Below are 121896 nucleotides of genomic sequence, written 5' to 3' on the forward strand. Positions count from 1 at the left end.
CCTCAGAAAAGGGGAGACCCCTTCCCATTTTGCCACTTATAACCACAACACTAACAAACACTCTGCTGTATTCTTTCAATGTGTCACATCATCCGACCCATTTTGCTTTTATCAGTCATTTACTGATAGTGTCTGTGTTCTGTTCCTCAGTAATGTAGGTATTCCTCTCCTTTCATACCATGCAAATAAGCCAAGACTTTTCTCCTTTGTTTTTAATTATTTTATTCCAGACACAAGAAGCCAACTACCATGCGTGCTTTCCTGCTCTTGTTTGTGTTTGATTGGTTGGTTTTTCAAATATTGCTTTATTTAGGGAATTAATCTGGATAGTCCAAGAGTAGGAGGAAATAGAAGTGAAGGTTTGAGATAAACACACACAGAGAAAACAAATAAAAATTTGGGAGGGTTTTGGAAAACCCCTTGAACAAGCAAGGAGATAAAACAGAAGAAAGAGTGCTCAGTTATTATGAAAGCCTATTGCTTCTACGTGAAATGTCATGTGTCTTTTTTTTTTAATCTTTTTTTTATTATTAATTTATTCTTGTTACATCTCAATGTTTATCCCATCCCTTGTATCCTCCCATTCCTCCCCCCCCCCCCATTTTCCCATTATTCCCCTCCCCTATGACTGTTCCTGAGGGGGATTACCTCCCCCTATATATTCTCATAGGGTATCAAGTCTCTTCTTGGCTACTTGCTGTCCTTCCTCTGAGTGCCACAAGGTCTCCCCCTCCAGGGGACATGGTCAAATGTGAGGCACCAGAGTACGTGAGAAAGTCGTATCACACTCTCCACTCAACTGTGGAGAATATTCTGATCATTGGCTAGATCTGGGAAGGGTTTAAAGTTTACCTCCTGTATTGTCCTTGGCTGGTGCCTTAGTTTGAGCAGGACCCCTGGGCCCAAATCTGCCTATCATATTGTTCTACTTGTAGGTTTCTAGGACCCTCTGTATCCTTTTATTTTGCTGTTCTCCCATGCGTCTCTCATTTAGAGTCCCAATAGGATGCCTTCCCCTCTGTCCCAGTTTTCTGGTAAGTGAAGGCTTTTGTGGGACATGCCCCTTGGGCTAGTATGCAGATATAAGTGAGTATATACCATTTGATTCTTTCTGCTTCTGGGTTAACTCACTCATTATGATCATTTCTAGCTCAATCCATTTATCCACAAATTTCGGGAATTCCTTGTTTTTAATAGCTGAGTAGTATTCCATAGTGTATATGTACCACAGTTTCTTTATCCACTCTTCTACTGAGGGACAGTTAGGCTGTTTCCATGTTCTGGCTATTATGAATAAGGCTGTTATGAACATGGTTGAGCAAATTTTCTTGTTGTGTGCTGGAGCATCTTCTGGGTATATTCCAAGGAGTGGGATAGCTGGGTCTTGAGGAAGCCCTATTCCCAATTTTCTGAGACAGCACCAGATAGATTTCCAAAGTGGCTGTACTAGTTTGCATTCCCACCAGCAATGAAGGAGTGTTCCTCTCTCCCCACATCCTCGCCAGCATGTGGTGTCGCTTGAGTTTTTGATCTTAGCCATTCTGATGGGTGTAAGATGGAATCTCAGAGTTGTTTTGATTTGCATTTCCCTGATGACTAAGGAGGTTGAGCATTTCTTTAAGTGTTTCTCAGCCATTTGATACTCCTCTGTTGAGAATTCTCTGTTTAGTTCCAAGCCCCATTTCTCAATTGGGTTATTCGGTTTGGTGGTGTTTAATTTCTTGAGTTCTTTATATATTTTGGATATTAGACCTTTGTCAGATGTAGGGTTGGTGAAGATTTTTTCCCAGTCTGTAGGCTGTCGCTTTGTTCTCTTGACAGTGTCTCCTGCCTTACAGAAGCTTCTCAGCCTCATGAGGTCCCATTTATTAATGGTTGACATTAAGGCCTGGGCCGTTGGTGTTCTGTTCAGGAAGTTGTCTCCTGTGCCAATATGTTCCAGGCTCTTTCCCACTTTTTCTTCTAAGTGGCTTAGTGTCTCTGGTTTTATGTTGAGGTCTTTAATCCGTCATGTGTCTTTGATGTGCTCCAGGTGATATAGCTGAACCTCCAAAGGATGGAGAAGAATTGTACCTCCTCTCCTTGAAAATGGGACTCTAATGTCCAAGCTTAGCATACAAGCTGTGTAGTTAACTGCTTTTATTCATCAGTCTTGGAAAGGAATACACATCACCTCTAACATTTCAAGCACACACATAGGCGATATTGAGACATGTATTGTTCAGCCATTACCTCCATCCACCTCTGTAGCTCTAGTCATTTTGCAAGGTTGAGACCCTGGCACAATCAAACACATACTCCTAGTCCTCCTCTACTAGGTCCTAGAACAATCATTCTACTTTCTGTCTCTCTGAATTAGAATATTCCTGGCACCTCTCATAAATAGAAGCATACAGCAGTCTGTACTGTGACTTACAAGTGTCCTCAAGATTTACACGTATTATTGAGTGTTGTAGGAGTCCCTTCTCTTTATAGGTTAACAAATATTTATGCATATATAAGGTTTAGATGTATTCATCATGCAGTACATAATTTACTCATCAATAAATGGACACTTAGATCTCTGTCATATTTAGGTTGTGATGAATAATGCTGACATGGATGAAGATGTACACATGTATTTTTGAGACTCTACTTTTCAATCTTTTGTGTATTTACCCTAGAACTGGGCTTGGTGATTCTTATAGCAACTGTGTTTAAGTTTTCAAAGAACTACCAAATTACTTTTCCCCATGACTATATATTATTTTAACTCTCCCCAGCAAAGTGCATGGATTTCTACATTTCCACCAAAGCTTCTATTTTCATTTGTTCCACTCTAGCCATTGTGAGTATCTAGGAATTTTGTTTTTTGTGGCCTTTATTTCCCCACTGTCTAATGATTTTTCACTATTTTTTAAGTGCTTATTGGCTGTTTATATCTTCTTTGAGAAAGCACTTGTTCAACTCTGCCCATTTTCTACTTGGTTTTGCCTTTGGTTATTATTGGTTAACTGCATATCACCCTTAAATATTTTTATAGCCATTTTATCACCCTTAATATTTTTGTAACAATTTTAAAATTGTAATAAAATAAATTAATTTTGTATGTGTGTATGTGTGTGGGCACATGTGCAACATTCAGAGGACAACTTGTGAGAGTTGCTTCCCAGGGATCTGACTCACTCATGTCACCAGGCTTGCCAACAGGCACCCTTATCCACTGAGACTTAGTAAGTAAGCCATCTTTATGGCACCTGGCATTACTTTATAATCACTACTCTATATGATGGAAATATAGTTATGGACAAGCTAGAGATCATGTCTTCAAGAATCTTAGAGGTGAAAGGGAGAAATAAAAATAATTTAATATGGTATGGCAAGTCCAGTGGTCATTATATTTATAGTATTAAAAATTTCAAAGAAAATTGAACTGTTGGTGGTGGGGAGCAAATGAGGATCTATCCTGAGATTATAATATTTAAGCCAAGTCTCAAAGAATGTTATCTAGGTAAAAAAGCATCTAAGGAAGAAAGGAAACCTTGAGCAATTCTTGTTACGTATGAAGCAGCAGGGTGAATGCAGGAAAAATGCAAGCTTTTGCCTGCTGTTGAAGTAAGTCCACATCAGGCAATAACAAGTCCTACCAGACATCACGGGCTAGTTTCAGAACAAGATTTTTTTCTTTCTTATTTTAAAATATATTTTATTAATTTATTCATATTACATCTCAATTGTTATCCCATCCCTTTTATCTTCCCATTCCTCCCTCCCTCCCATTTTCCCCTTACTCCCCTCCCCTATGACTGTGACTGAGGGGGATTTCCTCCCCCTGTATATGCTCATAGGGTGTCAAGTCTCTTCTTGGTAGTCTGTTATCCTTCCTCTGAGTGCCACCAGGCTTTCCCCTCCAGGGGACATGGCCAAATATGGGGCACCAGAGTTCATGTGAAAGTCAGACCCCACTCTCCACTCAACTGTGGAGAATGTCCTGTCCATTGGGTAGATCCGGGTAGGGGTTTGAAGTTTACTGTATGTATTGCCCTTGGCTGGTGCCATAGTTTGAGCAGGACCCCTGGGCCCAGATCTGCCCATCATAATGTTCTTCTTGTAAGTTTCTAGGACCCTCTGGATCCTTCTATTTCCCCATTCTCCCATGCTTCTCTCACCTAGATTCCCAATAGAATGTCATCCCCTCTGTCCCACTTTCCTGGTAAGTGAAGACGTTCATGGGACATATCCCTTGGGCTAGTGTCCAGATGTAAGTGAGTATATACCATTTGACTCTTCCTGATTCTGGGTTAACTCATTCATTATGATCATTTCTAGTTTAATCCATTTGTCCACAAATTTTGGGAAATCCTTGTTTTTAATAGCTGTAAATGTACCACAATTTCTTTATCCATTCTTCTACTGAGGGACACTTAGGCTGTTTCTAGGTTCTGGCTATTATGAATAAGGCTGCTATGAACATGGTTGAGCATAGTCCTTGTTGTGTGCTGGAGCATCTTCTGGGTATATTCCAAGGAGTGGAATAGCTGGGTCTTGAGGAAGCCCTATTCCTAGTTTTCTGAGATAGCGCCAGATAGATTTCCAAAGTGGGTGTACTAGTTTGTATTCCCACCAGCAATGAAGGAGTGTAGAACAAGATTTTTAAAAATTGAGACAGCATCTCCTGTTTCCAAGGCTGGCCTTGAATAGAAGACAACCTTGAATGCCTGACTGTCCTGTCTGCAGTACTTCTAGGTAAATAATCTACCAAGCAAGCTACATTCCCATCCCATGATAAGTATGTGTGTGTGTGTGTGTGTGTGTGTGTGTGTGTGTGTGTGTGTGTGTGACTATTACAGAAATAGACTTGGAGGTGCATTCTGCTGAATGAGATGAACCCACATTTCCACTGCCCCAGGCACAACACAGTTGACCGAGGAAACGAAGACTAGGAGGCTGTGTCAGGTTGAACAGATTGAAGGCAAATAGCACTCCTCAGGTGTCAGGTTAAACTAGTAAGCTAGAAAGATCAACCAACAGGATGACATAAACTGGCTGTAGGCAGCAGAAGAGGAGAAGCCTATGTAGTGTCTGGCTTGGACAATTTGAGGAGGGGGGCACCGTGAGTAGAAGGGGGAAGAATATGAATTTAGACATAGATATAAAGCTTCAATTCATTTTAAGATTACTGGCTAGATGTGCCTAGTAAGCATATAGTTATTATGTTCTCACAACTTCTATTGGTTATGAAGAGCTAAATCAAATAGACCAAGGATCTAATTCAGTGTGGGGCATTTTCACATCTTTAACAGAAGCCACGGTGGACAGGGAGCTTCATATCCATAAACCCAACACAGAGGCAGAAGAATCAGGAGTTTAAGGCCAGCTTCAGAGTCCAACCCTGGTCTGGGTCTGCATGAGATCCTGTCTCAAATGAAAGCAAACAAACAAATCAGCCAAGGCAGTAGCTGTCATACTGATCCACCTTCTTTAAAATGTTTCTCACACCACAGCCTCAAAGAAGCAACAGGTCCTATAAAACCAGCCGATTCCGTTCCCATGGGCATAACTGAATACAACAAGGATAAACATCTGCCTCAGATAGGTTCAACTGGATTCTTTCTCACGAGAATCGAGCGGTGGAGGCCAGGGACCACGTCAGTCAGTTTTCAATAGCATATCAAGCTTGAAAAGAGGTAAAGGCGGGCATGGGGTGGTGGTGGGGGGGGGGGGTGGAACATGGGCAGGAGAAAGAAGCTGCCCGATGGTTTTCTAGTATTTGGGGCTTGGTTGTTGTCCCTCTAAAAAGAATCTGTGAAGGTTTCTTCTACCATTACATAAACTCATATTTTGTTTGTTTCTTTATAGGATAGGCTGGCCTCAAACTTGTTCTATAAATGAGAAAGACCTTGAACTTCTGACCTTCTACGTCGACTTCCTGTGTACACTATCATCCCTGGTTTGTGCAGTGTGCTAGGCATTGAAGCCAGGGCTTCCTGTATGCTTGGGAAGCACTGTTCCAACTGAGCTAGATTCTCAAGCCGCAGATATTGTTTATTTTATTTATAGGCAAGGTCTTACTGTATACCCCAGGCTGCTATCAAATGTGTGCTCTTGCAGCCTCAGCTTCCTCATTTGATGGGATTAAAAGCATGAGCCATTATTCCTGGCCTTAAAATTATCTCTCTTTTTTTGGATGGGTAGTTTCTTTTTTTACAATAAAGTATCTGAACTGGTTAGTCCTTTCTGCTACCATTTTCTGTGATGTGTTTATTATGTGGCTGCTACTCTAGATCTCATTAAGTTCAGCCAGACTTGTTTCTTGTCTGAGTAGCTATGGTTAATGACAGAGGAATTTAGAAAATATTAGAACCATTGTGCAAAGCACTGGTATTGACTTGGAGGTCACCTACCAGGCACTAAGGAAATGTTAGTGGCACTTGCATGGTAGGTAAGATTTGTCTTTGTATGGTCTAGTTTTATCAGGAATCTAATCTTGCTAATTGGTTTAGCTAGGGTTCTCCCCTACTTCCCAGTTTCTCCTTAAATAGCTTCCTTCACCATCCCCCAGGAGGTGCTGATCCCTGCCTGGCTTTAGCAAGAATCCTGTTAGGCCAGTTCAATCAGAATGCCCCCTCATCACCTGAAGTTTCCTCTTAACAATTTGCAAACCTGTTTTTGAATCCTGCTTCTGGGCTATAAATCACCAACTTTCAAAAAACAAAAACAACAACAAAAACAACAACAAAATAAAAACCAAACCAAAAACAAACAAACAAACAAAAACCAAACAATGATCCCCACATTTCCATATAGCATCTAGGATTTAGCCCATCTTACTGCCACGATTACTTTTCCAAAAGCTTTGCTTTCTTTGTCAGACTATAGTAGGTGAAAAAGAGTGATGAAACCTAAGAGAGGCCTGAGGGCCAGCATGAAAGACTATGGTGTTACAGATGTTCTTGCTTCTGCAGTTAGTAGTCTACTCTTAAAGTGGTATAGTAGTTTGTGCCTGCATCCTGAGCATATGGGTTTAGACACTGAAGTACATTCCTACTCCAGTGGGGAGAAATTAAATCTCAATCCTACTGTAATCTAGTCTCACTTCAACATTGCAAATATCATGATGGAAAGAATATGACTAATAAAAACCCAATCAGTGAAGCACAAGTCCTGGCACAGACATAAGAAATATAAAAAACAAGGTATCAAGACTTCTTCAAAATGGATTCCAGTGACAGTGATGACATAGATGATGAACTTCCTGATAAATAATCAAAAGAATAATTATAAGAAAATTGAAATGAGTACAAATAAATTGAATGACTTCAAAGAGAAGGCAAACAGTTAAAATTAGGAAACGAATAATGATATGGAAGAGGAAGTAAGTAGAATTATTGAAAAAGTAATTTTGAAACTTGGCAAACGAAAGCCTCCATAATCTGCTAGGCTCCTATCTGCAAGCATAGCAGAGTATTGTTAATAGTTTTAGTGGTTGGTTCTCTCCAATAGGATGGTTCATGGGTTGGACCAGTCATTGGTTGGATATTCTCTCAATCTCTGCTCTATCTGCTCTATCTTTGTCCCTGCACATGTTGTAGGCAGGGTGAGTTTTGGGTTGAAGTTTTTGTGAGTGGGTTGGTGTTCCCCTCCCTCTACTAGGAAACATGTCTAGTTACAAGGTGTCCTCTTCAGCACTTTGAAACACATGCTGAGACTCACAGCCAAAATATTAGAAGATGTGTAGGGAGCCTTGTGAAAAAGTGGGGGTAAGAAGAAAAGGACCTGGAGGTGACAGGAACTTCACAAGAATCAAAACAGAGCCAACTAACCATGGCCAGAGGGGCTTGCTGAGATTGAAGCCCCAACCAAGGACCATGCACGGACTGGACCTAGGCCCCCTACAAAGATGTAGCCAATGGGCAGGCAGCTCAGGTTTCATGTGTGCTCTATAGTAAGGGGACAGGAGGCTGTCTCTGACATAGACTCTGTTACCAGCTTTTTGATCACTTCTCCTTGGTGGGACTGCCTTGACAAGCCACAGGGGAAAAGAACCTGCTCAGTCCTGATGTGACTTGATGAGCTGGAGAAGATTGAAAGTGGGGCTCCCCTTTTCTGAGGAATAGAGGAGGAGGATGGGGAGAAGGAGGAAGGATGAGGAGGGATAGGGATATGACTGGGTTGTAAAGTAAATAAATGCATGAATTAATTTTTAAAAAGAAAGTAAGAAGTTAAAAAAGCACCTTTAATAATCAAATAAAAGTCACCAAGAGAATGGATCAAGTGCAGTTACAATACCAGGGTATGGAGACAGGGTAAACACATTAGACTATACCCAAGAAAACAATAAGATAGAATGATTTAAAAACCATGCAATGAAACCGTGAGATCCACTGGACACCATTTAAAGAATGAAGTTATGAATTGTGAGCATAGAAAAAAGGAAAGCAGATGGTTGAAAGCATATTTAATAAAATCCCAGCATGGATTCTCCAAATGTAAGCTGCAGCTACAAGAAGCACTGAATATGACAAACAGGCACAACTCGGAAAAAAACCCTTTCCATATATATCATAGTACAGGAAAAACGTAAGTACACAGAACAAAGACTGTTGGAAGCTGCAGCACACAATCAGCAAGCGACACATAGAAACAAACACAGGAAGAAAGCAGACTCCTCAGGAAAATGGTAAAAGCCAGGGTGGGATGGAGCAATGCTTTTCAAGCTCTGAAAAGCAATGACTGCTAATCTAGATTGCTGCATTCTACAAAACTCTCCTTCATGCTGAAAGAGGAGGAACACTTTTCGTGATAAACAGAAGCTAACAGAATTCAAGACCACTATGCCAGCAATACAAAAGGGATCCTATGTATGAAAGAGAAAGGTAAATATATCCAAGAAGCCACAGGATGAGTAAAACACAGTGGTGCCAGAGCTAAGAAGGTGAGGAATAGCAAAACATCACAAAAGCAACAACATGACAGAAACTCATTTATACATTTCAATAACTGAATATTAGTGGCTTCTATTCTCCAATCAAAAGACATAGACCAGCAATTGTATTAAAAACCAAGACCCATCTATTTATTGCTTGCAAAGTAAGTACCTCCCTGGCAAAGCCAAACACAACCTTGTGTGTATGGATGGAAACAGGTATTCTGAGTAAACGGAACCCAAAAGCCAAAGGATGTAGGCACATCCTAGTATCTAAAAATCTAGTCTTCAAGCCAAAATTGCTTAGAAGAGCTAAAAGACCACTTCATATTGATTAAGGGAGCAATTTACCAAGATGTTATAAAAGTTCTAAACACATATGCACCAATCACTGGCACACCTAATTTCACAAAAGAAACACTGCTAGATATAAGGGCATAAATTGACCTCAACACAATAGCTATGGGGGACTTAAATACCTTGTTCTTATCAATAGACAATCTGTTCAAAAACCTTTAACAAAGAAACAGAGTTAAAAGACAATATAGATCAAATGATTTTAACAGACATCTATAGAATATTCCCCCCAAGCAGTGGAGAAGACACAGTGTACTCAGCAACCTGCAGGCCTCTCTCCAAAGTAGACTATACTTTAGGAAACAAAGCACATTTTGTAAATGTTTTAAATTTTTCAAAATTTTTACATATATACTTATATTCTTACACATATATAAAATGAACTACATACAGCGAGAAGAACCCTAGTGTTTTGGCTATTTGTATTTGGCAACCTTGAAGAAAACATCTTTCCTATCTTGGTGCGTCTAAAATTCTGAATGTAAATCAGTATCTATCATGTCTCATCTCTATCAATGTAAAACATCTATTTAGACCTAAAAACATCTTAACCCCTAAGCAACTAAGCTTAATAGTAAAACTAAACTATCTAGTTTTAAAAAGCAAGTTTTAAAAATACTTTGCCTATTGTTTGGCTGTGAGTCTCTGCATCTGTTTCCATCAGCTGCTGCATGAAACCTCTCAGAACACAGTTATGCTAGGCTTCTATCTGCAAGCATAGCAGAGTATCATTAATAGTGACAGGGTTTGCCTCTCTCTCGTGGAGTAGGTCTGAAGTTGGACCAGTCATTAGCTTGCCGTTCCCTCAATCTCTGCTCCAACTTTATCCCTACACTTCTTGTAGGCAAAGACAAATTTTAGACCAAAGGTTTTATGGGTGGGATGGTGTCCCTCTCCCTCCATTGGAAGTCTCACCTAGCTCCTTAATCCCCACTGCTAGAAGTCTCAGTTAGGGTCACCCCCATAAACTCCAAGGAGCCTCCACTGTCCCTGAGATGACCATTCTCCCAGTTCTCCCTCCCACTCCTACCTCTACTGCCCCCCCCTCACCACCTCTGTCCTACACAGCTCCCTCCCATTATCTTCTTCAGATGTCTTTTATTTCCTCTTCTGCCTGAGATTCAAGCATCCTTTCTTAGGCCTTCCTTGGCTTTTTTGGGTCTGTGGATTGTAGCATGGTTATCCTGTACTTTATGGCAAGCTCAGGGAGTCTTGTGGAAGAGTGGGCAGAAGGATAGAGGGAGTTGGATGGGTCAAGGATGCCACAGGGAGACCTACAGAACAAACTAACCTGGACACATGGGGCTCACAGATACTGACCCACCAACCAAAGAGCATGCACAGGCTAGACCTAGGCCCCCTACACATATGTAGCAAATACGCAGCTTGGTCATCACAGGGGTCGCCTAACAATGGGAGTAGGGGCTGTCTCTGACTCTGTTACCTGCCTTTGGATCCCTTTCCCTCTAGCTGGGATGCCTTGTCAAGCCCCAGTTAGATTAGACCTGCTGTGGCTTGAGATGCCAGGGTGGATTGGTACCCCTTGGGGGCCTCCCCTTCTTTTAAAAGAAGGAGAAGGGAAGAATGAAGAGAGGGAGCTTGAGAGTGCAGCTGGGAGGAGAAGAGGGAACGGGGAGAATCAGGCTGTAAAATGATTAAATAAATAAGTAAATGAATAAATAAAGGAAAAATACTTTACATTTGGAGGAGGGCACATATATGCAACTAACATTATATGAACTGAGCAGGTTATATATTTAGGAAAATATGTATACACATATATGGATGAAATAACAATTCATAGAAAGAGGACACTGACTTAAAGACAGCAAAGAGATGTATATGAGAGAGTTGGGAGGGAGGAAAGGGAAGGGAGAAATGTAATTATATTATAATCTCAAAACTGAAAATTGTAAAAACTTGTTGATTTCTACCTGACCACAATGGACTCAAACTAGAAATCCATAGCAAGAGATTACACAATGATTACACAAGCTTATGGAGATTGGCGGGGTCATTGAATAAATCAGAGGGGAAATAAAACTTCCTGAAATCACATGAGAGACAGACAGAGAGAGAGAGAGAGAGAAAGAGAGAGAGAGAGAGAGAGAGAGAGAGAGAGAGAGAGAGAGAGAGAGAGAGAGAGAGAGATTTTCTGATATCAAAAGAGAAAAAAACATACCAGAGTTTTGAGAGTCAAAGAAAGTATTGTTTTTCTCCTTATTAAAAATAAATTCTTTTCTCATACAATGTAATCTGAATACAATTTCCCCTTCCCCTACTCTTTTCAGTTCCTTCCCACCTCCCCTCCCCTTTGAATCTACTCCTATTCTGTCTCTTATTGGAAGAGAACAGGCTTCAAGGAGATGACAGCAAAACAAAACAAAATATGATAAGATAAAAAAGACAACCATCATAGCGAGCTTGGACAAGCCAAGCCAACAAAAAAACAAAAAAGCCACAAGAGAAGGTACAAGTGTTAGAGACACACTCACTCTCACACTTAGGAGTCCCAGAAAAACTACTAAACTATAACATATATGCAGGGGACCTGGTGCAGACCCGTGTAGGCCCTGTGCTTGCTGCTTCAGTCTCTGTGAGTTCATATGAGCTTTGCTCAGTTGATCTTGAGGGCCTTGTTCTATCTATAGGTGCCTATATTTTAAAGATGCAGTCACAAATAAACAACCTAGTGGTGTACTTCAAGGCCTTAAGGAAACAACATGAGACATCCAAAGCAGTAGGTAGAAACTATGATAAAGATCAGGGAACAAATTAGTTAAATAAAAACAGAACAATAAGAACTGTTAGTGAAAAAAAAAAAAAAAGAGCTGGTGTATTTTAAAAAGATAAAGACTGAAAAACTCTTAGTCAAACTAACAAAACAAAACTAAACTAAAAACAGGGAGCCCACCCTTCTCATTCACCCAGCTCATCAAGTCACACCAGGACTGAGCATGTCCTCTTTCCCTGTGGCCTGGTGAGGCAGTCCTGCCAGGGGGAAATGATCGAAAAGCTGGCAACAAGAGGGTGGGTGGGACTGGGAGGCGAGGAGGGATGGTGCTATGACCAGGAGGTAAATTGAATAAACAAATAAATAAAGAAATCAAATTAAATTAAAAACATGCTAAGGCATTATGTTTAAAATTTAATATACATGGGATTCATATATTCATACCTAGATATTTTCCAAAGAGACCTAAATACATCTCTCAAAACAAAACAAAACAACTCCCCCCAAACCAAACTAACTAACCAAAGGAAAGGGAAGAATCAAGGTTATGATTAGAGATAAAAAAAAGGGCAATATTAAAAAAAATACCAATTAAGTTCAGTGGATCATTAGGTCATGTGTTGAACACCTGTATGACAAATAATTTGGACAATCTAAAATAAATGAATAGGGCCATCAAGATGGCTCAGTGGAGAAGGGTGCTTACAGCCAAGCCTGAAAACCTGAATTCAGTCCCGGAAACCTACATGGTATAAAGTGAGAACCAACTTCTGTCAGGCTGTCCTCTGAATCCCACACACATGCCATGGCACACATGAGTGTACACACACACACACACACACACACACACACACATCATATCACATCATGGAGTAAAATAGTAAAATGAAAAAATATTAAATGGAAACTTTCTAGACACATAAGAACCTATAAATATTAGACTATGACGGGAAACAAATATAAAGCACAGCCAGGTGGTGGTGGCACACGCCTTTAATCTCAGCACTCGGGAGACAGAGGCAAGGGGATCTCTGTGAGTTCAATGCCAACCTGGTCTACAAAGTGAGTCCAGGACAGCCAGGGCTACACAGAGAAACCCTTTCTCAAATTCCAACATATCTGTACTGAGGTTGAAGGTAGGGAACGCGCAATTACACACAGCTAGCAGGATGGTAAATTAATCGGGTCACTATGGAAATCAATGTACAGGCTACTAAAATAAATACAAATAGAACTAGCATATCATGCTGCTAAACTACTCCTAAGAATATACCTAAACTACTCTAAGTCAACATTCAACAGAGATACTTGCATCTGCATTTATTGTTGCACTATTCACAATAGCCATATTATGAAATAAGCCTAGGTGTCTATCCACAGGTGACTGGTTAAAGAAAATGTGGTATAATAAATAATGGCCACTCAGATCTAGCAAAGGGCCAGGACGTTATTCACAGTCATGTGGAGGGCGGGGACTGCCTCTGACATGAACTCTCATGTCTCCTATTTGACCACTTCCCCTTGGTGGGGAGGCCTAGTGACACTCAGAGGAAGGATAAGCTGGCTACCAAGATGAGACTTGAGAGGCTGTGATCATATGGTGGGGGAGGAGGTCCCCTCCTGTCACAGACCTAGGGGAGGGGAATAGGGTGAAAGCAGGAGGGAGGGAGGAACAGGAGAATACAAGGGATGGGATAACAATTGAGTTGTCATCTGAATAAATTATTAAAATAAATAAATAAATGCCACAAGAAGAATAAAATTCTGTCTTTTGCAGGAAAATACAAAAAGAAGCTATACTTAGAAAAACACATATTTAAATTTCTCTCTTAAGTGAGATTGTATACAGATACATAAAATAATTTACATACATAGCATATGAAAATAGAAGTGTGAGTGAGTGATGGAAGGGAGCTATCATGGAAAGATGAGAGAAAGGAGAGGGTATGGGGACTCACTACGGTCAAGATAACTGTATGCTTGAAAGATGTTGTCTTTATGAAACACATCACAATTTATAATGAATGCATGTCAATTTTAAAAGTTAAAATCATTATTCAACAAAAGGTTGCAATGTTAGGATGTATACTTTACTCCATAGGAATTGAGACTGTGGAACATTATTTTTAAGAAAACTTTATTTTGATGTATCACATTATTATTACCATCACGATTGTGATTTAATATTTAAAACATACTAGTAAATCCATTATGGTCATAATCCTCAAAATAAACTTACATTGCTCTATATTTGTTATATTTAACATATATCCACACTTGAAAATGTAAATATTTTAATGAAAGGCAATGTATTGTGTACACATGCATGTACATGTGCATGTTGTTTGTGTATCTACATGTGTGATTATGTATTTGTATGTTGTTTTTTCCTTTTATTTGATATAGATTATCACATAATATAGTGAAGGAAATAAATAAAAGTTTTTGACTTGGAAAAAATGACTCTCACAGTTACATGAATAGTTTAGAAGAAAGAATGACTAGACAGGAGAGAAGCGCAGTAACATAGCACTAAGCCACACAATAATAATATAAAAATACCGCTTATGGAGTTTTAAACCATTATTACCCAAAAAGATTTTTACTATGCCTTGTCAACCATTCTCATAATATCCAGAGTGGTACATTAATTTTTAAAATTTGAACATTTTATTGAGGTGGGAGGAAGAGAGAAAGGATAGCTAGGAGGATAGCGATTAGAAGCAAAATGGCAGAATCAAGGGCCAGGGGCCAGAGAAGAGAAAGGAGGGTGGAGAGAAAGAGGGAGGGATGGGGATGGGAGGGAGGAGAGAGAGAGAGAGAGAGAGAGAGAGAGAGAGAGAGAGAGAGAGAGAGAGACAGACAGACAGACAGACACACACACAGACAGACAGACAGACAGACAGGGACAGACAGACAGACAGACTATGAATGCATGCCATAGAGTGCATGTGGGCATCAGAGGACAACTTGCAGAAGCCATTTCAGTGCTACCACAATGCGAATCCTGAGGCTCAAACTTAAGTTATCAAGCTTGGTGGCCCTTACCACCTTGTTGTCCCCAAAATGGTGCATTTTAAAACCATAATGACATTTTCTAATGATTAGAAACACAGAAGAAAATAATGAGTGTCACTATGTGTTGACCATGTTCTTTGGCCATTTTTCCTTAATGGTTTTGATGATTTTCTGAGCTCACACTCATATCCCAGTGGTTTTTGACATGCCATGCATCTTTAAGTTCTGGAATACTTCTTATTGTGGCTCGGATCACAGTAAACACTAGCTTGATATTGCCATTGAAGTCTTCTATATAAATTTCAAAAGTGAATAAACATGCTTATTTACACAAAAGCCTCACTTTCTGGCAGCACCTAACTAGAGCTCAGGCCTTAACTGTTAGTCACTAGGATTCATATAAGTTCAGGCTCTCCTGTTAAACAGTCCCCAAATGTATTTTAATGTATACTTTATCAATAGGAACTTTAAAGAATCACAACACCATAAATGAAACACACACACACACACACACACACACACACACACACACACACACAGTTTATTAATTAACAAAGGTGCATCAATAACCAATTGCAATATACTTGTATAGTTAACATAATTACAGTTTTTAACTGTCAAGTTTTCTAATACAGAAATTTCAACATTTTAGGTCATGACAGGTAAAGGTGAAGTCTCCATCCCAGTTCCATTCTTGACCATCCCCTGCCTGAGAACTACACTGATCCTCATTGAGTGAATTAGTATTTTCCATGGCCAGTCTCTGTACATACACTGCAGACCTTCTTCAGCTTCGCTGTGTTCCCTAGGTCCAACTGCTCAGTAACAGCCCATCTACTTTAACAGGTAGTGTTTCTGTTATTTATCTGCTGTTTCCCATTGTGTTCACCAAACTCCTGCTGTACACGTCTAAGAAGGCAGTGCCTTACATCATATACTGGGAAACATAGCCAGTCTTATCACTTTTTCATGTGTGTCTGCTGTGCTTTGCACTGAGCACTCTGCCCTGCGCTGTTTCTATGCATAACATAAAACCCTGGGGTACTCTTGCCGGAATGTCATTTTTATACTGACTTCTGCATCTTCTTTACAATTTTGCTTTTTTGAGTGACAACCATTATTTGTATAGTTTTAACCCTGCTGGCTTCTATCGAAAGTATTCTTGGCTTCATTCCCCCACCATACTGCCTTCCTGCCTATGGTTAAATTGTGAGCTGGGTACACAAAAAGAAAAAATCTCCAATGAGTCAGTTAAAGAAAGATTTCAAGTACAAAAAGAGCCCAGCTTTTGTGTGAAGGTGCCACGGTTTCAGATCATGGAGTTACAGACAGTTGTGAGCTGTCATATAGATGCTGGGAATTGAACCCAAGTCCATCTGGAAGAGTATTCAGTACTCTTAACTGCTGCGCACTCTCCAGGCCACAAATGTGTAACCGAGACTGGCCTCACGGTCATGATCCTCCTGCCTCTGCCTCCTCCAGCAAATCCTATTGGCATGTGCCACCACAACCCGCAAGTTTTTCTTAAAAAGTGTGAGTACGTTTGCTCATCCTTTCAATATTAATTAACAAGTATAGGCATTAGATTATGATTGAATATAATCTTGTAAGAGGCTGATCAGTGGGTATACTCTTAAGATGCTAGTCTCATGAATAGGTTCTGCACTCTGGCATCTTCAAGTTTTCATTATCTAGTTATTATTTTAGGTTCATCATTATTTGAGAAGCTTGCAGACAATTACAAATATATAAGCATTTTCATCTTTTGGCACTCTTGAGGTAGCAAATGACTAACCCCAGGAGAGGCAGCACAATAAATATTTCCATTCTTTAGATTGTGATTTCCCTCCTAAATTTCAGCTGTGAACAGCTCTTTGAAGCCTGGGGCCCCAACAGTAAGGTTCTATTAGAGAAGGTTCCAGATGTGCCTGAGGATGTAGATCTGGTAAGTTGCTGCCATGGGCTTTTTTAGAAGGCTAGAAGCTATGAGGGATGAGTAAGGTGGGCCTCGGAAGGATGTTGTGGAATAAAGTGGAAAGTTCCCTAAACAACCTTTGTTGATGTCTGGCTTTGGCTATGGGTCAACTTCTGACCAATAGAAATGCCAAGTCTCCATTTTGACAATAGTTGAGAATGTTTGCCATGAAGTTTTAGCTATAATCCGGCAGTTCTAAAGAGAAAGACATGGAATGAATTCAGAAGAGGCCTCAAATCTCTCTTAAAAAAAAAAAGTCTATATACTGAACCAGTTTAATGTTGTGTGTGTCGCTCATAGAAACACGTGACACATTAAAGGGTTTAAAGATGGCTTATTATGAAATGCCAAAGTGAGGATCACATTACAAATAGTTAAAATAGAGCACAAAGGGTGATGGAATATGATAATAGTTTATACCAAAAGAGACTTAACTTCCTCTCTGGCTCTGGTCATTGTGATAGAACCGTGAGCAATGCCTTACACTACTCCCAGCTTTTCTTTGAATGGTGACAAATGCAGAGGCCTCCTGGACTAGATTTTTAGAGATCTGGCAGAATAAATTATTGCCATGTTACACTTTTTTCTTAATGAAAAAAAAAATGAGTATCCTTTCATTTCTCTGACATATGTTGGAGATGAATAGTTTAAAATACTAGAAAACATTTTTAAAGATTTATTTATTATTTATACAGCATTCTGCCCCAATGTGTGCCTGCCCACCAGAAGAAAGCACCAGATCTCATTAGATGGTTGGGAGTCACCATGTGGTTGCTGGGAATCGAACTCAGGGCCTTTGGAAGAACAGACAGTGCTCTTAGTCCCTGAGCCATCTCTCCAGCCCCCTAGAAAACATTTTAATGGAATAAATTCATGCAACTCATTGTCATGAAGCCATTGATGCCCATCTTGAGAAGAATGAACTGAACACACTGGTTTCATATGTTACACTGAAAGTGTAGCATAAAAATAGATAACTGCCATAGTCTTTATGTCTCTGAGGCTTTTGAAGACCTTTGCCTTTATCTTTACCTTATCTTTCCATAGAATCATATCGATCTGCTGCACCTAAGATGTATATTGTTGTGATAAAATTAGACTAGTAATTGATATGACCATGATTTGATCAACTAACAATTAACTTGTATAACTTATTTATCCTAAACAGCCTGTAATAGGGCTTTCAAATATTGGAAGTAAGCCTTGTATTATAATTGAGTTATATGGGGTACAATAGCTCATATTAGTGTGTGTGTGTGTGTGTGTGTGTGTGTGTGTGTGTGTGTGTGTGTGTGAAGAATAGTCTTACATTTGAATTCTATACCACTGTATCTAAAAGTAAACTTATTTTGCATCTGTACACAAAATTCTATACCAGTGAATTAAAAGTAACCTTGTGAGTGACAATTATTGCATTAAATTGAGTAGATTCACTAATCTTTTTTTTTTCCTACTTTTCGTTCTATTTTAACTCCTGGCAACACCCAGCCTACCTCAAAGAGGATGATGAGCATCAAAGAACCTTCTTATGGAGATGGCTTCAAATGCGGCAAACAAGCCACTGGGCGAAATGTCATTTCTACCACAGACAGAATTCTGCCTAAAAATGGGCAAGCTTGGAAGCAGGCAGTCAAAGGGCAAACTCTGCAAGTCCTCAATAGTTTGTGCTTCACAAATATGTCTGTCAGCTATATTGGGCCAGAAGGCTGAAGATGATGCTCCAACGTTATAGAGAGTTTTGGGTGACTGTTCAGGCAGAAAACTGTCTCTGTAAACTTCAGATTTGGGAAGTACTAACCTGCACCCCCTGTATACTCAGGTAATTAATTTTATTCCTTCTCAAGTCTCTGATGGGGTTGAAGACTGGATAGTTTAGTTTTACAATTAAGCTTAGTTGTTTAGAGGTTAAGCTGTTTTTAAGTCTAGATAGATGTTTTAAGTTGATAATGATGAGATATGATAGATATTGATTTACATTCAGAATTTTAGATGCACCAAGATAGGAAAGGTGTTTTCTTCAAAGCTGCCAAATACAAATAGCCAAAACACTATGATTCCTGATTGTTTCATGGTTCTTTCTGGAGGTAGTTTATTGTACATAAATGTAATAATATAACTGTATATGTAAGAATATTTAATAAAAAAAGTTTTAAAAAGATAGATAAGTGGTACACACAAATTTCCCATGAATTGTGGAATGTGCCTCAGGGTTTCTGAAGGACAAAGAAACCCTGCTGTTAATTTTGTTGTTTTCTTTTACTAAAATGTAACTTTTTCCGTTACTAACTACAATCTTATGGGAAAATACATCAAAGTAAATGAACATATCATCTACCTATTCAAAATACTTAAGGCATTGGGAAATAAACTTATTGTGTGTATGGAATACAACACTGAGCCAAGTCATAAAGAAATTTTATAGTAGAGTTATTAATGTCCAGTTTGGTATACTAGAACATGAATAACCTTGACCAAATGTCCACGTAAACGTCGATTCGTAAAAAAAGACATAACCAAGAAATTTGAAAACTTTATTAAATGAATAAAAAACATAAAAGTAGCATACTAAAATGAGCTATATAATGCACAGTTCTAAAGACAAACAGGCAATACAACACTGTAACTTGAAAAAGTCCAAACATCTGCAGTTGAGGGATTGAATTACTACATTTGGGGACAAAATATTATATGAACAGTTTTTATTTGTAAAATATTTTGGTCGTTACTTCAGTTTTTAATTGTTGCACAGGGCTAAGACATTTCTTATTATAGCATTCTTAAATTTCCATTTTCTACCCAAGACAAATACTTCCACTTTCTACAATCTAGATCATTGTTAGCTAAAACTATAAAATATCTTTAGCTCATCATGTTAAAGCAAAATAATCCACCAAGGTGGCTGAGATGGGGGAATCAAATCATTTAAGGCCGTGGAATTTGAAATAGTTTACACAATACAGTGCCTCACCTTTTTAACAATGGACTTCATTTTAATTATTCTAATTTGGGAGCAAATGGCTCATTTTCTAACTAAAGAAGCAGGTATAATAATAAAAAGAAACTTATTTTGGAAAGGTTTTCCCCAGAATCTAATGACATGATGGTCATATTATCATCCACTCAACTGCTATACACAGAAGACACAGCAACAATTTGGTTTCCATCATTAACAGATAGCATCTGTATACAGAAATAAAGCTTTGAAACCATGCAGTTCTATGACAGACAGTCTTAAGGTTGTGTGTGTTGGGTGGGTGGGGTGAGGGGAGAAAAAGGTCATTCAATTCTTCTAGGTCTTTCTACCGAGGTATTAAAAAACATGATGTAAAAGAGGAATAGTGAGGATTCTTGCAGTATCTATAAAGAGTGGCAACTTATTTCAGACCAAAGAACGTTTCATTTTTTGGTACACTATAATTGAGGAAGGGTTTTATACAACATTTCTCAGGGATAATCCAGATTTTTAGTGTCAGTGAGTAATTCACTTACAGTCAAGGGACAGATAGAGGAGGTAGAAATTACGAATTAGTCAAACTTAATCTTGACTTGTCTTTTGGCTTGAGTTACATGCATTTGTTATGCTCAATTCTCTAGTTTGTTTTACTGATTTAAAAACTGCCACTATGTTTAATCTTCAGCACATGAGCAAGTGACTGTGGGCATGCACATGTTATAAATTCACTGGCTATCTTTTGTGATGCTTCAAGTCTCATCCCTACTAATTTATAGTTGATAGTTCTGGACTTAAAATCTTATCGCTGGCTAGACACACTGTTAGATTACATGCGTAGCACACAAAGCCCTAGGCTTTCATCTTTCTATTGTCCTTATGAAAAAATATTTTTATGACTTAGAGATTCAGAGGGAAATGTCCATGTGAAGATACTGGTTAAATAGTGAAATTATAAAGGTAATAAGGCTGAAGTGGGTGTTCCTAACTATTAAATGAATGTATGTTTACATTTTCCATCAGCCAAAAAACGGCTGCTCAGATTGTCAGGGGGTTTGTTGCATTGCTGACTCTCAAGCAATCAGGAGCTGAGAGGAAAATAAAAGTAATTTCTAGCCAACTGGCCTTGAGCTATGGGATACATGTAAGGCATGGGTTGCTTCTGGCTTTGGTCTGTTTTCCATCTTTCTCTCACTCTCTTCCCTTTTTTCCTTTTGCAGTGCTGGGGATGAAACCCAGGGCCTCACTCATCCAAGCAAGTGCTTGTACCACTAAGCTATGACTGCAGCTCTAGTTTTCTGTCTCCAAGAGAGTTAGCAGTATCAGGATGGTAACATTTCACCACAACTATGTTCAGCCTAGGATGAGGTCCTTCTCCAGTGTGAAAGACACCTGCCTGGGGGTGGGAAGGACTCCAACTGCCAGTGAGGACCCATCTCTTAACCTTTCAAACTTCCAGCTTTCCTAAGCCTCAGTGGTTTCGGTGGGGGCACAAGAAAGTTCCTTGGCTATCAGCAAGTGTGGAGTGAAAACTGGTAAAGTGGGTTAAATTGACATCTTCCAACGTCCATATTGTGTGAGATTTGGTCGGGTTCTCTTCAGATAAGTTAAAATGTGCACGTGCATGTGTGTGTGTGTTTACGGTGGGAATTACTTCAAAAAGCACTTAATCTTTGCTGGTAGCCTTACTCAATTGAGTGCTTTGTACTCTCACTCAGTGCTGTTAGGGGGATCTGGCATCTGTTAGCAGTCTGAGCCTCTGGTGAGCTTTAGCAAGCTAGCAAGCCTCCACAACAGCACCTCAACACTAGACTTCTGCTAATTTTTAGGCCCTTAGAAACCACTCTCACTAACTCTCTGCTATTACCACAGACTTCTTATACTGTAAAAAACTCCAAGAATTGCTTTCATGGACTATGTACATAAGTGCAAAAAAAAAAAAAAAAAAGGTGTGTCTCACACATTCGCACCCTAACTGAGACAGTCAGGTCGCTGCAGCATATGTCTCTTAAACACTGTTCAGGGGCCATTCTATAGTAGTTTTCTGTGTGGCTTCACAAATGTGAGTTAATTTCAAAATGTTTAGTTATGCTTTAATCCTCACATACACTTTTGTATACAATTCAAGAAAATAGAATATTTTTATAGCTACCAATACTACATGAGTAGGTAATTTTGAATAAAATTGTAAAAAAAAAAAAAAAAAAGGCCAGGTAATATCTATGCCGTGCTTCTTCTGGTGTCAAAATACTGTAGAATAACTCTATCAACACAACCAATTCTATAAACTATAAAGCCTGACTCTAGAATCCACGTGTTATAAGCTTTTTCGGACAAAAAGCTACATGAGGAAACAAATTTAGCTTTCCCATGGAACAGAGGGCTTCAAAAACATCATCAGTTTTCTGAGTTGTGAGGTGTATTTTCTATATGTTCGCACTGTCATGAACCACATATAGCTTACAAATAAAAGTTTTGCAAGCATATATGTCTAAAGGTAGCCATGTTGTAGGTTTGTTGCCAAAGCAACAACTAAATATATTTACGTGACAGCTATTATTTGTGTACAAAGCCAAATTTGTTCTTAAACTGTGAATTGTAGAGTGTAATTATGGACTGTAATCTATACCATGTTATGTTACTTTGTCAGTTTAGAGCCTACAGAGATGGTCTGAATATATGTAGTAAAACTTTAAACTTTATCTAACTCTCCTTCAAAATTAAATTCATTACTTACTTAGATATAAACATGTAGTACAATAAAAACCTTAAAAACTAACAATAAGAAAAATAAAAACATGGCACCAATTAGTGACTTGGTACTCAGAGCCTGTATTTGTAATTATTGTACAGTTTGATTAGACTATCTACTAAACTTGCCAACAAAAAAAGTAAAACTCTCTAACCTGCTATTTTATTCTACTACCTCTGACAGGCATGGGTAAAATTAGGCCTTTATCTTATTAAATCTACAAATCAAAACTGGGAATCAAATCCATCAAGTGAATCAAATCAAATCAGACACACACACCCAGTTTTACTTATTTCCATTTCAGTGTAGGTGAAATGTAGAAGAGCTTTTTTAAAAGGGGGAAAGAGAACCGCAGTTACTAATCACTCTGCATACTATAGCCTATCCCAGAGACTGACAGATCTCAGTAGATGTGGGCTGCTCTCACCTAAGGGCATCCTCACCTATACTCACCAACGACAAGGAAAAAAACCAACTGGCCTCCCAAGCATCACATGGGCTGCCTCACTCATTTCCTACAATGTAGTGTAGATGCTGTGCCTTCTTCACACATTGCTATCTCACTGGTCATGCTGTTCAAAGCTAATTCAAGTAGCAAACACTACTTCATTTTGTTCCTGCCAAGAGCTGAGAGCAGGTAACTGGTTTTTTCCTGGATTGGAGATCAGGGAGTTGAGGGCTCCCATTAGTGGGGCAAGCCTACTGGGATAGGACCACACTTCTGGCAAGATTGAAGTGCTTTAGCATGCTCAGATATTGGATGAGCAAGGCTGATGGAGTAGGAAGAAGATTGCTTTCATAACTAGATGGAAATTAAAGACTAATCTAGAAAAGTGAAATCAAAAGCAACAGCTGGGTGTGGATTCATGCTCCAATTTCAAAAGTAAATATTGTATTTATGCAGCAACTTTATGAATCCAGTTTAATTTAAATTTCAGTCCCGATTTAAAATATACTCATTATGGTCTCATAGTGATTTTTACAAGAAATTAAACTAGTAAGCTCTTCTTAAAGGACAGGTTTAGATTGCTCACCTATACACTTGACACATGTTACCCATGTTTCAGCATTCTTGTAAATTTTGGCAAAAGGCTGAGAAGATGGACAAAATTGATAATTTTGGAGAAATAAAAACAGAGGCCATTGTAAAATACAAAGACTACAAAATGCTAACTAAAAATCACAATTGATTGGAATTTGGTTTATTTACAAATAATTCAGTAAATTTTTGTTTAGAGTCACTGATTAGTGTGACTGGTCTTGTTAACTCAATTTATAGTCGAGTGACTTGTCTCTTCTTCAGTCATTGCACAACTACAGAGTGCAATCTTAAAAGTTTCATTTCCCTCAAAACTCCCTTCCATTCGATCAAGATGTTTGAGTTTTGAGCTTGCTCCCTTAAGCCTCACATACGTAGCAAGTTTTAAAATGCCAACAGTATGTTAGAGAAACTCATCCCACCAAAACACATCTACCCTGAATGCTCCTCACTGAACCTCCTAAAAATAAGTCAACATTAATGTTTTCCAGTGCTTAGAGCAACTCGAGAACAGCTCTACTCGGACGCTATCATCTACATAGATCTTTGTCAAAAGTTTAGCAAGTTAAATGAGATAGTATGTTGTATCAAAATGTCAAACTACAAAAAGTTCATTTTGCACAAAACATTCTCATATCCATGAAGAGCAACATCTAGGCTAGCTCAGGCACATTCTTTCCAGAATTATGAGTTTGGAAAACACAAATTAAGTGATTCAAAAAGCCCACAGGTAAAAGGACAGACAACTCTCAGTTTCTAACTTCAGGCAATAGTTAACAAAGACCCAATATAAACATGAGACTATTCAGAAATCACCGGGGACCAGGATTCACCTGTATAATTAACATCAACAGGATACAAACCACCAGAGGTAATTTTGCTTTTTTTTTGTATTCTGAGCCAATCTGATCTGTTTTGAGTCAGAGTCTCAAATGTTCCAAAGGAAGATGTAAAAAGGAGGAACAATTGGCTCCCATGACTAGGCCGCCTTAGGCAAGTCACATGGCCTGGCTCTCTGTTTTATCAGTCGTGGAAAAGGCAATAAAGTCTTTACCAGCTCCACTGTTCTGCAAATCAATCCAATTACTTGTCTTATATTATCCCAAATGTTTTCTCTATGCTTATTATTTTCACGAAGTAAAACAACCTTTATACATATAAAAATTTGATGATTTTATAGTTTCCAGCGGGAGAATATGTATTGAGTACAAAGTATTAAATCTACTTAAGCTGTTGAAAATATTTCCTCCCTCTTATAATAATAGTAATGTTAGTAACTTTGTAGAGAAGAAGAGGTATACTATATGTCACAGAAACTGATGGACTACTATATTTGTAAGATTATTTATTAAGTATTAGTAAGAAGAACTCATACCCTCATGGGATATTGCTACTCTCTATTAGCCAAAGGATGCTAAAAGTGACTATCATTTTTAAACACACAAAGTAAGTTTATATATGACAAACCATCACAACTCCTCCCCCAAAAAGCTCTGAAGTTAAAGTTTGGGCAGAAAAACACTTGCCAATATAGAACTAATGATTGCTACTTCAGTGTTGTTTTTAGAAATATTGGAAACTCAGCTAAAGTAATGTGAAAGACAATTGTGGAAACCTTTTCTAGTTCCTTTGCATATTCAAAATCATTTTCAGTGTCTTCTTGACCGCATCCCTGCCATTTCTCCAAACCTGTACTCAGCCTACTTTTGTGATCAATAAAAAAGACTGTCGGTTTGGGGAGGTAAGGCCTCATTTGGAAACAATTCTCTTTCCACCTGGACTGACTTTTGCCAGACTGCATCTTACTTATTATTTAAAGAGGAATCTAAAGAGCACGAGCCATTTGCATTTGGAAAATAGCACTTGTGCAGAAGGTTTTACACACTTTCTGCCAGTACATTAGACACTCTCTCCATGCCCACATCTCTCTGCTTGATTTATAAACTATGATTAGTATACCTTTAAACTATCTCAGCTGAAGATGACAAATGGCTCAATTTAAGACACTCAAGCTGAGAGATAGGATTCCTGTGACACAATAAATGTAACAGCTACTCTACATAATTTTTATACATGCTAAGAAATTTATTAAAATGTGAATACTTAATTTTCAAGTTATTTAAGAGGAATGGTTTGAGTTTAACATTTGAACTTTCTTATCATATGCAGGTAAAATTTTTCTCTTTTAAGAATTTAGTATATTATTGATTGTATAAGGCCAGATCTACAGGTAAAATTTTATACATGCAGGTTTATGAACAGGTTTTGTGCACCCTCAAAAGTGAGGCTTCTAAATGTATGCCTCAAGAAACTTACAAAATTGTTTAAGGAGTATTAACATGAATTTGTCATATTTTTCAATCACATATACTTCTGTTCCCCACTTACAACATCCTAATTGAAATCAAACACCACGTATAAACAACAAAACACTATAGCACAGAAAAGCAAAACAGAACCCAATTTAATACAATATACCAATGAAGGAAATGGTACTGGAACTATTAGTCACATTCTACATCAATCCAATAGACTATCCTGTAAACAGAACAGTAAGGTAACACTTCAAAAATTGAATTTATCCACCAAGAATGTACAGTAAGCCTACAGCACACTGTGGAAATTCATTCAGCATAAATCATTACTGAAAAAAACCAAAAAATTTAATTCATATCAGATGGAAAATTCATGTAATATGGATCTAATAATTCATACACAAGACAAAGTTATATGGTTGCATTCTATAGGCGAATTCACGTACAATTAATCCATAACATAACACACAGTGGTTAAGTTTCTGTTTGCTTTAACATCTCCACAGGTTTTTAAAATTTGGATTTGTCAACTGGTATCTGTGCTTTAATATATTGACTGCACCACACTTATTGTTGTGTTGGTAGAAGACATACAAGAATATATATAGAAAGGCCATATGGAGTTTCCTGTTGAGAGATGCTGACATTCTGTAACTCTGCTGCTCAGAATTTCAACTGAAATAGAAAACAAAACAAGAGAGTCAGTAAGAAATATTGGAGGGTTCCTGAACAGGGTGTCAGGAGACTAGTCATTATCCCACTTCTATCAGTGAGCTAAACCAAGAGAGTTCCCACTCTGAATTTCAGACCCTGTTGTCTGTGACAGCGGGCTAACGCAAACAGTCACTAAACAGACAAATAGCAGGGACAGTCTACGGGAGGTTCCCATGATGGTCTGTATTTAAGATATTATCTAGACAGTGTCAAAATTTTTTTGCTCATCATCCAAATATCAGTTCACTTTATTCAACACACATGTAATCCTCCCAAAATATACTTAACACCAAATACTTTGAATATGTCCAATACTAAACAAAACTTTATACTTTTATCTAACTATCTTACACCTTTGCAGAAATATCCTGAGTAAGTCATATATTATTATTCAGAGACATTTTTTGTTATTTAGAGACAATCTGAACATCTATTACATGTGAAAGTGATTATATGCTGCCAAATACCTCATTTTCTAAAGGAATCAAGTAGAAAAAAGTCTTGCCAAACATATTTTATGTAAACTATGTTTGAATAGCTTTACCTTGATGTGCAGTGGCCTATGAGAACTGAGTAAGCATTGGACAAACCTCCATTGTCATATCTACGGATTTCCCAAGTTGCTACTGTCCCAAATAACACCTGTGCAATAATTATAACTACCAGGTACTTCAGTTTTTCTATGTCTTTTTGAGAACATTCCTTATGACTGGGGGGACCTGCTTTTTTAGTGTTCAACAACTATGGGATTCGTCTGAAACAGGATTAGGGACCCTATTGCTGGGAGACGGGGAACTAGGCCAGCAGCAGGCATATCTGCTACCTCCTTCACCCAAATGCCAGACTGCAGGTGGGAGACCTTCAAGCGTTCTACACTGACACTGTAATTCAAAACAGATTCGCTTGTTAAGTTTCTAGGATTCTTAAGTATCATCAACAGACAAGCTACATGAGAATGCCTGCTTAAATTTAGGTGTGTGCTACTTAAATTTAAGTATGTGTCCCTGAACCAGGCAAAGAAGAGGTCATGGGTTAAGGGGGGGGGGAAGAAGAGTAAAAATAATTATTAGATGACTAAATTATTTTGTATGTCATTCAGACTTCAAAACAGCTAGAGCAATTCTGCTTGACTTACATATAAAACAACACAATGCAACATAGAGAAAGAGCAGAGCTTTCTCTACTGATTCAGGGAAGAACATAACACCTACTGTCTTTAATGTAATCATATCAGCAAAATTCGGACAAATTACTTTGTTTTACTTTAACAAAAGTGAAGCTTAAAAGTTTAAAGAATTAAGTTGAGAATCAGGCTGCATGCCTTTGATCCCAGTACTTGGAAGGCAGTTTTGAGGGCATCCTGGCCTACAGAGTGAATTCTAGGGCAGCTAGGGCTGCACAGAGGACTCTTGTCTTAAAAAACAAACAAAGAAACAAAAATTTTAAAGAATTAAAGTTCAAATTTGATTTGTGGTTTTGGCTAAAAAAAAAAAAATTGCCCCTTTAGAGGAAAACATTGTTGAGTTTTATAAGCTCATTAGAAAAAAATACAGTAAATAGCTGTCATCTCCACATCCAAAAATTCAAGTCTTCTCTCACACAGTTCAATTTCAGTTTGGAAACTTTTGAATGCACAGCCACACTCAAGCTTCAAGTGAAAATGTTCACCAAACCTTAGTAAATACAACTGAATAAAAAAGATACAACCTATGACTATCATCTATTAATATTGAAAGAAACTTACTGTTCTACTGGTAACGTCTACATCTGTGAAACAAACATGCTCCTATTCAGTTCATCTACTGATAATTGGGGCATCTATAGTAGCAAAAAAGATTTTAGATTAAAATAGTTTCTTAGGAGAATCCCGTTTATTTTGTTCACTGCTTGAGTTCGGTACTCCAATAACGATGATCAGTTTCACCAAAAACTGTAAGCATATTTACTATTTCCACCATGTCAACTTTGCAGACCACAGATTGGAGTGTGGTTTATGCATCAAATGAGTTCTGTGTGCTTCGTGGCTATCATGCTTGAACTGTAAGCAGCAGCCTGGGGCAAGTCAGTACTTTAATGAGGCAGAACTGGCACTACAGTGTTCAGTAGCTACTGTGCTAATTGCCTCACTACTTCCAGACTCCTTAAACATTGGTCATTTGTCTGTGACTCTGCAAGAGAAAACCTAAACCAAATGAAAATCAAAGCAACACAAGCACATCTAATGTCTACAGGAGAAAGAAATTCTGACATAATCACTGGGTGATAATAAAGATATGCATTCGTTGGAAAGAAATGTGATAGCATGCTTTCTTTCCAGTGGAACACAGAGTAAAGGTGATGTGTTTACTAAATCAAAGCTCAAGAACAAAAACCAAAAAAGAAGAGGGGGTAGTAACATAAGTTTTCCTCTTGATCAGGATGAGTAAGCATTTTAAGACATATTCAGTACAGCATATACATTTGAGGATTGGTGTGGTAGCAATAATTTGATATGGAATAACACAAGTAACATCTGCTTACCAATTAACAATGAGTAAAATGCTGCCAATTAACTCTGAGATGAATAGAAAACAACATACAGTACTCTAATTATACAGAAAGATAAAAGTTCCAAATCTAACAACTAGCTAAGAAACAAATCAACATATGGACCAATAACTCTCACCAATCCAAAAGGCATATACTGTGTCCTTTCAACACATGATTATCTAGGTCAGAACGGATGAAATAAATGGCCAAACCTGATTGCCTGTAGTTGTTGGAACGAAGGGAACGCTGGTGGCAGGTGTTGCTGCTGCAGGCACAGTGGAAGGTGTAGCACCGTGCATCATGGGCACTTTCAGTAGGAAATCATGGAAGCAACACATGGAAGGGTGAAGCGTTTACACAACCATGACAGATACGATGGAATGGGACGTAGTAGATATTCCAGCAACAAGCCACGTAACAGTATCAGGATGGATATACACCAGGGTGCAGCATGCAATCAATCAGTGCAAAGCAGCACAACATGGAATGGAGGGAAATTTAAAAAGAGAAAAGGGGAAAGCCAATTATAGTTACCATTAAGAAAAATGGAGCCATTCTTAACATTTTGACCAAAATAACATCATAGGGGATTCAAAAGGCTGGATTTTCAGGAAGTAATGAATGCATATGAAAAAAATCTGTTACCAGGGCTACCTATTAAAGCTAGTTGAGCAGACAAGTTACTGGATTACACAGTCAAAATTAATTAGGGAATTATCAACTGGTGTTTGGGTTCATTGACAAGTGCTGTAACTAGATTTTCGGGTACAAACGTCAGTTTTACATGTACTTACCTGATCTGCATATAAAAAGAATGGTGGTTCTGTTGATAAGTATGTGGGTAAAGAGCAGGTATGACAAATAAATGGACTATGTATTCAGTTTGGTAAGTTCCTTGGAAATTTTAGATATTGTCAAATACACAAGTGCTTCACAGTACATCTTGTCTTCATAGCAAATATTAGAGCTACAATGGTTAGCAGCTGCAGAATCTCTTTGGGGCTGTTTTCCTTTGCTTGGCTACTTTTTATTTCATGTTCAAAGCTTTTGGATGCTTTTCTAATTTCCAGTTTATTTTGGAAAGCCAACCAGGGAGTTAATGTGTGACTGGCAATGTGTGAATGGGAGGCTCACACATACGATAATTTATCATGTCTACCTCAGTCAAATTCAGATTTTCTGAAAGTCTACTGACAAAATGAAGGTAAGCAAAACTGTCCCCTTTACCCATCTCTGATTACTTATTTCCTACAGCCACCTTTCATTGCCACACATGCTAATTCTAAAAACACTCATGTTTCTCTCATTCGAAGTGCAGCAACTGTGCAAAAAGCAGCAGTGCCAAAGCATGCAATTGCATTCGTAAGCGGAGCTCTGACAGGGAAAGGACAAGGAAGCAGCCCCAAGAAACAGGTCACAAAAGGTGAAAACAGAGACACATTTCTTAAACTTGCAGAAGTCTGTTCTTCCACTTATATTCCTAGAATGTTCCTCTTACTATCAAGGTAATGTTAATGACTACAGGGACAGCTAAGTGTTCAATAATATGCCTCCTCCCTTTGCGAGGGCCCAGATCCTGCTTCATTTGTGTTGTTCTGTGTGGTTATCATTTTGACCTCTCCTGATTTTGATAACTGCATAATCTGTAGGCCACCAGTTGGATGGAGGCCAAGCTGCTGCAAATTCTCTAACACGAGAGGAACTGGCTTGATAGGAGATGCTAATACGTGTTCCTTCTTTTTTCCTTTAAACAAAACAAAATTTCTCATTATCTGTGTTCCTGGCTCCCATGAAGATTATAGGAACTGTGACCTCCCCAGTAGCTTTCTCGTCTTCTTTTCTGTTAGTGAAATACAAAATGACTTAGGGATGGCTGCCATATTGTGGTGGTGGCTAACTAAAGAATTTGTGTATAACTGGTTCTTCTACTTGATATTAGCCAAAAGGCTGAGGGGATGTGACTGGTAGTTTAAAATTACACAATCACTCCAAGTTACTTTTGAAATGATTCTGTTGTGCGTAATTTCTACGCAGATGATGTTTCATCTTTGAATGCTCTAGAATCTACCACAGAAAAAGGCAGAATGTTCTAGCTTTGCTTAAGTCATCCTTTCTCAATATCTGCGTAATGACTGCATCACACTGTGGGGATAACTTTGGGAGGAGATTGGTCTATTGTAATTTATAAATTATACACTTGAAATGTATTTTTAAATAACAGATACAAGGCCAAGAAAATCACTCAGTTTCACTATGGAATGAAACATTTAAAAATAGTTCTACTTTTAGGATAGAAATGGAAATGGTAGGGTTAGAATTTGGCTACACTGGCAACCTACTAGGACCTGAGAAATAGGTCTACTTTAACTCCAGAAAACACCACACTAAACCTTAAATATCCAGAAAACGTCCACTCACATCATTTGGTCACACATTTTATAGGTTAGAGACATTTTTAGGTTAGAGAAAGTCGAGAATTTTTGTACAAAACCTACCAAAAGTTGAAGCGGGTGCCAAGCACATTATTGGCCCTGTACACCATGCAGAAAAGCGTGGAAAGTAAAGAAAAGAGAGAATTCATTATTAAGGCCTTATAGATAGAAGTGAATTTTACCCAGAAAGATAATTTTTGCAATACCAATTAACCAGCACATGCAAACCAGTAATCACCCATGCTTATAATTACAGGTTAGATTTAAGATCGCAGACCCAGGTAATAAAAGTAATTCATAGGTTAAAAAAGGAACTTTACTTTTTATTTAATGGAATAGCTTCACTTAAATTATATATTTATTCTAGGCAAATACACACTAAAATTTTATTCATAAAAGTTTATTTATTACACACATCCTTTTCCCATGATTCATGTCTGTTGTCGTTGTCTTGTATTTAAAGAATTAATCTATTCACAATGTGTCTTGTACCTCACTGAAACTGAGGAGCGGTCTATTTGGCAACTGGCTTTCCATTTAAGGGATAGTCTCAGCTACACTTGCTATTAATTCAGGGGAGGGTATTTGGGAGATGTCTTGTGCATTTACATACTTTAATTTTGAGAAAGTGAACTTGAGGATGGCCTCACATCTACTATTTAGCTAATCCATGCTGACCCTGTACTCAAAAAATATTTTCTTGAGTCAGCTCCTTGAGTATTAGTATTACAGGCATGCATAATCATGCCCAACTAAAACTGGGTTTTATATGTGCCGAATTTGGCAAAACAAATGTCTAACTTCTACGTACAGTCTCTATAAAATTGAAAAGTAAACCTAGAATGAACAATTTAAACTGTTTCACGTTCAACCATCCCTGGCTGGACCTTGTGGGCCACCAAATTTATTCTTTATCTATGAGAAAAACTGAAAAGCAGCCAAACTGGAGTAATCTGATATATATGGAAACTGCCATGATGGCTGAAGAAAGAAAAAGCTACTTCAAACCATTTGGATTTTCTCTTCTACTTTGTGGCATTATATATTTTTTCTTAGGTTTAGGAGAAAAGTCTACATCATTAGACATAAGTTGTCATTTTTTCTAAGTGACTGAAATTTGTCAAAGAACTCCATTTTTCCTCTCCAGAAACTATTCTATAAATGTGTAATGTCTGTGCCTTATAAATGGTGACCTGATCAGTGACTGCAGCCGATAACCAAATACTGTTATTTTTCATGGCATCCCTCAAAATCATCTAACTGATCAATTTAGAATTTTCCCTATGTCTGAATACACAACAGTATGTATCTAGGCATGTTTTTGTAATTTATAAGTCTTATAAAATTATTTTTAAAGAAAATCATACCTTCAATTGTTAAGGCTTTTTTAAAACAAAAATTCTCACAGCTTTCTGGCTGTGAGATTAAATCCAGGCCTTTGCACATGATAGACAAGCACTATGTTGCTCCACACATCATCAATGCTTTACTTTCACTTAATAATAGTTTCCAAGAGGTAGAGGCTAAAACTACCTATTTTGCATATACTGTAAAGTTACCATACATTTAAAGGTTTAAAAATTACTGGACTTTGTTATATCGTAGTTATATGGACTACAAAACTTTAACAGATTGAAGTTGGAAAATTCTTCTGACAGATAATTACTATCTGTGAAATACTAACTAAGAGTTAAGGAATTAGTTGAGATTAAGCCAAGTGAACCAACCTTCAGAAACAAAAATAATAAGAGATGCTAAAAAGAAAAATATTTATATCTTTCTTATTTTGATTTCAATGCATTCATTTCCCAAATCACATGTTTTATTCTAGATTAATATCAAATAAAATGCAATTGTTTTATTTTATTTGTAGTCTAAACGCATGGAAACAGTCCTCCGACAAAAGCCCATTGGAAGATGCTCAGTAGTATGCATACTCAAACTGTTACATTCAGGATTCCCCGAGCTGTGCTCTCACCTGTAGGAATAAATGCCGGCTGCGGAATCTGCATGTTAGCCAGAGCCTGTTGGCAGTGGAAAACACCAGGATTAAAGACTGGGGTGGCACCGTTGGCCTTTTCAAGGACTGCTCTCTTTGGTATCATCTGAAGTGCACCATGCGGCAGGGCCTATGGAGAAGTGATGCATTAATTACTAATATCAGGAAAGAAGTAAAAAAAATGTACTCAAACCAAAAAAGTGCCAGGTTTCTAAGATACAGCCTGGAAAGCCACCACAAGGTTATGCACTGGACAAGCCTTTCCATGAGTAGTGGCCACCCAGCAGGGCACACAACTACAGAGATTAGCAGTTTCAGTGCAAAATAATTTAGTACAAAACAAAAGTATAAAGGGAAAGGGCCTGTTAATGTCTCCAATCCATGACACTTGTGGCAGGATGTGGCAGAAAACTCTTAACGGGAAATTGTCATATACAATTAATGTCTCAGATATGCTCACTTAGTAAACAGAAGAAATGAGATGAACAGAAGTGACAGGAAGAAGAGGAAAAAGATTTCTGCCCATTAAAGTCCTAACACGGATGTAGAAATAAATGGCAGGTGGCGATAAAAGAGACTTTGGCATTACATTATTGTATTCCCACAAAATCAAATCTAATTTAGTCCAAGGCCTAGGGTACAAATCTTACAACTGTATCTAGAACCTCACCTGTAAGGAAACAACAGATGGGTCTTCCCTTTCCTACCACCAATCTCACGCCTGTATCATATACATTTAAGTAAAATGTCAAATGTATGCATTGTTCATCTATAGAGGCTCTCTGCACAGTTTAATACATAGCATTTGATTGATTAACTATCTCTAAATTTTAACTTTAAGACTATCAGAACTTTAAGTCCCTCTTTTATGTTAAAAACTCTTTCAGATCTGTGCTTCTATTATTCAAAGCTGTCCATACATCAGATTCATTGGAAAAGATTTTTGGGTTTTTGTTTTTTGTTTGTTTGGTTGGTTTTCAGGACAGGGTTTCTCCTTGTAGCCTTGGCTGTCCTGGACTCGCTTTGTAGACCAGGCTGGCCTCAAAGTCACAGGGATCCTCCTGTCTCTGCCTCCCTGAGTGCTGGGATTACAGGCGTGTGCCATCACCGCCCGGCCTCATTGGAAAAGTTTAACATTACTCTGCATTTTTTCCTTCAACAAATTGTGTGCTATTTCAACAAGTGTTGGCAACACTGAGGTGTGTTCCAGATTCCTAAGGGCACAGGAAGGCTTCTGTGGAGGGAGGAGCCAGCCTTCCAAGCTTCAGAGTTACGTCATGACATTCTGATACCCACAGGTACTGAAAGCCTCAAGTGATCTACATTTTCTTTTGAGAATCCACCTCCCCCTTTCCTCCCCTCCCTCCCCCCAGAGGACTATTGCAGCCTGACTGATTGGCAGTCAGGGTGCTTCTTTATTTATACAGAACTCAGTAGGCAGGGATAGATACATGTTGTTCTAAAACCTAGGTCAGACCATTTTTGTCCCTGGACACATGCTTTAACTTCTGCTTGGCCACAAGTTTAGTCATCATTGGGAAACCATGACAGAACAGAATTATCTTTTTCAACCATTTTCCCTCATCAACCCCACAACCCAACTTTTAGCAATCTTGAGAACTCATCCCTTGATGCACACATTATTTTGATCATCCAAATAAGTCAGATGAAAATAAAGTAGCTTTAATGATGTATAATTTTCAACTTTCTCTACGAACAGAGACAAATCCTAATTTGTAAGATATAATTTATCATTCAAAATGTCCTTTTTTTTTTTTTAAACCATTGAGGTGAAATGAATTCAGGAACATGAATGATAAGAGACTCCTTATTTGGCTACCTAAAAGATTTCTCTTTGGTATAAGTGGAGGCTGTCCCTTTTTCTGGAAAATAGAGAATATCAGAACCAAAGCTGTGTTATCCAGCAAACTCAAGACTGAGCCGAGGCCTTGAACATTCAGTCTGTAGATCCTGGTAAGGTAGTACTCTCGGCTTAATACTGGTATCTCTCTTCACACATTTATGCCTAATTCTGATTCAGTGGTCCTTATATTATAATTAAATATTTCTCTTACCAATGCATAGGGCCTTTACAGACTCATAAAACACCTAGTAAGTTTCCAAAGAGGTAGAAAAGTGGAAGAATAAATAAATGCTATAAATCAGTGGTTCTCAAGCTTTAAGGGTTGAATGACCCTTTACAGGAGTGACCTAAGACCTTTGGGGCACAAATATATTTACATTATTATTCATGACAGTAGCAAAATTACAGTTACATAGTAGTAATAAGAATATTTTCATGGTTGGGGGTCAGCACAACACGAGGAACTGTGTTAAAGGATCACAGCATTAGGACCATTGGGAGCCACTGCTCTAAATCTTTTTAATTCATCTTGTGGGGGGTGGTTTGAGTGTCTCACCCTTTAACTCAGACTGGCCTTAAGATCATGACGATCCTTCTGCCTTGACCTCCCAAATGTTAGTATTATAGGCATGAGCTGCCATGGCCAGGTTTTAAAAAAGTAAACCATGTTATTCTTTTTTTTTAGATGGGGAGGGAGCTCTCTCTTATGAAAACACGTTTCTCTCATGCCAACTTGAAGAGTGCATGCTTGTATAATCTGGTCCATAGTGATTGTGGGCTTTGGGGTTACCCAGGTAACCTGAAGTTTATCCTGCTTTGTCCCTCACTGGGGATATGAGTGAAGATATTTGGTAGCAAAAATCAAATAAGCAAAGAGTGTGGCAAGCAGCATCTCAAAATAGTTCATCGTTGTGAAGCACTTGAATATTTCTAACTTTTACCTCTCACATTACAGTGTCACTCAATTATTTTTTTCTAGTTGCTACTTTTCAGTGATATCAATCAGAACTAACTTTTCTCCATAACTTGGGCCTTTTCTTTCAGTCAGGTCAAAATCTCACTGAAGCTATGGCAAGCTTCTGCCTTGATCTTTCCCTTTGCCTACACTATACCACCAGACAGGAAAGGTAACTTTGACCTTTGTGAAATTAGAAGCTACTTAATACCCCATCTTTCAAGTGCTATGTTTTCAAAAGACATTAAGGATGTGAGGGGCAGAGTGCCCATGAAAGTGACTCATAGAATACAGAGGCAACATTGTCATTTTTGAATATTCAGGCAAGTCAGATTATAAGAGGCACTCCAAATAATTTACTGTTTAAATAATATAATTTACCGTTCTCTAAGATTGGGAGAAAGAGAATAGCCAATTGAAATCATTAATAAAGCTTTCAAGTAATTATCTTTAGAAAGTCAGCATATAAAGTAGAATAAATTGGTTCTCTCTTTTCTAGTGTATAACTTTGGCTATTTGTATTAAGAAGCACTCATGAGTAGCCAGTCACTTATGCATAATATTATACAAAGTAGGCTTACATGAATAATCTACCCCCAAGCAGAAAACCCACAGTCCCAACCTACTCTTACCATGGCAGTGGCAGCCGAATGGTTCATCTGGTGATGAGCTGCCTTGAGTTTGGCTTGCAGATGTGGAGGGGGATGAAAGTACTTGCATTTCTCCCGGGCACATCGCCCTTTAATGTAATCCATGCAGATTGTCACAGTGTTATCAGATACTTCAATCATGGAAGCATCCGTAGGGTGAGCATAGCGGCACTCACTCTCCCCACGGGTACAATTTCCACGCTGAAATTCACGGCAAACCTTAAAAAGGATAAAACAAGAACACATACATTTCCCAGTGATGACTGGCTTTTATTTACCTTCCTCAAAGATATGAGAGCCACATACACACTTTGTCATTTATGTAGGAAATAACCTATAAACGATGAAGGGTCATACAAACCAATATCCACCTTAAGAATAAGAACACGATTTCTATTCCAAGGGGAGACAAACACACTTCCCACAAAGATACAAGTGTCTATTTGCCTCATGCAAACATGAAAGGACTTTAAAGCATTACTGAAAAGCATGTTTGAATCCCCTCAAGTATAAGTATTCCTTTAAGGCCTGGGGTGTTTATCACATGGCAATGCACCAGTAGATTTACACAGCCAACTTGGAAAGCACATTAAGGCATGTGCCCATTCAGATTCCATTATAATACATGAGCAGGTATTCACCTGGTTGCCAATGGATCCAACTTTTTAAGTAGTCAACCAGTTATTTATTTTAGTGCACAAAGAATATCAAAGGAAAACTAAAGAATGCCAGTAAACCAAAGGCTGTTTGAACTTTCCTTTAAATTCTTTAAGTTTCATGTGATATTTATTATAAAGAACATCATTTTTTAACATGGAAATGTGATATAATTCATTAATGACCTACATTCATATAACTTTATAGTTTATAATTGTAGAATGGTAGGTTCTTTTTTTTTTTTTTTCAGTTTACCATTCCAGAAAGCAGAGACTTATGAGTTAGTCCAGTACTCTCAGTCTTTAGAGCTCCAGCCCAGGTATAGAGAACTGTCTCACTCAGACTTCCTATACAATGGCTCATTTGGGAGTATACTGGAAACATTGACCTACTGCACAACAATTCATTCAATTCAGAACAAGGTCTAACTGAAGTTAAAAAATGGTTAACATTCTTTCTCAGATTCCTTATTTAAAACATTCAACAAATTAAACTCTGAAAATGGTAAATTATCCATAAAGTTAACATTCATGCTACAAGCATGTATATATGTCTTCATTAATACCTCCAGTCTATCTGTACGAACTGGTTTGGGGCCAGGCATTGGTGGCAGTGCAAGAGGTGGGTTTCCAGAAATCAGAACTGGAGCATTTGGTAGAAGCTCAGCAGGAACCAGGCCCATCCCAGGGTGATGTACATAAGGATTGAAAGCCATGGCATGATTAGCTGCCATTGATGGATTCATAGGAAAAGATGCCTGTGTCAAGAGAGAGAAAATGAGGTATTAGGGCTAAACATACCATTCTTACTACTGATTACACTAGGCATTCTCAAAAGCATTACAGCATTTCCAAAGCCATATCACACTTTGCCACGATTTTTGTTGTGTATTTTTGAGATTATATAATTATATCATTTTATTATATAGTTATATTAAAACATATATGTTTATATCATTATATAATTTCTCCCTTCTATTTCTTCTTTCTAAATACTCCCATATACCCCCTTCTTATTATCTTTAAAATTTATGGCCTCTTTTTAAATCAATTGTTGTTATGTGAAATACACACACACACACACACACACACACACACACACACACACACAGCCACTGTTTCTTGACATGTTTGTCTTTTACTAATTTCCATATAAGAGGGTCTTTTAAAACAACAACTCTCTATAGGCATAAATTTTACTGATAAACTCATTTTTGAAAAAGCCATAATTTCACCAATGAATGACAGTACATACACACATAATTTATATTGGTTTCCTTACATAGCCATGCATTTAAATGTGAACTTGGTGTACTCTTGAAAACCCCTTTCTTCCTATCTCCTCCTCCCTCTTGTCAGCTATAATGCTTGTCTCTAAGGCTGCCAGTCCTGCCACATGTACCAGTCACCCAGTAGTGCCATGTCCTTTCTTTCTACAGCTATTTATGGAAGACTTGAAAAAGAAAAGAGTAATTTAGATAAGATGAATGGATTAACAATTTACTATCTACCTAAAACGAGAATAGCACTGTCATTTTATTTTACTATTTTCTTTTTAACTGCAGATTCTGTTCCATAAATGAATGTGATTTGCTCAGCCTTGTCTTTATCTAGGAGCCAGATGATACTCATAGTTCAAAAGGAGGCCCCAGAAATGCTACTAGGATCCCTGTTAGGGAAGAAGAAATAAGATGGCAGGATTATATGGTCCATAACTTAGAGCATAACTAGTGAAGAAAAACCTTAGAAATGTAAAGGGGTTTCCCAGTTTGTCTCTCTTTAAAATTCTTGTTTTCAAAGAGACTGGATATGTGTATTGCCTTTAGCATCAGGGATGGCACATTTTATCACTTTACTGTGCTGCTTTTCAGCTCATGGCACATGTGTGCATCTTTCCTTTTCAATGTGGTTATCATTTTCATTGATAATTCTCTTGCCCTCCCAAGAGTACTGAATACGTACAGAATGACTTGTAGATACACTTGAAGATACATTTAAAAAATAATTTTTAATGAATAAATAATATATGTTACTTATATACTTCTAATAGCAATTTAATAAGTTAATATCTGGTGGTTATCTTGCTGTGTTTTACTAAATGCATGTAGTCTTTCTTGCATTCTTTTTCTTTCTTTCACTGGAAAAATCAAGCTGCACTCACAGTTGCTAAATTGCAGTCAGAGGGTTATCTCCAAATGCAAGGAGAATAGGAATCTGTTGCATCCAGCAGGGACAATTTGTAGAATCCCTACCTCACTCTGCATCCTTACTTCAAATTTGCACTAGCAAAGCTGCCTGAAGAAACTCCAAAGGCCCAATTGGCCAAGATGGAAGTGCTCCAGCTTTATCATTTCACCTTAGGTAAATGTATTAAATGAGTTAAGAACTCTATTAGGAAGAAAAGAAAAGAATCCAGCTCAAAGAAACTAGACTCATTGCGGACAAGGGAGAAGGCACTTGAAGATGAAGGGACCACACTATATGCCAAGAAAGATGATGGGGAAGTCTAGGGAAGGGCTCTCGGATTTGAGGACAGATAGCCTTAGGCTGACCAAATCCAGCTAAGTCTTGTGATGGAATAGTTCGCAGGAACCTGCCAAAGTTCTCGTCACCTTCAGGAACTAGACCTGACAACTCAGCTCTTACTAATTCAACGACTCATGCTCATGTCAAAATCAGCAGGAATCTTTGAAAGTAAAAAAAAAAAAAATCCACATTTGAACCACACAGTAGTCATGTTTGCATCTATTTGTTTTCCCTCAGATTTTTACGGAATTTTCTCACTGAAGTCACCTCGAATTCTAGCTGTTTTTTAAATTTTTGTTTTTTCTAAAACTGAAAAAAAGAAAACATTACAACTAGAATCTATTGAACAAAGGTTGAGGGGTGGTTGGATTTCCAGACTAAAAAATATCTTATTTAATTAATCAAAAGCCAAGTCTAATGTTTACATAAGCAAGGCTTTCTTTTATAGCTCTAACCTCTCTCTATTTTTTTAACAACCATTTAAATCTACCTATGGTCTGTTATCTCTTGTAACAGTATAAAAAATCTGTAAATAAGCAACCTTTCTAATAAGGTAAAACAATTCTTGGAGATGTTTAGTTCTTTTTAAATATTTAGCCATATCCAATTTTAAAATTAGTGTTGTAGCTTTTATGACCATTTCCTCTTTGAGTATAAACTTTATTCTGTAACACTTTTTTGAGAAGGGAGTTTTTCCCATTGCAAGCCTGGAGCAAAGGCAGGAACTGCTGAGCAGCTTATTTCTTTTCAAAGAAGCATTTCTTGTTCCTCAGCACCACCTCTGCCCCAGGCTAACTACTCCATTTTATGACTCTGAAGAGTCAATGGCTTAGCTGACTAACAGGCAAGGGTTAAGTCACGCAGCCTTAGGTAAGCTTGTGAATTCAGTTGCAATAAGCTAATCCTGCTTCTATGTGTATTACAGCCTTTCATGTCAATAGAATTAACTTAAACCCATCTGTAAGTTATTGCTTATTTTAAAGAAAAAAGTTAGGGGGCTTGTATGTATGTATGCTGAGGAGCGATCCCATGGCTTTGTACATGCTAAGCACACTTTACCACTCAACCACATCCCCCAGCACTAAAGAACCTGATTTCTCTGTAGAGCCTAGAGTAGTCTAGACATTTCAATTGCCTCTGATGTTTAAAGCTGAATGTAAATAATTTCCTAATATTTGAAAATATGAGAAGATGTTTTCTCCCAGAACCAGAGGTTTGTGTTTTTATCCTTCTGACTTTGGCAAATCATGAATAGTGTCTGTAGCAGAGGTTAAGAAACAAGATTACTGGACAATTATTTGTCCTCAGTGTCTAGCAGTGTTTTCTCCTATCACACAAATTTCTAAGCCTCCTGGGGCACTTGTACAGTCTAGAAACTAGCCTGGACTCAAGAAATTCCCCCTAAAAGTTGGGAGAAAGTCTTAAAAAATGGATCCTTATCTTTTTCTTTAAAAAATTATTTATTATAATTTATTCATGCTATATCCCGATTTTTATCTCGTCGCTCTTATCTCCGCTTTCCCAGCCTGCCTTCCTCTTCTGCCCTATTCCCCTCCCCTAGACCGCTGACGGGGTCGGGGGAGGTGGGGGGTGGCCTATCAGGTCTCATCAGGATAGCCTGCATATTCCTCTGCATAGCTTTAGTTTCTCCCCAACTTTACTAACTGTTCACACAGAGCACTGCGGGATATAACTTGTGTTTCCTAGTTTTTACTTGGTCACCTACTGAGTGATGCTCTCTAGGGACAGAGGAAGTCAAAGGGCAAGCTGCAGAAGGCCCAGGTAATCTCCAGACTAGTCAAATGGTACCACAACAATTATGAGTTAAGTTTATAAACAAATGAAAACGGATAGTAGTGTTGATATGCTCATCATAATTGTTAATAATAAGCCACCCTGACTCTTGGGAGACCTGAGGAAAAAAGAGTTAAGGATTTAACAGTAAATAATTGTCCTTAACTACAGCTGACTTTTCTAACCTTAATAATTATAGCTGTCTTTTGGTAAAAAGGAATGTTAAAGGTAGTCAAGTAGACAAATGATAGGTAGACTACTGCGACTATCACGAGTAAAGAGGTGCACAAATGAGGGAACAAACCATAGTTCAGATCTACCCTTATTTGTTGGAAGGAGACGCTGCAATAGAGAGCTAGAAATCACAATGGAACCCAAACTCAGATCAGCATAGGACAAGAGCAAATGCTTCCTTCTGTGGGCAGGCAGCCTGAGACCTCACAAGCAAGGCAATTTTGATTATTCTGAGGAAAGAGCAAGGATGAATCTAAAAATCATTTGTTGGTGATGACCCTATGATAATAATGACACTCTAGGAAAGTGAAAACTATTTTAAAGATACAGTTTGTGACATGAATTGTATACTGCATGTATATAATATGCACAAATACCATGCCTTTCATCTGATAGTCCAATTTTAACCAATGACTTATGCCTTTCATCTGTTCTTTTTACTATTCTTCCTTGTAACGATGATTCTATTCTCTGCTTCTATGTGAATAGCTTCCAACGACTCTGTATATGAATGAGCTCATATGGTAAAATCTACAACTTCTGACTACAAACTGTGTCTCTAGGAGATTAGTTCATTACTAATATAACAAGTACCCACTGGATATTAAATTAAAAGAATACATGAAGGACTTAAATGAACTTTGAGTCACCCCTTAAACGCAAGCTAAGAACTTAGTGTTACAGATTTAAAATTTCCAGGGCAACCACAGTTTTTTACACATGGTCTCCTGGCAGCCCTCTCAGCGGCAAACTTCTAAACTGTATTAAACTATGTAAGACATTAATTTTGCCCAAAAAATTATTTATAGATGATACTGTCCAGTTGCTTTGTTTAATTTCAATTAAGGAATAAAAGATTTTATAGTACCCTCCAAAATCCTACATTTCATTTTAAAATTCATTCTTTTCTCATACAAAAAATCCCAACTGCAATTTTCCCTTCCTTCACCCCTCCCAGCTCCCCCCTCACCTCCCCTCTCCCCCAGACACACTGCCTTTCATTTTACTTGGGATCAACAACAGACAAGTTGGAGGTAGTTGGCTCATAACGTAAATTATGAGCAGAGTAGTGAATCTAGGACGTCACGTGGTCTCATTAGTATCAAGCTGGAACAAACTAAGCTAACCAGCCCCAGAGGATGAGGCAGAACAGGTCATGGCCAGATTACCTCTAATGTGTCCCATGAGGATACTGAAAGTGGAGAAAGGAAGGATGCTGAGATTTGTCACTATCGAAGAAACTAGATACTGCAAACCATACAGTGTACAAGCACCTGCACTTGCTGACAAAAGGGTAGCATTTCTATTTAATTTGTTAAAGGAATGTATCTCACTTACACTGCCTACTTACTAACAGCTGAGGGACAGCAGCAAACCTACTGTTGTTAGACAGAAACTTCACTTTAATATAAAGGAGCTTTAAGGTGCATAACATAAACAAGTGATGAAGAAGCATCTAAACAAATATGTTGGATCGATTAATTGCTAGCAGGAGTGAATCTAGGCTCTGTGAAGCCTGTATCTGAGACTATGTAGTGAGAAAGGTGGGCTCTCAAGACAAAGAACACATCAACTCCTCTTGTAGCTTTCCCAACATCTTTCAAGATGGAAAACTAATTACAAAAACTGCAGAACTTTCGTTAAAATATATTAACTCCTTTTATCTAATCATGTGTTCAATTTTAATTAGTGCACAAAATGTAGGGTTTCATTACGATGTTATATATCATTATATGCAAGTTTTATACTTTGCTGATATTTCCCCTATTACATCATTATTCCTACAAACTCTAGTTATATATGTGATATGATGTGGAGTGGTGTGATATGGTGTGTGTGTGTGTGTGTGTGTGTGTGTGTGTGTGTGTGTGTGTATTCAAAACTGAGTTCTGTTGGATGTTTGGGTTCAGCTCGACATGACATGACCAAAGCTAGTTTGAATCAGGACCATCACAATCTCCTTAGGGTCATCACTAGATTTGTGTGTGTGTGTGTGGTGTGTGTGTGTGTGTGTGTGTGTGTGTGTGTGTGTGTGTGTGTGGTGTGTGTGTGTGTGTGTAGTTTCCTAGCAAAATAAAACTAGGTCAGACTATTTAGAAAGCTATGTGTTACTTTACATGTTAAAACTGACAGTGGGAATATACTAGTGGGACAGTGGGAATATGCCTCTTGGTACTGGTTTATGATAAGCCAGGGATATTCTTACTGGAGTAAAATCATTTTTCACTGGTCTGGCCACCATTCATTACTACACATCTGTCATTAAGTTCCACAGTAAACTACAGTATCCAATTGTGGATCTGGTTAGCTATGTTTTCAGTATTACAGCTGTTTGGGGCAGGGCCTAATTGGCTCTAGTTTAGTACCAGTTTGTTCTGGTACTAAATGGACATAGTTTCCTTTTCTATTTAATCCAGAAAATATCTGGCCCATCTTGTCAAAGTGAATTTTATAAAAGCACCATGACAATAACTGCTCTTTATAGCATCAACATATCAATAAAGAGAGTTTATGTCAAGTGCAAAGTTGTAACTCTAATATAAAATTTCAAAATGGGGATATAACTTGTAAGAGATTTTCTTATGTTTAAATTGTAAGTTATTTAACTACTGATTTTCAAAAACTGAAAAGTAAATAAGTATTTCCAAATTTTATTTTCACTTACTCAAAATTATTCTCATCCAAACATTAAATAAAGAAGATAAACACGGAAAACACTGGGGCCCACAATTATAAGCACATAGCTTATTAGTACACCCCCTTTACCCTTCAACTTTCAATTTTTGTTTGTTTCTGAGGGGCTACAATACTTACTTCATTCCTTACTACATTAAGACAGACTACTGTTTTAGAGAAATATATTTATTAACTATAACTATGATTTAAAATGATGAGCATCAGTCCTAAGAGACACTGGATGAGTGAATCTGAGATACTCAAGATGAAGGTAAACCATGGAGTGGTTATAGCACCTGTGCTTTGGCCTCCTTAACTTAGTCACAATGAAAGCCATGGAAAGTATATGGAAGAGCCAGAGGGCTTGCCACATTGCAATGGGACCTCAAATGTGCTGAGCCAACACACTCTACATAAATCATCAGGTGACTGTACTCTACTATGTCAAGGTCACCTGTATGTCAAGAAGAAATAAAGGAATTTCCTGATGCAGATACAGATATACAGCATGTCTGAGGAAAAATATGTAAATCTTAAATAACATTATATTTGCTTTATATGTACATGCATCATCTGTAGTAGTGAGAATCCTTTTCTATCACTAAAATTCTTCATTGTGAAGCTGAGTTTTTTTTTTTAAATTTTGCTTTGTTTCAGAGTTTTCTGGTATGTCTACTTCTACTATCTTCTACAGTGTTCTTTTCCCTTCCGACAATGCAAATGGAGCCTGAGCACATCAGAAACAGTGGCTTTTTAAATGCATTGGAAAATGCTAGGGAGCCACGTTGTTTCCTCTACCTGCTAAACTTTCTTAATAAATCCAACAAAATGCTCTCAAAAGTACATCTTTATAGTAGCAAATGTCAGCAAAGACCTGTTAAATGCAGTGAACAAACTCGCCTGCTGAAGCAAGCATTCCACCTAAATTGACTAGGTGTGGTTTTTATTCATTGTTCAGTTACAGTGAACAGAATCTGTTCTCTCGTTCTCTTTCTTTGCAGGTTGACATTCCCTTTATCTAGGGGCTTATAATAAGCAAGCTATATTCAGTTTTCCAAAGGCAGACGAGCTCTTTTGGTATCCTAGAAACAAATCAAAGTATGCTTTGTGGAAAGACCTGAAGTTCAAGCCAGTGATACAAATGGTTACTAATGTGCTATCACACAAACACAAGACTGGAATTTTTAAACACAATTTGTTCTAAGGATAAGTACCAAATTATTAGTAAGGGGTGATTAAAAGAGATAAAGAGAACTGTTTATAGGCAGAGTCGGTGCCACAGATATTAAGCAAAATTATACATTACCTTTGTAATATCAAGATCGGGATTCATATTAAGAAGTTTTCTTCCAGATGAGACTGATAAATTTCACTTCACATTACACACATTAGCTCAATTACAACAGCTCTAAAAAGCACACTTCCTAGACCATAGAGGAGGAGTACACCAACCATCTCAGGATGAGATTTTTGTGCAAATAGCTGCAGAAATTAATCTACATCAACTTATTATATCATGACAGTTTCACTAAATAATATGAGGTAGAGAACCAATTTCTAATTGTTCCTTTGCGTCTTCTATGTAATACTTATATATTGTAGCATGCAATAAAGTAAATTGTACTCTGGTGAGTCATATGAGTTATCTTAAGCCTGAGATCTGAAATTTCCCCCACTGAAGAAAAAAAGGTAAATATAGCCTATTACGAAACTTATAGAGAATCAAATTAGAAAGCACAATTGAAGAACATTCAAAACTCAATGAATGTCTTAGTCATTTCTTTTAAAGCACCACTCTTTATTTGGTAAGTATGAGCCACTCTAAGCATCACTACATGGAGGAAGGACAGGCAGAACAGAGAGGGACTCACAGGCTGAATAGGAAGAACACAGCTGTCTTTCTTTCTTCCCTCTAATTTACCCTATGGCTGGCTTTCAGGTTCCATGAAACAAGGCATTGGACTGGTGCTCTGAGGCCGTACCTCAGCCTCTCAAATGCTGGGGTTTACAGACATGTGCCACAATGCCAGTTTTGTGATTGCTATTAAATAAGTTATCTTTTAAAGTAATTTTAAATTTAGAAAATTTCAAAAATATAAGAAAGACACTTGTCTTTTTTTTCTTATCCAGAATTTTTTCTTTCTCATTTTTGTGAGATGCCAGGGATTTGAACATGGTAGGCAGGAACTCTACTACTGGGCTGCACAAATAACCTTAAATTTTAATTTTTAACAGTGGGGGTAATGAAATCTAAGGTCTTGTGGATGCTATGCAAGTATAATACTACTGGGTTGTATTCTTCTTACACACAGATGTATCAGAGCCAAGAAGCTGGTATTCACATATTTTTATTGTATACACCCTAAGTTTTATTCAGATTTCATTAACTTGCTGCTTATTTCACTTGTCCAATCTAGGGTACACAGAGAAATCCTGTCTTGGAAAAGAAGAAAAAGAAGAAGAAGAAGAAGAAGAAGAAGAAGAAGAAGAAGAAGAAGAAGAAGAAGAAGAAGAAGAAGAAGAAGAAGAAGAAGAAGAGAAGAAGAAAGAAACTTACGCCCTCTGTAAGTGCAACCAGTCTTTCAATGGAACACGTGATTGCTTCCTTCATAGGAACAGCTCTGGACCAGCAATTAGCCCAAAGCATTGCTCTAAATCTTGTTGTACCACACTTCCCAACGGCCCTGCAGTTATTCTAATGTCAGCATATGTGCTTTCACAAAGCAGCTCGCACTAGAACAGTCATACAGCAACCAGGATAGCATACATGTACTGGCAGATGCCACACATGCATTGGCAATTTTCAAAGACTGCCATAACTTACAAGGGATGACATCTGAGCATTTTGGAGCATAAGCTGCATCTGCTGGGCGAACATGGCTGCGGCAGTCTTCTGTTGAATCAGATTGTTTCTCCCATTAACTTCCAACTGCGACTTTAGGTGGGGCGGAGGGTGTAGGTACTTGCAGTTCTCTCGAGTGCAGCGATCCTAATAAATAGTAAAAGTTTAGACAATTTTTTTGTTTAATATTTCTATAATTCTGATATGGCTAAAGAAATTATAGAAAATTTCTGAACTCTTAGGAGCCACCAGTCATAAGCACTAGCCATAAAGTGAAGTCACTCATCTTCTTTTCCTAACAGCCCTGTATAACTGATAGTTTTATTATCCTCATCTCCTAGCTGAAGAAGCTAAGGCTAGAGGGACAAAGGGACTTGCCCATGGGGATGGAGCCACTGAAACTTGAGCTGCTATGAAAATCTAGTTGGTCTTATTCCAGAACTTTCTTAATTATTCTGTTTTACTCCACTTCGATTATGCCTCATAATGTTTTTGGAACATAAAATATTAGGAAGGGTGTGTCATAGAATATAAGTAGAAGTTACCAAATTAAATCAAATTATTTCAACAAGAGATGGACAATCAATCTGTTTAAGGACTTGGATCTGGAGCCACATATACAAGTAATTAAGAAAATCCAGGGAGGTTATTTAAGACTCACACACAAGTACATAAATTCTGGACTCTACTACCCGGGACATTCTATGCCCCAAAGCTTTCTTTTTCCTCAAAACCTTATGATGTGAAAAAATATCCTAGACTCCAATGAGGTTTTGATAATCTGAGAATAAACTCTTGAGGTTCTGGCAGCAATGCCCTTAGGTCATTAGATGCTAAAGTATGTCTTGGATTCTCATCATTTTTTAATTCATAGTTTAAGCACTTTCAAGAGATGATAATATTTAAATTCCATTGAACCACGCATAATGGCTCATGTCTGAAATCCCTGTACTGTGGAGGCACTGGCAGGAGGACTGCCATGAGTTTAAGGCTAACTTCGGTTACAGAGTGGGGCCTGTTTCAAAAAAGGAAAAAAATCAAAATGAAAACTCTACATGCCTTTGATGTCACCCAAAAGCCGACTCAGCTGTGGTAGCAAAGAGTGTCACCAGACAAGCTGTTTATGGCAATGTCTTAATATGACCTACCACTGTATTTAACTATGACCCTTACATGAAGCAACTAACGACTATCCTGTTTGGATTACTAAATCCACCATAATCCTTTTAAGATAAGCACAACTGCAAGTAAAACCTTTTCCCACAGATGTTGATTCTTTTCAGTGCATGAAGATATTGGAGAAGGAAGATGAAGAAGGGAAAAAATGCAAGCTTTTTTTTTTGATGCAGGATGCAAGTTGCTAGGCCACCTGAATTCCCAGGAGAAAAGTGAGTTAGTTGACCAAGACTGTTCATTCAACACATCCATGCATGCTTTACATATTTGCAATACCCAGATGATAAAAATGTTCATCTATCCATATTTCAGTAACTTTCTATGAAGTCATTCCTACAATTTTATTGAGAAACATGTTGTTTACCTCAAAATGTTTACTGAGCTACATATAATACAAACTTGAGTGCATTATAATTGCTTTTTTCTTGTAAAGTCTTCAGTAATTCCAATATATATGTATATAAAATTTACTTGTATGATCATTGCATATATTCATAAGGTCGAGCATAACCTACAACATAGCATGAAAAATTGAAAGTACACTTATTGTTTTCTACCATTTGCCCTTTTGTTTCTTCCACTGGCAAAGTTATTTTTAAACTAAAATAATTTATAAAATCTAATGATAACCTCACTTCAAATATATATTTAAACTTTGTTCTTAAACCAGGCATGGTGGCACACATCTGTAATCCCAGTACTTGGAGAGGCAGAGACAGATGGATCTCAGTGAGTTCGAGGCCAGCCTGGTCTATAAAGGAAGTTTAGGACACCCAGGGCTACACAGAGAAACCCTGTCTTGGAGGAAAAAGCGAAAAAGCTTTGTTATTAAATTCTGGATAAAGAAGAAATTGTACATAAGACTTAGAAATGTTATTAAGCTGATTCTCCTGAACTCACACAAACATCTTAGGAAAACCTATACAATTTCAACACATATAAGGACTGTAAGAAAATCTCACCCATACTAAAATCACAATCTCAGGGGTCTTTTCCCTCAAACCCATAAACATAATTTTAGATCTACTGTATCTCCCTTAAAGGCTAAGACATTCAAGAGGATTACCCTCTGGCAACATAACTAAGGTTATTTGGCTCAAAATTCCAGTCTAGAAGCCTCTGGTGACTTCCACCATGGCATGGCAGTTTCTGCGCCTACTTCGACTCTTCCCATACCCCCAAAGCACACATTTTCCCAAGGCTTGAGCCTAAACCCTGCTCTCTTCTCTCATCTCATTTGCCAGGAGAAGTGGAATTTTCCAAAGTTGCAGGCAACCCTGTAATTGTCCAAATCTTAAGTCTCAATCAATCTCTGACCTCTCTTCTAGATTGCAGTCCTTTTCAGCAGCAGCTGCAGCTGCATCTGGGGCTCTTCTCTCTAACCAGGTGGAAATACCTTTCTCCTGACTCTTGCCTATCTTCCATCTTGCTGCAGACTCACATTCGGGGACATTGCATCAAGCCCTATGGTTTGGGGCAGTTACAAAGCAGCAGTGAGGAAAAGAAACCAGGCAGCTGCTGAGAAGGACTGCCTTGGGTTGCAAAGGCTAGATAGCTTAAGTCAGTTAGTATTACGGAGCTATGGAATACAGTCTGTAGCGCCTCTGCAAAAGAGAAAAACAGATTAATACATCTTTTATATTCAGAACAGAGTGTCTTTTAAGGGGACTGATTGGGATTTTAGCATTTGCTAAGGATTATAGTACTTTAACAACATTTACATTACTTATAAAATACAAAAATCTATGTTTTTTATCAAAACAATAGATGAGGAGATCATGTAATTTAATATTTACGTTATCTTTGGAATACACTGGTACAAAGGAAAACCAAAACTCTCATGTATCTTTTAAAAACTCACATCAGAACTCAGGGTAATGTATTTGTATGCAGAACATTTGGTAGTAATAAACTTCTAGATAAGATTCGTTCTTCAAGAAACCCAAATTTAGTTATAGGCATGAATATTTTAATTGGCATGATAGGGATATAAATTTGGTAACTCCTGTTTTCTTTCTTAATGGTAAAATGACTTGATAGATTAGGATATGGAGGGGAGGGGACTGCCCCAAAGACTGATGCTGTCCTTTAGGGGAAAAAAATCGCTACAGATTAGAAAGGTTCCCACGTGTGTGCCTGGGCCCACTACCCAGTCTGAGTGGGCCACAAGACACCCTTTGCCAACCTTTGAGCGGCCCCTCATTTTCCACAGCTAAGTCTATGGTGTCACAAGGCCTGTATATTCTCAGCCAGATGGAGAGCGTCAGAGTTGTCATGCATTAGGTAAGTATTAGACCTGGTCCTGAAGGACTTGGTAAATGTTAGGAGCCAACGTCTTTTGGCTTAAAAACAGCAGCTAAGGCTTGCTAACATGTAAATAAATATCCCTCAGCCCTTAGCCATTCACAGAGACTTTTATAAATAAGGGGATTAGAGAGCAAGCTCATTTATGCTTGCCTCAATTTCCCTCTTTCCTACTTTTCTTTGGCCTTAAAAACATGTCATTATCACCCGGCCGTCATTATGTCATTAAGTTAAACAACTAGCACAATGATTGTAGAAGGAAAGTAGTTCTCTGCTGAAATGAATGCTCCCACACTGATGAATCCTCCAGCTCCCTTTCCCCTTCTTCTGTGATGGAAAACGCAACCAAAAAGCAGCAGGGCGAGGGAACGGCTGATGACATCTGTGAACCACATCTGCATCAAAAAGTTGATAACAGGCAAAGGAGAAACTTGAAGAGCATTTATAAAACCTCCAAAATTCTATCTATTGCCTTTCCTGTACCTTTAGGCTTTTCAAGAGTGAACAGAAAGCCTTTAACCGAGAAAGAAAAGCACCATTGTAATGATTCAAATCCTACCAAAGTCTTGGGAATTATGAGAAAGTCTGTCAACTAACAGAATACTATGCACTTGGTAGAAAAAAACCTCTGCGAAGTACTTTTTATGTTCATGAGAAAGCCCTGCCATCTATCAAAATATGAAAAGGACCCTAGGAAGCTAAAACCTACCTTCTGTCAGTCACTGTATCTTTAACAAAAACAGCTGTTTGCAGAATAATTTGCTTCTTCATATACTTGGGAGTTTTTGGGTGCGGTAGATAAAAATAGCCTTTCTTAAATAAAATTATACCTAAATTAACCTTTCAAAGATATACTCTTATTGACTATCAGCAACCAAAAATTAAATGTTAAACACACCACATAGATGATTTGTTCAAGAAGAAAAACAGTTATTCTGTTTTAGTGATCATGTGGTAAGTGAAGGAAAAGATCCTGATCTGTGATGTCCCACTACAACATCTGTGTGCTCCTAGACCCGGCTTCTCAGAGGATGTAGAAGTGAATAGAGAATTTACATTTCACAGGCACTGGGATGTCTGGTTCCTGCAACCATCACGGACCTATTGATGTCTAGGAAATATTTCAAAGGGCAAAAGGTGAGTCAGTATCAACCCAAAGTGAGTTTTTGCCAGCTATCAGAAATTACAAATAAATCCCTACTTTCTCTTAGAGTTTAGTCTTTCTGCTAATAGGGATAATTTGCATAATTTTCTCTTCCAAATAGTTTATCATCATCCAGTATTAATGTGTCAGACCAAGAGTATCCTTAACACACTACATACCATCTTTATTATAAATTTGAGATGCGGGTAAGAAATCTGGAAAAGAAAGTTTTAACAAACTCTTTCCAAAAAATATGTTGAAGGAAAAATTAATGGGGGCTAAACACAAACCACGAAGGAATGGGCCAGCTAAATGCTCCTCAGAGTTACAATCAACATCCCTTTCTTCATACTATTAGAATGCTTTTTTTTTTTTTTTTTTTTTTTTGAGTCACATTTCTTAGGGCAACCATGGCCTCCTTGCAAACAGCTATCATGTCTGAATTAGGGTAAGACTCTGGGAAGAGAGTCAAATTTTCTTGTCTATATTCTTCAAGAGAGGTTTGTAGCCGTGACCTCCAAAGCACTAAGAGAGGATTAGGCTCAATAATTGTCTGTTGTTCTAGGAGAGCCCACTAAGATAATTTGATTCTGAGAACTGAAACATTTTAGGGCCGAACCAGATTTGAAGAAACATCTTGGGCACCCCTATCTGACAGAAAGAAAGCAAAGGTCAAACGGGTGAAAAGATTTGTCCTAATTCATAAGCAGCTTAGTAAGCACAAAAGCTAAATTTCCACATTCTCACTGCCCAATATGGAGTCTGTTCAAATGACTACGTGTGCGCAAATACTGTTCCTAAAGTCTTCTCCCCACTCCCAGAACCCTTTATCACTTTTGTGCCTCCATCTGTATACTCAGCACCACCCTAGCACTTATGCTAAATACATCAATACATTGTCGGCATGCCTCTCTCTCCTACCAGACTCCGGGAGTCTGTCTCAGGCAAGAACTCTATTATTCTCCTCTTTGAATCCCCCAGGCTTGTGTGGCCTGGGGAACAGTGGCTACACAGGTTTGCTAAACATTGGGAGGCTAATTCTGTAGAGCGCCACACTTAAAACTCCTCCCTGCTCCTCTTTCTATTCCGTTTCATGAGATCCTTCTTTCTCTAAGAAATAATAGTCAACACATGACTGAGACAACTCCTAATTGAATTTCCTAAACAAACTATTAATTCACTTAGGTCTTAAAAAATAGTCTTTAAGTTCTCTGCTGTGATTGTGAACCCTGAGGAATATATGACCATCATGGCTGAAACATTCTAGTAATTTACTATGACTAAACTAGAAGTCACATGAATCCATTACGCACACAGGCATGATCCCTAGTTCTAATCCCAGGGTCTCAAGATCCCCCAGAATACAGGCCTGCACTGTATGAACCACCACAGCAAAATCCAGGCACTGATCCATATCTAATCAGCACCTGGGCCCGCCCAACAGGAGCTCTGTATCTCTAGGGTCAGTTTAGAGGGAAGAGCTTCTCTACCTGCCCCACCCCTACCCAGAATTTCTCAGAGCATGCTATAGGTCAAATTCCCCTAAGCTATGTAGACAAAGGTGGACTACGTGGCGTTAGGAAAATCACAGCATGCGGACCTTCTTGTGGCTCTCTACTGTATATAACAACTTTTTAAAAATATATTCTGCCAAAGTTTTACTTAGTCTACACTAAAGCTTTTACTTTTGAATAATTATTGGCTTAACTTTTTTCACTGAAAAGTTTGAAATAGTAACTACAGTAAAAAACAAAAAAACCAAAACCCCACCTACTTCTTGTCCACAGGCAAGCAAGCTGACCTCACCAATTGTCAGAATCTGCCTCTGCTGCCCCTCCCTTCAAGTAAACGTACAGTTTTTTTTTTACCCCTGCTCTAATCAAATACCTTCAATCCTAGTACATAAACTATTAACTGGATACTTAGTCAATAACAAACTCCTTGTGAATGAATCATCTCTATTTTAAAAATAGCCAGAATCTAACTAAACTACCAGGATAAAAAAAAAAAAAAAAACACATTGGTGCCACGCTATCCTCAAATTCAGAAGCACTTCTGATGGTAAGTATTCACAGAAGCTGGCTTTCAGCATCTGGTGGCAGCGAACATAAAATGCCATTAAATATGGAAAACTTAGTGTATTGCCCGCAAGGAACAAAATACACTTCAAGCCATGCAATCTAAGTGCTACTTACTTCATAGACTTTGTCATGAAACAATATAAACAGCTCCGTGTCTCTTTCCAGCTCCTTTACTTTCTTTGTCCGGACACCCCCTTCAGCATCTACCACAGCAATTAGGAAGCCAGGACAAAAAGAACACCGGCTGCTTGTACCCTTTCCTCTCCGCTAAGGCTTACGCTTTGAAGCCTACCTAGGGATGTTAAATTTATCAAATAAAAATACAATACTCCTAATTTAGTTTGAATTTTAGATAAACAATCGGAATATACGTATGCTCCGTTCAATATTTTATCTGGTAACTTGCTCCGCATCCGTTCTATGCTGCGAACTGAGCTAAATAAAGTCAAACCCACTCAAACCCATTTTACTCCCTTTCCCAAAAGGGCCGGAGAAGCTCCGTCTTATGAGACCCACCAGGCCAGGATCAGTACACCAGTCACCCAGAAGGAATGCTAGGCTCCAGCTTACCTGACCAGCTGCAGGAACTGAAGGAAGTTGACTGCTGGAGAAGGCAATTTGTTCACTCCATAGCTCCTCCCACCACAAGCTTCACACCAATCACTTACTCTGTCAGTCACTCCACCTTCCCAGCCACAGAGGCAAACTGTGCACTTACTTAATTGTATATTGAAGTGACCGCAATGCCTGTTGGAGCTCCCTCTTTAGTTTAAGATGGGAAGGAGCATGGTAAGTGACCGGCTATTTGTGGAGCTAGGGGTGGAATCTGGGCTTCCTGCAGAGCGCTCTACCTTTGAGCTACACTCCTAAGCAGTCTCAAAAGTTACTCAACAGATTTTTGAGCATACAAAATGAGCTAGGGAGAAGTTAAACTTTTTCTTTCTAAATCCTGTCTGCGGAATACTCAAATTCAAGCAGAAGCCACCCATTAACGTCCAGGGAAATGAGCGATTTGTGTCGTGTAACTACATATACACACATAAAATGTATGCATGTGCATACTCGAAACACAAATCAATGCTTGATTGCTCTTGTTAAAACAAAGGAAAGGCCTGGAGAGATAGTTAGAGGTTAAGAGCACTGACTGCTCTGCCAGAAAACTAAGGTTCAATTCCCAGCACCCACATGGCAGCTCACAACTGTCTGTAACTCCAGTTCCGGGACATCTGATGCCCTCACACAAACAAACACCCAAGCAAGACACTAATAAACATATAAAAAATAAGAAGGGATCGTTAAAAATAATAGGGCTAATGAGATGGCTCCCCGGTTAAAAGCCCTGGCGCTTTTCTAGCGCGCCAGGCTTCACTTCCTGCATCCCTTCCACATGGTGACTCACAGCTATCTGGAGCTCCAGTCCTGGGGATCTGACGCCCTCTTCTGGCCTTCGCAGACATTGCATGTATTTAGTGCACAAACAAATATAAGCAACAAAACAAAACAAAAAACCCAAAAACAAAAAACCAAACCAAATCAAAACAAAAACCCCCATATACATAAAATAAGAATACAATGAAAACAAAGGAAAATCAAGGCCATGACTAATTCTAATGAAAAAAAATATATTCCATAAAACAATTGGCTCACATTATTGAATATAAATATATATCACAGAAGTACCTATTTAAGAATCAATTTCTAGTCACAGAATTTAGTTTTATTCTTTAGTAATGTAGACTTCTTGAGTTGAATTATTAAAGACTCAGAATTAGTACATCCTAAAAGAATGAAATTATACTATGTTGGAGAACGTTATATATTGATGGACATATAACAGAGGCATTAATTGACAAAACTGGAAAGACCCTTGAAAATCAGTCTAGCATTTTCCAGGATGTGTACTACAGACCACTAGTTCCATAACAGGATTATCAAAAACAAGGCGTCTTGATCAAATAGGTGAAAGAAATGGAATAAAAATATGCTTTTCTTGGGAAATGAAAATATACATGAGTCCCATTTGGCCTACAGTAAAGATATTTGTTCACTCTTGCTCACTCAGCACTTTACACCATTGTTTAATTAGTAAAAACTGCCACGTTACATCAAATGGCCACTATCCTCCCTCTTTTAGCGTACCTCATGAAAACATCAATCAAATTCATCTTCCTAAAGATACAGATAAACAACCTGAGGATCAAACTGGAATCCATGACACTGTGTGGATCAAAGTTGCTTTGTTCTTTTTGTTCTTCTTTTGTTTTATTTTAGTTTTCATTTTTATTTCTGTCCTATATTGAAAAAGTAATTTTCCATTGCAGTGGTCCTTTCTTTGTTTGTTTGGTTGGTTGGTTGGTTTTAATTTTTATTTTTAATTTGTGTGTGTGTGTGTGTGTGTGTGTGATTTGGTTTGGTTTGGTTTGGTGTTTTGCCTAGACTAAGTCTCCTCAAAGCTAACAAGATGTAATTTTTTTCCTATGATTGCTACAAAACAACATCCCACTATCACCTTCTCAAGCCTCCCATAGCCTTATCAGGAATTCTGCCATGCCTGCTGTGCTTTCTTTTGTGTGAAGGCTTCTTCAGGCAAGTTTTCAAATCAGAACTGCAAGTCACCTCTGTCAAACTGGCTTTCCTACACTGTGACTTCTTTCCCCTGGAATCAAGCCAGTTACTCCAGGTTTTCCATGACTTAAGGGTCTCAAGTGAGTTTTAACTGTACTAAAACTCAGGAAGTAGGAAGGTATTTGGCAATTCTCTCGATTCCTATGAGGTTTAGCTATATGCTATGCTTAAACTTTAGGGTTTCCATTTAGCAAAATTAAATTTCCTGTCTCTATGTGAAATGCAAGTTTCAAACAAGGATTTAATGTAGATCAATATCTTGCAAACATGTAAGAACATAAGATGAGAAAATGCTAATTATTGTTCAGATTTAAACAAGTTACCTTTGGAAGACTCAATGTGATGCTAATAAGTTTGATAATTATGCCTCAAAATCCAGCCACCTATCCATCCACCAAAAGGTGTATAATGGGCACATACAATTACAGACTTGCTACTGTATTTTAAAATTAAGGACATAAAGATAAAAATCAGCTGCTCTTATGCTAAAAGTAAGCACTCCTTTCAGGTAAGGAATTTTAAGAACATGGTGTCAAAGTTTTTACAGGTTGTTGTTTTTTAATTATATTTTATTAATGTATTCATATTACACCTCAAGTGTTATCCCATCCCTTCTATCCTCCCATTCCTCCCTCCCTCCCATTTTCCCCTTACTCTCCTCCCCTATGACTGTGACTGAGGGAGACCTCCTCCCCTTGTATATGCTCATAGGGTATCAAGTCTCTTCTTGGTAGCCTGATAGCCTTAACTCTGAGTGCCACACACAAGGCCTCCCCAACCAGAGAACGGCGTGGTCAAATATGGGGCACCAGAGTATGTGTGAAAGTCAGTCCCCGCTCTCCACTCAGCAGTGGAGAATGTCCCGTCCCTTGGCTAGATCTGGGTAGGGGTTCGAAGTTTACTGCACGTATTGTCCTTGGCTGGTGCCATAGTTTGAGCAGGATTCCCTGGGCCCAGATCTGCCCATCACAATGTTCTTCCTGTAGGGTTCTAGGACCCTCTGGGTCCTTCTATTTCCCCATTCTCCCATGCTTCTCTCACCTACAGTCCCAATAGGATATCCTCTCCTCTGTCCCACTTTCCTGGTAAGTGAAGACTGTTAAGTTTTTAAGTGTGAGATCACGTTGCAAGCCTTAAAAAGAGACAAATAATATTCACACTAAAAGGAGCATTTTCCTTGTCCTCCTATCATTCATCCAACTAATAACAAGATGTAATTTCCAAGCAGGAAGCTTTACTTGGTGACAACGACCACCTCTAAAATACTTGGCAGCATGCACTGTGGCACATTTTGATAGTAATTTCATATATATCTATAACAGTCTAAGTGCATTATTTAAGATTTATTTAAAACTGTAGGATCTAACACCAAGGCAGTTTAGAGTGCCATACAAATTCCAAAATAAAACTCCACTTTCCATGTGTATAATATTTAAATTATGTGGTATTTTCAGCAAAAATGTATCTGAAATTCATCTAAAATTTAGGTCAGCTACCTACTATGTTCTGTAGACATGAAAACAACTGATTGTGCCTTGTGTTAGCATCCACTAACTCGCCTCCATTTCATCCAAATCCAGAGATACATGTCTCAGAGATATAAACTGAATCAACAAAAAGTTCAAAATGAAACCAACCACTGCCATAATTTTTAAAAATGTGTTTTCAAATGGTCCTCAAGTCTGGCTCAGAAAGGGCAGCAATCTCACTCAAGTCACCTTCTGCTTTTGGTAAGCTGTTAATATCTGACAATGATAAGTCTGTTTCTACTAGTCAACTACCTAAACAATGTAACCAGAACATGGATTAGTTTAAGTAAAATAAAGACATTAAGGAAGGTTTTATGCTTTAAAATAAATCAATCCTGAGCTGAGAGATGACTCAGAGGATAAGAGCACTGACTGCTCTTCCAGAGGTCCTGAATTCAAGTCCCAGCAATCAGATGGTGGCTCACACCCATCTATAATATGATCTGATGCCCTCTTCTGGCCTGCAGGAATATATGCAGGCAGAGCACTGCATATATAATAATCAATCAATCAATAAATCCTTAAACCATAAATGTCCCATGCCCTTACTGAGAAGATGTTGAAATGTGATCATTTCAAAAAGATTCTGATCTCCAAATCCAAAACAGAAAAAAAGGGGGCAAAGAACAGAGAGAATTAATTAGCGTGTCTAAAAACTATCAGTTTTACTCCCTGAGTCAACTTGAAGAGCTGGAAGAAAACTTACAGGGAGACTGGCATACTTGGAAGGAGGCAGTGCTTTTCACAACGTGAAAACTTTATATTCTGCACAGAAAGGTGTCACCATGCAACAGTGCACTCTAATCTGTACTTTACTGAGTGGAGTCCTCTAATTGGTAAGTAACAATAAAATAAAACCTATCTACCCTAGTTATACTGTGCCCTCCTTGTCCATCACAATAAAACTGAAAAAAATGTGTCTTTGAAAAAAATTAAATGAGCTTGCTTGTGCATGTTATATAAGGCATGTCAAATTCCATTCTAGAAAATATTTTATAAATCCAATAAAGTAAAATAAGCTAGGTGTCAGTATGCTGGTCTCTCACATGGGTATTTCTCCTAAAGGTAATTGAAGCATAATTTTTTGGTCTTATATCATTTCATGTTTTGCAGTGAGCTTATTACACACTAGCTTCTATAAGAACATATACAAATGAGTGCTGAAGTATTAAGTAATTCATATTATTTATAAGTATGCTGGAGGAAAGCTATACATACATTTTAGCTTAGATTATTTGCTATGCATTATGGTTAACACATATTTAGGTTTTCCACTAATCCTATCACAACAAAAAGTCATTTGAAAGACCCATAAGATGATGTGAACTAGTTTAATTTTGGAGAGTTGAATCAGTGTCTTACTGTGTGTGTGTGTGTGTGTGTGTGTGTGTGTGTGTGTGTGTGTGTGTGTGTTTTGCCTCAAACTCAACTTTCCTGCTTTAGGTTTGGAATATTGGGATTACAAATGTGTGTGCCCTACCTAGTTGGTTTGCATTTTTCACAGTGTGTCCATTTTAATATAGGTGGCTGCTTTGATTGGGTACTTACCAGGCACTGGTAAAAGTGTTATAAATGCATTACTTCATTGACTCTTCCTAACAGAGAGAACTGAACTATAAAAGGAAGAAAGTGCCCAGGCTGACAGAGATATTTTAAAAAAGGAATACAGTGTGTACTTTTACTTAGGTAATTTATCCTAGTTGCAGGTCACATTCTGAAGACACCTTCTTGCCTTGTAATACTTTGGTAGAGCTAAACTGAGCATAGTGTAATAGATACTTTCCAATAGTTTTACCAAATCTCAACACTCCCTCTAGCAAGGACTGAACATTAATTGGTATTAGGAATAACCAGAAACTATTTAATATGCAAATAGATGTAGAGTGAGATGCTTTAGTAAGTACATAGGTATTTGGGGATAATTAGAAAATAGACAAAGCAATCTGCACATTTTGGAAGCTGCTAACCCAAACTGCTGGTTCACTCAGGAATTTAAGTTTTATTCCTTCTCAAGTCTCTGAGGGACATTGAAGGCCAAGATAGTTTAGTTTTACTATCAAGTTTAGTTGGTTAGGGGATAAGATTTTTTAGATCAAGATAAAGAAGTTAAGTTATTAGAGTTGAGGTAAGATAGATATTGAATGCTATTCAGAAATTTAGAGCCAACAAGATAGGAAAAACGTTTACTTCAAGCTGGACACATACAAATAGCCAAACCACTATGAATGTAACATTTATAGAACTCATGATTGTTACATGGTTCTCCCTGCTGTATGTAGTGGATGGATAAGGAGGGTCTCCAGAGATCCTGTCAGAAAATTAAGGTGGAGAATGGTACAGAAACACACTGGGCATCAACTTCTGGCTTCCACATGCGCATGCATCTCTGTCTGTCTGTCTGTCTGTCTGTCTGTCTGTCTGTCTCTGTCTTACACACACATACACACACGCGCATGTGCGCGTTTAAAATGGAGGGGGACACAAAAACATGCAGCAACCAGTCAGTCACTGAAACAAAAAATAAAGTCTTCATCTGTTCACAAGTGGAATGATAGCTGTGTTTCAACAAAAGTTTCAGGCCTTTGCAAGTTTATTTGGTAGAAACAATGTTACATTTTCAAGAGCTAGGTCAAGGGAGTTGAATAACAAGCCACTAAGACCCAACAAAAAGAACAGTCCAGCAAAACCCTACTGAGAGACAGAACCAATGGAGAAAGTCTAGCACTCTGTGACCCTTATTACTACCCTAAGGAAGAACTTTTAAAATGCAGTGTTTTCATTCTGGAGCAGGCTTTCTGATCACAGGTATTTGAGTGCTGTAGGTGCAACATTATCACCAAGTGGAGAAAAACTCCAAAGAGTACAAAAAGTCAACCTTGTTTTGAAAAGAACAGTACAGATTGTTCTTCTGAAGTATTCCATTCCTGTAAGAACAGGACAATTCAAATAAAGTACATTCACACCATCTCCACCTTCCCCCACCAAAGATTTCCCTACCAAAAGCTCACTTCCGTGAACTTTGTGATTTTCAGATATAAATAGTAGGCGTCTACGTCATTGTAAATACATCAGTAATGTATAAGCATCAACTCTTCGATTTCTCATTTGGTTCTTTTCCACAACTTTTGAGACATAAAGTGCTATATACATTTGCTGATGACAAGAATCTGGCTCATATGATAAATGGCAAACAACTGAACACAAAGAATGAAAAACATACTTTTAAAGAGTATTACTAAAAAAATAACAATCATAAATCCATTGTTATGAGAATCAGCCATCTAGAAGTAATTATTTTGGCTTAAATCTGCAATATTAATGAAAGGGTCATGTGTGAAATCTCACTACCCAGATGGTAACTCTACTGGGAGTTGACATAACCTTAGGATATTAGGTCCAATTCTGATTATTTGGAATGTTTCCTAGACATCAATTTTGAGACCTTAGTCAATCATCAATCAATCTCCTTTTCTCTTTCTAGTTTTCTCTCTTTCTCCCCATACCTATCTATCTATTTCTATTTTCTTCTTGGCTGACATGAGATCGGCAGCCTCCCTTTGCCACAAGCTTTCCCATCATAGGACTTAACAGATCCAAGGACAGACCTCAGAAAAAAACCTCTGAAACTGTAAGACAACATTCATGTTTTCTTCTTTTAAGGTATTTTGTATTTTTTCATAGCAACAGAAAACTAACACAGACTACTCATACTCCAAACATATTTTTCCTAAATTAAGAAGGAATGCATTTTAATATGAATGCACTTTCTATTTTAAAGAACACTAAAGTGGAATCCAAGTGCACTAGATTGTATTTCAAATTCCGTTAATTAAACTTTTTCACAAATAATTCCTAACCTCATATACTTTATAGGTTCATTGAATGACTATAGGAACTGGGTAAAATTTAGTATATTTTAGAAATAAAATAATATCATATGCAAAAATGTATTTTATTATTACTTTTCAATAAAACTGACACACTTATAATTAACTCAGTCTAACAAATTAGAGAGATTTCTATCATTTTAGCTCTCCACTGGAAGTAATGCATTATACTCTATGTAATTCTTGATTATATAATATAAATTATATTCCTAGACAAAAAATTTAACATGTTAAAAATAAGATCTCTCTTATGAGAACTGGATAGCACAATTAAGCAATTGCTGCTACCACATCTTAGCATTTTCATAGGTAGAGGAGCAGAAGATAAAGATGCAGAGCTATAGATGACTCTCATGCTCCTAAATCACTTCAAATAACCTCTTCAACTGTCAACAAACTAGCACTTAAGAGATTAATAAATCTCTTAGTATTACAAGCAGCCTACATTATGATTTATAAGTAACAAAGGCCAGAATGCATTTCAGTGGTATAGCACTTGCTAGCATGCCAAAGGCTCCCGGTTCTAGAGCCAGCACTCGGCAAATAAAATAAAATTTCTGAAAATTGGCACGACAGAAACTCATCTTAGAATCCTAATGAATATGCAAGAGTTGGGAGATGGAAGGAGGGGGTGGTGGTGTCAGAAGCTCCACGGAGAGACCATCAAGGCCGGTGGATCTGGACACAGAGTGGCCTTCACGAACTGATGCACCAGTCAAGGACAATGCATGTAGAGAACCTAGACATTGGTTCAAATGTAGCCAATAGAGAGCTCATTCTCCACGGTGTGTGTGTGTGTGTGTGTGTGTGTGTGTGTGTGTGTGTGTGTTCGCGCATGCATGTGTGTGTGTGTGTGTGTGTGTGTGTGTGTGTGTGTGTGTGTGTTGGCTGCCTCTGACATGAACTCATGATTTGATTATTTCTCCTTGGCAGGGTGACCTTGTGGGCACACAGAGGAAGGGGATACAGGCTATCCAGATGAGACCTGATAGGCTGTGGTCAGACAGTGGGGGAGGAGGTCCCCCCAGCGGTCAAGGGAATAGGGCTGAAGAGGGAGGGAGGGTGCGAATGGGAAGATAAGAATGAGTGGATAACAATGGGGATGCAATGTGAATAATTTAAAATAAACAAAACGTTAAAAAAGAATCCTAATGAAATATTTCAGAAATCATCTTCACTATAAACAAAACCATCGGACATCACAGTTCCTTTTGACTGACACAGTTTTTCTAAGATTACTATAATCAGTATTATATTTTATTTATCACATTTATTTAAAAAGATACCAAAATCAGACAGGTCATAGTGGCTTCTGGTTACTGAAAAGGATAAAGCAGTGAACAGATTGTATAACAGTTAAGTAAAAAGAACAAATGAAACTGGGAGGGAATAGTGGTGGAGGCATAGGGAAGGGACCGGAGCGGAGGGAATGCGGGCAGATTGATCAAGATATGTTATATAATGTGTGAAATTCTCAAATAAAAACTTTTGAGTCCTCCAAATAGATTGTAAAAGAAGATGTGAATTGTTAAAATAGCAATGATTATGTACAGAAACGAGATTTTAAATAGTATAAAAAGAGGTTAAATAATAAAAATTTGAATCTCATTTAAATCTGACTATAAAAGAGTCAGTTCATTTTCCACTTTTCCTAACAAGCCAACCACTAAGAAGCTAAGATTGACTCATATAAATGTAAAAATGCAAAAAATACTTAAATACACGTAAGTGATATTTTCATACATGTGTATGTTTCATAAGCAAGCATACACAAATATACACACCAATTCTGTCCTGACATTTGCTGCTTATAAAATTTTATAGTTTCGCAATGGAGCTTTGGAGGTATAGAAACTCACTAACCTTTCTAAAATGTTATAAACCCCTCTAAAACATTATAACAGATACACGATTACAATAATTTCATTTCATTTCAGTTTCACACATTTATCCAACAATATGTCTCTTGGATAATCACCTACACAGTATTCCATGAGAAGATTCTATAGGATCCACAACAGTAAAGTTCTATGGTGGAAGGATTTTAAGAAATGTCAGGATATGAGGCAGTAAACTACTGTCTTAGATAAAGAACTCTCAGAGCCTTCCCACACACAATAAGCATTGTGATGCTTTTGTCAGGAGAAATATAACAGGCTTTCAAGGGTATATGAATCCTGTGAACCAGCCACCACTTTCTCCCACGTTTGAACAAGCAGGGAGGAACAAAAGCACTGGGGAGAACAACATACAGTTGTAAAGATTCTGCAGCATTGAAACATCCTCTTCAATTGTTACGTTTTCTCTAAAATAAAGCCTTTCAAATATTGGAGTTCATCAGAACCACTAGGAGGGTTTCTTGAAAGCAGCAGGCCAAGCCTAGCCCTTGTTGTCTTCTTCAGCAGGTGTGGGGTAAGACAAGAGAACAGACATGACCAGCAAGTGGCCAGATCAAGGTCGTCTGTCACCATACTTCCCTGAACCTTTGCTCTCAGGGAATACTGTTCTATTTATCACACAATAGATTTAGCTCTTTCTCAAGCACTTTCCTGTTACTGATAATTCTACTTCTAAAAGGCCACTGTGAAGAGCTGCACATTTTTACTCCATGACTCTGACATTGGTAACGGTGCTAGCCGTGATGTACAAGGAAGCTGACGTAGATCACTAAATGAAAGATTGGGCTCCTCGGAGTTACTAGGAAATAAATTCATTTTCTGCTTACAAAAATAGGGCTATTAGTTATAATGGCAAGTAAGTACGTGAGAGCTCTGGTTCCATGGTGAGTATATTTGTTCTACAAGCACTGGCAGAGTGTTTTTCTGAATATTTGCTAAGGACCCAAATGGAAGTGAAAAAACTCCCCCAGTTCTCCTTAAATTCATACCTTCACTGGCTGCAGAAGCCCTAGTCATTTGTAAACATTAATCCTTTTTTTTTAACCCCCCAGAGACATATATCTGGAAAATATGAGGTAAAAGCAAAACTATGCTTTTACCTCAAAACAAACAGCTCAACACTGACTACAGTGTCTCAATATGGATAATCTAAAGCTGAGGATCAGCAGATTCCTAACCCTCAAAGCAAGCACTAGATACAAAATTCGTCTGTAACCTTGGCGACACAAGGATCCTGAGAACTCCCTGGCTGGCCAGCCTAGCTGAAACCATCAGCTTCTGGTTCAAGAAGAGGCCCTGTCTCCAGGCAATAAGGCAAAGAGAACCAGAGGAAGACATCCAAAGTCCTGCTCTGCGTGTGCATATATGGACATATTTATATGCATGCTTTACACACACGTAACACACACACACACACACACACACACACACACACACACACACACACACACACACAACATCCTCTCCCCGCACAGTGCTGGGTAAAGAACAAAGAGCCTTAAACACGCTACCACTGAGCTACATTCTCAGTCACTCTCTTGCACAAAATGAAGAAAATATCCACACCCATTTGTCAAGTTCCATGTATTTTTTTTTTCTTTTTCCATTTTATACTGAAATTAATTGCAGCTGCACTTAGTTCATTTCTTCTTTACTTTTACTTTAGACTGAAAAATAACTGTGCTGAAGGTATGGGATACAATATTACGTGCTTTGTGTATAAATGACAATTGTAAGGATCGGTGGAATCTGATTTTAAACTGAGAACTCCAGTTCTCAGTACTGGAATGCTCACAATACAATAACATCCAAATGAAAACCATTTAGGAGCTTAACAAACCGAAGGAAAAAAGACAGAAAAAAGAAAAGCAACTGAGACAGAATCAGATTCTTCCCATGCTGATCTGCTCTATTTCTATTTATTCAGTCACATTCCTTGAAAAAATTTTGGAAATGACTTACACGAAAGATATTTTTCCAATAAGATCATTACATTAGGCTGGAAGAGCAAGTCTGACATAGTCACGATGACAAGATGGTCTTTTCAAATTTGATAAATATACCAAAGTATTCCAAATCTAAAGTAAAGCTCATCACTGGGCCCCAAAAGTAATACAGAGCTTTCAGGCAACCGTGAGCAAATAAGAAAACGTACTGAATTACATTGCTTTCTCCCTGATCAAAGAAATAATTCAACACTTAATTCCCTGTCATGTGAAAAGGACTGGGCCAAGATACTGAGGAAGAAACAAAGGGGACCCAGCTTAGCTCCAAAGGCCTCATGCAGCTCACCCATGAAGGTCAGCCTCCCCTCTCCTGAAGTTGCAGAGCCCCCAGGTAAGGCTGCAGGCTTTCTGTTCTAGGACTTTAAACTCACTGAGCAGTTGGGAAAAGAAGAGAGGAAGCGAAGGCAACCAGGATGTCAATGGGTAGCTGAGAAGGAGGAAGAGCAAGTTTGCTGGGAGACCTGGGATTTCCCTGAGGAATTACTCAGAGCAGTTGAAAATGAAAAGGATGAAAAAAAATGGCATAAGTAATTCTCTTTAGGCACAAGGGCTTTCTTTTATTACCCTCCCCCCACACAATGTAGTAGTGACTTATTCACTACATTTTCATTATAGTTTGGTTTCAAACACAATAATATTGAAGTTAAATTATTTAAAAATGAAAGTCTGACTTAAAGGAAGATCGTTTGGTCCTTACCTGTTTCTCTTGTGGGAAAATAGGAAATTGGGCGAGAAATAAGGAAAAGTGTGTTTTGTTATTTCCAACACTGAATAGATGTCACGTGCCATCAAAGCAAGGCATCAAAATTTTGAAGAAAAGAGCCTTGATTCTCTTGACAGGTCAGTTGTCCATTAACACATTCAAATCACAGTTACGGAAGTAATTGTCAAAGCTGACTTCAGCTGAAGGTTACTAGGTACTTAAAACACAGCACTCATTTTCTTCTTTGTTGAAAAACTTTAAAAAAGATTCCAGGAACTTGCCTCTGTCTGTCTCTCTGGTTGTTGTTATTTGTATGTTTCATGACAAGGTCTCATGTAGCCCAGGCTGGGCAGAAACTCATTATATAGCCAAAGATGATCCTGAGCTTTATTTATTTTTTTAATGCATCTGCCTCCAACTCCCAAGTTCAAGAATTACAGGCACTGGCCACCATGCCCAGCTTATCTTTCTTGTTTTTGAAAGAAAGCAGTCAGCTGCCTAAAATGGCTCATATCTTGGATACCGAGGATTTCACAGGGCCTCCAGATACTCTGTTTTGAATACCGGACATTGCTATCCAGGAATGGTCATAAAGATGGGGCGAAAGTGCAAGAGCATGTACTGACTTAAAAACCTCAAAAATGTATCTCATAAGCCTGCCTAGATATCCTCTTCAAAACTACATCTTCAGACTACGCTCTTAGTATCTCCCTATTTCTTTTCAAAGGAGAGTCTACTAAATTGCAGTTCTTGAGGATTTTTCAAAAGTGTCAATGCACGGATTTTCTTTATTCGAAATTTTCTTTGTCTTTCTATGTTCTGACTCCAAGAAGTCAAGATATCATGGAGTATTTAGAACAAGTTATCAACTGAACTATATATAAAAGCGAGCGCGCGCGCGCGCGTGTGTGTGTGTGTGTGTGTGTGTGTGTGTAGTAGTAGTAGTAGTCGTTGTCATCATCAGTCATGTTTTTCCTAAAATCCTTTGAATAAGGATGACCTCGTTATCAAAAATCCCGCTTCGAATGATAGCAAGATTGGTGAGCTACCCGTGTACTATCAAACTCAATTTCCAACGTTTTAATATGAACTTATGTTTAAATTTTACTAAATTATCACACAAATTATTTAAAAATAATTTGTAGCTAGACAGAAAAACATTGAAGGTCCCAATATAAGATAAAAGTACACAAAAGCCAACATTTTTAGAATATCCAACAATATTTGAACAAAGAACAGGTCTATGATTCTGAGGGATAGAATTCTATTTGCACAAACCTGATTTAGTGAAGAAAGTTGTCATATAACTGTATAAAAGTTTCATGCATAAGGCATTTGTCTTCACTAAGCTAATACTTTTAAAGGCCCTATTATGTACTAGACATGAAAAGATATGATAGTAAGACAGTGCCTTTGCCAAAAAATAAAATAACAGAAAGAAGGGGAGACCTTTACTAAAACTTTACTTAAAATTTTTTTTTGAGACTGGGTATCAGTAAAGATAGCTTAGGTTGGTCTCAAACTCATGATCCTTCTGTTTCAAGCTCTCTGCTGGGACCTGTAGGTATGTGCAACCTCAGCCAGGATAAAGTGTGTGTGTGTGTGTGTGTGTGTGTGTGTAGTATATGTGTGTGGTACATGTGTGCAGAGGTTTGGAGGGATATACATGTGTATGCAATTATGTAGAGGGCAGAAGTTGATGTCAATTGTCATGCTGTTCATTTTTTTTTCTTTTAAGAAAGGATCTCTCACTGATTTTGGAATCCACCAACTATGCTGGGTTAGCTGGGCAGCAGGCCCCAGAAAGCAACCTTTCTCTGCCTCCCAGCACTAGGATTACAAGCGTGAGCTACTACACTTGTCTTTTTATGTGGGTGCTGGGGATCCCAAACTCATGTCTTCATGCTTGCACAGTAAGCACCTTGACAATTCAGCCATCCTTCCAGCCCCACCCCAATAATCTTTAATTGAAAAATTGTTCTCTTATTTTTTGTATATGGGAGTTTTGTCTGCATTTATGTCTGTGAAGCACATTCGTGCATAGTGTTTACAGAAGACAGAAGCGGGTGTCAGATCCCCTAGAACTGGAGTTTATAGATGTTTGTGGATACTGGAAATTGAACCTGGGTCCTTTGCAAGAGTAGCCAGTGATTGTATCCACAACGAAATCCTACCAGAGCCCCAGTCTGAAAGCTTTCCTAAATGGTCACCATTGAATATGATTTTGAAAGATGTATTACTGTGATAATCCAATGATAAAGGGGTACACTCCTTCATTGCTGGCAGGAGTGTAAACTTGTACAACCACTTTGGAAATCATTCTGGCACTTTTTCAGAAAACTGGGAATAGGGCTACCTCAAGATGCAGCTATTCCACTCTTTGGAATATACTCAGAAGATGCTCCACCATACAACAAGGTCATATGCTCAACCATGTTCATAGCAGCCTTATTCATAATAGCCAGAACCTGGAAACAGCCTAAGTGTCCCTCAGTAGAAGAATGGATAAAGAAACTGTGGTATATTTACACTACGGAATACTACTCAGCTTTTAAAAACATTTTTTAATTGTCTGAAATTTGCAGACAAATGGATGGAACCAGAAAGGATCATATTGAGTGAGTTAAGCCAAACCCAGAAAAACTCACATGGTATATATGCACTCATAACTGGACACTAGCCCAAAAAGGATGTCCCATGAAAGTCTTCACTTACCAGGAGATTGGGATAGATGTGAGGACTTCCTATTGGGATTCTAGGCAAGGGAAGTATGGGAGAATAGGGAAATAGAAAGATCCAGAGGGTCCTAGAAACCCACAAGAAGAACATCATGACGGGTCAATCTGGACCCAGGGGAGTTTGGTCAAACTACTGCACCAACCAAGGACAATACATGCAGTAAACATTGAATCCCTATCCAGATCTAGCCAATGGACAGGCCATTCTCCAAAGTTGTGTGGAGAGTGGGGACTGACTCTGACATGAACTCTGGTGCCCCATATTTGACCACTTCCCCTTGGTGGGGAGACCTGGTGGCACTTAGAGAAAGGATAAGCAGGCTACCAAGATGAGGCTTGATGGGCTGTGACCATATGGTGGGGGAAGAGGTCCTCCTCTGTCACAGACTTAGGGGAGGGGAATAGGGTGAAAGAGGGAGAGATGGAGGAATGGGAGGATACAAGTGAGGGGATAACAATTGAGATGTAATCTGAATAAACTAGTTAAAATAAAAAAAGAAAGTAAAAAATTATGTCTTAAAATTCTTTGAAATAAAGTGTTTTAAAAGATTCAGTAACTGTAAATTAGTCCAAGCCATATAATTTCAGGTTGAAGAGATGATTCATGGGCTACAACAGATTGATAAATATGCACCCACATACCTTCATCTGCACTTCCAACACCCTTGCGGGCACTCTCCTACCAATGTCATAACCTGGTTCACACACACACACACACACACACACACACACACACACACACACACACACACACCATTTAAAAAATACCCTAGATTCTCACAGCTACAGAATAAAGCCTAGAGTCCTAACTCTGTACTGTCTCTGCGTATGCTGAAGACAGAACTCAGGACCTTGTACTTGCTAGGCATCACTCTACCAGAGAGTCACATTCTTCCTCATTCTTCCTCCTTCACTGAATTTTAAGCCCACTTCTTTCAAATTTAAGCTCTATTCTCCAGCCTGTCCAAATTTAACAGTCAACTTCTCAGACACACCGGCTTCCCCATTCTGACTTTGCTTAGCTTATCCCTTCTGCCTGGAATATCTGCCTATCGCTTCTTCAAAGACTATTTCAAACACCACTTCTTCCAAGTCTGTGTCTTTAACTTCTACATCTAAATATAATCCAAGTCCTGTCCTTTCTGTGGACTCTTTTAACTGTGAGATAATACATGGCTTACAGCACACAACAGAGCGGCCTATACTAAGAGGTCAATCTGAAGTCATATCTTCCATGATTTTATACTCTGCACAGTACTGTCTTCCATGATTTTGTACTCTGCACAGTACTGTCTTCCATGATTTTGTACTCTGCACAGTACTGTCTTCCATGATTTTATACTCTGCACAGTACTGACCACAATCAGTGTCTAACAAGTAAGATGTTTCAGTAAATGTTTGTTAAACCAATCATGTCTTTGGGAATTGAATTCATATAGAACTTCTATTGGCTATAATATGACTTTCAGCATTAAATAACCCCTGACATTTATAAAAATTCTGGTAAGAAACCACAAATAGTCCTCCAAAGTATCTGTCACCAAAGACTGTTGTTCGAAGAGAAACACGGGTGATAGGATTCTCATGATTTAGTTGAGGCCACACAATAAGTCCTTCTCAAAGCTGCTAGTCTAAGGTGACATTGTTTCTAAGTATTGTCACTTACTGATATCATGTCACATTTTGAATAGTTTAATGGCTACATATGTAATTCACCAAAGAAAGAAGCGTTCATGAAGACTGATTCTCAAGCTACCTTCAAAAATAACAGTATCCTAAGGTGAAATCTTTTCTTCAGTGGTATGTACTGGCAGAATGAAAATGTCTGTAGATTTCATGTTCTTCTCTTCCATTTGAGACTGAATTTGTTTCCAAAACTTAATTTTCTGTCTAGGGTTAGAAGTTGGAGCCTTGTGTATGTGAAGCATGTGCCTTATCAACTAGTGGCAGTCCCAACCCTCTGAGCTTACTTCCAGATAAGGTACTTTCTTTGCTATTAGAAAAAAATGAAGAAACCAAGAAACTTCAAAAACTACAAACTATGCTATCAGTGAAGCAAGAAAAATTTAAGTTCACTTAAGTGATAAGCATAAACATTAACAAAAGAAAAAACAACTTCTGCAGTTAGATGTTTGTGAAATCTTCAAAAGAAGTACACAGTGTTCTGGAGGCATTAAAAATCCTCAAATTGCTATGTTAGTGTCACTTATCTTTCACAAATAGGCTCCTGAACAAAGATTTGAAGACAATGTGACAATGTATTCTTAAAACAATCTAAACTCTGGGTAAAAGATTAGTGACAGTACAATGCTGTCTACACAAAGTATTTTGCTGCATAAAAAAGCCAAATAAATAGTGTGAACTCACAGAAGAAAAAAAATTCCAAAGCCCAAACCAGGGATGGATACCTATATTCCCAGCCCTTGGAAAGGCTAAGGAAGGACTACAAGTTGGACACCAATTGGGGTTACACAGTGAAACCCTGTCACCAAACAGAACAACAGAAAACACAGGTTATGAAAACAGCTCACTAGCAGAACTAGTGGCTAGCAGGCATTCGGCCTTTGATTCCATTTCCAGCCATGAAAAAGGCAACAACACAATCTGTGCATTTTTGCATGTAGAAAATTTAAAATATCATTACTATGTAGTTTGTTGGCAAACTGTGGCCCACAAACAAGATATGTCTTGGCTTAGGGAATTTGTTGTATTTAACACAGCTATATTTCTATGGGCTTTACACTTTTAAATTTCAGGACAATTTCCAGAGTTTGGAAACTCCCCTCACTGTCTATTCTTTACTCCAAAGAAGAAGGTTAATTTTTATTCCAACTTCTAGTGTGTACAAATGAATTTCAACAGAAAACGTCTATTTATAATAGAAAACATCCAGTTGAAGGCATTTGTTTAATAAATGCTTCTGACAAAGTCATAGCTGAAAAATTATTTAATGTGGCAATATTTTCTTTTTTAAAATTTTGTTTATTTATTCACATTACATCCTGATTGCAGCCCTCTTCCTCTGCTCCCACCCACTCTCATCCCTCTCGTCATTCTCCCCTTTCTTTATCATCAGAGAAGGGGGAAGGCTGCCTTGTCTGGTCTCAGTGCGAGAGGAAAAACTATTTCTAATGAATGGATGCTATAGCCATATGTTCTTTAACCAAATAACACACTAGGCATAACAGTAAATAGTACTGCACAAAATGTATCATAAACAAAATATCAAAATGATTCAGTCTATCTCTAGTGACCATGTGGTTAAATCCACACAGGGGAGATGGGTCAGAAAATGAAACACTGACAAAAGTGGAATCACTTACTAACTTTTTGTGTGTGGGAGGGGGTGTGGGGATTTTTGTTTGTTTTTCGAGACAGGGTTTCTCTCTATAGCCTTTGCTGTCCTATATTCACTTTGTAGACCAGGCTGGCTTTGAACTCATAGCCATCTGCCTGACTCTGCCTTCCTGAGTGCTAGGGATTACAGGTGGTGTGCCACCACCCCCAGCTATTTACTGACTTTTTAAAGAGAGCAACATCAAGACAACAAAACTTAACTTAAATGTATAATTACATCTGGCAGGAGCTTTACCCTGGGTAAAATAACTGTCAGTATAGGAATAAAAACACCGAAACATGCCAGGCGTGCTGGCCCACTCCTTTAATCCCAGCACTCAGAAGGCAAAGACAGTGGATCTATACTGAGTTCCAGAACCCAGACAGAGATACATAGAGAGAACCTCTATAAAAATAGTTATTAAATTAATAAAATAAAAGTAAAAGCAAACAATGTTGAATCTTCAAACAGGATTAGAAATCCGGTTTATACAACAATAATCACAAAAACAGATTTTTAAAAAACTCAAACATTGAATACACAGTTAAATAGACAGAGGAAAATGAAAAGATGACAGCAGATAGCTATGATTCCTCTAAAACACATAAATCTGTAAGCTGAAGATCAAATGACACAGGATTTAGAGAAAGAGTTGCTTTAAGGATGGTACAGGCAGAAAGTTCAATTCTTCAGGGAAAATGAGCAGTAAGCAAATGATGTTCTGGGCACAAAATCATGTTCCCAGGTTTCAAATGTACATAAGTACCTGGTATGCACAGTGCACAAAAATACGCTTTAGAAAAGGACAGTATTTGCAATGACGTCATATGGCTATGCTACTAGAGACAAAATTATTTCTGTATTGCCCTAACATGAAACAGTTTCTTTATAACCAAGAAGCTGACATAAAAGAAACAGTTTCATTTCAGATTTTCAAGGGAATGATATAATCAAAACTGTAATTAGCAAATACATTCTTGACCCTATCTTGAGTTATATCATCAGGTGCACAATTGCAACTTGGCTGCATGCAGGAGAGAAATGACACTGACATGTAAAACAACATTTTAAGTAATGACGATTAGAGTTCAATTAAAAAAAAATCATTTTGGAAGCTGCTAACTTGTATTCTGGGTTTACTCAAGTATTTAAGTTTTATCCCTTCTCAAGTCTCTGATGAGTTTGAAGACCAGATAGTTAGCTTTTCAATTAAGCTTATTAGGTTAAGGGTTAAGATGTTTTTAGATCAAGATAGATGTTTTAAGTTAATAGAGATGAGATATGATAGATATTAATCTCCGTTCAGAAATTTAGACCCAACAAGATAGGAAAGATGTTTACTTCAAGCTGGACAAATACAAATAGCCAAATCACTATGAATGTAACATTTATATAATTCCTGATTGTCTTGTGGTTCTTCCTGCTGTATATAGTTTATTTTACCCATATGTAATAACATAAATGTATATGTTAAAAGGAAACATAATAAAAATATTAGATAAAAGAATCCACTCTGAGGCTAAACAACTACTCCAGAATTTCCAGGTGATTGGTGACAGATATCATCAGTTGGCCAGAGCACTTTACTAGTAAGTACATAACGGCATCAGAGGGCATTATGAAAAACCAGCCACCAATGTGGTTAGCTAGCCTAACAATGCAGTGCTTGGGGGAAAAGAATGGACAAGGGAACAGAGTCAACACAGTGTTCTGATGCTTGGGGATGGAGCAAGCTATTGTCATAATGTTAGGGTACTTGGTAGCCAACAATATCTCCTTTCTGTTCTCCATTTTGTAATAAACAGTCTAAATGATTAACAATAAACTAAGTATGAGTCAGGCATGATGACTCATAGCAGTAATCTCAGCACTTGGGAAGACAAGTCAAGAGGATTGTTGAGAATTAGAGAATAGTCTGGGATGCTTTTAAGATCCTGTCTCAACACAGAACCCCAGCAAAAGAACTAGGCCTGAACCATACACTTTAATTTAAAAGCCTTTTTAATATTTTTCCATCTTTTCTTCTCAGTTGTAATAAAGACTCAAATGATTGGAATCATCAGCCTCTTCAGGTAACTTTGTAGTGATCTTGGGAAATTTTCTCTCTCTCTCTCTCTCTCTCTCTCTCTCTCTCTCTCTCTCTCTCTCTCTCTCTCACACACACACACACACACTAATTCTTAGGTTTCTTCATGTATAAATGGTAAACATTTCTAATTGAATAGTCTTTCAGCAGCTGAAGTTGATTTTCTAGTTTTGTTTTAAATGCTATGGACACAAGAACTTCTTTAAATTAATTATCTGAATCACTGAGCCTCTGGGAACCAGTTGGGGAAATGCAAATAAATCCACAATTCCGGAGTTTTGCTTGGTGTTAATTTTCTGATTTTGATAATTGTATTATGAGTGGAATGTAATACTAGAGGATTCTGGGTGAAGGGTATACAGGGAGTGTTTCTATTTTTTCTTACAACTTTTTTCTAAATCTAAATTTATTTCAAAGCAAAAGGTTCAAATAAACTGACGTTGTTTGGCTACTAATCATGAATTCATTCTGTATTAAAAAAGACTGTCATAAATGAAGGGCTATTCCTTCTTAAGGGCAATACTGAAGAAGATATTTCTTAAGAGAAACATTATTTCTATGACTCTCAGAAAGACAGGCTTTCCAGTGCAAGTAAGCCTCTCTGCTAGAGTTCATAAATAGTTTTGTCTTGTGTAATCCTCGAGGTTATGTTGCTAAGAGTCTGATGTCTGGCATATGGTACCTAAGCACAAATAGATGAGCAAATATTCAATCAAAATAGTCTTTTTTTGTAAGAAGCTGGAAATTGAACCCAGGGCTTTGACCATGATGGGCAAAGAACCACTGTGTAACAGCCTTAGCTCCAAAATACTTAAGTTTTCAGCCAGTGAAAACTGTTGTGACTAGTGGCTCTAAATATAGAATATATGGATCCTAGGGCCAGTTATTACCTACAAGGTTAGAGCTACATTTATATGTCTACATAACAAGGTTTATTTGTCATAATATCATTGTACTTCTAATCACACATGAAGTTTGAAGACATGGTTTTTTGTACATTATTCTCCTAGGTCTCATCATTTAGGAAGATATATGGATTGACATAATTATCTTCTGACTATCACTGTTCTTATAGCTTAACTACAAAGCAGTTGTTACAAATCTACCCAAAGTACTGATTATGACAGGTAGATATGATTGCTATTGATCTATTATAATGAAATACTGGTTGCATTTACTTATTTCCTGTATAGCACGTAGATGATCACATACTGCTTCAAGAATAGAATGGAAGATTCAAGATATATCTCATATTTTTGGTGCAGAGTAAGCTGGCTATGAAAACAACCACAAATAGACAATCTATTGTCAAATCGAAGAGGAATTCATTTGAAATGCTAATCTAAATCAATGACAGAATGTAATACCAAGGAAATCAGTACAGAATGGTTTACACAACACCAAAGGGAAGATTTGAAATAAATGTACCAAAAGATAAGACAATTGAGTTGAAAACAGCCTCACAGTAACATGACACATGACTTTTCTGTGTAGCTGAGAATTAGTTTACAGGTTTCATAGGCAAGATAATGCAACACAATGCATGACCATCCATTCAGCTCACTCTTCCTATGAGCTTCATTATGAGGGGAAAATAGGACACAGTGTCTATTGTGCCTATTATGTAGGGACAAAGAACCATCATCTGTTCAAGTAGCTAGTGCTAGTTGAATGCACATACACACACACACACACACACACACACACACACACACACACACATGCCTGACTTAAAAAAAAACCCATGGCTTACAAAACATCAAATTATTGTTTAATTTATTTAACCACCGATGAAAAAAATAAGACTTAGATAAATTCAATGGTGCTTCAATTATACAAATTCAAGAGGAACAACAAATGTGTCAGCAATCACTAAGGTATCTGCTTTGTGTGTTGTGCATATGATAGGAGTACAATCAACCTAGGTCAATTACCCTCATCTTAGGATAGCTTTCTTGCATATCTTGGATACACAACACAAAAAAGAGCCACAAAGCTCTTTTGTGTAGACTTGGAATTCTGATGAATGTGCTATCTAGGTGGCAAATTAAATAATTATGTAAATGGCTTTGTATATTTGAAATATTGAGGTTTTCATGAAAAGAAATCAGAATGGTAGGAATTATGCAAATCATTTTTATCTAGTGTGAACGGTCATCAAGTTATTAACACAATGCCTGAAATACTTCAAGGACAATGGATCCAGACGTGTATACAGCATATGAAAATAATTAAGTGATTTATTCTTATTTTCCCCAGTGTGTTTACTTTATAGTAAGCACTCTTATGCCTTTAATGGGAACACTGACCTGAAGAAGTATATCAAAGATTAGGGAGATGACACATCTTGATCGTTCTATGATGTCTAGAAAGACAGAATCTATAGTCCACGATGAATTCCCTATCACAGGGAATTGAGTAAAAAACAGAACAGTGATATGTGTAAATTGCAGGACTAAAATCACTCTCCTAGCAATGGATTTTGGCATATGAGCTCATAGCACTAAGTAATAAAGTCTACTTAAATGGAACCTTCTCTAATAGCTCCTAAGACAAACATTTCATTAATAGTAAGAAGATAACCTTATACTTGATTCACTTTGTAGTTGTACATTTTATTTGTTGTTTCTATTGTCTCTTTGGAATCTCTACAGACATTGTGAAAGTTAGGTAGTGAAGGGATTATGTATTTATTAAAGACAAAGTCACTCAATGTTTAAGAGCAAAGAGAGATGAAGGATCGGGGATTAGTGGGGCTGGGACTTTATTCCAGATCTCCAGAAGCAAGATGAAAAAGGGCCTAGTGCAATACCTGGACTTGCATGTGTTCTGTGTGAAAGGTGCCTCTACTTAACTAGCTCAGTGTTCTATTTGTTTCAAGGCCCAACTCAGCCCTGTAGCAGTAGACTGAAACTAATACACAGCATGAATAAGCAAAAAATGAAGACACAAATGAGTTCCTTTTAAAAAGAGGACTCTGGTGCCCCCTATTTGACCACTTCCCCTTGGTGGGGAGGCCTAGTGACACTCAGAGGATGGGTAAGCAGGCTACCAGGAGAAGACTTGATAGCCTGTGACCATATGGTGGGGGAGGAGGTCCTCTTCTGTCACAGGCCTAGGGGAAGGGAGTAGGGTAAAAGAAGGAGGGAGGAATGGGAAGATACAAGTGAGCGGATAACAATTGAGATGTAATCTGAATAAATTACTTAAATTTTAAAACAGAAACAGGGTCTTACTATGTTGCCCTAGCTGGCCTGCAGCTTACTATGTAGATCAGGCAGGCTTTGAACTCAACAAAGATCCACCTGCCTCTGCCTCCTAAATTCTGGAATAAAAGGTGTGTGCCACCAAGCTTAGGTAAAAATATCCTTTTTAGTAATTAGTTTTGCTTCAAATAACAACAGTTCAGGGTTTTTCAATGTTAGAAATACCCTTTGTTTTACCATAATGAGATTCCATTATTGAACTGGCATGGTTCACAATAAAACCTACAAACAAAGAAATAAGTAAAACTACACAGGTTTGTGTTGAACATCCCTAACTTAAAAAACTAAAAACTCCAAAATCCAATGTTCTGAGCACCAGTATAATGTCATAATTGGAAAATTCCATACATGATCTCATATTGCATTCAAAAACAGATGAACTAAAACACTAAATTAAAGTTACCTATGGACCACACACACACACACACACACACACACACACACACACACACACACACGAAGAGAGAGCGAGAGATCAAGGATATCTCATTATGTACATTAAAATAGCCCAAATCTGAAAACCTCTGAAGTCTGAAGCACTTCTGTTCCTAACCACAGCACCATTCATAGCGAAGCATTTGAAAGTGTATTCCGAGTAAACTAGCACACAAAGGACTCCACCTCTCATAGACAGTGCAGGTAGCAACAGCAATGTTAGTAAGGTGAAGCTGATCACGCTGACAGGCACGTCTCACGAATTTTTTTATATTCTTGTTTAAACCTGTTTCATTTGGCTGTAATCTCAAAAATCATTTCAAATACAAGATGGCAAACCTAGTAATTAAACAAAGAATCCATCCATACTTTTTGCCTCTCTGCTTTATTTTGGATATTCTTATCCTTACTTTAAGGTAACTATGAACAAAACATGAAAATAAATATATTCTCATGTTACACAGTCATTTATGTCCTGTATAAAGCACCTCACCTGCCCTCATATTTTGCTATATTTGGGTTTAACAAACTTGACAATAAGACTTTCTTGATACTTACAAATTACAAGTTGTTCAATTGTGCGTTCAAGAAGAAAATGTAGTGAAGTTAATTTCATCACAATATGCCTGATCTTCCCAAACAGTGAGGTTTTCATTTACATGCTCGGTCTGACATTATCCTCTGTGAGCTGACTGGTCCCAGACATTTATATCTTACTAATATGCATAATGAGCTATATCTTGTCTTAGACCAAGCAACATGTAATTTGATGATGTTATTAATTTTACTCTTTTCTAGCACACCTTCTTTTCAAATGTCTAGAAATCAACAACATTGAAGTAATTATGTGCATACACATGGCACTCACCTTTAGTGAATCAAAACAGGCCACCACACGGCCATTTTCCACATGGCAAACTCTTGGCGGATGGGCAAACCTGCACTCTGTATCAGCTCGAGAACAAGTTCCTCTCTGAAATTCTCTACAAACTTCTAAGGTCAGCCACTTGGTATCACGAATTAGAGTAACATTGACAGCTGTCATATTGAAAGCAAAATGGTAATTAAGTGCACCCTCTTTTGGACAATATGACTGTGGATGGTTCAAGGAGTCTAAGTGAGTCTGAGCCAAATGTGAAGTGAGAGCAGGTTGCTTTGGGGGAGCGCGTTTGTTAGCACTTAGGTTCTCACTGAAGCCAAGTGTGATCTGGTGAAAGACAAAAGGCCACCTATTAAGTCAATGATGTATCAGAAGAACCAAAAATCAAATCAGAGACCAAGTCCTAAGAAGGCGACTATAAAGGTTAAGATAGTGAATGCTATATTTTGTTCCTTTGCTGAATTTGCTTCAAATATCTGGCAGACATTCAAAAGAATTCTATGCTGACTAGTTGATGTTTTCAATTACTCTTACAAAAAGCATATGTTGCTGGCTGCCCTTCAATGTGTGGAAAGGTCTCAGATCAGGGAGAGAAAAGTCTATCTCCCCAATTCTTCGCTCTGAAGAATAAGCTTGGGAGGATGTTACAACCTAAAAAAAATCGTTTTGCAAAATCAAGGGGAGGGAAAATGACTAAGAAAACTGAGAATGAGAGAAAAAAATAAATGGGCAAGTTGCCGACAGTGAACTACAAGCACAGCGGGTTTTGTAGGGGCAGGAGTGGAGAAGGGTGTGTGGGGAGAGGGCTTGGAAAGAGAGCTCTAGAGTAGAATCCAAGCAGCAGAGTTTTCAGAAAAGGCACTTTTCAGAACCTGCAAGAAAAAAATAAATGAAATTAGCTAGAACACTACAATGCTACCTTTCAAACTGTAGATTCGGGAAGAAAAGTAACTGTATCCCATGTAAAACAGGAGGCAGCTACTCACTGACACTGCAACATAGGCCAGGCAGCTATGGCCACTGAAAGGGCACTTCCCAGTGTAGAGTTTCTCAGAGTAAAAGTGAGCAACTGCTTAGATACTGCTGGAGTGCAAAACCGGGCAACATCCCAGTTTTTTTTTTTTTTTTTTTTTTTTTTTTTTTTTTTTTTTTTTACAAATGATAGTATATTTTTGATAAGTTCAGGGTAAAAATTAATTTTGGTGTGCACTGTGCAGAAAATGTCATGACAGCCCCTTACAGATTCCATTTTTTTTTTTTTTGCATGTGTCTGGCGTGTAGAGGCTCCAGAAATCTGTCTTCAGACTAAACTTATCACTGTCTAATTGCAGCCTCTTTTGTTTGCTCTCAAGTTCAGAACACAGGAATTTCAGAGCAACGTAACTTGCTCTGAAAAATAACACGTGTGCATGGGAGACATATGAAACGGTCATGACACAACTAGCTGGAGACTCGCTTCGTATGAAGTAAAATGGACGATGGAAATAAAATGTGCTTTGGATTTTAGAAAACGCTTTGAACAGATAGGACTGTTGTTTCTGGGTGTATCCTTGGCCTTTATGAAAGGAAGATTTCAACACATACAAAAGGTGAGATAGAAAGTACTGCTAAGCAGTATGCTAGATATTATGGCAGCTTGAAGATTTGCGGTTATCCCAGCGTCGACCAGCAACAGTGGCAAGCAACTCAGTGGAAAAGATACATGCAAAGTGAATTTGCCAATGCCATGCCATGCATGCAACCTGAATAACAGTAAAGCAAGAGTCAGCTCTAAGTAGCCCATAAAGCAACTATCTTGGCAACTCTTGAAAAAACTCTTTCACTTAATTTTTGAAATTGTTTGTCTTTTCCATAGGCCAGAGGAAAGCCCACATCACTGAACTTTTCAGTTATCACTGGAAAAATAAATGCCACAGTGGATTTTCTCGTCCCTATCTGGAAAACCTAATGGGCAAATTGTGAATGTGAAGTTACAGTTAGTCACTCGATGCTGGGCCTCGGAGGACAGTGTGGGCTTTCAACAGAAGCTCCAGGACTCCACTCACTGCCCCGAGGGCCCCTTCACAATTCCGTCACTCATACGACCAACCATGTTCCAAAGGTTTAAAGATGTTGGGCAAATGAAAAATAGTATGTTGTAGAGGTTATGACAGACATATGATAGTTCCTCAACATGTCAGACATTGTTGTGTAACCTAGCACTTCAGTGCCTCAGTATATATTTGAAATCATTTTAAACAGCTTCAAATTTCGGCAACGTTCACAGAAACATTATTTACAAATCCAAAGTGTAGAATAAGTCTACTAAGAGATAAAAGGATGAACAAAATGTAGCATATATACATAACAGAATATTATATTGCCTTCTAAAGGAATGAAGTGTTGACACATGCTGTAACATGGGTGAATCTTGAGAACAATATAGTAAGAAAACAAGCCAGTTACCATGACTCCTTTATGAGACCTGCTTACAGGAAAATCCACAGAAATGGAAAACAGATAACTGGTTAATGAGCATAGGTACCTCCTTTTGGCATGAGGAAATGCTGTGACTTAGGTAGTAGTAGTTGTGTTTACACAGTTGTTAAACAGACTATAACCTATTTACTGAATTGTGCCTTTTATTATTATTTTCTGAGAAAAGGTTACTCTACATATCCCTGGCTGTCCTGGAACTCACTATGTCAACCAAGCTGGCCTTGAAATCACAAAGATCTGCCTGCCACTGCCTCCACAATTCTGGGAAAGAAGTGTGCTACCACACCTGACAAAATGTGCAGTTTTAAATGAATAAATTGGACAGTACATTAAATGTGGCCTAATAAGGATGTGCCTATTTTCAAGCCTAAAGAGACACAGCAACAACAACAACAAATATATATAAAGGAAAAAAAGCAACTCTACTGAGTAATGTGATTGGCTACCCCAAGCTTTATTTTCCTTACCTGAGACATTAAATCTCAGCACTGTTAGTTAATTAAATGAATTTCCAAAAGTAAAGCCAGTTCCCATATCGTAAGTGGCTTAGTATATTATGGAAAGCACACTGTAAGAGTGTGCTCCAGAGTGTATAAGTTTACACTCACACTTATTCTTACAATTAAATTACACAGGCTGCTTGAACATGTGTTAAGGAAAAATAACCACAAAAGTAATATTTTATAACGGTGCAGGGTTTGCTTTGAACATAAACAGTGAAGAAATGGAGAAATGTTTTTCCACAGAGGCCCATCACATCGAGACACAGATACAAATTATAAATTTTAATTTTGAACTTCCACAAATGAAAATTACAAACAGGCAATGGCCACCAGCCATGTATTCTATGTAACATCAGGAGTGGGAGAACAGGGATTTTGTTGTTGTTGTTGTTGTTGTTGTTGTTTTTCCTATGTGACCTTGGTTGGGACTCTGGCTAATTCCTTCACATGGTGTAGCCAGGGAAAATATTTGGGGAGCTGGCTTAGAAGAAATGAGGTACAACAACAAAAGGAGTTGATGACAATGTTGAGTTCTCTCATGCTGCTGTACTTAAAAGACTGCATAAAATGTAGGCTTTTATGTTTCTAGGACCCTCTGGATCCTTCTATTTCCCCATTCTCCCATGCTTCTCTCACCTAGAGTCCCAATAGGATGTCCTCCCCTCTGTCCCACTTTCCTGGTAAGTGAAGACTTTCATGGGACATATCCCTTGGGCTAGTGTCCAGATATAAGTGAGTATATACCATTTGACTCTTTCTGCTTCTGCGTGATCTCACTCATTATGATCATTTCTAGCTCAATCCACTTGTCCACAAATTTCGGGAATTCCTTGTTTTTAATAGCTGAGTAGTTTTCCATAGAGTCTCAAACTATGACACCAGCCAAGGACAATAGGGGAAGTAAACTTCAAACCTCTACTCAGATCAGGCCAATGGACAGGACATTCTCCACAGTTGAGTGGAGAGTGGGGTCTGACTTTCACACTAACTCTGGTGCCTCATATTTGACCACGTCCCCTGGATGGGGAGGCCTGGTGGCACTCAGAGGAAGGATAGCAGGCTACCAAGAAGAGACTTGATACCCTATGAGCATATACAGGGGGGAGGAAGTCCCCCTCAGTCACAGACATAGGGGAGGGGAGTAAGGGGAAAATGGGAGGGAGGGAGGAATGGAAGGATACAAGGGATGAGATAACAATTGAGATGTAATATGAATAAATTAATAAAATATTTTAAAATGTAACAAAATATATATAAATAATTATCTTTTTCTGCTAGATTTTGAAAAAAATAAAATTAGGCTTTCTTTATATTCCTAAAATCACCTAGTTTGGGAGACAGTAAAACTTTAGTCTCACTGCTTTATATCTGAGCAACAGGAATAGACTTTGGCCTTTTTGATTTAGAGTTCTCTAATGCAGAGCATGAAATTAGTGCATTTGTTCTTTTTTCTGTATTGCAGTTTCCACATGTTTGGATTGCATTGATCTTTTGTTCTCTCAAGAAGGCTGCAGTTTTTTGGTCGTTGTTGGGATTTTTCTGACATGCTGAGAATGGAACCCTAAGACTTTCTCATGCTATCTCAAAATACTCCGAGGCATGAGTGATAGCTGAAATATTCTGATGAAAGAAAGGAAGCCCATAAAGTTAAAGCACTTGTTTGACATGACTAAGCTCGGAGATGTTGAGCCATGACCCCAGGCCGACTCTAAGTCTTGTGCACAGCTCTCCGCAGAGGACATTTATCTCCCCTGGGAATTTCAAATGAGGAAAGCTAGTCATTTTTGTGGTATACTTACGCTTCCTTCACAGCATTCCATTCCTGCCTGGTCTGTATCATCCCTTTCATAATATCCCCAAGTTGTGCTGAACCAACATATATCCAGGATCTGCTCCGTGCCAGGCACTGGTGAGGATGTTGATAAGATCTCTGGCTTTGTGGAATTTCCTATATTCGTTTAGATAAGGAACTAATGTAAGACCCAGCGAACTGGAGAGATTATTTTGGAGAGTTAGTGAAGGGTTGGAAGTAGACACTAGGTCCTGTGAATTCGACACAAGCTTCCAACTCACCATAAACAGAACACCAGGTATTGTGGTTTAATTAATACTCTTAAATTCACCCTTAAACGCTCGCACAGAAGTGAGTCGTGAAGAGAAATAGTGAGAAAGTATTCACGCTAAGATTTCTTGCTGCCTAGATTCCTCCTGGAGAGGATTCTACTGCTCTCATCTTACAGATGGGGAACTGGAGGCTGGGACGTGCACAACCTCACGTAGCTGCGAGTCATTAATGTGTACAACCTCACGTAGCTAAGTAGGTGATAAAGCCGTAGTTCTAGCCCTATGACTCCGTAACCAATATTTTAAAGCACATCAAGATACCGGGTTCTTTCTTATAACACAGATCACATTTTTCATTATTCTAGCTGACGGCACAACTTTACTCTCTCTGTTAAGCTCTCTGATAGTAAAGAATGTGGCCTCTCAATATTGCTGCCTTTTGTCCTGTTATCAGAATTTTAAGTACGGTTGTGCTTCTAAGGCTTTCCAGTTTGAAGGATACTAAGGTGGCACAGTAATTTAACAATAGCCTATAAGCTGTACCTTGCTAGAAAGGAATTTCATCACTCAGCACCTTCTAAGTATCAGAGCTCTGTCTACTTCTCTAGGTTTTGAATCCACTGGAACAGTACATTTGACTATTTCCTCAAAATTATAAACTTCAAAATAATAACCATCTATAAGACCACTAATTAAAATATAAGGAAATACACTGCATATACGAAAAGCTCTCCAGTAAGTGCATCTTTTGAAAAAAGTGCACTATACTTTTAAAGGCTACCTTTTATTTTTCATAAAAAATTATCACACATACAAACAAGCAAACAAAAAGTAGGAAGAACTATTTCTGTTGAGTTGAAAGAAGCAGGAATGTACTCCAGAAGGAATGCAAGCTAACTACCATCAGCTGCTTCTGTCCCGTTTGCCTACGTTCTCCTTATCTGCTCCTTTTCTCCACTCTGTCTCTCCAAGCCAGTAAGCACATAGAAACACGGCCAATGCCTACGTAGTTCCAAAGACCACAAAGATACAATGGCTAAGGAGGCACTTTACATTATTTTTCTAGGACTCCAGAATGAATAATGAATCCAGCGTTTTCTTTCTTTCCACTTTTAGTTTTCCTTAACATGTGTATAACCTCTGAATTTCTTGTGGCCATGTATTTTGGCTTTACAAATACCCAACACACCTGCCACACAGTGCTTGAATTGGCAGGCTAACAAGAGTTAAAAGCCTTCAAGGACTCACATTTGCTTCAGGTCCTTGTTTTGTGGCCCAATACTGCACTCTTTAGGGCACATTGGAAATGCACAGTGCTGCAGATGGAGACCTGGCTTTCTCAAGCATCCTAGAAAACACTCAAGCCTTCTGTCCAGATAAAGGAGACTATAAAATAAAAGATATTTCACCTATGTGCAGAACATTTTCAAAGATTTTTTTCAACCTTTGTTGCATTTTTCCACAGTAGCCCTAGGTTAACAAAAACTACATACCTTTTTCCAAGTAGCAGTTAAATTATTGTTTCACAAACCCATTAAATAACCTCCTTCAGTTAATATCTATGGTCATGGAAGAAAAAAAAGATGCAATGCTTTCTCTTGACCATTACTGTTATAATACATGATACTCAGTCTGTCGAATGTTCTCATCTTTTTATGAAGTTATGTGTACTTCAAAATATTTATTTATATTTAGTGTGTGAACATATGCATGTAAATGTGCCTGCCATAGCCCACATGTGGAGTTCACAGGACAAGTTATGTTAGCTGATGCTCAATTTTAAAAAATCTCAATTGTTTATAATGAGGAACTCTTTTTAAATGTAGACAAATTTTCTACTGGCATTTTCCTCTAAGCCCCACATTCAAAATAATAATTAAAAACTATCAGATAATGTTTATTTATCCTATGAATTTTATAAACAGCCCCAGTACTTCACTAATTATCTTGCTTTGCAGTACTGAGGACTATACTCAGGTCTTCTAAGATGCTGTTAAGTGTACTACCATGAACTGAAGTCTCTCTGGTTTAAATGTGAGTCTTGTAAGAATGGTATTTGTCAGCGAGTTACACTGAGGTAGCATATAGTGATTTGGCAGCATAAAGAGGTCTGTCACTACACTTAGGAAGCAGCCAGTGAGGGCCTCTCTCTGAACTCATCACAGCATTACAGCAAATGAATGGCATGTCTTAATCTCAATAGTTAGCATCCCTTCTTTATTAGGAGCACTTAAACAGAAAAGATACTGCGCTTGAAAATACTGGTAGGCAGCCAGAAATGGTGGTGCACACCTGTAATCCCAGCTCTTGGGGAAGCAGAGGCAGGCAGATCATTGTGAGTTCGAGGCCATCCTGGTCTACAAAGTGAGTCCAGGACAGCCAGGGCTACACAGAGAAACCCTGTCTAGAAAAAAAAAAAACAGAAAAGAAAAAGAAAATATTGGTGGATTCTCACATGTACGTTCATTTCAAAGACCAGAGCTGAACTTTGTAGTAGGCATGAAGGGAGATCCTTATACCTGAAGTTACTATTTCTCGAGGCTCTACGTCACACATATGATGAAAAGATGTGCCTACAAATCAGTTGTGTAGAATTCATGTAGATGGGAACAACAGCTGCTTTAAGATAGAATCAAGCATGGACTACCAGGAGCACAAATAGGACAGAATATTACGCTATTTGTCTGTCTCCATACAAGCTTAAAGTTGTTCTCTCAAGGCTCCTAAAATAGGAATTTGATACGTTCTTCATGTTTTCTTTATGGAAAAATTTAGCTATTTAAACATTCTGGCTTTTAAACACTGTTTAATCAAATGTTAGATAAGTAATCAAGGACTTGCTGATGCTAAAGAAAGCTGGGTGACTACAATACAATCATAGTAAACTTGCTCAGCCTAGATGGGACAAGGTGCCTCCTTTCTCCCAAAGCCAACCTCAACAAGCCTCAAAGGAAAAATTTAAAGACCGCCCCCCTACAGTAGAAAGCTATAAGTAAAACAGGCTTCAAAATGTTATTTTTTACTATGGGGTTGGGTGTGTACATGTGAGTGCAGTGCCCTCAGAAGACAGAAGAGGGAGTCAGAGGCCAGAAGAGGGACTTGGATCCCCTGGAGCTAGAGTTTACTGGCTGGCTGTGGGAACTGAAGTTCCAGTCCAGCAGTATGTGCTCTTACCTGCTGAACCACCTCCCCTGTCCTCAAAATAGGTTTAATATTATGAGATTGGAAACCAACATCTGAGTTCTGTAATTTAAGTTGTCTTTCAACAAAAGCAAGTTTTCTAGGTCTGGACACATGGCTCAGTGATAGAGTACTGGACCTGGCATGTCTGAGGAACTAGGTTCATCTCCAGCACTAAAAGGAAAGGAGGGAGGGAAAAAAACAGGTAAACAACAACAAAACAATTCTATGGCCTTTATCAGTTTCAGCTCACATTTACTCAGTAATTTGGGAAATAACTTTTGTGCTTACTTTTCTAAGGCATGTTAGTTAAGTTCAGACTTCTGGTTTAAAGAAGGGATGTAGGAAATTAAATACACATCGAATATTTAAAACACTCCCAAGAACTTTAAATGGGCACCGAGCAACTATCAAAGCCAGCGAGAGACAAAGCAAGCCACTAAGCACTCTAACCTTGAACAAAAAGGTTCATTTCCTGTACTGAGATACCTGAAACTTTTCATTTTACAAATGAAGAGCTGACCATCTAATTTCATCACATATGCTACCTTGGCAGTCTCTGTTCCAAATGGGTGGTTGAATTCAATTGCCCTGGTTTATTTGGTTTCTTTCACTAGCAAATGAGATCTGTGTTGGAGCTTAATTCTTGGCTGTGGGGGAATTTTCACATAGTGCTGACAAGCAAAAATATCTCCTCGACAGCTTTGAATTCCCACAGGAAAGGCAATCCTTTCCTTCTGAGGTCATAAGCACTTACTGGCACTATAGGTCTGTGTTTTCCACTAATGTTAGTACAATTTCATTGGCACCCTTCTTCCATTTCATACTATACTAGACCCAAATTTTCAGATCTGGAAAATTACCACTGTCCTCTCACTTGTAAGAGTTCACTTTTTTCTACCACATTCTGGTAAGGATAACCAGGTTCCATGTAAAATGTGCTCTATATGAATTCCTAATCAACTAGGATACTGGGAATTGTATTAAGTAAAATCTTCAAGAATAACTTTAAGGTTCTCAAAATAGTCAGTAGTACATACAGGTACCTTGCCAAGCTGAATCCATTCTAGCATGCATATAAAAACTGGCATCTTACTTAAATAATCTGCATTTGTAGATGTTAATAAAAGTTAGCATTGAGGAGATGTCTCAGTGGGGAACTGAGGCAACAAGAGGACCATAATTGTGACCTCTACCCACAGAAAACTGAAGAGGTAGCACAGATGCGGAGCCCCAGTACTAGGTAGAAAGGGGTCAGAGACAGAAGGCTATCTAGGGCTATCTGTCCAGCTAGCGTAGCCAACCAGTGAGCTCCAGATTCAGTGAGAGGCTCTGTCACAAAAAAATACGATAAAAGGTGATTGGGAAAGATACAAAATCTAAATCTCTATCCCCTAAATGCACACATATACATGTACACATACACATACCCACACAAACACATCTGTTACATACACACACAATAAAATAAAAATGAGAATAGTTCACATTTATGAAACTCTTATTTTGTGCCAGAGAAGATGCTATTAATTTAGAGTCACTGCCTCGATCAATTATCTCCAATGCTTTTTAAAGTGTGTACTGTTGAGAAACAGTGCTAAAGTTTAATTTAAAAGCACAGTCTCTCAGAAACTTAAATTCTAGACAGGGCATTAAATAGTTTCATTGAGTTTTCCAGTTTCTCAGAAATCAGGAGAGTGTTATGGACATCAAAAATGTCCTCTAAGTTTTCAATTTTCTTCTCAGTTCATAGTAAGAAAGTACATTATTCAGTGGAACCCATGAGGATTCTGAATGGCTTCTAGTTTGTAGGGCCTATCCTCTCATGCATATCTAGCGAATATGCTTGAAAGCGCATCACACAATGGGCTTAGAAATCACAATCAAGAGAACATGTGGTCTGGCAAGCTGGTATCCAGCTGGAGAGGGCAAGCATAATAGCCCTTGGGTCTGGTAAATCTCTTTCTTAGTAACAAAATTTATTGACCCCCCCAAATAGCTATCCAAACTAAACTGAACACTTTGAAACAAACTTTAGGAATCATGTGAAAAACTATAAGGTTATAATATTGCAACAAGGTTGTCAGTACCTTCAAATGCTCATCTCTTTTGTTGCTAACCAGGTAAAGTTCTATATTAACCTGGAATATGGAGATCGTTCAGAGAGGGCAAAATAAAAAAGATTCTGACACTTAAGGAGTAAAATCTAAGTAAGACCTTCAAAGGACGCAGGGACTTAAAAATAAAACTTAAGGTGCTGGAACGGTATCTGTGGTTAATAGCACTGGATGATTTCCAGAGGACCCAGAACCTACATGGCAGCTCAAAATCATCTGTAGGTCAGTCCCAGGAGATTCAGTGCCAGCTCTGGACTCCTCAGGTATTACACACATGTGCTCCACAGACATTCTTGGAGACAGAACACCCATACACATTAAATAAATAAAATCTTACAATGCATACAAAGAAAATAAAGCACAAAGGAAATGTTGAAATTGAACCAGCTAGAGAGTCTGTACATCAAGTGTCAACAAGTAAGAACAGACATATAGATTACAAAGTATCTTTAAATATATATATATGAAGACATAAATGTAGGAAAAGGCATTTATGTAGACAAGACTGGAAAATGAGATTAATTTAAAAGTAGTTTTTATATGTATGAAAAAGTCAAAGAAAAGGTTTATTTTTTAAAAACTCACAAAATTCCGTAAACAAAATAAGAGTAAATATGCAGGACAAAAGAAGTAAGAGGTGCTTAAAAAATACTAAATTAAGCAGTGTTTACCTTGATGTGGAGGTGAGAAGAGTATTAGACAAAACAGATAATAAAAACCCATACTAAAGCTACCATGCTGAATTCACGATTTTATAATAGTATATACAGCATTATAGGAAATTAAGGTTGACATTACATAGCATTTCTATCACTAAGTAGTGAATGAGCTAAGTGATTGAATAAGTGATTAAATTTGACAGCTGTACAACTGGATATATACATGAAAGGAACAAGAAAAGCCTAGATTCTTTTTAATAGAACAGTATAATCCCACAAAAGATCAAAAGGGGCTGGGCATGATAGCAAATAGCTTTATTCTAGCATTCCGGAGGCAGAGGCAGGTGGATTCTGTGAGTTCTACATAAGAGACTTCCATGCCAGCCATCTAAGACTACATAGCAAGACCTTGCCACAAAGGTTCTTGGCAAAACAAACTTCAATTTACACTGTAAAGAGTTGGGATTGACCACCCCAAAGTCCTAATGTGGATGGTTTTATTATATTTACTAACAAATGTCTGTACCAATAAAAGTAGTCAAGTTGGAATCAACAAAGGAGCTTTCACATTAGTAATGGCTGGACCATGACTCTCCATTATCAGTTTTTTTTTAAATGTCAGCAAGACATTTACTTGGGTAAATTAGGATATTTGTGGTATTAGATGGACTAGCGAAAGTCAACTTCCATTCAATCTCTTCTCTAATACATTTAAACCTGATCATATGCAACATAGCATGAAGTTTTATTACATAACTATTATTTTAAAATCCTTCTCAATAAAACACAAATTCTATATGAAAACCATTCATCTTTAGTTGATTTTCTTGTGTGTGTGTGTGTGTGTGTGTGTGTGTGTGTGTGTGTGTGTGTGTGTATGTGTACTAGCATTTTGTTGAAGTCAAATAAGACTCGTTAGGTAAGGGGTGAAGATTTGAATAACTCTAGAGTTTTTTGACCCACACATTGTCTCATTATCTCTTAAGCTGCAATTCTGTCTCTGCAATAAACATCCATGGGACTTCCTTTTATGTCCGTATTGCCTCTCTCAAGGCTTGAATGCTATACCTTCTCCCTCAAATGCCCCCACATATACTACAGTGTGGCTTCCATAGTCACCATTTCATTCAAGCTGTACACATTCAGAAATGGCAGCCAAGAATGACACTAATTTGATTTCAATTTTGCTAAGGTCAGAAATATATCTAAAAATTTCAATTACTATAACACCGCCCAGCATAGTATCTGACACAATCAAATTACTGGGAAATACTAAGTCAAATGGTTCATAAATAATAAAGATGCAATATGTATTACCTGTTGATTCAATATCAAAATAAGACTTCAAAATGCCAGTTGTGGCTACTAATAAAAACTATAAAGTTTCCTGTATTCATTTTTCAAATACTAAGTACCATATACAAACTTATTTTACGGCCCAATAGAATTACAGAATTGACTTCCTAAGAAAGAGGCATTGTACTCATTCCTCTAGAGTCAGACTTCACAACTCTAGCAAGCAAAAGAAACCAAAAGATGCACAATACACTGTACCCTGAGTCATAATTGTAGATCTATTTCCATGAGCCCCTTCAGAGCAGGACCTAATATCTTCCCAGACACTAAGTAGTTTCTCAGCGTACCATTTCCCTCCTTTCTAAGCGAGGAAACAAAAGCCCCCAAAGAGAAAATGGCCCATTATTGTATATTACATACAATAAGCTTTGGAATAACATGGCTTGGATTTGAACATTGGTCAATATGTTTGATAAGAATCTCAGCAGAAAGAAAATCATAATGACAGATTTGTAAATCCATGGCATAAGGAAGGTGCTCAATAAATTTGACATTCCAGTTAATGACATGAAACTGATATAGGTGGGTTGTTAGGAATTTAGAGGAAATGAAAACATGGTCAAATCATATTATTTATTTGGTGTGCTAGACTTTCCTTTCACCAAACGGAACCTTAGTATTAAATCCTCAGTCTGAGAGTGCAAAGGACCTAGATGGAAAAAAAGTAAACATCTACTCCTGGGACATAGCACAGCGCTGATGTAACAGCATCCTTTGAGACACAAGAAAGAACGTATCCAGATCTTAGCAATGTCAGTTCATTATATGCGCTGGAGTTTTATATATTCAAAATAAATGTTTAGTCCTTCTAGGGGCATAAAGTGAATAGAAAGGCATAACCTTCTCCAGACTTTTAGAGTATATCTTTTACAGACCCTTAAAAAGTGGAAGATCAATTTTAAAGTAAGTAAATAACATCTAAAAATGAAAACTTTAAGTATCGAAAGAGAAAATTTAAATGTCCCTGATTTTTTGAAACACAAGAGTTCTCAGCATAGCATAATAGTTACAAGTAGGCTTTAGGAAACAGAAGCCTTGGTCATAATACCAACTCTTTCTTACTAATTGTAAGACCCAAGTTACAAAAACAATCTAAATTTAAATGTCCTCACCCATAATGTAGTATCCGCAGTAGTACCTATCTCACAAGGTTGTTTAATAGATAGATGTGTGCTAACATTAGAATGCATTTACATCAGTGTCTCATAAAACATAAACATGAAATATTTTTTTAAAAGTTTATAAATTTTATTATAAAATATTTACAAATAAAAAATATCACATACCAAAATTAACCAGACCCAAAGTCTATACATCTCAACACACTTCCTTCCATAAATGGTTTAAACAGCCATTCTGAAGCTGTGAAACTTCACAGTGCCTTATATACTTTCGCACATATATTTTATACACTTATCTACCACCAGAACAAAAAAAAGAAAAGAAAACAATCCACTACTAACCTAGAAATAGAAAAATAATTGGTTTTATATCCTGTCATATAACTGGTGTCCATTTCCTACTGTTAGTCCTTCTCACCCCCAAATTTTTAGCCCTTTTTGTTCCCTTTTCTCCATGTTATATGAACTCACATGTACATAGCTGCTGGCTATGTTACACATACAAGACAGAACATGAAGTTTTTCTGAGAGTGTATAACCTCACTTAATATTATACATCCTAAGTCCATCCATTTTCCTGAAAGTTTTGTGATTACATTTTCCTTTAGAACTGAATAGTATACACACACACACACACACACCAAATTTTTATTATCCATTCATCTGTTGATGGACAATTTGATTGATTCTAAATCTTTGCAATAATGAATAAATCAGCAATAAATATGGAGTGCATGTATCTCTATGGTAGCTTATGTAATTTTATGGGTATATGCCCAAGAAGGAAATAGCTGGTTCTTATGGTAGTTCTAATTATTTTAGAAGTCTCAAAACATGATTTTACAGTGGCCGTACAAATTTGCACCCCATCAACAGTGAATAAAAGCTCTTTGCCCCTACATTCACTCCAATATTTATTGTCCTATAGTGATGATAGCCATTCTGACCATAGTGAGGTGCTATCTCAAAGTTTCAACTTGCATTTCCCTGATGGATAAGAGATATTGGCTACCATTTAAAACAGTTTTTGGTCATTTGTGTTTCTTTTTGTAGATACTCTATTATTTCATTCTCCCATTTATAGACTGGCAGTGGGATTTTCTTGAAATTTAGTTTCTGCAATTCTCTGTAAATTCTGAGTGTTGGCCCCTTCTTTGCCATATGGCTGATTTCCCCCCAATCTGTGGACTGTTGAACTATTTTGCTGGGTTGTGTACTCTCCAGCTTCACCACACACACACACACACACACACACACACACACACACACACTGAGATTCTGCCACTTTAGGTGGGAAGCTTGACCAGACACATCAAAACCAGCATGCAAAAGCAAGATTCCAGGAGTCACTGATATTTATTTTGTTCATTTATTTGGGCAACGCCTGGGGATGGAACATGAGGCCTTGCACATGCTACACAAGTTCTCTACTGCTGAACCACATCTCCAGACCTGTACTTTTTATTAGAGTATCAGAAAGAACATGCATTGCTAACTCATGTACTAAGCCAATAGTTTTGTTGTTTGATTCTTATTTTAGGGTCACAGAAATGTATGAACAACCACACAGAACAGCCTCCTTCCTTATTGAATTATAATCTACTCAGGAGATTATACACACTTAACAATTTGTAGAGATGGCAGATAATTAAACTCTGAGTTTCACTGCTTTATAAACCACAAACTTCTAGAAGTATAAAATGACAAGCTCTATCTTATTTGAATATTTTTTTTCTCCAAAGGTAGCATTCTTTGTAAATTGCAATGACTATATCTGTGCTAACTAAAGAAATAATCCCTGCAGGGCTCTTGTTTACTTTACCATGAATGGGAAGATCTCCCAAATGCAAAGCATTACATTGAGAGCAGCAAGTACAGGAAAGGCATAAATGAAAAATAGAAAGAACAGACTGACACATTTCCACTGTACACAAGAATCAAGGCTTTTTCTTGGCAGGTGATTCCTTCATGAGCACAAGACTTGAAGCAAAGATGCATTTCTGTACAGGTTCAATATGAAAGTTCACGGCTCTGGCTCACAAAGACAACAGAACTACAGAGAACACATGACTATGATAGTAATAAAAATCGAATGAGTAGCAGTCATCTCAAGAGCTCTATTCACACAATTCAAGTTGTATACTTCTTTATAACCTTGGAGAATGTTTTAAATCCAACCACACCTCCTTTCCTAGTATGCTTCCCCCCACCCCTTTCTTCTATCTTTGTCTCACAAACTCATTTTTCATGCCAGGACAATACATACAGTCTTAGAGCTAAAACCACTGTCTTCACTTAAAAATCATTGTATTCATGCAATAGGATGCTGACACACACACTCTCAATTTGTCAGACTTAAGAGTAATGGTCTACTTTTTCAAAGCAAACTACAATACAGGGAACCTGCTAAGGAATTCTACAAGTGATATTATTTGATGTAAATTACTTTTGATGCCCATCCAAGCATCTAAGTCCAAAAGAAAGCCAGAGATAGAACACGTGATGGAAGTTAGCAGGAAGCTAGTTAGGTATGGTTGGAATCTTGTCTGTTGGCAGAAAAGGAAGTAAGCCTACTGAGGCATTATACTAAATACATGCCATGATTTTTTCCTATATAAAATGTGCCATAGACTAACATTTCCAGTCCCTCAGAAATTATAAAACTCCATTAAGTTCATATAAGTGTCTTATTACAGTAACTTCTGATTTATTAACAAACTGTCAGACAATGTGGGGGAGAATAAACACTTAAAAAGCCTCATACATTAATCAGTGTGGAGAGAAATCTTTCTGAAAACCTTGGTAAAACTTTTGTTTTGCTCTCTATCACTGGATAGTCATCGTTAGGAAGAAAGAATTTGCCTTGAAGGGTATGTTGAACACACAGAGAGATCACCCCCAAAGGCTCAGCACTCAGTCTTTACGTCTACTTTTTACAATTACGTTTTCTTTACTCTCTATCTCTTTAAAAAATATTACATTTTAGTGTGTATGCACGTGCGTGCCTGCACAGGTTTATATCATGGAATCCATGGGAAGCTCAGAGAACATTCAGGAGCCAGTTCTCTCATGTCACTATGTAAGTCCTGGGCCTGGAACTCAGGATGTCAGGCGTGACAACAAGTAACTTTATCCACTGAACCATCTCTAAGGCCGCACACTCACCATTTTATTGGCTGTAAGTTTACTGTGCACATGTCCCCATCGTTTTACCCAAACAAACTGATTAAAATTTCTATAGTTGCAAATCCAGATTCAATCAAATAAGATGTAGTAAGCAATTGCTCTGGTATTCAATAAAGTATATTAGGTTTGTGCCATAAAACACTGATGACACAGGTTCATGACTGTTCCTGCAAGTGTCCCTGGGAGCTTTCCCCAGTATAGTTTTAAAGTTTTATGCTTTTGTGAATGCTATGTTCCTGGTAGAAGTTGAGGTCTAGAAGTAACACCCTACCTCCTTGTGGAATACAGCTATTCTCAGGGAATCTTAGCTGAATTTTAGAAACCAAACAAGAAAACAATCCAGTAAAAAAAAAATCTGCAAAGGTTCCAGAGATCCAATGGCATGGTTGTTTGGACAGACAACTAACTTCCCTACAGACTGTGAGCCAGGGATGCTATTCAAATTATTTAACATTTATAGCACAGGGATTAGCCAATCAAAATTGATGCCCTTCTATGAAGTCATTTCTGCTGTTTAAGAAAAAGTATAGTTTAGTTTCTATTTTACCCATCAGGAAGTAGTCCAAAGCTTCTCCATATTACACAGTCATATGAAAGCATGCTACTGGAAAATAGAACTACACTTTGTGTTAAGTACTTGATAACGAATACCACACATTCAATCCTTTGACATACGTGCAATATGTGCAATGTGAAGGGATATACAAGAACTTAGTTGAATTCAAGTCAATGAGCAAAAGTGAAAATGAGATTTTTTTCCCAAAGACCAAATCAGGAAAAGTATGAGGTGATGAAGATAAAAAAGGGAGGAATAGAGACACACAGAGAAACAGCATCTCTCATGCTAAGCAAACATGCTACTACTGAGCTGCTGAGAATTTCTTAGTTAAACTCTATTACTAATGTTTAATTAACACACATATGAAGTATAATTAATTTAGATATGATATCTGCTGAGCATGTACAACATGAAAATACCTGCATTTAATGATAAGCATAACACTGTGATTTAAAGATGCTGAAGATAATGTTAACTACTTGGTCCACAGTGGTTAAAACCTCAAAGTAGATCTACTAGGGATCCTTGACTAAGCTCCATTTAATGCAACACAATGTCCCAAGAGATTTCCACTGTTGGTGACAAAGTGCCTCCTTTATTCCTTCTTGCTTCACTGTTCTCACCTGTGCTTAATTCTAAATGACCATGTCATTATTGTTCTAGAAGTAACAGTCATGAAACAATATACAAGCATGAAAGGTTAAAAGTGACCTACACCATGACAAAATCAGTAACTCAACATTAGTTCATCATTTTTGTAAATAACTTAGTGCATGTCAATGTTAGGCCTAGTAAAACTCCTAAATATTGAAAAACAAACAAACAAAAACAAAACACATTTTCTCACAAGCCTTACAAACAGAGTGGCATAAATCCAGTTTGGAAGCATAAACAACATTGTGTACTTTATTTCTTGTAGATTTTAAACTATGTACTGTTCCTTTGGCCCATTATAATATGTGAGTTACTTTAAAGATCTCACTGACAGGAGATAGACATGTGACTTCTAACTCTCTGGCCATGGAAAAGGAATAAATAGGAAGGAATGTCGAAGCTGCCCTCCCATTTCCAAGTACAGATACTTCAGAACCTAGGTGGTTTGGCTAGAGAAAACTACTCACCAATCTTCCATCATTTGTGTGTCATTTAAAGGTGAGTATGTAATAATTTTGCAGAATAGAGTAATAAAGCATGAAATTTCAATCAAACAACAACAACAGAAATAACAGCAAATGTGCACACAATTTTTATTATGTTCTGGGCACTGCTTTAAGCACATTCACATATACTAATTTAGTCATTGCTCAAAACAACATATTACAATCCTGTAATACAGGTTCCCTTACTATCATCATTTTACAAATGAGGAAACTCGCAACAGAGAGATTGAGTAAGGTGGTTCAAAGTTCTGCAGAGGAAAAGTTACTATCAAATTCAGACACGTTCTAGATTGTTTGCTGTCACTAATCTGTACTGCCTCCTGAGTTCAAAATGCTTATTATCAGGGACTAAGGTGCATCAAGAATGCAAATATTTCTATAAATATATAGAAATTATTCAAAGTTCAATCAAGATATAAAATGAAGTCTAGAAGTGGCAAACCATGTTAATAACAGCTGTGCTTAATTTGATTTAGTAATAAAACATAATTTCATTGTATCTTTGATGGTGAAATGCATAGGTCTTTGATATACTGGAAAAATACAGCTTAATTTCACTATCATCTTAGTAAAATATGAGTGTCTTGTTACTGTATATGCTCAAATGTAGGAGAGAATACTCCAGACACAATGTACACATCAGCCATTTGAAGGGACCAGATTCAGACAGACCCACCCTCAAGGTTTCAGCTTCTCCAGCAAACAGGTCAATCCATGCCATCTCAGCACTCATCACCCTAAGAGAGATGGTATTCAACTGTATGTCTGACCATGAATTCCTTGAAGGCACCATCTTCTTCATCTCAGTGTCTAGCTCACTAATTTATATCAGTAATTAGGTTCACAAGAAACTTGATAAAAATAATAAAAGTAATGAGGACGTGCAATAGGGAAAACACTGAGCTCCATGGTGGGAAAGTTGAAGTTTGGTGCATGTATAAGGATACATAGCAAAATTACCCAGTACATGAAGAGTACTCATAAAAATAAAGGTTGTTAAATGAGGGGACTTCAGTTAAGAATTCAGCTTTCTCACAAAGGTCATTGAATAAACAGGATCCCAAAGCTGTTCCAATTGATCACTTTTATTTAAAAATAGATCAGCTATACTGGTTTAACTTATGTAATTCTCAAAATGAAAATAATATCATTTTCAAAATAGATTGTAGTAAATTGTGTAATAGTGGTTTTATTGAAATGTAATACATGTTACACATATTATGCCCTGTGCAAAATTACAACTCAAAGCTTGTACTATTTTTACAGATATTTGCAACTGTCAATGCCATCAGCTTCAAAGTTTTATTTTCCCCATACAACTCAGCTATGACCTATCCCTTCATCCACACACAATTAATAATGAGTTTCCTCTGTCTATGAATTTGCCTATTCTGGACATATGAATCAAATTATATAGTATTTGGCTTTTTGAGATAAGGTGATGTTTTTATGGCTCACTCATGTTATGTAGCAGTATACTATTCGGGCTTTTAAATAAAATAGTTATTGGTTTTAAGATTATTTTATTTTATGTGCATTTGCCTTCAGTGCCTGAAGAAGCCAGAAGAGGGCATTAAATCTGCTGGGACTGGAGTTCCAGATGGCTGTGAGCTGTCATTTGGGTGCTGAGAACTGAATCCCAGTTCTCTGTGAGAGCAGCAACTGCTTTTAGTCACTCAACCATCTCTCTAGCTGCTGCTGCTGGCTCTTATTCTTGAGTTATGTGTGAGCATACCATATTTCTGTACCTCCTTATCTACTTCTTTGCTATTCAAATCAGTAACTGTTTTCTTTTTTCTTATCACAATACAACTACATCATTTCACCCTTCCCTTTAATTCCTTCCAACCCTCCCATATACCCCTCTTTGCTCCATGTCAAATCCATGGACTTTTTAAATTAATTGTTGCTATACGCACATATGTATATATTTCCCAATACACAATTACAACCCACATACGACTTATTTGAGGACAAATTTGAAATAATAAAATTAAGCCATAAAAGAACATCTAAGGTGATAAATATAGCAATACTTTGTGGTGTTTGGCTTACAGAAAATAATATAGGTTCCTTATCCTAACATTGAAATTCAATACTCGCTCAGCTGTTAGATCTTCTTCAGAACCTGGACAAATGGCTGATATAGTGTATGCCTGGCAAAATATTCTGATTGAAAAACAAATATAAGATCAACAATGAAAAACAGAGTGAAAGGAAAATTAAAATGAAAAAGATACCAGAAGGTAAAATATCAGGGGAAAAAGCCTATCATTTATTTTTTATGGTTGTTGTTGTTATTTTGAGATAGAATCTCCTGTGTATCCCAGGCTGATTTTGAATTTGCTATGTGGCCTAGGCTGGACTCATGTCGCAGATATCTGAGTACTGTAGATATAAGCGAAGCACCACAGCAGGCTAACTCATTATTTAAAATGTGCTGTGGATAAGCTCTATGCATTTACCACTTTACATTAAAATATTCTAAATAATACACACTCACAAAAATATTAGGAAAGGCCAGGTATGGCCTTTTATCCTGGCACTCAGCAGAACGTCCAGAACAGGCAAATTTAGAGATAGAGGAAGCCCGCTAGTAATTGCGTATGGATGAGGATATGAGGGGACAGGAAAGTTCTGTGAAGCTTTTTTGGGAGAACATAAAAAAATGTAAAGCTGACAATACTTGGAACAGGGGTTGGAGTGAGGCAGAGACATTTCTAATGAGTTCAAGGCCAGTGTGATCTGTTGTTCAACTAGTTCAAGGCCAGCCAGGGCTACACAGTGAAACCCCATCTCAAAACAAAATACCAGTAACTGTGCCTTGAAAGATTCTCAGTGATGAAGATCACTGGTTACTCTTCCAGAAGACCCAGAATTAATTCCCAACATCCACCTATATCTCCAATTCCAGGGTATCTTATGCCTTCTTTTGGCCTCCAAGAGCACCTAGCACACACGTGGGACACATACATACATAACAAAAAAAAAAAAACACTCAAAACTCCATATAAAATAAAAAATTTAAAAACCTAAGCAAAATGTTCAGGTACTTCCATAGCAAAGCTCTCATTGTAAAAGTCTGGAATATTTAGGGATGCTGTTATCAACACGCTGTCCCAAGCCGACTTAGCCTCCACTATTGTATAGTCATTGCATGATGCTTCTCTCCCTATCCCCTTCTAACCATATAATTCTATAACTTGGAAGCAAATTGTAAAAGCTACATCATGTGCTGTTCCAGATGGTTCCTACTTTGATCCAGTTCTTAGTCGTAGTTGGCCAACACGTGAAAATACAGGTGGCATACTCTAGTTCTTCAAGCAGTTTTATGCTTCTCTAATGTAAATATAGAGTCTACATGCTACGCTAACCTCTGGAGTTAGGGCATTAGGGTTAGATAGTGGTGCTTCTGTTTATTAGCAGAACGTTCCAGGCATGTTACTGCATCTCTCACAGCTCAGGAGTCCCCATCTGTAATAATATTCATAAGAACACCAAGCTCACAGAGTTGCTCTGAAGATTAGAGGAGATAGTATCTGTAAATTGCTTACCAAAGAGTTTTGCATAGAACGTGTGGCTGTTACCACAGGTTGAGGATCCCTAATCTGATATGTGAAAGACAAAAGGCTTAGAGCATGGTACTGAAAAAAAAAAATAGACTTTCAAAAACACTGATACGGTGCTCTAAGGAGAAAATTCCATATGATAAAACTTTGCTTCATGAATAACTTCATATTTTAATACAGAAAATTTCTCACAAAGTATATATGAAACATAAATAAAGTTAAGGTTTAGGCTTGAGTCTAATTCCAAAGAGATTTCACTGTTCATATTCAAAAAATCTAAAATTAAAAAAAATCTTAAATCTGAAACACTTCTGGTCTCAAGCATTTCAGATACACAATATTCAATATAAGAAACCAGTAACATTATGTCATTTATTCCTGCTGCTTCTTAACATGACCTCAATACTCCTTTTATTTTACTTTACTGCCTAGTGGATGATTCTGAAGTTAGGCCCACTCTGAAACTAAAACCTGGTTATCATCTAACATTATACTTAAGTAAATTTATGTTTGCTTTATTTTAGGCCAATTATTGCAAAGAGAGATAATCAAGTCAAACAGATTAATAGCAGCAGCTGCTACTACCCTACTCCTACTATTTCTACATACACGCACACACATAAAAGAAAGCAAGATATTCTAGAACTCTCGATGAAGTATAAGTTAAGAATTTTCCAATGTGTATTTGCATCTGTCCCTGTTTCAGGAGACAGGGGAAAGTATTTTGCACTTAGACTGTCTTATTGCAAACTTGTAATAGATCTGTAAATGTTTTTTTTTTTAAACAAGACAACAGTGACTACTATACTTACTGCTGAGGAAAGTTATAGTGAGTTTCCCAGGCAAAGACTGTTTGGGTGGGATGCCAGGGTTGACGTGTTACAAAAAGTTGATGGTGAAAGTAAAAATGTAAATGGTGTGATTGCCTTTTGTTCCTGGATTTTGTAGAGTTACTTTTTTTTTTTCACATGAAGTGGTGTTGCATCTCAACTGAAGTCAAATAAATTACCACCTGTGTCGCATGACCTACTCATGTTACATACATAAGGAGCAGAACGTTCAGTTTAGTTGCTGCAAGAATCCAATCCTTGGTTAAATAAGGAGGACATGCAGGAACATGGTCAACACCAATACTTAGGAATACTGGTGTGCTCTGAGTTGATGTTAAACAAATAAGCATAAGGTAAAATCTGTAACTGGAGGCAAGAAAGAGTTCTGATGGTGAACTGACACAAGAAAAAAAAAATGAAGAGAAATTGCTTAGAAGTGAATGTCCCTTACAGCTCCAAAAAAAACCAGACTTCCTTACTTTTGAAAAAGACAAGGCATTTGGCATTCTAAAGTAAATGTTCCTCTGAATGCAATGCAGATGGCCAGAGGTGGAGGCAATAGCTTTTATTGAAAGGCCATTTTAAGAGAGGTATGTTTGGAAATGCTCTCTCATCACTCACCTTTGTCTTCGTTGCTGGAATTTTTCCACCTGAAGCTCAACAAACAGGTCGTCATTTCCTTGGTATTTATTACAATATTAATCATACACACACACATGCATGCACACACATGACCCTCAAAAGAAAATGCACTGAAACTTATGAGGAAATACAATTTTCTGTTGGTTTTCAATTCGAACTCTTTTAACTTCAATGTGTGAATCATTAAAATATCTAATTTTACTGAGAAATAGTATTCATAGGGTGCATTTTATTAATATTGCTCAAAACTCAGAGGTATCTACCTACAAATTCCATTTCTTTGTTGAGTCTAAGAAGCAACCACAATAGGAACTCTGAGAGCAAGTCCTAGCAAGAGGACAGATATCTGTATGAGGGGATGATCTTTGGTAATATAGAACAAAGCTTTTGAAGAGACATCAGAAAAAAATAAAGATACCTATAGTTCACAACTTGGTTACCAAACTGATTTCCTCAAAAGAATAGCCTTAATTTAAACAAGTGATGTGAACTTGCTTTCCTTTGCAACCTTACCAGTTAACAAGCAAACACTTGTAAATCCTTAGTCATAGATTTAACACACCCATCCACAGTCTGTGTAATAGTTATTATCTGGCTCATGGTTTCACATGAACAGAGAAAAACAATATCCACAGAAACCATTTAAATTGTTTCTCTATTGGGAATTGCATTTAAAAAATCTGTTTTCTCCAGTGTAAAACAGTAAATAAGAAACATAATCCAAAAGAACAAGTGCCTAGTAGAGTAAGGCCCTAAGTTTGATCTTCAGCAAAGAAAAGGAAAAGGGAGGGAGGAAGGAGATGTAAGGGGAAGGAATGAGGGAAGTACGGGAAGGATAAATATAAATCAGAAAATATAAACAAGAAATTAAAATGTAAAACTTCTATAGCCATTTTAGAAATGTATTTCCCACATATTTTTCCCATGTTGAGGGGAATCTTCTAAGTTGCTGTTGATTTTATGTGATGTGCACTCTGAAAATGTCATTAAACTGTTTTGATAAAATGTTCTTAAATTCTTATCATCAAGTACTACTTGCATGTAGCTGAGGAGAGGCGTAGGAAAGTCAAATGCTTATACTTAGAAGGGCACACACACACACACACACACACACACATACACACACACACACACACGAAATATAACTTTAATGCAATGTAATCCTTGGAATGTGGTATTTCTCTCAGCTATGAATTCTCAGGCATTTCATCTAAGAAAGCTTCTTTCAAAATGAAGGCATGAAATGTGCAGGTAAATGACTAGAAGCATAAAAGATTATATTGAGGGAGGTAAGCCATATCCAGAAAGACAAACGAATGCTCTCTCTCATCTGTGGCTCCTCACTCCAAATATTCAGATATGAGTCTATAACTTTGAGTAAGCACAGAAACAATGAAAGTCAAAAGGGACCCTGGAAAGGGTACCGCTAGAGAGCAGAGTATCTAGGCATATGTGATTTGAAGGGAGAAATGGGAAAATTAGGAGGAGGGCTTTAGTCAGGGAAGATGAGGGAGGACAACACTGAAGAAGGACGGGGAGAGTAAAATAACTGTAAGGACGTCTTAAAAGACAAGGAACAGTACGTGCTAATCTACAATTGCATGTAATACATATAAGTCTATGTGTATACATATACATATATAGTTTAAATGAAAATTTCCCACCTGTACTAAAGCAGTGGTCTCTTCAGTCGTAATAGACTACCTAACAAAAACCCCAACACAAGACATGAAAAGCCTCTGTTTGAGTTGTGGGTCAGGGGAATCCAAGAGACACTCAAAACAATATAGACTTTGTTCCTCTCAGAGGTTGAAGGTAAGTCCTTATTGCTGAAGACACCATGCACAAGAAACAGGACCCCAGTTGGATGTGATCTAAATTCCTGCTCCCTAAAGCTTTCACGGCACCAGGAAGTCTCATGTGAGCTTCCAAGGGAGGTAATCAATCAATCAATAATCTTACCCATACATGATACCTATGAACCACAACAGTAATCAGCATGGCATGAGAGCCCTAAGGGTATAATAGTGGCATGTAGACTTCAGCAGTAACCAACAGCTCTGTATTTGGAGGTAAGGCCTGCTCAATAAGGGGGAAGTCATGCTTGTTACTGGAAACCTAGCTACCTACCTGAGGTTAGCGTAGTCATGGATCTTAGAGGAGAGCCTACAACCTCCATTTTACTAAGCCAACATAATTTCTCACTATATTTTAAATGCTTATTCTTATACCCACAACTAAGTACAGTTATCATGACTCATTAAAGGAACTTCACTTTGCAGCAGATAGAGATCGTTATAGAAAACCACAATTGATCAAAATGCTGAGAACAAGTGATTGCATGTTACCCAGTTCCACTTGGTAATGTACAACACAACTCCTGCTCCCAAGGCTCAGGGACTATCTTGGAAGAGGGGTGAAAAGATTGTAAGAACCAGAGGAATGGGAAGTCTGCTGCAAGACTGCATCTTCTAGAAATGACAGAGAGGTCACACCCAGGAAGTCTCAACAATATGACTGCCTAAACACGAGCTGAACAAGGACAACACCATTTGACACCATTTGACATGGGGAAAATCTCATGAGGGCCCAGACTCTAGATAAAGAATTACAGGTAACTAAGAAATGCTATGAGCAGGAGAAATAGCTTTCCTCGGGGATTGGCCCCAAGACCTATTGGTTATTCATTAGCAAGTGGTCATCCTTGAAATTATACAATACAAGTACCATTATCTATATATCTATATCTATATCTATATCTATATATCTATATATATCTATATATATATATATATATATATATATAGAGAGAGAGAGAGAGAGAGAGAGAGGGACTATACTGGTTGCACTTATATATTTAAAAAAGGGTGTTACATGGTAAGGGTTGGTGGGAGAAAAGGAAAGGGACAAAATGAACTAATTATATTTTAATTAAATTTTTTGAAGGAAAAAAATTTCCCTGGGGCATGTGGTAATATAAATTGAGTGAGAAATGCTGGTTTTGATCACCACAATAACCTCAAAGATGTACGAGTTTTTTATTGTTGTGGTGATTCACACTTATAATCCCAGCACCTGAAAGGTAAAATCAGAAAGATAAGGAGCTAGTCCTCAAACCACTAAGAGAATATGAGACAAATAAGTGTATTGTTCCCATGGGAAGTATATGTAAAGGGTATGCAAAGACTTCAGGGTACAGTTTTTAGCCTGGTGTGTATTAGACACCAAAGAGAATACTTGATTGGCTAGAACAAATGATATTTCATACTAAAAGAAAATTTTGTCAGAACAAATAAAGTACCTAGCAGACCATCTGGCACACAGTAATTGTTCAATAAATGTCAGTTGACTCTGAATAAACACCTATTATAGGACATTTTTATTGGGTGTGAAAATGGGGGTTCAAATTTTATTCCTATATATAAACTGCTGCCTACAGATATTAAGATTGATTTAAAAGTCTAATACATTTCTGGAGGTGAAGGTGGCTGTAAACACTGGTTCTCTTGCCACCCAAGTGTTCCCAACATCACTGTGCCTGCCAGCCCAGAGAAGGGCTGGGAGAAGCCTCAGCTTCTAGCACCTCGATTCCACTGGTTAGATTCTCCCGCAGTACCCATACTGAGCAAAGTCACACAGAAGCAATGACTGTTGATTTATTTTCTGACTTCCTATTCTAAGCTTGTTCTGCTCTACATAGGGCAAGGAAATCTCTAAACTCTAAACACATGCTTCCCGAGAATTTCTATATAGGGCTCTGGGGAAAGCCAGCTGGAAGAAGACCTGCCATTTTGGTTTGGTTTGGTTTTTCTTGTTTTGTTTATCTAAGATGAGAGATGACATGGGCATAAGCATCCTACTAGGGGCTGAGACATCAGGCTTGGTTTTCCTCATGCCCTGTCACTGCTGGTTTCAATTCTTGGAACCAAAGGATGAACCTCCCACAACAACTCACAAAACATCCACTGACAGCCATAGCAACATCAGAACATTCATTTGGCCAGAACAGTTCAACAAAGATGAGGAATGTGATCTAAAGAATGACCCAAGCAAACTTAGCATCTTAGCATCTCTCTCTCTCTCTCTCTCTCTCTCTCTCTCTCTCTCTCTCTCTCTCTCTCTCTCTCTCACACACACACACACACACACACACACACACACACACACACACACACTTTCCCCCTTTCTTCTTCTTCCTCCATTCTAGAAGAAAATTAGTCTGACTGACTACTAAGGTTAGCCACCACTCACAATAAACAAATTCACCTGCCAACGGCTTTAAGTTCCATATACCAAAATTAAAGTTCCAAATGTAATTTGTAAGGAATGTTTCACAACAGATCACAATACCAATTTTAAACAGATTGAAGGAAGAAAAAAAAACTAGCCGGTTCTGGTAGCTCAGGTCAGTAGGATTTGCTGAGGGAGACAGAGACAGGAGGATCTGGAGTTTGAGGCCAGCCTGGGATACACATTAAAAAAAAAAAAAAAACCTAGAAGGATACATTTACATGAATGATAGCTGTGTTTTCAATGGCTTTTGGTACACTTTGTCAAAATTTTTGCTTCTCACTATTAATTTGCCAGGCAGTCTATAACATTACCCCTAGAAGCTAAAGAAAAACAATGTAGCCGACTCTCAAAACAATGACGAATATTGTCTGCCAAAAATACGTAACCAACAACATGCTTTCTGGAACTGACTTATCCAACCTACTCTGCAAATGTTGCTGGTGGTACAAGAGATACTATAGGCAAAGGTGGCCTCTTGCCCCAAACATATGTAATTTTGCTTTCTAAAAAGAACTTAAGCAAATATAATAAGAAAAATGTTACTGTTAGGGTGTGGAAGTGCAAGCAAACTCACTCATCATCATATTTTGCTTGTTTTATCACTATGAATAAAGTAACATATACAATGCTTTGACGATTGTTATGCTAGCTTGTCTGAGTGGTTAGTGTTTTTACATCTCATTTCATAAATGGATTGCAAATTACACAATGATTGGGTGTGTATCTTTTCCTATTCTTAAGCTTTAAATGTAGCATTTTTGCGGAGGGAGTTACAAACTCATGGAGTTTAGGTGCGAAGTCATCAGTGCTGAGGTTTTATTTTTAGGACAGTAACTTGAGTTTAACAACTCAATGTGTATGCTGAAAGGCCCAACTGCATTTCAAGTCATCTGAGCTGAGAAAACAGTATTGCTTTAAGACTCTAAAGGATACCCACAGGAAGCTGCCTTTGGGAATGAAGTCAATACTTCCAGGACAGAAAGGGCTTCGATAGCACTGGGAAAGATCATGCCCACAGATGTAGGGAGCGTGAAGACAAGCCACAGTACCCTAGAAGACAACACTTTCCTCCCACCAATGATTTGATTTGATGGAATATACACAGACTGGGAAAACGTCTAAGGATGATTCAAATCTCCTGATGGACTGCATTCAGTGCTTAACATCATATCTGGTCAGGGGAGTAAATCTTTTTCATTTTCTGCTCCTGGGTTTAATTACTGGAAAGGCATATGGTTATTATCTTACTTTTTTGAGTAATCATTTCCATGAACATCTTAGACATTTGGAAACAGGCACATAGCTACCAAGGCACTTAAACAACATGACTAAGCATATAGGCACCAAAGGCCCCAGCATCCCCTGATCACCATTCTCTCAAAAATTCAGAAAGGAAAAAATATATTCTGACCTAGTTTGAATTAACATATCCTAAAACATCAGCCTGTAAACTTTTTGTTGATAGTAACAGATAGTAATAAATACACTTTATATCCTAACTCAATACACATGTGCATGAATTTGAAGTAAATCCCACCCAAAATGCCTAACTTCATTATCATATGTTTTGATATGTTCTTGGCGCCCATTCTATGCAATTTTGTTCTGAGATGCTAACTCCAGCTGACTACATGAATTTCATTGTGTGTTGATCAGTCTTTTCCTGACACTCGAAAACTACAAGAATTGAATAAGCAAATAGAACAAGGAAATCTTATTATACACCAAAAGAGCAGGGTAAACCTTCACATTTTGTCACCAGTAATTAAAACTAAAATACTTGAACCTTAAAATATATTTTTAGATTAACTCTACAGTAAGAGTTTGCTAAGCAAAATAAGAATGTCAGGAAAATGGAAAGGCATATTTCAACTTGCAGAGCAAGTTACTTGTAAGGTTTGGGCATTATTGCTTAAATGCAGCCATGTTGTTTTATGCACGAATGTAATATTCAGGCCAATAAGATATCTGCTTGGGAAAACTTTGTTGGCTTTTAGCCCAAAACATTTTGTAAGTAAGAATACTGTCATTAATTCAATCCAGCAAAACTTTAGTGATTCATAACATTTGAATTCAAGTTTTTAAACAATAAAATCATGTTTTGACACATCTTTTTATTTCATCATTCATTTTTTTGTTTAAAAAATCTGCTGAAAGAACCGTCTACTAGTAACAACTCTAATGGATATACAGTTTATTTGTAGAGCATTCAAAATTTCAAAACCCTTTTCATTTTTGTGAAGTGGTAATGACCACCAATCCCTGGATTACTGAATATTTTAAATGTATATAATGACATTTGCCAGACTCAAAACTGAAACTTAATATTTGGTTTGTTCTGCATGTGACAGATTACTTGTTCCCATGAAGAAATCCAGGTGTCTGGCTTTTGGTGATTGCCTGTGGCTTAGAACTCCAACTCAGTCCTTCTACCCCCCACCAAGTTTGGAAGATATAAAAGAGCTTTCATTTCAAGTAAAGGAACAAGCCAAGTTCTGGGGTGGGGGAGTGTCACGCAACTGTTTTCATGTGGATGTACCTACTAAAAGAACTCAGAACAGATGTTTATCTTTTATAAACATTGAACTAGTCGGCAAATTGGAGGCTTAACAAGCTAAGGGGAGTGAAGGACAGGCCAGGAAGTCAGGGATTCCTAGATATGAATTCAGCCTTGGTCTTAATTCTGTTTTTGCTCTAAATCAATGCCAAGTTCTTCACACTTCAGCTGGTTTACAGCAGGCAAGCATTACAGAAGAATAAACTGTTTCCTGGAGATGTTATGGGTTAAATGGTTACCATTACAGCTCCCCATCAAGGTACTTCCACAAATGATAAAGCAGGCTTCATGAATATTGTTTATCATTAATAGATTACGAGGTAACATACAGTGTGTACACCTGCTGGTGTCTTTCAAGGGTGACCTTCAAAGACGCCATTCTTTCCATTCCTTTCTAAGTTCTTGTCTACTTTGGTCATAATCAGATATTCAACCAATTAAAAAATTCAATCATGTGATATTACATGGGTTTTAAAGTAGCTGTAACACCTTCTAGTTGAGCATTTTCCGTGGCCAGTTAGGGGCTCACAACTTTATTGGATCTCTGTACACTGACAACATAAAGCTAATACCCTCCTGGCCCAAGACCCTGTTCGACAACCTAAGGGAAAGACTTAGCATGTTGCTATCAGGAAAACAGGCCCCATTCCCCACGCCATGAGGCCCCGCCCCCACCTGCTTTCCATGTCCTGGGCAATTCAAAAGGTAAAATGCAGTTTCACTTTCTCCCTATTACTTCATGAAAAAGGAGGTCCGGCCCCTTCTTGGCATTTAATGAATGGTCCTCTCCCCCTGGATTTGGACTGTTGAGCCTTCCAACCAGTCATTAACTAGCAGGAAATGCCCTCCTCAGCAATCACTATTGTGTAAATAAAGTCATAAATTTTTGGAGGCCAGTGCAATCCCAGACCCCAAAGCTGCACATGTCAGGGTTAAAAAAAAAAACTTGATTGTAAAAGCACTGCCTTCCAAATTAAACTCAAACCACATGATTCAGTCCATAAAATATACAAAATATGCAGTCCAGTGACAGATTTATTGTGGCCTTACAGAATAAAGAAAAAAATCTCTATATGAAAAACACAGCTACTTTTGACCCAAGCAGCCCTCAAACAGGAAGTTTAAAGCCAGTCAGGCAGCTGGGGCCTCACTTAGTTATGAAGGAGACCAGGGCAACCAGCATTTCCTGTCATTGCTTGTCACCATTTTAAGCACTTTTATTTGAATTGTTTTCTTAGATAGCTAAAAATATTACTGAGATTTCTTTGGGGATAGACACAAGACAATAAAAAGGGCTATTGTATGACCCATGACTGAAATGAAAAGTGTAAATTACAAAATACCATGCACTTAGCAGAGGTCACACAGCTTGTCATTTGGACATTTTGCTGCATTTTAATGAATGCTAGAGTAGTAAACAAAATTAGTAAAAGTATTTAGTCTTAAATACTAAAATTACTGACACAGCCCACTCTATCATGTTAACTCAGGATCAACGTTATGCAGCATAGTTTTCACACACCTGATCAGTAGGTATTAGAACTTGCAGACTTGCATCACAGGAAGAAGCTTCTTAGAGTTTCTCTCTCCTATCATCCTCATCATCATCATCATCATCATCATCATTTTATCACTGTGATAATTTTACAAAATTACGTGTACACATTCAGTGATATATGCATATATGAGATTTACCTATGTGAATCACTCTGTAGTTCCTTATTATTAACATTAGGAAAAATCACACTCTTCACAAAATACAGAGGTATTCTTTTCTTTTCAGCATGGGGAAATGCAAAGCACTATGGTACATTTCCCCAGTCAGTCAAGTTCTCAATCACAAGAATGGGGGGGGGTAGTTTAAGTAATAAAAGAAAAATATTTTGTCTTGCTATTATTGTTACATATAATTTCTCAGTATATACAAATGAGTTCCTCCACAGAACAAAGTTTATCTCTACAATAAAGCAGATTTATACACAATAAAGGGGCAGCCAGTGAACAAAATTCCTGCTAACCCAGGCAGTGATGGCACATACCTTTAGTATCTGTGAGTCTGATACCAGCCTGATGTACAGAGTTCTAGGACAGCCAAGGCTACACAGTGAAACCCTGTTTCGAAACATCAAAACAAACAATCCCGATAAAGCCTAGGGTTTTCTCCAAAATGTTTGCCCTTGTAGTCCATGTCAATCTGAAGCCAGCCTCAAGCTTCCCTTCAAAACTTTTCTGACACAAGGTCTGTCTGCAGCTGAGGCCACTGCCGTAGGCCTTCATAGAACAGATCGAATAACATAGGCTCAGTACCCAAGCAGCTCCTCACGCGCCCCAATTTTTTGCATGTATCTGAAACTTGTAGACATAAAGCATGGTTATTTACAGTGCACTGTGTCTCAGTTGATACTTCTGGATGAACTAATAACATGTAGGAGGCTATTGGGATAGTGACATAAATGAGTTGGGAGTTTGAGTTCTCAGAACCGCCGCTGAGGAGAAATAGTCCCCACCTTCTCTGGGATTCTCCTCAATTACAGACAGCAAGACTTTTCAGTAATGTGCCCTTTGACAACAGTATCCACAAGCCCATCACAGCTGAGCAAGCACTTACAAAGGCAAACTCTTGACTCCAGTATTAAGGTGAACTATGAGCCTTACCTGCATGCCTTGAGTCTTGTCGAATATACCTCTACATAATTTAAACAGAATCCAGAAGTACTACTTTGTAAAGCACAAGTCTAATCTTTCTTTCTTTCTTTTAAAAAGTATTTCAGCAGGGCACGGTGGCGCACTCCTGTAATACCAGCACTCTGGGGGCAGAGGCAAGTGGATCTCTGTGAGTTCGAGGCCAGCCTGGTCTTCAGAGTGAGCTCCAGGACAGCCAAGGCTACACAGAGAAACCCTGTCTCAGAAAACCAAAAGTAAATAGTATTTCATTAGACCATTTTAATTGTACAAAACAATAAATTTCATTACTACAGGTTTATACCTGTATAAAATGTACTTAGTGTATAGTCATCCCCTATTACCCCCCTCTTATTCATATTTTCCTTTCCTCAATTCCTTTCCTCTTTCCTAATTAGCCTCCCAAGTACTTTATACTTTCTTCTGGACCAGAAACCTAATCTTTTGGAAAAGTTATTTTTATTATTTCTTGTATACGTGTGTGTGTGTGTGTGCGTGTGTGTGTGTGTGTGTGTGTGTGTGTGCGCGCGCGCGCGTGTGTGTGCCTGAGGATGCCAGACACGGTTGTTAGCCACCTGATGTGGGTATGTGCTCTTTAACTAATTTTAATAAAGCAACAGATTCATTATCTCCATATGTAAAGGAAAATAGCTGAGGAATTCTGTTATTTTACACACACACACACACACACACACACACACACACACACCACTTGTGACACCTTTGTTCTGCTTTTTCTTTGCTGTTGTTTTGTCTATAAAGGTAAAAGTGTAAAAACCAAAGGTGAAATTCAAGCTTTTCACTGTTTTCCAAAAAGATATCCCTCCCACCCTGTTCTCCAATCCTTGTGTGTGTGTGTGTGTATTCATATTGCCACATAAGGAGAAACTGCAAGAACTCTGCCTAAAAAGCAATAGTCCTCTGAGCACAAAAGACAATTGTAGATATAGTATCAGAAATGGCAGCTCCTGTCCTGTTTATGATGGCTTTGCTTTCTAGATATGGTACAAAGAGACACCACACGCTTCCACATATTGGTAAATAGAAACCCATGCAAATCCACACTGTAAACAGCCACTGTGTGAAAAAGAGAAAGTGTCCAGTATTCTTTTCATATTTCACCAATTTCATATTTCACACATGTCAGGAGGCACCTGGGTAACAATTTTTTCTTTCGTGTACTCTTTTTTAATCTGCCGAGCCTGTTAAAAAGAACTATATCTACATAACCACATGGAGAAGATGACTTGCCTGGGATATAGAGGCTGTACATTAAACGTAATTTCTGGCGACAGAAAAGTAACACTTAGCTTTCAGGTCATTCTTTAAGGTCTCACCGTAAAAGCTGCCATTAAATGCATAGCGCTGGCCTCATTCTGAGTCACCAGTATGGCTCTCAGCAAGCCATTCAACCAAATATAGATAATTGCTCTTTTTTTTTTTTTTTTACTTAATAAAAATAGAAACAACATTACATAAAATCGTACATGTAAAGTGCAAGAGCAAATGAGAAATACAGATCTAATCTTCAATTTGCTAAAACTTTTACCTAGACGAGAAAGCACTGAGGATATAAGGTAAAGAGATCCATGAGCCTACCTGGCACGGATATGCTGGGACACCGAGGACACCTGAATGAAACTAAGGAAACCTTTCTGAAATTTCCACACAAGAAGCTCAGAACTCTCAGAATCAGACAGGTACACATTAGAATCAATTCGAAGAACCAGCAACGGAAAACCCAATCCAGCCAACCATCAGTCTCTAGGATGCTCCCACGGCATGAGGAGATCAAAGAGCAAGGCAGAATTCTCCAGTGCTAGCCCCGCTGCATTTCTACCTAGACTGCCCTTTCTCAATTGGAGGCATTCTTTCTGCTCACAAGTGTGTGAGCAGAACTGCTCACACACACTGCACTCCTTGTACAGGTACAAAACAAACTCCTGCCCCAAATCATAAACAAATCATTTCTACTTGTCAGCCAACTTAATGCTGCTGAGAGAAGGAATTGAGAGTGGACGTAATATTTTAACAAGCGTGACTAATGGAGTCTTAAATTTCTAATCTGGCCCCTCTTCCCCCTAACTTTTCTTTTCATGGTTGTTATAAAGAGAAGCTGGGCATGGTAGTGCACGCCAATATTCCCAGCTACTCAGGAGGTTGAAGAAATAAGGCCACTTAAGCTGAAATTAGTCTTGGGGAAACAGTGCGGCCGTAGGACAACTACATTTTATAAAATGAATTCTGAAGTACAATTCTAGCACTAGCTACAAAGAAAAACAAAGAATACACACACGCACACACAAATCAAATCTCTTCATTGTTGCTTCCTCTTTAGTTCTAAGAAATGACCCTTTTTCTGAAAGTGTACTATGTAGAGTGAAACATTTCTTAGCAACAAAGGAATATCATTCGTATAAATATATTGTTACTGCTTATTAGAAACCTGTTTATTTACCCTTGGAAAGCACTGTAACCCCAGGTGAGCATTAAGAGCAGGAATTCAAGGCAAGCCTAAGCTACAGAGTAAGATCCTGTCTCAAAATAACAACAAAAATCAAGAATATGGAAGCATCTTTATGAAGTAAACGTGGTTGCAACCTGTATCCCTTTCAGACTCTTTTTTTTTATTAATTTATTCTTGTTACATCTCAATGTTTATCCCATCCCTTGTATCCTCCCATTCCTCCCCCCCCCCATTTTCCCATTATTCCCCTCCTCTTTCAGACTCTTGAGCATCTTAACGTGGCAGTGGCCATTATTTTACTTTAATGACAGGACAGGATCAAGATATTTGTCTAACATGCACTGCTACTTATTCTTTGCACTTCCTGAATCCCCATTTGTAATCCTAGTAGACAAAAGTTTTTATTAAAAAAAAAAGTCTGCCACCTTCTTGACTTTATTTCACTAGAAATAGAGTACAAGTAAAATTTTATGAATGAATAGCTTCATCACTTTAAGGATTTCACTTCTTTTCTTCCCTCTCCCTTTCCTAGATGCATAGACAGCTGAATGGAGAACAGAACTGTACTTGAAGCTACATTGTCAACATCTGTACAACAGCCAAGCGCTTGTCACCGTTCCAGCAATGTGTAGTGCTGTGCAGCCACTCAAAAGACAAAACCTTTTTTTTTTTTTTTTTTAATTTCCAAACTGCTTTTTACTTCTTCATTGTGTAATGGCACACCTACTGGCTAAAAGGATAACTTTCACAAGTTCCTGGAAGTACAACGAGGGGCAAGAGAACCCATTTGAGTCAAGCAGAATGCAATTAAGAGAATGTACATTGTAATCTACCTTATATTTTAGGTTCTTGCAAGTGTACAAAAAGGTCTTCTGTTTCGATTAAAAGCTGTGCACAAAATCTGTTTTTTTTAAATTTATAGACTTCCTATTTTTCTGTATAGCTCGACATTTATTAAACAGTGATGTATGCAAAACATTATTTAACTATAAGATGGGTACAACAGGCTGGTTTGTTGACCAGCTCATAGCCATAGATTTTATCCTCCTTCAAAAGAAGTTGTTATGAAAGGCCTAAAGAAGACAGTTGAGGAAAAGTTATTTAGAACAGTCCGGGGAACCATTATGCATTCTTAAAGCAGCAATGGAAATCAGAGATGTGAAATGGTTCTTACGAGCAGAGCAAAGCATACAGTCACCACCTCTAGGCCAGCACTGGACCAATTCTCTCTCACTTATATTTTCATGTCAAGTCCCCAGTCTCATCCCTATTATAAGGCAGCAGAACAATAACTGGGAAATGCTCTCAAACCTATAATGTTCTGGCCCCAAGGTTTAATACTTTCACTTTTTATAATAATGTTTTGGGGGCAACGTCATTCAGCCACAGAGCAGCACCCATAGAGGTGAATGAAGCTTATAGACCTGGGGACTTAGTATGGAATTATGAAAAATCAGAGTTGGGTTTTGTCATCTCTCTATTGAAAAAAAAAAAAAAGCCAGTATCTATTGTTATACCTGTAGCATCTCCTTTTTCAAGTGTGAATTGCTTTGCATGGGTCTCTGAGAACAGTGTGGAGTTACTGTACAGTAAATTCCACTGTAAGCAGCGTGGGTCTTTGTCTCTAGGTAGACTGCAGTACCTGGGCAGAAACACTGCACTAGACTTTATTAGGTGCAGGACCATATTTTCATCCATTTCCAGCTTCTACAGCTTGGGAAACGTAAAAAGCACACAGGAGTAGACTAGTATCAGCTGGGTTATAGAGCAAACTTTATTTGGATTATGTTTAGAGAAGGTTTTGTAAACGTGAAAATATTTCTCCAAAACATTACAAATTCAAAAATTAAGTTGCTTTAGTATTTAATGTTTATTAAGGACTAAATTTGCATAGGCAAAGAGAAAATGTGCCTATAATCAGGAAAAGGCCAAAGTCTCTGGTAAGGCTAATTGTCAATATGCCTTTCTTCAGAAGGAGGAAATATTTGGATAAATTATATTAAGTGTTGATGTCCAGTCATTTGTCCAGGTATATCACCAATCTGTTTTCCAACTGCTATAATCAGTAATCATCCAAAGACTTACTAATTAAGTCAAGAAGCCAGCACTATGATATATCAGCAATCGTTTTAAAATTAAACCCTGTAGCAATTTTATCTTAGTTGATGCTTTCCCATGAACTTTACATACACATATGGAGAGGTTGTGAGCATCAGGGGACAGCTTATAAATAGCAAGGAAGAATATCTAGAGGAAAAGAACCCCCTAAAACAAATTAGAACAAAATACACACACACATATACACACACGTGTGTGCATACTTATCAATAAACAGCATTCTGAAAACACAAAGTACGTCCAGCATAACCATTAGACTACAGCACAACTAATGACCTAATGTTAAACTTCAATAGCACCCCAGTTTTAATTTTATTTTCTTGTCAAAGAAACATTCTGTCTGAGTGCAAAAAACTAAAGCTACCATTTTTAATACTCCCCTACAATGTACTACCCTCTTGCCCTCTGGCCCCAGATGCCAAAAGCAAGCTGCTACATTGTATTGACACCAGCAGGAAGAGATGTGGCCCTTCTAAGGCATCCCATAGAAATGGGAAAGTCAGTTATGGAAAGCTTTTGTTAGTGGCATGCCATGCAAGAAATTTCTTTAAGTTAGAAAAGAAAAGCGGGAGGGGTAAGGGAAAAAAAAAAAGAGAAAAAGGAAAGGCAAAACTTAAAAAAAGAATAAAGATATAAAAAAAAAAAAAAAACCAAACCAAAACATGCAACAAGTTGTAGTCCGTGTTAATTTTCCTATTTGCCATTTCGCGGGAGTGGATAAAGTTTAAAAAGCAGTGCATTTCATCTGTGTCCTAGCAAGGCAGCCAGTCTCAGAAACCCAAACTCATTTCCAGCCTTACCTTCCGTTGCTAGCGCAAACCCAGAGGCTAAGGGGCCCTGCTCTCAGTGGCAGCGGTAGGGGCAGAGGCAGCAACAGCAGCACATGCCATCTGTTAGCGGGATAAGCAAAAAGCAGCGCTGTGCGAGGTGGCCCCTGTGCCGGGAGCGCCTTTAGCAGGGGTGTATAGTGGATGCCGCCATTTTAAAGCGAGGTTCCTAAAATCATTAGATATAAGCAAATTAAAGCCCGGCCCACCTCCATAACTTCAGGGCTGGGACGCGCTACTGGGTTCCAAGTCAGCAGCAGCGGGGGTTTACAATGTCAAGTCTAGCTAAGCTCACTGGGAACTCCTGAAACCAAGACCACAAACCCAGGAGGTGCCATCTCTTCCCTCACCCCCCGCCCCCCACGAACCCCCACATTTTTGACTCCTCTCTTAAGGAGACTGCTAGTTTGCGGCGTGCCATCAGCGCCCCCATTCCCCCCTCCCCTGTCCCCGGCCCGGCTAGCCCGCCGGCTGGGGGAGGGGCCGGGAGCCCGCGCTCCCTCCCCCCGCGCTCCTTTCTGCTTGGTTCAGTCCACTTGGAGCACACCTCAGAGCGCCCCAGTTCCCTCGCGGCCGGCGCGCGCGGGCGAGTAAGCAGGCGGGCGGGCCGGCAGGCGGGCTGGGGCAGACAGGCACGGGGCTCCCGCCGTGGCTCATGGTTGCCGTGGCAACCGCCCCCCCACCCCTCACCCCCAGCCAGGCCCCTAGGCAAAGGCGTGTCCTGAGTTCCGACCGGTACCCCTCCACAACGCACTCCCCAAACACAAAAGTACACCATACCGGGGGTGCCCAGACTCTGGGCTTCTCCGCCAGACACCTCAGGGTCTCACTTAGAACTTGGCCACTCCAGAGAGAGAATTTTTTTTTAGGCGCCAAAAAGGCAAGTCGCGCCAAACTCCGTGAAGCGGTGGAGTCGCGAGCTGGCTAGGCAAAGGGCCATCCCCCCCCCCCCCCCCCCCCGCCACCCGTCGCCTGGGGCCAGCCCCGCCCCGCCTGGCCAGGTAGCAAGACTCACCCAGCGTCGCAGTCGCCGTCGCCTTCGCCTCTGCCACCTCCGCCACCTCCGCCCCTCCAACCTCACCTTGCAGAGCTATCAAGCCACTCCAGCCCCGTCTCGCTGTGAAGGCGACAAGCTCAGGAACTCAGGCGCCTGTTGCCCCGATTCCCGCGCCTGGCCCGGGACTGTCTTCCGCCTCCTCGCGGCTTGCTCTCAAAGAGCGCCAAAAAGTCGCGCTCCTGATCACGCTCCGAGTGGGGGCACTTTCTTCCTGTAGGGCTCAGTTCCGTCGTGAAATATAGTCTTTGTGTGATTCGTCCGTTCGTGCTTGCTTTTCGGAGAGGGCCAGCGTGGGCTTTATTCTCAGGGGGTGTGGCGCTCCCACCCCCACCCCCCAAAACCCCAGCCTGCCCAAGCCTTCGTTGAGAGTGGCTTTTGTCATTTCATTATTAAGTGTGTGTTAGGGTGTGGGAAGGAGAGTAAATCATAACGCTTAGCATATACAAAAGCAAAGCCAGAGGGAAGCATGTACACCCCGCGGTGTGGAGCAGGAGCCGGCTCTAAAGTTTCTAGAGCTTTGGTGACTGAAGTGCCAATGAGAAAGGCAATGTAGCACGCGAAGCTATCGGATTCTAGACGCTTCTGAGACAGGTCGGGTGAAGTAGAAAAATTCCAAATGACCTTGATCAATACGTGTATTAATTCACGAATGGTTAAATACTCACCGTTTGCCTTCCTGGATCTTCTGCCTTTCAAAAAAGCTCAGACCGTTTATATCCCTCTAAGAACTTGCAAGAGGAAAAACGTTGATGAGAGGAAATGCTTCCTCTACTGCAAGAGAGTTTACAGGGTAGGAGGAGCCCTGAGGTAAGAGTCCCAGATACTTCTGAATGGAAAACGGACAAAGCAAATGCGGTTTTATATTTTGATTTAAAAGTGCATCTGGACATGTAAATTACAAGTTTCAATTTAATGCAAGCGTAATAAGAGTACCAGCTGTCTCTTAATTGGAACCCCGCGATAATAAACACGTGCTTTTATTTAATTTTATGAGGACAATTGTAGATGATAAGTCACGCATATGCAGGAACCTCAGCTAGATGCTCATACCAATTCATGGCTGCTTTCCTGCATGCAATCAGCTACTTCAGCCTAGAACTAAGCTCTATAAGCGCTACAGAAAGTGCAAAAGCATTGCAGGACATAGTTAAGTGGCAGTTAGGTTGTGGAGTGGAGTGAATTCTCTGGCTAATTATACTTTTTCATTCTGTTGAACTGATCCAAATAGAATTCAGCTAATTTTAGGCAAGAAATCAATCTCTGTATGTTAAATGCAAAATAATCAGAGTAGGACAACAACGGTTAGGAAAAGACTGGGCACATGTGCAATGGCATTTGGCAAGAACTATGAACATTACCAGGCCACCGTGCAGGGACAGTGTCTGATACTTCAGAGTTATGGCTAGGATCCTAGCATGAGTCAAAATAAGGACTTCCTAGTTACCTCATGAATCCCTTACCACTTCTCCCACGCCTTCTTTCATACTTGCCAAGTTCCCTGCTCTACTGTAAAAATTCAAACTCATCAGGTATACAGGAAGTGCCTTTGTCAGTCCAGGAGTCATCATAGAACACTGAAGAGGTACTGGTTACCTCGAAAGACTGGAAGAAGGACAAGGCTGAATTATATAACTTTATACCCAATGACCTAACAAATGAAGAAGTATTATATCAGTGACTCAGCAAAAGGAGTCTTTATACTAAACTTGGGCAACACAGGTTCCCTTAGCTCTGTCCACCATCACAATACACATCTCTTGTGGGACACACAGGCTTTCCTTAATACCACACAAACTAGTCCACTTTTACTGTTCTTGAGTTGCTAGAATAACTGTTTCATCATGAACTTATGGTGTATCTCAAGCAATGTGCCCATTTGGGGCACAGTATAGTTTCAACACTGTCTCTTGCTTGAAGGTGCTAACCAAGCCAGTTGTGGTGCCACAGGCCTTTAATTCCAGCACTCCAGGAGGCAGAGGCAGGCAGATCTCTGTGAGTTTGAGGCCATTTTGGTCTACAAAGCATTTCCAGGACAGCCAAGACTACACAGAGAAACTGTGTCCAAAAACCAGAAAAAAAGAAAGTGCTAACTAGTGAAACCTCCAAGTAAGATTTTATTATTTTCTTTCCTACACTGGAGGGGAGAGAAGGCTTAGAAACACATTTCAGCCAGTGAGCAGTTATTCTTCCTTTTATCCAGGGTGGCAGACCTTCCCAAATGACGTGATGTAAATGTCCATGTCACTGGATCCACTGGGGAGTATTTTCAAAGGTCAGAAAAAATGCTGTTCCCTCTCATCAGTATTTCAGAGAGCCCCATTCACAACTTAGACCCACCTTGGGATTATTTTTCACTTTAGTAGAGTGGTTAAAACTATCCACCATTTTCTCTTCTTCTCTTCTCCTTTAGACATGATTAGAGGGACATAACCAAAGACAAATAGGGACTGTGTCCTCACC

At 38.2% G+C, this 121896-nt stretch overlaps 1 protein-coding gene across 8 annotated transcripts; it reads right to left on the reverse strand.

Annotated features, from left to right (window-relative positions):
- Positions 1 to 24564: 24564 nt before the first annotated feature.
- Mbnl3 (muscleblind like splicing regulator 3) lies at positions 24565 to 119318 on the reverse strand. Of its 8 annotated transcripts, none has more exons than XM_051142530.1 (10): positions 118353 to 118556; positions 80000 to 80883; positions 47899 to 48063; positions 38411 to 38602; positions 37171 to 37407; positions 33699 to 33849; positions 31784 to 31819; positions 29501 to 29595; positions 28504 to 28577; positions 24565 to 26720 (listed from the first exon to the last, which is right to left on the reverse strand). In XM_051142530.1, exons 2-9 carry the CDS (start codon positions 80174 to 80176, stop codon positions 28521 to 28523), a joined length of 1110 nt encoding a protein of 369 aa, XP_050998487.1. In that variant the 5' UTR covers positions 80177 to 80883; positions 118353 to 118556; the 3' UTR covers positions 24565 to 26720; positions 28504 to 28520. The 8 variants fall into 8 exon arrangements, with proteins under 8 accessions (XP_050998487.1, XP_050998493.1, XP_050998494.1 ...); XM_051142536.1 differs by having other exon boundaries at positions 24566 to 26720; positions 80000 to 80169; positions 118353 to 118554; XM_051142537.1 differs by lacking the exons at positions 80000 to 80883; positions 118353 to 118556 and adding an exon at positions 119160 to 119318 and having other exon boundaries at positions 24566 to 26720.
- Between the last annotated feature and the right edge of the window lie 2578 nt (positions 119319 to 121896).

Source organism: Acomys russatus, chromosome X (genome assembly GCF_903995435.1).
Source record: "Acomys russatus chromosome X, mAcoRus1.1, whole genome shotgun sequence".
NCBI classification, from domain to species: Eukaryota; Metazoa; Chordata; class Mammalia; order Rodentia; family Muridae; genus Acomys; species Acomys russatus.

Bases quoted from the DNA above. Each gene is read 5' to 3' on its own strand.
- Mbnl3 (XM_051142530.1), bottom strand. From the start codon at position 80,176: ATGACAGCTGTCAATGTTACTCTAATTCGTGATACCAAGTGGCTGACC. The intron at 31,820-33,698 runs GTGAGAGCACAG...CATGGTGTACAG, and splicing joins GCCGGCATTTATTCCTACAG to GGCCAATAATGTGCTTGGCA. The intron at 29,596-31,783 runs GTAGGTTTTGTA...TCCTACTGAAAG, and splicing joins GGCACCCGCTTCAACTTTTG to TGCCCATGATGCACGGTGCT.